This window comes from Chiroxiphia lanceolata, chromosome Z (genome assembly GCF_009829145.1).
Source record: "Chiroxiphia lanceolata isolate bChiLan1 chromosome Z, bChiLan1.pri, whole genome shotgun sequence".
Taxonomy (NCBI): domain Eukaryota; kingdom Metazoa; phylum Chordata; class Aves; order Passeriformes; family Pipridae; genus Chiroxiphia; species Chiroxiphia lanceolata.
The window spans coordinates 14,158,767-14,266,456 of NC_045671.1; the positions used below are offsets into that span (position 1 = coordinate 14,158,767).

The 107,690-nt window shown below is 37.4% G+C and overlaps 2 protein-coding genes across 3 annotated transcripts; both read left to right on the forward strand.

Moving 5' to 3' along the window:
- Nucleotides 1-28,207: 28,207 nt before the first annotated feature.
- Nucleotides 28,208-100,002, forward strand: ITGA1 (integrin subunit alpha 1). Of its 2 annotated transcripts, XM_032676902.1 has the most exons (30): nt 28,210-28,910; nt 56,141-56,261; nt 58,396-58,508; nt 59,460-59,548; nt 59,638-59,752; nt 60,422-60,549; nt 66,480-66,628; nt 68,101-68,251; nt 69,216-69,381; nt 73,552-73,625; nt 74,567-74,711; nt 75,829-75,971; nt 77,565-77,708; nt 79,107-79,361; nt 79,789-79,919; nt 81,834-81,997; nt 82,188-82,324; nt 83,250-83,360; nt 83,870-83,955; nt 84,159-84,294; nt 85,261-85,341; nt 86,638-86,714; nt 87,374-87,463; nt 88,477-88,579; nt 90,392-90,505; nt 92,092-92,196; nt 93,266-93,370; nt 94,219-94,311; nt 94,838-94,954; nt 95,689-100,002. In XM_032676902.1, exons 1-30 carry the CDS (start codon nt 28,700-28,702, stop codon nt 95,731-95,733), a joined length of 3,699 nt encoding a protein of 1,232 aa, XP_032532793.1. In that variant the 5' UTR covers nt 28,210-28,699; the 3' UTR covers nt 95,734-100,002. The 2 variants fall into 2 exon arrangements, 1 of the variants encoding a protein (XP_032532793.1); XR_004354822.1 differs by lacking the exons at nt 93,266-93,370; nt 94,219-94,311; nt 94,838-94,954; nt 95,689-100,002 and adding an exon at nt 90,939-90,997 and having other exon boundaries at nt 28,208-28,910; nt 92,092-92,176.
- PELO (pelota mRNA surveillance and ribosome rescue factor) lies at nt 34,651-41,617 on the forward strand. The gene is made up of 2 exons (XM_032676903.1): nt 34,651-35,529; nt 36,693-41,617. Exons 1-2 carry the CDS (start codon nt 34,804-34,806, stop codon nt 37,122-37,124), a joined length of 1,158 nt encoding a protein of 385 aa, XP_032532794.1. The 5' UTR covers nt 34,651-34,803; the 3' UTR covers nt 37,125-41,617.
- Nucleotides 100,003-107,690: the final 7,688 nt, after the last annotated feature.

Here is a 107,690-nt window from a genome sequence, read left to right on the forward strand (position 1 = left end):
TGGAGATATATGAATTGCCTTCTGGTGTAGCAGGAGCTGATATGTTACTTCAGAGGGACCAGAAATGTAAACTGCAGTTCTTCTGGACAAACTATTTTGTACCACAGTGATATATTTAACAAGGCATACCACATACAGGGATGTTAGAGCTGCTCGGTTACCATTTGGACAGACACTAATGGACTCTTGAGCATATTCGTGGAAATTTTGTATTCCATATCAACTGACTAAAACCTCAACAACATCAATTACATATCTAATTCTGTATGAGTCACCTAATCAGATTAGATAAACATGTCTAATCAGAAACTCAGCAGTGTTTTACTGTTTGTTGGTCTGACAGCATAGTTTTAAATATTTTAGTGCTCCTGAGAACACCTGCATGTGGTAACTAATCATTTCCTAAGTCTAGGAAAATAAACAATAAACTTAATACCATCTTGATTTCTTCACCACATCAATCCTCATTTTAATGGAAAAGCTAGAATAAGAAAACAGTACTTTATAAAAACACAAAGTAAAAGCAAATAAAACCTTATGACTGATTAAAACAGCACCTGAAAATCCTGTACAGTTTGGCTCCTGCACTTTTCTTCAGAAAGTCTGCTGCTGCCCATGGTTTGCATCAGCGGTTTGGTACATTACAACAGGTTTGGGAGGCAGGAGAGAGAAATATCTAAGTCTTATTTTCTACAAAAGTCAAGACTGTTCCCTTACAGCCATGGAGAACTTCCATGTCCTAATGAGGTTACACTGATATACAGGTGTTTAAAAGCAAAAGGAGAATCCATCACACTATTCTTTTAGGTAGTTTCATACCTGTATTTTCTTTGCATTTCCAGGAAATGAAGCTCAAATTCATATCCCAGCACTTTCCTACATCAAGGCACACGATGTGGTTGCAATTGGTGCACTACAGGCGTTTAAAAATAAGGACAGAATACTGAGTAAGCGAGGCTGACATACACACATTCTAATACACTGTAGTTTTAGGTAGAGACCTCAGTTCCCCAAATGCTATTCCAGGATGATGTAATGGCATTGAAAGGCCATTCTGCTTTTTTTCTTTGGTTTGATTTTTAAGCCTACAACTCAGAAAGGTTCTTGCAACAGGTAAAGAAGAGGAAGGACAAACTATTGTAACTTCAGCTTCTGTGATGTAAAGTGTGGAAGAAAACCACTTAGGAACAAGCATACTTCTGAACTCTCTTTTCTGCTATAAATGGCAGAGGAACTTGCACAAAAAGTATTAACTGGGCCTTGATGTTTACAATATAGGTCTCCATTTTTATGTTATATTTTAACTCATTTCTAAGACAAATTTTCATGTGGCTGCACTGAAGAAAATGCCTAAAAATCCCATGAATTTCCAGTTATTTTTAATAAGATATAGAACAGGTACTAAGAACATGAAAGTGCAGATAGGACATTGTATAAAATAAATGCAGCATGTTCGACAAATTCTGCATGTGGTATTCTGACTTAGCATTGTGATTCCTGTTAGCACAGTGCAAATAATTGGCCGTGTCACATGCAGGAAAATAAAACGGTATTTAGATTGTGTGCTGTTTCCCACCAACACAGACTTCTGAGCGTCTCATTGTTCCTGTAATATCAATCAAGATTCTAGGAAAAAATAATTTTTCAATAATATTAAAGACTGAAAAAATTACTCAGTTTCTCTGGGTCAGGATAATAGTTGAGTCTGTCTCTGAAAGAAATTTACATACACTAAGAACTTAGAAGTAAAATATCTTCTGGAATTCTAGGCAAAACATTAATTCAAATAACTTGAACAGCCTAGTGATTCTTTTCCTCTTCCTTGAATGGGAATGCCCAAAATGATCATGGTACTTTGTTAGCTCATATCTCGTTTCTATTCCTCTTCATGCTGAACTTCAGTCATAACATTACAAGTGACTAATATAATCCTAAATTTCCATGGTACATATTGTCTCCCTCTTAGCATTACTTCACTCTGTCCTTCCTTTCCTTCCAATTTTCAAATGTAAGTACATAGTCTTTGGATCCATCATGATTGTGAAAAATTTACCCTTTGCATTCATCTGTTGATCTCTTCAAAGCCCAGGAAATTCTGAACAATTGTGTCCTTACACACTTTAACAATGTTTTACATAAAGCATTTCAAAAGGTAGCATAGGACACTAAATATCTTTGTGTGCTTATTCTGACTGGTGTGCAGAACTTGTTATGTGTGAAAAAGTTGATAATACTTATTTTGTAGTGGTTAGCAGACCACGAAAAAATGTTAGCAGAAATCCTATGCTTCCACGTCAAAATAAAATTCTCAATGAATTATTTAAAATAACACCACTAGCTCAGAAATGAGATTTTGCATTTTGACATTCATGTCAAAGTGCTTTTGATATATACATCACTATTTCATGTTTGTCATAGTAGACAATGCCAAGTTAGGACTATCATGATATGAGGTTTGGCAACTTACATAGACTAGCATTTGGTGTCAGTGTTATCTGAAGAGTATTCTTGCCTCTAAGCATTTTGTTATTGAGGAAAAATATTTGGGTTTTATCTCCAGACATCTGAACATGAGACCTAAATTTTTTGGTTTCATGTTGTAAGAGACGGATGGCTTTACCACACAAATGGTCATAAGCAAGGTAAATGAGAAGTCAAATTGATAGCCTAAAGACTCAGTGACACCAACTATCTCTTCTGTATCTCTCAATTAGTGATTACTGGTGAAGGAATATATGAAGGACTAATTTCACTCAGCAGGTAAAGATCACAATCTCTTCACTTTTAGCCGCTTCTTAGCAACACAGAGGAACATTGTACCATGTTGCCTCTCCTTTGTTGTGTTTTTTTAATCCATGTATCTTTTATAAGTGAAAAGGTGTGCCTTATATACTTTCAGTATATTATCTTCTCTATGACTGATACCTGAGCAAGAGCTTTTCTTGTTTTGGTAACCATTTGCTTGACTTTTTAGGTTAGAGAGACATTTAGCAGAAATAAGGAGATGCTGCTGGAGTATTTTCATATATCTTAAAATATTTTACTTAAAACTGTAGGTCCTTTTAATTTTTACCATGTAAAACAGCTTTGTAGTCTTAAAAGACCTCTTCTACCTATGTTTATCTCACTTTCTGTTCTTTTATCCTGTTTCCATGACAGTTTAAATTAAGTTCTTTTTTATTCCTCTCCTTATCTATCAATCTATTCTAATAGTTTGATATTTGAATTATTTTATCCACTATAAATCAAAAAATGGCTGATTTTATTACCGGTATGTGTCTCGAAGACAGATTTTTTTATCTCCAACAAATATGACTCTACTAAGGACAATATTTAGTGGACATGTGTTTAAAAAACTTTACTGTCCAACCAATAAATACTTTCTGATCATCCTTATATTCTTTCTCTCTGGGGTGCAAATGGTTGTCTTTTGCAAAAAGTACATTAGTCCTACAGTAAGGCAACTGATTGTAAGGTCTTATAACCCAGTCTTTTGTTCAGCTGGAAACAGCATGCAGCAGAGCAACAAACAACATAGAGAAAGAGCCTCAAGGGCTTTCTTCCACATCAGAAACATATCTCAACTTCAACATTAAAGAAGTTCAGAAGTTGCTCCATAGTCATGTCAGGAACCGGAGATCTGACCCAAAAGGCACAATTCTTAAGCAAGATAGTTTGAAGAATAGCTGGGTATTGACTTCCCACATCTTATGTTTTCCAGTTAATGAAAGCCAGGAAGCACTTGTAAAAAGTTTAGCACTTCCTGCAGTCTGTGAACTGTTATTGAATCCAAGCTTATATATTCCAGTATACTGCTGTTTAAACTTTGGTAATGGTCTACCTGAACAGAGCTAGTCTCCTGCTCAACAGCACAGCATTTTTGTACCAGTAGCTGGGAGGTGTCCACAAAGTTCTGGAGGTAGATAGGAGTCTAGGAAATGTCACTGAGAGTTTTAGCAGATTGGAATACTTCAGTGGAGGTTGGGGTAAAGAAAAGGGCTGGGAAAGCTTGAGGGAGCCTCTGGGTGCTCAAGATACCGATGAGGGACAGCACAATTTCGGAATGTCTCCCTATGAGGATGGGGAAGAGCAGAAATAACCAAATTAAGAGTTTCAGAGAAAAAAGTGGGCTTTGTTAGGAGTTTCAGAAAATGTTGCATACATCATTCAGTGTTCAGCATTACTCCCCTTTGCCTTAGTCTGTCTGTAGGTAATATTATAGGTAATGTAATTGTGTAATACATTAGTATGAGCAATAATGCAGAAAATTAATGTTGGTGTTTAAGACATTTCCAAATTTGTTTCCCTAACATATGTGTTGTTCATACTGGAATTGGACATCATCTAGCAAATAAGCATAGAAATTCCCAGATTTTATAACTGAGGCTAAAAGAAGATGAAGTTGTATGTGAAAATGAAGACAACAAAGTAATTAAAAATATCTTTGCTAGCAACCAAAACAAGAGTTAGTACCACTCAGCAGGTACTCACAGTTACATTACAGTCCTCTCTTAAGTTACAAGCTTGATCCAAAAGACCCATTGGGCCGGTGGGGGACGGAATGGAACAGATTCCCTAGATGTCAGCAATACTGGTTTTAGGCTTACTATATTTTTTTTATTTTTCTGGGAATCAACTGTTAACAGCAAATGAAGAAGAAATACTGAAAGAAAAAGAAGTTTTCTTGGTCTGTTGGTTTGCCCAGAGAGGTATTCAGATTTTCATAGAAAAACTGGAAAGAGAAAAACCCACAGAGCCCATCAATCAACATAGTCATCACTAGTAACCAATCATTAAAGCTCTCCAAGAAACCGGCCTTAAAAGTGTCAAAAATGTATGACTTGCTATAGACACTGTTGTGTTGTTCTAAAAGTCCTTTTCCTCAGTTTATTTAAAGGATTTTTGTTCTTTAACTCTCTGCTTCATTGGCACCTATATTTTAAATGGCATTATGTATTATTGTATTTCAATACAATATACTTCGTTTTAAAATAGCTAAAAACAAACAGATACTTCTATCAAAAACAAACGAGCAAGCAAACAAAAACCACAACAAACAAACAAAACAAAACCTCCCAACATTCAGTACTAAATACTGCTCGGGTAAGCTCCCATTATTTTTATTAGCAGCAGTATTCCTGCTCAGGTCAAAAGACCTCATCCTTCTGACAGGTTAAAGCACTTGTTATATTTCTCCTGTTGCACAGTCCATATACCAAGGTTTTTTTGTTTTGTTGGGTTGGTTTGTTGGTTTGGGGCTTTTTTCTGGCTTACAGGGCCTCTGGGCTCTGAAGTTTCCCTGGACCCAGAAAGAAAACATTATTTCTCCCAACAGACTTGCACATGTGCCTTCACAGAACAGGGACTCCACAGGCCTCAGTCAGTGTGGGCCTTCTCATCCAACTGAAAGATGTTGTTTTTCATTCAGTTCACCATGTCTCCAGTTTGCATTTAGAATTTAATAAACAGGGGCACAAGGTAGTTATATAACATACTTTGTGCTAAAAACAGATTTGGAGGGAACCAAACATAAAAAACCCCAGCTGAGTGATATGTGGTGGGCAGGATGGCACCATGCACATGGCATCTCCCCAAAATTCTGTCCCTCCTCTTTCTCTCTACCTCTCTTTCTCTCTTGTCTCCCTCCTGATCACCGCCACACATACACCCCACCACTCACACACATCCCAATGTGTTTCCTTAACTCTCCATCTCCCAGTGGAGGAACTTCTGCACAGTTAGATCATGTAACATCTCCACCTCTTCCTGACCCAAGCATGTACTATGGGTCACAGTGTCATTGCTGACCCAATCAGTCGGTGGCTCAGAAATCCTGACTTCAGCCTTTTTTGCCTGACTTGGGGATTTTCCATTCTGCAAAACAGAAAAACATGGTTGGCCTTGTTCATGAAATCTTTAGCCATCTATTGTCCCAAGGCATTTCCTCCAGATTAATTTTTGTAGGCACAAATAACAGCCTTGTCAGTCCATAGCAGGTTAGATATTGAAGTACTTCTTAATATCTCTATGCCGTAATATCTGTTGGAAACTCCTGAGAGAGTTCTTGAACTGTAACAGCTTACTTTAGGCTGAAGGACAAAGGATGGAACCACCACATCTCTGAGCTGAAGGAAAGACAAAGAGAAGGTACAGCCTTCTAACACCGCTACCCAGAAGTACAGCAAAAATTCTGCAACACAGATTACCCTCAAAGGAATGGACCTGGACTTCCTCAACACAACAGTTGTCCTCAGGCTTGGTACCTGCACAATTTCTCATGGGAGACAAAACATTGTCTCCTTTATTCAGAGCGGTATTTTCTTGACAGATATCTGACAAAGGAAAGCAGTAGAATTGCTTTATATTTTTCTCTTCTGTTAAATCTAGCTAAACTAGAAATAGCCTAGCTGTGCTTTAGCTCCTGATCTGTTTCCTCAGGAGCTTATGATTTCTTCTCATTACAATTGCCCTCTGTTTTTTATCAGCATATCTAGAGCTATGTATGAAGGACTGAAAAGTTTTACAATGTTATGAGAAGGGTGGTGGTAAAAGAGGGATTACTACTCAGTTTCAAGCTACTCCACAAACTTGGGAAGCAAACATAATGCTTCATCACATATTTCTTCATTTAATACTTGTATTCTTCACTAAGATGACATGGTATGCCCTTGCAGTTAATTTCAAAAACATTTAATTACAGCTTCCATCATTTCCACTGAGGCTGTGTTATTTCTGTCAGTGTCCTGCCATACGTTAAATTGAATACTAAAACAGCAATGCAAAAAAAAAACCTAGCAAGTTTATTACCCTCAGAATAAACAGAAAGGAATCAGAATCCTGTATTACAAGGTTATTGCATACAGAGAACTCTGGCAAGTTTACTTTCTCTCTTCTTCTTCCAGCAACCAATTTTTAAATGTAAATGAGAGTTTCATGCAGTTTTGTAGTACATATCTTTCAGCTAGCTCACAGTGAGCTTGGCTCAGGCAACACTCAGGGAATTGTTGTATCAGTTGTGTCCTTACTAAATCACATGTCAATACAAATTTGGTCAGAATTGCACAGCTAGCAAAATCAACTAGTTCTATCTCTTGGAGGAGTCACCATCTCTCCTGGTACTCAGACTACTTCTTGATGACAGTGCCTACTGCAAGAAGTGGAGCTGGAGGTTCAGAATTGAAGACATCCCAAATGATAAAAAAATCCACTTCCATTATCTTCTTCCTCAATCTCTAGCTTCTCAGTGCATCTGCATCAGGAGTAGCATATCCTTGCCTACGCATTGTATCTGCAGAAGGAAAGGTCTTGGCGGAATTGGAGCAGTCTTTTATAGCAGAATGACTACTCTTCTCTATGTCTGCAAGGTACTCCAGCTTATTCTGTATCTGATTCTCCACAACGCACGCTGGTAGTCCTTGGTACTTTCAGGTTCTAGGCTGATGGAATGAGAAATCACATTTTAGAAGCATCAGTACGTAAGGTCTCTGGAAAGAAGGTGACAATTATCAAGGTCCTGTATACCTACACTGTATTGCTGCCCGTAGCTATCAACTCTAATCTTAAAACCAAAGCTGAAGAGCAAATAGAAGTGCAGAGGCTACAAAAGTGGGGAAACCACCAGAGTGGGAAAAAACTGAGGGAGAGAAGATGTAACATTTGAAGATTGCCCTTAAGCACTCTTTACTTGGAGGGACATGAAACCAAGATGTCAATGAGCTTTAAAAAGGCAATTTGATCACTCAGAATCTAGCAATCCATATTCATACCACTTCATTATAAACCCATTTGGGGTGAAATAGTTGACAATGAGATTATTAAAAAATAATCTCTGCTATTTGGATAGTTCTTAATTCAGGATAACTATGGTGCTCCCCTCGTAGAGGAATTCTGCTTTGGGTCAGCCGAGAATGTCTGTGGTTCCACTTGTTTCCTTTAAATTGCTATTATATGACCTGGACATTATAGCAGAGGTGACAAAGGAGCTCTGGGAAGTATAATGCAAGCAATGATTGACAAAGTTGAGCTTCCGAGACGTTCCAAGCCTAGAAGCACACCCTCAGTACACAAACAAACAAAATACAGCCAAGCAAAAAAACCAAAACGTTTCATACAAAGCATCTACCATAAAGTTGGAAAAAAAAAAAAAAGAGCAGCTAGAACAAGAAACGGAGAGAGAAGAATGTGTCCATAGAAATATCTGTTGTGGTAGTCAGGTTACAACATACCTTCTAGACTTATGTTTTAAGATTCCTGGATCCCAGAAGTTCTCATCATGCCTCTTCCCTAGACTTCATTTCTTTTGACTCTTCTACTACAGATATGTCTTACTCTAGTTTTCTTCAGCACTCCCAGCACTTGAAAACTGGTCTCTGAGGTTATCCCTCAGTGTACACTGTACTCCACTCTCCAAGATGTAGCTGCCCATCAGGGTAGAAGGGCTCTCTTTTGACTTCCATCTGCTCATTATTCCCTTCAATTTTCTTCTCAAAATAGGGCTGAACTGAATCAGACAACTCATAACTCCAAAAGACACCTATTCAGTTAGACCACAACATGACATGAATTCCTAAAAATATCTTTCAATTCAGATATTTATGCCCACATTGAATTATATCTGTAATCCCCAGGTGAGATTAGAAAAACCATTGGGAAATGCAGCTTACTTTTTTGCAACATCAGATTTCAGGTCTAAATGAGTAGCAACGTTTTTTTGCGAGCATCATTGAATCCAACAGCTCCAGGTGTTTGTTAGTGGGACTGAAGTGGAGAATAGCCAGAATCAAACAAATGGAAGGCTCTTCCACATACATGGCCTAGCAAAGATGTAGGATAAAAGTACTCAGAATAGAAGTGGTGCTTTGGTGTAACATATCAAAAAAATTGTCATGGGGCAAGGAAACATTCAGGTTTCATATATATTCAAACCATGGACCAGGACATAAATCTAAGCCAATCTATAAAAATGTGACACCCTAAAAAGAGATCTATTGGACCACCTGGCTACAGCTTTGCTCTTTCATCCTTCATAAGATCCAAGATGCAACGTATAGACAATGAAATTAATTTTGTGCTAATACTGAGCACCATATAAATTTAATTTTCACTTAGCACAAGCAAATTTCATAATAATCTTTATAGTCACTTGAATAAAAGAGCTAAGATATATCCTATCACCGATAATTTTGTCTTCTACCTTAAATGTGGATATAATTTTGTTGGGTTGAAGTTAATAGGAACCAAGTCACATTGTAAATTGTTTTGTTTCTTTTGAAACAAACAATATATGAAATTCCTTGTAGCAGACACAAAAATTAATATGGAAATACGAGAAAATCTTGTTTAAAATCCAGACTTTTTAAAATCATTTGTTTCTTCAATGATCATAAATTAATCATTGATTTAAAACCTTTATAGATAAAAAAACTCTTATAAATATGAAAAAGATTTTATATTTGGAGTTCAGTCGTGCAGTCTGATTACTAAAAAAATATTTCTTTAAGTGAATAAAGTCAATTGGTCTGAAAGGACTATTTGCATAAGCAAGAAGTAATTATTACAAGTATAAATGCTTGAGAACATACATTTTTTAATTACACAACAGAAAAGACAAGAAAGTATATTGTTGTTGCAAGCTTGAAGGCCAAATGGTCTTTTCCACACTAACACTGCAAAAAATACCTTGTTCTAATTTGAACTTTATTGTAAAAGGAAACTAGAGGTCATTACTTGACTCAGCAGAGGATTCCCATGCTGCAGTGAGCAGTCAGCAGTCAGCTAAAATGTTCTTGGTGCTTTTAAAGTTCATATGCTATTTCAAAGTATTACTTTTTAATAATTTCATTATTTTCAACTATGCAAAATGAGATTATTGAATTATTATTACAAGTCTCTAGAATAAAAGCCCATTTAGGACTGAAATAAAATCTCTTCTTATTAGCACACACATGCTTCTAAGGATATGATTAACAGGAAGACTCAAGGCTGGTGCTTTCATCATTTAACTTTCAAACCTGTAGTGATATTGACAAAAATAACAGGACAAATTCTTTATGGTTTTTTGAGGGTTGTTTTAGGGTCCTTTTTTTTTCAGTCAAAACCAAACACACACCAAAAACGGAGTCAAAAACCCCCAACAATAAGTCCCTGTAATTTTGTATTGCAGTGGTCCTTAAAACTACTCAAATTTCCCATCAAACCCCAGAAGAAATCATCAGCTAACCTGTAAAAGATTCAGGTGGTTTCTGAAGATGTCCACCTAAAACTGTAACAGCCAAAGCAAGCTATCAAAGTAAAACCTAAAGCATGTCTTTGAAGTAATATTACAACAGAAAAGGACACAGCTTCTGAATATGAGACACAGACTACGCTTGATTTTCAGAGGGGTAGCAAATAATAATTTCCTGAAATAAATACTTCTATGATGCCAGTCCTGAATCCCTACTCATATCAAGATGGAGACAGAGTTTTCTCTGAAATTGGTCTTCAGGGACAATAACTTTCTGCTCTTTTGGGTGAAAATGCTTAAGGATGGGGTATTTAATCTCTGAAACGTGTATTTTTCTGAATGTACACAAAAATTTGCCAGAGGTTTGTCAGAGACACTAAAGATATATGAGCTAGCAATGAATCCCTCTACTCCAGTCAGAGTGATGTGATGAACACATTAACAGGAGTTTCTTACTATGGAATTATTCACAGACTGAGTAAGAAAGGATTTACCAATCTAAAAATAATATATTGTAGCAGAGGCATTCACAGTTTTCAAGGAAGAGAAAGACATGGCTGTCTCCGATAAGATTCCAGTAGCAATGAGCGCAATTCCTCTAAGAGACTGAGTTAGTCTGTGGACAATATTTACATGTGAAACAGACTTGTTTCCTGAAGGAAAGAAGAAGATTCTCACTGTTAAGTTATAATAGGGACTAGACCTTTGGGGTGCAACTAATCTTACTACGTGTAGTCATCTATATGTCAGATGACTTCTAAAATTCATTATTTTAACTCCTTCTGCATTCACTTCCACAAGCGAACTACTGAAGAACCTGTGTTCTCATAACCATTATTGTAAGACAGTAAGAATCAGTTGCAAAGAAACTCCCCCTTTTCTTGTATGATAGAGGAAGCCTAAAAAAGTAGCTTTCGCCACATTTTCAGATTTCAAAAATTGGATATAATCAAGCCCATTTTTGACAAAATATGCATAGAATCATAGAATCACAGAATTATTTAAGTCGGAAAATACTTCTAAGGTTATTGAGTCTAACCATTAATCTAGCACTGCCAAGTCCATCACTAAACCATGTCCCTAATATGACATAGAAACATTGAGCCAGTTTGAGGTCGAACAAATTTGAGGACTTAGGAATGTGGAGTTTTACCATATCAATGTCAGAAAAAACTTTTCAGATTTATGCAAGCACTGAAACCAAAAAGACAACATTGCAAATTCTTGCTTTTAAATGAGGAAATTCCTTTAATTCCAGTTCAGCTTTCCTGCTTAGCTGCTTGAAAATCTCTCAAGCTCTCCTACAGCACATCATTCTAGGGCAGTCCAACTTCTAACCATCCACATATTAAATTATAGTTGCAGGTAAAACCTCAGCAGATACACTTTTTATGTCATTTCATCTTCCATATATTTGCCCAGCTAGAAACCTTACAGCAAACAAGACTTCTGTTTTCAAAATCACTGCAGCTCTCCTACTGAAAGACAAGCAAAAAAATGTCTTTTCACATCCCTGACAGTTGAAGCACCTGGAAAAAAGGTGCAAAATGTTTTTATCATGAATGTTCAAATGTGTAGTTATTCATAAAGAGCTTTTTTCATAGTTAATGTATTGTATCATTTCATTAATTTACCACATTGTTTATTTTGGATGGTAGTTTCACTCGGATTGTGTTAAACTCATGCTAGTTTTATTCAAGGTCTGGTGTTGTTTAGCTACTTTCACTTCCAATTTAATTAACTTGAACGAAAACAGACACACCCAACCCCCTGAAAAATTTCCAATCAAACATGGAACCAGAGGTGGAGGAAACAAACAATAGAGAAAAATGCCCATACATATCAAATCACAATCTAGCTGGTACTAATTGACATATTCTTAATAATAACAATGGTAATACTTCCACATAACATATAGACATGGAAAGTTAACAGCAGACAGGTTTCACTTCCCCTAACTTCAGCTGTTTAAATTTTATACTCTTAGCTTAAGTTGGCAGGTAGACTTCCTCTAGAGCTAATGGAAAAAGGAAGATACAAGAGAGCTACAGTAGCTCTTCTAAGAAAAGTAGACAGGATATGACTATGAGGGAATTTCATTTCATTGACTGTAAAATGAGCCTTGACAAACGGCTTAGACAGACACATTTAAATGAGGAAGATGTATCTTACCACAAAACGCAGTGGCATGACTTATTAAGGAATCCTCTCCAATACTGAATTTCAGGGTTAGGGCTGTAAGAAATGTAAGATAAATGAAAATAAAAAAAATTCTCTATCTGATATGCACTGCCCAGGCACTAGATCTCATGTAAGGATGAATCTAATTTATTTGTACCTGCCTTTGAGATTTTATGTCCTTTTTCAGCCTTCAAAGGACATTTTCATTTCACTTGGTTGTATATAAGAAATCTGGTTTTAGTTAAATAATTTTATGGTGTCAGATAAAAATTAACATTGATGAAATTTTATCTCAATCAAATAATGCACATTTTAGACAGAATTGTTCTTGAAAGGTAAAGAATTACTTACACTGTTCAGTAGAATGAGGGCTTTCAAAAGCTACACTTTTTCTGTCGTTTTGGGGAAATAAGAAAAATTTTATCTGATTCAGTAAAAATCAAAGCACATTGAATTGACTTTATCTCTTATAGAAGATATTGTACAAACTTAATTCAGGAAAACAGTTTTGATATTCCAAGGAAAACGAAAAACTTGCATAATCCAATATATAAGGAGCGTGAGATGCAAATGTGATTTTCAGCATTGTGTTTGAGAAAACAAATTTCACCACACTCCAAGGTACACTCTGAGCTAACTCGTACACTTTGAACTGCCTTCTACACATAGGTTTAAATCCAGTTATCTTAAATGTAAAATCCGCAGCAATTTTTATTTGAATAAAAGAGACTAAACCTTGACCCTCCATTTGTCTAAGATAACTAAAATCCTTGTAAGTGTTAGACCTGGGATAAAGAACTGTGGTTTCAGAGATATCATACAATGCACTGTCAGGAAAAGGCGTGGATAGCTTGCATACGAAATTTCCTGAAAACTATGTTTGCAAGGAATTTACTTTGTTATAAAGCTTTTAAATCCTTTCCACATATTAAACACTGTTCTTTGGGGAATATACATCTGATATTTTTACGTCCTACAGCAACATATAGTATATGGTTTTCCCTCAGGTATTCTAGAGTGAACTTTAAAATGGTATGAAAATCTGCATTGCTTTTCATAGGTGGGAAAATATAATCCATTAATTGTTATAGCATCTGCTTTTATACTGACCTCCGCAACAGGAAATAGAGCACAAATGACCCAATAAAGTTGGTGATAAAAATTATAAATAGCATCTTGCCTTCTTGCTATTGTGTTGGCTCTTCTGCATTTCTGGATGTCCTGCAACACAATATAACTCATAAAGTCCTGCTGCAGAAAGACACCGAAAGAAATCTGTGAGTTTATGTGCAAGTTGCTGGAAAAAGAAACTGCTAACCTGCACCTGAAAATTAGTTGCAGAAAACTACTTCATCAGCTTATTTTGAGAAAAAATAGAACACAAACATTGTTTAGAGATACAAAGCAAGTCTTCTCAGTATATATAACTATGTACTTGACTCATAACAAAAAAATACACATTACAGTTATACCTCTAATTATAGATGTTGTATTTCAATAGTAAAAATACTTCAAATTATGTGTCTATTTTAAAAAAATCATACTATAATCATACTGTTAATGTCATCATAGATACTCTCTTCCATTATTTGACTTCAGTGTTTCACTCCTGTGGCAGTTTGAGCCAGAAATCCAAAATCCAATTTCCAGGCCTCCCCCATCCCTCTCCATGATTTATCCCAACACCAAAGAGAAAACTTCCAGACCAGAGGCTTCTATAGGGAAAAGGGGAAGTATATACATTCATTTACACAAATAAATATACTGTACAAACTAAAAGCAGATAGATAGATAGATAGACAGATAGATAGATAGATAGATAGATAGATAGATAGATAGATAGAGATAGATATTACACTTCTAATCAGTCTTTTAAGCCCCTCCCTTTAACTTTAGTCCAGGAAAAGCCTTCCAAGGCCGATATATAACACAGTCTCTCTCTCGTGGGAGTGTTCGGGGCCCCTGAACACTCCCCCCCAACCAACCTTCAGCTGTTTGCCGAAGTCCCTTCTTCTTACAAAGTCCAAGAAGGTAGCTCTGAGTCCTTTCTCCTCGGTCCTGTGTCATTTCTGTTGTGTGATCTCTCTCTCTCAGTCTCAAACCTCGGTTCGTAGGCTGCTGCAGTGTAGTTCAGGTTATCAAGCGTCCTCTGAGTCAGTTTTCGGCTGCCCCTGGTCAAAATCTCGGCAGGGCAACTCCTGAGCTCTTTGACCTGTCTCCAATTCTTGCCTGAAGTTCTTCCAACATGTTGCAACGAATCACAACTGTTTCTTCTGGCAATCGAGCCTCCTCCAGCCTATCTCTAGGCTCAGCTTCAATACTAAGTCTTGTATCCACTCCCACTTAAACACTGAGAGGGAAAAAACAGCCCCCTTCTGCAGCCTGGCTGGAAAGCGGGGGGGAAGAAGAGGGCCTGGCCACAAGGCCTGCCTCTCTCTCCTTACCAACGCTTACCAGTTGTTTTGTGAGTCACGTCCCTCACAAACACTCACTCACTCCAATGCTGTCTCTAACTCTGGCCTAGGCAGAGTTGGGGGGCCGCAGGGCTCCCCTCTCCCCCACCCGGAGGGGGGAAGAAGGAGCCCAGCCACCCCCTGGCCTTCTACACCTACACGCAGCAGACACCAACAGAGAGATATGCCAACAGCTTCCGGTGGCTGAGTGTATCTGATTTTGAGCAGAAGTGAATGAGTGGTGATTGACTCTCCAGGGAACACTGCCCTGGCACCCAATCACCTCTGAGCCCTCAACTCCCAGGGGGGCCATCTCAAACCATGACAACTCCCTATTTCTAGGTTAAAAAAAAAAAAGAGACAAAACCAGACAAAATCATGCATCATTTACCAATTGATGACTGTCATTTCAAAATAGTATATTTTAAATCTTTTAAATGGAATTAAGCATTCAACGTATCTGATTTTTCTCCAATATGTTATGTCCGTCTTAACAGGAAGACAACATTTCTTAAGAATTTTATAATTTATCTTTGTTTTCCAAAACAGTGGCTGGAAAGTCACAATTCCTTTTTTCACTAGCCTACAAAACTGTTTGGCAACTTTGAACTGATGTGTCCAGTCAGTTTCCAGATGTTGGCACAGAATTCCATTACATTTACCACAAGTTTCCTACTTTTAATTGGGTTTCTTGTAAAGGAAACAAAATTTTTTCCCTTTAAATATTGAAGTCAAAGTTGATTTAAGACTCAAAATGTATTTTTTAATTAAATCTTTAAATATAAATGAGGTGAATTATTTGTAATATGAAAAAAAATACTCAAGTTTGCCTTGCCAACCTCTTCAACTGTTGTGACTTCTCCTTTCTCCCCTTCCCCCCGCATCTTTCCCCATGCATGTAACAACAATTCTGTTGCTATGCTGAACTTCTAAGCATGTTAATTAACTGTCTGGTATAATATATGCTGCTTGATTGAGGCTCTAGCATCATCCCCCAAAGGAACTGCTGGAAAAGATGAAGCAGTAATTTAACACTACTTGACCAATGTCCACACTTCCCCAGACTTTTGAGACCATACTCAGTCCTCTACTTCTTCCTCAAACAGAATCAGTTGAAACTGATTTGGTTCTGAACTTCTTGGTTCAAAGATTACTTGGGAAAATGGCACATATGCAATAGAACTGATAAACTGACATTGCACAATCTTCAGTCCTAGAAGGGTGATTAAAATCAGTAAATTAAAAGCTGAATAGGGAATATGTTTGTCATCTTTTGAAAACACTGCTTTCTTGACATAATGGCGTCACCACATTTATTTAAAATTATTCTATTACATTTTAGCAGGGTCCTTGTAAGGACAAAGGAAGAAAATGGAAGAATATCTCTTTTAAGGGATATAACAAAAAATTAGGTACTATGACTGTGATTTCTATGTGTGTCATGTATTCCAGTCTACCAATATAGACCAATAAGCCTGCGAGAGAACTTGAAAGGAAAATCTATCTAGTGGATTTCCAATGTCTTTTTCACATCATGACACCATTTATTCCTCTTCATTATTCATTCTTTTTCTTTTTCTCTTTCTGTGACTGGAGAGCTCACTTCAAAACAACATTTGACCAATACCCACGTGTTGCAAACAGTGAACATGGTACTATCAGCCATCACAAAGACATGTGAGAACAGTGGGGTTTTTTGCAGTCTATCTTGAAGAAAGAGGATGTTTTTCCCCCTTCCTAATTATTCTGACAAATATTCCTTTGTCATCAGCAGATACAGAAAAGATTGGTGACTATTACAGCTACACATTGAGCACATTTATCTCTCTGAAAACGCCTACTGACATTCTTTGAATAAATCATGTCAGAAGTGGTTTTCTCTCTTTTCATGATGCTTTGAACAAGAAAATCTCCACATATTTTTTTCTATGGGCCACGATGTATTATAAAGGTTTCTTACCTACCAACGAATACGTAGTGAAATGCTACCTTCCATATAGTGTGTACGTTCCTTTCAGAACATATGTTGACATTCTGTCCCTAATGAAGCCATCAAATTTTTAGCCATGGATTTTTCTAAATTAAGGATTTAGTTTCCAGGATGGATTCAACTCTTTAGTTTACGTATCTACAGTGTAGTCTTGTACCTCTCTGCTATCCACTCCAGAGCTCTATAGACATTAGAAGGCAAAAGGGTGTCTCAGATCATAAAATGTGTAATCTTTTTTAGACCTCTTACAGTATAATTTCTTTCACACACTGAGAAATCCTGATTCTCTTCAATGGTTATTAAAAAAAGCCTAAAATTACTAGCTCAGGTAAAGATATCTCCAATTATTTTGATAAATTATACTCACAGGACTTAGTTCAGATGGAGGTAAAGAGCCAGTTCTTTGTGAATTACAAGTAGCATCTGTCAATGTAAAGTGTACACTTAGCACCTGCTTTTCCCTTCTTCAGGTAAAATGGTCACAGTTTTCTTCTCGCAACACCATTTTAACTGTCATTCCCATGTAAAATTTGTCATTCAAACAAACCAATAAAAGAAAAAAACAAATGGAATTCTAGTTCACAGGTACTAGGAAGAATCCTTTTGGTTGGTTGCTATGACTAAGTAAATGCTCAGACTCCATATTTTAGGAACTCATTTTGTGAGGTCATGATGGCAGAGAGAGTCAAAATTAAACATTGTCTGCTCCATACATGTCTGCTAATCTATTTCCTCAGCTGCTTTAATAGGATTCTTTTACGTGTGGAATTCTGATAAACATTAACAGAGCTAAAGCTAATGTTTACACTTATAGTAGGTTTTGAGGGTTTTTTTATACTGGAGACTAGATAGAAAACAGTTTGTTAACAGGAAATTAGGTTGAGTTCATAACAGACACAGGACTACTGATGTCACTATTTATAGCTTAATTCTTCACCTGCTGCTATGTAAGAATATACTACTTACTCCTTTTCTTCACAATATTCCATGACAAAACTTATCCTTTAAGTCCCTCTCACTTTCCCTCTTGAGACTCCCAAGACCTACTCCAATACAATCAACTTGCACTTGTAGACCAAAATTTAGTGTCCATTTATAACTGTAAATTCTGATTTTGCATCATACCCCCTAAAACTAGTCAAAATACATTCATGGCTGAACTCAGTTTTTAATAGCACGAAACAAGATGAGTTAGCTTCTTGTTGAAATATTTTCATGTAAGAAGCTGCAAATTAATAATAACATACTAAGCTTTGTTATACTTTAAGCATATATTCACTCTCGTAAACTGGATGATGCTTGTCTAATTAAGCCCATGAAAAAGTTGAAAAAAAGAGCTAAGTTAAGCTTACCCACTGCCTGCTTAGACAAAAGTTATTAGCAATGTTCAGAACAAGGAGGATATAAATGGGTATCAGTTCTAATGCTGTTCCTCTTTGTGTTTATCTTACTTCTCCCTCAACCCTGATGGCTTGAGTTGAAGGCCCATCTGAAGATTCTCAACTCTGCTGGAAAATGCAACAATTAATAGGTTGGATAGATCTAAGATAAAAGAATTAAAATTTGTCTATTAAACTTGTGAAACATATTTTGTCTGATATTAGATAAATGTATACTTTTATCTGATCCAAAGGGAATGTTTAAACAAGAACTCTGTGCTCTACAGTAAGTTGGACTAAACAACCATAATAATTCCCTTAGCCTTGAAGTCCGTTCACTCTGAAATAAATTTATGGCCATCCCGCTGGAAATTCCTTCACTGTGACAGTTTATCCTACATATTTTTCAGGCCTAATAATTTGGAGAAAGTCAATAAAATACATCTGGATACACATGCAGTAAATTACCTTCTTTGTAATGTAAAATCTCAGAACTAAGAACATGATATGCAAAATATAAAATCAAACTGATTAAACAGCTTGGGTTATTCTAAAATTATACTATTTTTTGGATTTTGAATGATTAAAAAAGTACCAAACTGAGCATTTATCCGAATTTAAAAGTTCATTTCCCCCTCCAAAATAGTCCAAACATTACTAAAATAATGTAAACAACTAATCTAATATAATAATTTTTCAAAAAGGGTTAAATCAAATTATAAGAAGCCAGTTTTATTATTTAAGGTTATCATTACAGTGCTTGTATCATTATATATCTTACATCATTATACCAGTTACTCTAATTTTAGTTCTACTAAACGTATGAATCTACTATTAATTCGATTCACAAAACAATCCCTTGCAAATTTGTCAATCAAGCTGTCTGTGCAGGCAAATTTTGGAAAAGACAGTAACTAAAAAAAGATCACCACGTTCAGAGTATTCTTCACATTCATTTACAGCTTTATCGGTTCATACAAAACCCCCATATACTAGTACCACATGCTCTCTTCTGCCCAGCTTTGCTGTTTCCCACGTGAAATACTCAATTCTGACTCAGTATTGTAATCACTGTTATAATCACTAGTGGAAGTCTTGTTGCCATAGCTGCAGCCAAGATGGCTGTCTTAGATTAGATATTGTGACTACAAGACACAGCAGTGTGGTAATCACTGTGGTCTAAATACCCCTCTTTCTGCATCCCTTCCTTTACCTTGCTACTTCAGAAGGTACTCACGCTGCTGTAAGTACTAGCTGGCTACACGGCCCAAACATGAAAACAGAGCTAGTTTAAACATAACTATAAAACTAGCTATAAAGTAATTCCAAATGTTTCTAAATGAGTTATAGGAATGGCTACATTACAGGCAGTGGTATCTGCTCAGTGGGACATGAAAAGGTGATTTTTATCCCGTATAATTTCTTCCTGTTACAACTCACCACCCAGTTCTTATCCTCTCTAAAGCAAGAGAAACTGTGTTTTTGGGGAGAGCAGCCCATGTCTCCATACCACTACAGGCCTCACTTTCCTAATTGGTAAAGTGCAACTAGCACCCTACATGCAACTATGTACACCAGTATTCCTGTCATCCAAGAAATTATAAACCTGGAAGCTGGGATTAATGTCTTTAGCTCCTTGCCTGACCAGTAGTCCAGGGACCTAGGAAAAACATCTGATAAGGTGCTTTGAACCTACAAAACACTGTTTGAGGAGCATTGCGATTACTGTCCCAAGATCAGCTTATAAAGTGGGCTGCAAATATCAAGTGGGCAAGCTGGTGAGATACCAATTTTCGACCATTTCTGAAAAAAAATAACATCTGAAGAATACTTCAATTCCTCCACAAAGACCTTTCAAAAATATTTTTGGAGAAAAAAATATTCTAGCTTCTTCAATCAGCTTTAGTGCAGTGATAATGATTTAGCTGAGTACTGAAGGAATAGATTACTAGAAGAAATAAAGTTTTGACATCTGTGAGATATGTATTCCTCCTTGTCTGAGTAAAATACTTCTAGAAAAGGCCATCAGAAAAGAGTTTTCAAAGAAGAGTCTAAAGAGGAGATGAAATGGGACTGAGAACCAACATGGTCAGTAATATGACCATTCATGTTACTTTAATAAAAGCACTCAATGAGCACTCTTGAAAGCAAACAAATGCTGTTTTTCTAGCAGTCAAAATTCCAAGGTTTTGGTGACACAAGACCTCCTATTAGAGCCTGGAAAGCTTCTGAAAAGGTTCAAGATCTCAGGCAGATAAATGCATGTTAGGTGCACAGGTATTTGCTAATAGTGCCAGACTGAGTTAATCAAGAAGCTGCAACCTTTGAGTTCTGGACAAGGTCTAAAAGGCTAGTTTGGCTGCCGACTTTGGGGAAAATATTGCTCCACAGGGAGTTATTTGGATTGCTGAGCTAGCTTTAAAGCCTCTGCAAAAGGTGTTGACCTGAACCAAGGTCTTGGCTCTGAGCCCAGCCCTATCAGAGAAACAAGATTTCCATAGACAGTAAACACAAATTAATCCAGGCACAACACTGCCTCATCAATAAGAACACTATTCTTAATAAAATTAACTCTGCAACTGGCAGATATGTTGGTTATTTTAATAACCCTGCTGTGGTCACTGGCTACTTGGTCTCTGCTATACTTTAATAAACTGTCTTTGATGAAGGTAACACAATTTCTTTAAAGAGAAAACATTAGTCACATAGACTGAGAAACACATTGAATTGTTCAGGCTTGTTATACTGGAGAATATCTTGAAGATGATGAAAAATTGTTTCCTTAGACATCATGAAATAAGACCTGTATGAAATACATTTTTTTTTTACTTCTATGTGTGTAAAAACCCAGGTCACTCTGAAACTGCCTCTATTAACATTGTATCATCTGAATAAATGCTACCCTATAACAGAACCCACAGCAGAACACTGCACATCTGTCCACGGGCTTCCTGGTTTATGACAGTGTTAACCATGAATTCTGAAAATTTCTAGCTAATAGATAACCTTCTTCTTGCCTCTTGAGTTCATTCTGGTCTCCGAACCCAAAATTTCCCATGAGTTGGAGAAAACATCTGCATCATTATTTTTTTCAGATTATACTTTTCAACATATAGAAAATATTTAGACATCACATAAATGGCAGAGCAATGACATGCATAGTATCACTTCTATTGATTTCTAGCTCAATCACTGAGAAGCTAGAAATCAACAGCACAGGCAATGTTGTGTTTAACAGAAAATGAATTTTCAGATTAAGAAAAAGTTACTAATAACAAACTCCTATTGTCAAAGCAGAACTTCCTCTTTCATTATGACTATATACTTTAAACAATTTCTAGGAAGTGCCCAAGTTATATTTGTTACACCCAAGGATCATTTTGCAGAAATGGAGCATAGCTACTTGGGTTTTTTATCAGTAAATATTGCCACCATTTGATTAAAATGCTACAAGAAATCTCGTTCTTTTTAAATTACAAAATAAATCTAAAGCTATACTTGTCCCATGATCTAGATCCATTGATACTGTAAAGCAATTCCTAAATTAAACTGCGTATTTAAATTCAAAATTGTGATCTAAAAATTCTGCTCTGAATTTAGAGATAACCACCCTGTTTGAATGCTGACCTGTGTAAGTACATAAGGTTCTCCAGACATTTAGCATTTTGATTTTTGCATAGTTAGAACTGTGCTTTCAAAGCAGTTTGCTGTCTGGATCAAATCTCCATATCAACAACCTCCTTTCAACTTCGCTAAAGAGCCCTGTCCTGAAGATACACTCAGATTATGCTCAGCAAAAGTTGACAGGATTGGTCTTCTCACAAATAGCAGTTGCCACCACTTCTTTTAAGGTATGGGCGAAAGATGAGACTGTGTTCACCTCTTCTATAACAACTTAATGCTTACAGCATTTGATTGGATTCACTTCGCTTCCCAATCTGGACAGATCCACAGTGTTTTGCACTCCAAGGAAAATGTCCCAACTTTTTAGTCCTTTGAGAAAAAGGCTAAGCTGTGGTGATGAGTCCTGATCTCTGTTTCCTTCTCCTAGGACAACATGCATTCAATAGGATGCTCAGGGCATTCTTAAGTATATGAACTAATATAAAATGACTGTTGACCCAGGTCACCAGAACAATTCAGTCACATTCAAGGCCCTCCTCTTGCCTACCTGAAGGCCTGTTGGATATGGTGATGGAGTAGACAGTATTGTCCTGGTATGGATTGTCCTGGTAGCCTTGCTTTTTGTCACCCTTTTTCATGAGTTCCTGGCAGCAACTTCTTCATACACAGTCACGCACATGCCTATCATATCTAAAAGGGCTGATATGCAAAAGCACAATACCATGGAATACTTGCATACTAATCTGACAGGACATATACATCTGTATTCAGTCATGTGACAGACATGTTAACACACTGGTAACTTGAGGAGAGCGCATCTCAGAACATACAGAACTCAGTCTGCACAGGGGAAAAAAGGCTCATTGCTGTAATTTCCAGAGTTACAGTTCTGCAGATCATTTCTGGCCAGAAGAAATCTTAGTTTTTCAGTACAAACAATTAGTTTCAACAGAATGCTACAGCCAGTTAGACAAAAGTCTGCTGGTTTTGACATGACTCTGGAAAATTGGAGATGCTTTTTAAAAGGTCTTCCAGTGCAAAAAAGAACATCAATTTATAATTCTGACTTTGAAGCTGAGTGCTTTATTAATCTGCTAGCAAAATTATGTATAATTATCTTCACAGTCAGCTGTCCACTGTTTCTATATGACTCACATTCAGAAAGATGCAGACTTCCAGACCACAAAATCAAATTATTTGTATAGACAGGTAGGTGGAGCAGTAGGATCTGAATTACAGGTCGCTGTAGGTAAAATTATTGCAGCACCCCTGAAACGATGAGTTACAGCAATCTAAGAAGCTGGAATACCAGCAGGAGCTTGGTTTGATACTTCACTAAAAATATAGCAATGTGTTGTTCATTGTAGAAAGATTGTTGCAAACCTCTACCTTTTTTAAAATCACATACTTAAAAAAATTAAAAGGTAATCACTGCAAAAGCTGCAGTTGCTGCACTACAGTAATATTTTTCTTTCATGTGGGAAAGAAAGAACCCTCCCTTCTTGCTGGGAAGGAGGGTTGCTTGTTTGGTTTTAGTGTGGGGTTGGTTGGTTTGTTCATGCTGTGTTTTCTTGTAGGTTTTTTTGTGATTTTGGTTTGCTTTGGTTTGGTTTTTTTTTAATGTAGGTCATAAAACATATACTGGCCTCATGATCAGGCTTGTGTTCCTGCAAAAAAGCAAGATTTTTTTTGCCTGCTCATGAAGATTAAAGGAAAGCTTGGGCAGTGATCTATATTTAAATGTTGCTTTTGCACTAGCAAAATAACAGAACTGGAAAAAGAATGTATGTGTACATCAAGGAAAAAGAAGATGTTTTTATCTACTAGTAACAGAAAGAAAAAATAGAATAAAATGAGTTTTCACCATGGTTATGGCAATCACAGTTTCCATTTTTCTGTAACCAAAGAGTAACAAATAATTATATTATGCAGACCAGCTGTGAAGGTAATGAATGCCACGCAGTGCAATACAGTGTAAGATTCTGCAGACTATGTAATTATTTTGAGAAGTTAGTATCATCAATTAGCCTTCCTTCACAGCACATTCTTAGTTTCATAATTGAAATCTATCTCAGCAATAAATAATATTGATTATACAACATACCATGGCAGGTATGTTAATTAAAAAAGAAAAAAAAAAAGAAAAAAGAAAAGAAAAAGACTCTTAATGTTAAGAAAATGTGGATGGACTGCAGAAATCCCAAGACATTTATAAGAATCAATTAACCCTCTGCACCTAAATTCCGGCCTCATTTCAAATAACCCTTTGTATAATGTAGTGGAGCTAATACACTTATGGACCAACACTATCTGGTATACTGTATGTACCTCTAGTTAAAAACACATTTCAATTTCTACTTCACGTCCTTGATTTTGTACAAAAAAAATACTATTTTTTGTCATCTCTCCACACTTGAAGTTACCAGTTCCATTCCCCTCCAAGTCAATGCCACAGCTCCAATGACTTCAGTGCTGCAGAAACAGTGCTTCAGTACAAAAAAAATCTGAAATATTCAGGCCAGAGAAATCAGTACCTCATTCATATTGAATGCACTGTGTTTTTCTAGCCTTATTTGTAGCGCAAACTGTGAAGAACTATACATTCACGTTAAAGTTTGGTAATATACTACAGAGCTCAAAGATAATTTGTAAATAGGTACATATGTGAGTAAATAAGCAAGAAGAAAATCTCCATGTTGCAGAAAACTTAATCAGGACTTTATCTGTAAGAATCTGACTCAAAGGAAATAGAAATAACATAAAAAATATGAAAAGCATAGAGATCTCATCTCCAAGAATCTTAAATTCTGTTCTGATATAAAAATCCTTCTCCATGAGTATAAAGCAACAATCAACAACTAAAGAGATTGGTGGTAGGTGTATAACAGTATACAATGCCATACAAACTCATCTCTTTCTGGTCTTCCTGCATTTTTGTGATACAGCTAGTTTTGATCTCTAAAAATTTGAGATGAATATTAAAAAAAATTGCAACTAGAGAAAAAGCATAAAGAAAAGCAGCATGGCTGAGGATGTGAGATACTAAATCTGTTAAGGAGAAAAACCAGAAATTTTATTTCAGTAAGAATTCAGGCTGTATATTACTTTGGTTCGCAACTATACTATGGCACTTGGTACATAATCCAAAAAAGGACAACAAAGAAGAAATAAAGATACTGTAGAGAATAAATTTAACACAGAATGTAAAGGGCATTTTTCATAACATTTCCTACAAACATTAATTAAACTATCACAAACTAGAAAACAAAATTTTTATAAAGATCCTATTGTGCAGCAAAAAGGATTTTTGGCACATTTGTACCACCGGTTAATGCAGATGGAGCAGAAACATGGACATTCTCCAAGAATATCAAGTATCAGTTAAAAGCTGGGCTGTAAAACATGAAAAGATTTATGCATAGAGTATTGCTGGATCTATACCAAGTTCTGCAAGGTCTTAGTTGTGGTACTTAAAGAAGGAGTCCTTGAGTATTTCAGACATAATAATAAAAACTATATCCCCAGAGCTTCTGCCAAGTGAACTCTAGTATGGTCCTAGAATCAGATAGGAAAAAACGTAGACTATGAAAATGAACAAGAGAATCATCAAGGTGAAAGACATCTTGGAAACTGTGAATAAGCAAGTGTAAGAAAAAAACATAACTGTAAATTACCACTAATTTGCAGTGCAATGTAAACCACCAAAAACTATAATAAGAGCTGTCAATGATAAATCTTCACTTAGAAGCTATAGGAACACACTCTGTAGTATTTTCCATACAGTCCATAATACAAAGTAATAACAACAGTGAACATTGTAGAAACATGTTACATCTCTCTTACAATTATTGATGTTGTACTATTCCTTTAATGGAATTAAGTTAGACATGCTTTCGGCTATTTAAAGTCAGTCTTGCATTACACATTGTTCTATTGTGCTAAAGGTTAGAGATCCTTTTTACCTAATGAAAATAAATTAAAATTGTTCATATCCTCTTTAATGAAAGAAAAAATTCCACAGAAAATGAGTTCTATGTAAATTATGCCCACACTATTTAGAAGACTGCCTGCCTTTGAAACTATTTGAAAAACTTTGATTCCTGTTCCTTCACCTCTCACCTTTGGGACAGAATGCATTTCCGCTGGTGTTTTTTTTCAGGAAGAACACCTTCTTGGAGGGAGAAGAATTGGGTCTTTCTAATACTTTTTTGTTATCTTTTCAAAGTCTAGTCTTTCAAAGACTTTAAATCAATCTTTAATCACAAACACTTCTACCGGATTCCATGGAACTACTAGTGTACTTATTCTAATAATGTAGAATAATGCATATTCTACATTACTTTGGGGAAACTGAGTTGGGAGATGGAGTTCAAAATGATAAATCATGTTTCATTTATTTATTTCATTATTTATTTAATTCATTTCACTAGAAAAAAATCCTTCCTCAGCATTTTGTGACATATTAGAAAGATATAAAATATGCAAACCAACCATATTCTTTAAACTAATTTGACCTTTTTGTTTTATCCATCACTGTAGGTAATGATTTGGCATACTATTACAATCTACTGAAACTAATAATATTTGGTTTTCTCATATTAAAATTACTTAATATCTTAACTACTTCTGGCCTGAGTGCCCTTCATCTAGGGAGTCCTGCTTAAAGTGGATGTGCTCCTTATTACTGATGTATCAAACTTTAAACCCCAAGAAGAGCATCTAGTGACATGTTATGAGCAATTGCTTGAATCAATGCACACAAAGCAACAAAGACTGTGAAAAGGAGTTGGTTTTTTTCTGAGTTAGTTTGACATTTCAAGATAAGTAGTGGTCTGTAAGTCTGTAATATATTTTACTTTTTTGCATGTGTGCAAATTAATAAGAAATGTTAGTTCAGTCTGGCAATTCATCTTTTCTAATGTTTTCTGTTTGACGTTGCCTGATGCAAGATGCATAGAACACCAGCACAAAAAGAAATTAATAAATCATAATATTAAGAATAATTTAATAAAAATTATTACTAACTCTTCATTGGAGATGTTTCATTTTATTCTAAAGAAGTCTTATTCTCCAGCATGAGATATATTCCCACACAGGTACCAAATACCACATAAACCTCAAAGAGGTTTGACCTATTTCAGTCCATGAGAAAGTCCCTAGTTCCCCATGTCTTTCTCTGACAAAGTTAATTTTATTACAAAAAGAAGTCCTTCACTATGATTTGAAAGCAAGCTCAACTCTCCCATGTACATTTAGTTGAACTATAGTAACAGAAAAGGAATACAAAGATTTGGGGTTTTTTTAAAGAGAAAATGCAGCAATCCATCTGTACTAGATAGGCAGAATATATTAATTAAAAGTGTATAAACCCCACCCAGTTTTCTAACCCAGAGTGTGCTAGTTTTTGTGGATTACCACCCAACAGCCAGGTTTATAACTCCGTAATAAACTACAATATCAACTCTGTGTGTAATTGGCTATAGCAGACTGGGCTACAAACCCTGTTTTGTGATAACAGCAGCAGTAATATAACTTGCTAGCAAAAATGAAATTACAGCTTTTTTCCATATTCTCAGTCTTCTTTTAGTTTGGATGCCATTTTCGTTTTCTTTAATCTTAGGCATAAAACCTTTGACTGGATAAATGTTCCTAGTCTTTTTAACTGGTATCAATAGAGCTCAGATTCTCATTCAGCAAAAGTTACACATGTGCTTAATTTTTTCAGTTTTGAGTAGTTCCACTGAGAATCTTTGCTCTTAAAACCAGCTTTGAATTGTGCAGTGTTTTCTAAAAGTTCCACAGATCTACAAGTGCACCCAAAGTGTTCTCACGAAATTAAGAGAGAAGCTGGAAGATGCATTCAGCTATTATAGTGATGATTAAAAGCTGTAGTTTATTAGCCTCAGAGGAACTTGCCAAAATTCCACTAACTTCCACTTAGTCACCAAATGCTTTGCTCCAAGTCAAGGAAAAGAGAGGATTTTTCTAGACATACCAAGATCTCAAAATCCGTATATTTTGGTTTTTTCTTTTTCTTACTTGAGGGAGCATGGGTTCTCTTGTTTTATCAACAACAACATGATTTTTCACCAGCTCCAGTGCGAGAACTCACACTGGTGAAGGGACATCACTCCTCCTGACCATCATTCTGGTAAACTCAAAAAGTCCTGCAAAATTGCTCTTTTCCTGAGTGTTCAACACATTCTGAAAATCCCTACTCACTACCCTGAATCTGGCTGATTACTACCTTTGCGATTTATTCACTTATTAATTGATGAAGTCATTCTGGGGGCAGGGATGCCATGGAAACGTTCGACAGACGAGGGCAAAGGCAGCTGTCTGGTATTTCTTCTAGGCAGCAAAGCACAGGAGGATGAAAAGACTCGACAAAACCGTCCACTGTCTGAAGAGTTACTGTATCCCCAGCGCCGCCGAGAATGGGGAGGGGAGGGCTGGCTTCCTCTTGCAGGCAAATGACCGGCCGTAGAGTGCGTTTTTAAGGGGTGATGTCAGAGAAATTAAACTTGAGCAGCCAAACACACTCCCTACCTCAACGACGCGTTTCTCCTGTTGACGACGGCTGTGTAGCACACCCAGCTCACTCCTGTCCTACTGGGAGGGGGGCTGGCCGGCGGGAGACACTTATTAATTATGAACGTGAAGATGTCCCTTTAAGGTCTGCTGTGCTCTCCAAGAGCTGCATCCGGAGGCTTAGTGGGGTAGATTTGGCTTTATTTGTACATCCTAGAGCCGGGCTAGTTTTTCGGGGAGGTTTCCAAAGCTCAGAGGTCTTTGGGGGGTGGGTGGGAGGAAAGTTGTGTGCAGGCAGGAAGCTAAATTCTTCTTGATGCGAAGAAACAAACGTAAAGACCGAATAACAAACAGGAAATGCCTAACTCGGCGGCGAGGCGGACGGGCGGTGCAGAGCACTGAGCTCCTTCGGCAGCGCAGCTCCGCCGGCGGCAGGACCGCTCCCGCCACCGCGACTCTCCGCCCGGGCTCCCAGCCCCGGGCTCGCAGGAGCCCTGGCATGGCCGCCTCCTACTGGATGCTGACAGGTAAACAAAGCCCCTTTTCTGCCTTTCTTTGAAGACCCAGGTCCCGTAAGCAGCCTTGCTGCCAGGGAAGTACTCAGTGGGTGCTGGCACCGGCGAAACGGCGTCCCCTGTCCCCGATCTCTGCCCCAGGAATGCCCTTCCCGGAGCTGCCCGCCAGCCACAGGTCGTGAGGGACTTCCTCGGTTTGCTTCTCTCTGGGAACTTTAATCCCTAAACCAATTTTAGAATCCGGGGGGTAAGGGAAGGCTGCTAAATGAGGATGAATGGCTGAGAACATATAGTGTAATTGAATCTGGCTTGGAAAAAAAAAAACCCAACCAACCAAACACAAAAAAACCCTACAAGTTTGTTTGGGTTTGGTTTTGAGTTTTTTGTTGTTAGGTTGTTTTGGTTTGGAGGTTTTTTGTTTGTTGTTGTTTTGTTTGGGTTTGGTTTGTTTTTAATTAGGGTAGACTTTCTGTTTTTCTCTGTTTGGCTCTCAGACTTCTGAACAGTAAAAGGGGAAGAAGCAGTTAACTACACCCAACTCACTTCAGAAAGATGAGTCCATCCAGACATGAACTATGTAATATTTCCTTTTAGGGGTTTATTGTTAAGGAATTAACTGCTTTTAGAAAAATAAATACAGCAAGTAGCAATCTCCCTAGCTAGTCAGCCTGTAGTAACATTTTGGATATGAAAACAGGGGAATCCTAGAAGTGGGAAAGAGGCTAAGGCAATGCTGGAATTTATGTGCTTGCAAACTTGGACACTGAACTCCCCAGCAGCTCTCGCGCTGGCAAGTAGCACACAGTGAACCTGAAGCAGTACAGAGGAAGAAATCAATTTCATAAGAATTGTCCACATGCAGGCAGCAGTAAGTGGGGAAAAGGCAAAACAAGAGTTTTCACCTCTTCCCTTTGTGCTTATTGTGCAAGAACGAACAGACACAGGAAAATGTGAAAATCTGAATGTAGCATTTTGTTGTGCTATGTTTAGCCACTGTTCATAGCTGTCTTTATTATTATTACACGGTGATATACTCCAAAATGTGCTTTTGTTTGTGTTCCTTCACAGAAGGAGGCTTTGTAAAGTGGCAACAATTTTGTGTGCCACAATTTCCCTTCAGAGCTGCTAAGTTGCCACTGGTACTCCTGACATATAATTCACCAGTAATGACAAAAAGGTTTACTTGTCAGATAGCAAGACATTTCAGAAGTAGGTCTCATCCAAATCTGTTAGGTGATTACTTTTTGGTGGTGGCAGGGTATTTTTCTTTTTTAAAAAGTTGGTGTGAAATAGAATACGCTTAGAAATAAAAGGAGGCATTACAGACACCAGGAATGGGATTCAAATTGGCTCAAATAAATACGAGACATGGTCCTACACAAACAAGTCAAAATATCATAAAAATGTGGACAAGGAGTTTTAGAATTACAGTGGAATTAAAAAATTAATTACAATTAATTAAAAAATTAATTAATTACTCTTCCTTAAAAAGCAAAAAAAATAGGCCAATAATCTGGCAGGCCCTAGCAAACAAAAACAATCTAGAATAAAGGAGGTTCATAGAGATGTATGATACACATTTGTGTATTGATACAGATTTTTATTCTTTTTTAATTCAGCTTGGCTTTGATTAGGGCTCTGAGAATCTTGAGTACAGGAAGTCTAACAGATGCAGACAGAAGTGCACAGAGAAGTGACAAGCCTGATAAGGGCTGAGGAAAATGATCTGTGAAGAAAGACTAAATGAGTTAGGCTTGTTTATCTAATAGCAAGAAAACTAAGAGTAAAGTGTTGAGCATTTCAAATATATCTTTTTATCAAAGTATTATACTAAGAATATTCTTCTAAATGTCAATGTTTTCTTTGTTTTGTGAGAGTGCTCAATCATGACTTCCTATAGCGCATGTTAGTTTACAAAGATATTGATGAATAGTTGGTTCTCCATGCCCAACAAAGGACAAAACAAAATCAACATAACTCACTATGAAAAAACCTTAGGGAATATTCAGAAGAACTTTCTTACTCTTCAGGTTATGAATTGCTAGGACAGGCTACCAAAAATCCCCCCCTGCATAATCTCCTTCACTGATGAAGTTGGTGGAACATCTGTAAAGGAGGGCTGATATTTACTTTACCTGGCCTGAGAGAAGTGACTAGGGATCTGCTGAAGTTTTCTCCAGCCCCACATTTCAACAGATAAGGAAGGAAGTAGTTAGTCTAAAGGGTTCCACTACTTCTTAATGCTTCTTCACTTACAGTTTTATGGAAAGCCAGTTCCCTCCTGGACTTCTTATTGGTGATGGTAATGTTGTATTCATCTTTATAATAGAAAAGATAAATAGATACAGACAGAACTGTGTGCAGAAATTGAAGTGGTCTCTGTTCAGAGTCTGCACAGTCAGGACAGACACAGGATAAAGGGAAAGCATCAAAATAGATGTTTTCCCCAGTTTCCTTCTCTGTCTTTTATTTTCCTTTGGTCTTGGAACAATAACATCCAATGTTTCCCAGCAGATTTCCCCCTACATCTGAGATTCTTTCCCACTAGCTTTTCTTATCCAGAACTTGGGCGTGTTTGCTTGAAGTCTAGCTAAAGTGGCTGTAATATAGGGGAGAGAGGGTTCCTATGGACACGACCTATCCTTGTCTAAAATCTGTATATAACCCATCTTCATAAAATAGTTGATCAAGATTTGAAGACATAGGACAGCGTGTCTCAGATGCTTTCAAACTAATCTTAGAAAACCAGCATGGCTCCAAAATCCTTGTGAAGATATGCTATCACCAGTTTAATCTTATCTTGCACTATGCCTAAGAAGGTCTGAAAATGGATGCCAAATTGCTGCAATTATTAGTACCTATAAAATTGTTTTTAAAAAGTAATACATTGCAAACTGTTAGGTTCTATTCATAGTTTCAATCTTCTATCAAGGTGGGAACAGGCTATGCAATTTTGACCTTTTATGTTAAAATCATTTGTAGAGTTAGAAGTACCCACTTGTTTTGGCTCTACCAGCATCAAATACATCTCTCTCCCTGACACTAGCAAAATTAGTATGAACCTAAAAAATTGCAGTTATACGGTCTCTAAATTTTTGGAAATATTTTTATTCTACTGCTCATTCTTTGACCCAAACAAATAGCAGTACCCAGTACTTTTTACAAGAGTAGGCAAAGCATCATCACTACTAAATATTTTCCTCTGTAAGTTTACAATGGTCTTGCTGATTGTGGACATATCACCGAAGTTTACAGTTGCCACCAAGTATTTGTGGATCACTGTTCATAACTGTATAAATATTAAAATCTGTTATTTGAGAAAGGGCCCATCTCAAAATGTCTCTACAACAGTCAATTTAATATTTTGAGTGACAACTTTATTTCAAAGTTGCTCTTTTCTTTGGGTTGGTTTTTGTTTGTTTGTTTGTGTTGCTGTGGGTTTTTTTAATGCAGCAAGTAATCTGATTTCATGAAATAAACATTTATTTTCTGCTAGATGGTACTGGATGCCAACGTGCAACTTTTATCTAAACTATATTGCATCTCCAAAGATGTGAGGCTGTTTGTAAAAATCTGACTGGAACCATAAGCAGAGAAAAGTTTGTACATATAAAGCACTAAAAGAATAAAAAGTAAAATAAATATTAATGTGGAAGGTAAATACGCACTACAATTGTTTTTCCTTGAAAGAACAGCATGAGGTCAACACTTGTGATTTTATAATTGCGAAGAATGTAAAGAAGAAATTTACCATGTGGCATTTACATAGATATGTGAAAGGAACTCCTTAGGAAAAGCTGAATGCAGAGGGTCTCTGTCTCTGTTTTTGCATTAAAACATTAATGCAAAATTATTAGTATGAACAAGCTCAAGTTAAACAAACAGTTATTTATACATGTGCTTATGTTATATTCCCTTGGGTGGTCCAGCTTCCATCTGTGAAACTATTCATGCTAATAGAGTTAAGCATGTGTACTCACAGGAAGAGACTGTGAGGTCTGATAAATAAATTCTATTATGTAATATCTGATAAAGTTGTTTTTACACCAGTATCAAACTTAGAGACAAGGAACACACATTACTGGGCCAGATCTGAGTTCACTGTCCTGTTACAACTGACTAGTGCTAGATACTTCAGGGAAATTTATAGGCACATCATAATGGGAGATATGGGATCATTTTTGCTCACAGTAGCCTTCTATCTCATTAAATCCTTGACTCCAAAGCCTTTCCAAGTCAGCAAATTCCATAATCCACAGTGGGTTGTTTTTGGTTTTTTTCCCCAAAAAAACAGATAATGGAAACCAGAAACTTCCTGTTAGCCATTCTAAATTTGCCACCTTCTCATCTATAGGAGGACATCCTCATAACTTTCTGTTATCAAATTGTGTAGTCATTCTAAACTTAACGTACCTGTTCCAGATGCCCAGACACACTTATCAGGGCATATTAGTTTGCCTACTTTCTCAGTTTTTCTTTTTTAATCATTCTTCATGCAAGCACTGAGTTTTAAGGGTTTGGAAAAGACCTTAAAGATCATCTAGTCCCAACACCCCCCCCCCCCCAGGGTGTCCAGGACACCTTCTACTAGACCAAGTTGCTCAAGGTTTTATCCAGCCTGGCCTTGAATACTGCCAGGGTTGGGGCAACCTGTTCCAGTATCTCACCACCTTCATAGTAAAAAATTTCTTCATAATTATCTAAGTCGAATTTCCCCTCTTTCATGTGTACCCATTCCCCCTTGTCCAGCCACTACAGGTCCTGATGGAAAGTCCCTCTCTGGCTTCCCTGTAGGCCCTCTTCAGATACTAGAAGGCTGCTTTGACGTCTTCACATCACCTTTTTTTCTCCAATATTAATGTATAATGAAACAATTTTTTTTATTATTTCTGGCTTGTTAAATTTGTCTGGGCTGCAAATTAATTGCTTAGTGATTGTTCAGGTCCAGTTTCTTTGCAAGTAGCATTGAACTAATGGAACTGTGTTTTTTCAAGGCATATTACTTATATTTGTTGACATCAAGCTTCATTTGAAAAGTGCCCATCTGCCTCTGAAGTGCCTCAAAGCTGTCTTGCTCTAAGATGCAGGAAGCCGTCAAGACTCGTGCAAATGTAACCAAAAACTTTTAAAGTTGGAGTTCAGTTTAAGAGCAGCGTCCAAGTAACAGTTCAGGTTTAGATGTTTCCTGTGCCCGGTTCTCATTTCGCTGTGTGACGGCCGCCCTAGCCCGGCACCAGCAGCTGCTGGAGTTGGCCCTGAGGTCTCCGGGGCACCTCGGCATCCGCTGACCCGGCCCAGTGGATCGGCCATCGCCATGCCGCTTGTCCCTTTCTTCATCTGTACCCGCAGCTTTCCATATCTGCTTGGTTTTGCCGGGTTTAAGTTTTTTTTTTCTCCTCTTCTGAAACGTGAAGGGCCGCGTTGGGAGCCTTCGGGAGTATGAGCTGCCGCTGTGAAGCGCTGGAAGGGACAGACCAGCGCCGTCATGACTCCCTCCCGCCGTGCTCCCCGCGAGGCAGCAGCGGGGACACCCCCCAGCTTTCAGCCCTCGTAGCACCTCGGCTGCCTCCCAGTCCCTTTCCCCGCTCCCCTCAGGGGCTTTTCCTCCCTCAGGACGGAGCCCCGCCATCCACCCGCAGGTTACGCGCCTTCCCGCCGCTCCTGCGCATGCACCAGACCCGCCGGGGCCGAGCAGGAGGTGGAGAAGCGCCTTTGCAAAGGAGAGCGGGGTGCGCGCGCATGCGCCATGGGGGGGGCAGGCGGCGGGCGCTGCGCGTGCGCGCTGTGCAGGGTAGGGCGAGGGTCTGGCGGCGGGAGCGCGGAGCGGCCGTAAGAGCCCCGGCGGGGCCGCGCCTGAGTCCGGGACAGCCAGGGGATCCCCCTCCGGGGCACGGGGACCGCCGGGATGAGGCTGGTGAGGAAGGACCTGGAGAAGGACAACGCGGGGCAGGTGACGCTGATCCCCGAGGAGCCCGAGGACATGTGGCACACGTACAACCTGCTGCAGGTCGGGGACAGCCTGCGCGCCTCCACCATCCGCAAGGTGCAAACCGAGTCGGCTACGGGCAGCGTGGGCAGCAACCGCGTCCGCACCACGCTCACCCTCTGCGTGGAGGCCATTGATTTCGACTCGCAGGCCTGCCAGCTGCGCGTCAAGGGCACCAACATCCAGGAGAATGAGTACGTCAAGATGGGCGCCTACCACACCATCGAACTGGAGCCCAACCGGCAGTTCACGCTGGCCAAGAAGCAGTGGGACAGCGTGGTGCTGGAGCGCATCGAGCAGGCCTGCGACCCGGCCTGGAGCGCCGACGTGGCCGCCGTGGTCATGCAGGAGGGGCTGGCCCACGTCTGCCTGGTCACCCCCAGCATGACGCTTACCCGCGCCAAGGTGGAGGTGAACATCCCCCGGAAGAGGAAAGGGAACTGCAGCCAGCACGACCGCGCTCTGGAGAGGTTCTACGAGCAGGTGGTGCAGGCCATCCAGCGGCACATCAACTTCGACGTGGTGAAGTGCGTCCTGGTCGCAAGCCCGGGCTTCGTGCGGGAACAGTTCTGTGACTACATGTTCCAGCAGGCGGTCAAGACTGACAATAAACTTCTGCTGGAGAATAGGTCCAAGTTCCTACAGGTGAGGTGCTAAACAGTTTCCAGAGTGGGTGAAAACGGGCTTGAGAGTTGTCTGGCTGTGATAGTAAAAGGTAGTCACATGGGAAATAAGGCTCTTGCTAGACAAAATAAATTTCTGACTGAGCATCATAAGGAAATTATTCTCAAGCCTCTCAAATTGTAAGGTAGTTATGCGTGATACAGGGATGGTTCCCCCCCTAGGATACCTTAATGTGGAGTAGAGAAAGTATTAAATATATCGAATTCCCTATAAAGGCATATTTATATGAATATAAATAATGTAAAGTGTGAAGTACAAATTGGAAAATACTTTAACTGTGCTGTTACTCTGTCGTGCTGTACAGTGTACACGTTTAATAACAGCTTTGTAGAGATGTTTTTTAAAAAGTACCTGGAGGTGGTATAGGTTAGTTAACTTTGTTGTTAGTCTTGTATTGAAGGTTATGCAGATCATGGCATTTTTTCCCGTTTCTTCATCATCTCATTGATGGATTGGGTGGGGGTTTTAGCCTTTAATGGAGTGGGCAAATTCAGAGCTTAAAATGAGTTTTCATAAGAGTACTTGTATAATTTTTAAGTTGGAGTAGGTCTGTAATCTATGCTTGCAGAGGGCTGGGGGCAGGGTGAGTGAAGTGTGTCCCAATACTTAATGGTCCCAGCGTTAGAAGACCAGTGCCCCAAAAAGCCTCCTTTTGCATTTGTAGTATGGAAGTAATAGTATGTGTGAGAAGTTTCAATGTACTTCACAATTTTGCAAGCATAATAGCTGTGCAGCTGTGCAAGACTCAATGCCTTTGCACTATATCCCTGCAGTCTTAAGAGGCCTTTTCTGGAATGCTTTAAAACGGAGAGGCTTAGATCTTAGTTTCTTAGTTTCAAGTAGCCCTCCCTTGGGGTGAGCATATTTAATGCAGTCTTTGAATAAATGAAACAGTTTTCTTTTGCGCTTCTTGAAGTGCAGTTTAAGGGATTTGGTGTAGGTTCTGGGTTGCAGGAGAGATCCCTTAAGAAAAGAATCTTGTATGTTTCAAGAAGGAGGTAACTTCCTCAAATAACTGTCAAGGTTATTGTTGTGTATAGTGGAAGATATTTGTGATTGGCTAATCAAAAAAATGGTCCTTTTTCTTTGAAAACACCAAACCTCTGACTTTGTTTTCGCTCTAGGTCCACTCTTCCTCAGGACATAAATACGCTTTGAAGGAAGCACTCTGCGACCCAGCCGTAACCAGCCGCCTTTCTGACACTAAGGCGGCTGGTGAGGTCAAAGCCCTAGATGACTTCTATAAAATGCTGCAGCACGAGCCTGACCGGGCTTTTTATGGCCTGAAACATGTGGAAAAGGCCAATGAAGCCATGGCCATTGATACCCTGCTGATCAGTGATGAGCTTTTTCGGCACCAGGATGTGGCTACCCGTGCCCGATATGTTAAGTTGGTAGACAGTGTGCGGGAGAACATGGGCACAGTGCGCATTTTCTCCAGCCTTCATGTGTCTGGAGAGCAGCTTGGCCAGCTGACAGGGGTGGCAGCCATCCTGCGCTTTCCTGTGGCTGAGCTCTCTGACCAGGAGGATGAGTCTAGCTCTGAAGAGGATTGATGACGGTGACTTCATTCCACAGTTTCTTTTCCATGTCATGCTGAAATGACATTGAAGGCGCTCCCTTCCTAAATACTGTGTGCAGATGTTCCATGACATGTAATTATAAGTTTTCAGTAGTATACACATAAAGTATGTAGCTCTGCTGAGCACACTACTTGATATCTGTTCTATAATGTATGTTGAAGCAGACTGGTTTTTGCAAGTTACATCGCAAACCTCCAGCAGTATAAGAAACTAATTTGGCTCCCCAAAGCTGCTTAGTCTGTACATTAAGGCAGACTGGTAGCTTAGTGGAGTGTTTATGAAAAAATAATAAACTAAGAGGGAGAAATTCGTGTGAGACTATTTCTGTTCAAGTGCTTGAAAAGACTATTGAAAAACAAGTGTAAACTTCTTCAGGCAAGACCTATCAAAACTGTGCTTGATCTTCTTAGGAAGTTGCCATTCTTCCTAGAATGTGTCAAGGGAATGAGGTCAGCATCATTTCTTAGGGCTTTTTGTGGTGTTATGAGTCTAACCACTTAAATGTTTCTGTGAAACACTTGAAGCAGTCTTTCAGAAATCAGATCCTTTAAGTTTTTCCCTAACATGATAGTAGATGCAAGAGAAATGGTGACTCTCAGTCACACACTTAAGTTACCTTTTTGAACTCTGTTACCTTGTGAGATTGTCCTAAAGGCTAATAAGGTATCATTGACTGTATTTTGCTAAATTGGCATTTTTTAGCAACTAGTTCTGAGAAAGTGTATGAAAAGGCTTACAAAAGCTGGACCTTAGTTTCCATGAGGAATCTTTTGACAACAAATACTTTAGTTAATGTCATAATCTGGTATTTTTCTGTTTAAGTACCTCTTTAAAAACACACATAAGCTGTGATACAGAAATTAAGGTTATGAAATTATAAATCAGATTTCATCCTAAAATAATGGCAACTGTAAAAGTCAAAATTACTTCTTCAGTTATTAGATCTGCTCAAAGTATTGAGAGCCACAAAGAGTTGTGTTTCTTCACTAGGCAATAAATCTTAGGCTGAGGAAGCAGAAATTGTTTTCAGATTCAGACATAACCTGTGAGGGAATTGTTTCAAACCAGTGTTTGATGGTGTGGTTTCTGTGTGTAAATAAGGATTCCTTTATTAAATGTGGTGGAAGGTGGAGAACAGGAGCTGTGGAAGACTTCTGAAATATGGAAAGTGACATAACAGTGGAAGTTTAAAAAAATAAAACCACTGAAACTCTTTGTCTGGGTATAATAGTTTTAGGAAATCATTTTTAAGCATAGTCCCATTTGTTGATGGGTGCCAGTCCTCTGCAGTTAATACTATTTATTGTTAGCCGAAAACTCAGCCTAAACTTCTTAATAGAGAAGTGCTTTTGAGTTAAAAGCCATCTTCCCTTTTCCCACCATCCACACAATCTTAAGGAATTCATGAACAGAACTTATATTAGAGCTGTAGCCCTGTGATTCTTATTTCTCTGAAGACAAGCAAGCCCATTGAAACAATTGTTTACATTGTTTACCTTTACATTTACTTCCATTCAAATTTGTAGTACACCACAAATTCATAGTTTATTTCTCAGCAAACTGAGAGACAGATCAAACTGTTCTTTGGTTGTGGAATGGATTGCTGTTTTACCAGACTAAACTGGTTCCACTTATTCCATTTTAAGCCAGAAATTATGAAGAGTTTTTGCTGCACTGCAAAATTACAATGGCAGTTTTGTGTTTAGTGCCTGTAGTGTATCATCCAGGAAAAGAAGCAGCCATTTTGTTGCATATTTGTTCTAAGGTAGAACTGCAAACATCTGGTAAGAAAACGTGAAAATAGTGATTCTTTGAATTATTTACACTTAGAGTTAAAATTCTGTCCTGACTTTACATTTTGTGTATTTTTATTTTTTTAGCTATTCCTGTCATGTCACTAAGTCTCTGAAAGAAATACATGTGGACTTGTCCAAAGTATGGAAGGGTGGGATTTTTTTTTTTTTTTCTGGTAGCCATTTTTGTAGTAAAATAAATATACAGTTACTATGTATACAAATGCATCCTGTTTCAGGAAACAGCTTAAGGGCTTGGTATTGAAAGTGGGCTGTGTTTAGTAGTTGCAGATGCTTGACCTGGCCAAGTTCCAGAGTTGCTAGTATATTTCACATTTCAAGGAATTTTGATTAGTTGAAAAGTCTATATTGACAGACTTTCTTAATGCAGACCTTAGCACATGTGCTCAGATGACGCTTTCACAGAAGATGGATGCTATCTGCAGATTAAAGGAGGAAGTGCTAGAGCCGTGGGAAAATATTTTTGTGTCCATTGTTTGAAACTAAAGGTGCATGAACTGAAAACAGTATTTAATGATTTTGAAGTGTCTCAGTTTAGTTTCTGATTACATTCTGACATAATTCTGTGAATTAGTAATACGGTTTAGCTTCCAGTTTTTCACTTTTCAAAGTAAATGAATACACATTGTAGGATTTCTTAAAGCTTGTTACATTTGGTAGGAAGAAAGCTTTAAAAAGTGAAATCAGATTGATACTGAACCCTGCTGTGCTCTACAGTGATGCCAATAAATTTATTTTAGGTCATAATGCCTCTCTTGCAAACTTGTACTTTGGAGCAGGCCCCAGTTTCTTTTGTCATTTCTGGCATTTGAATCCATTTATCATTATATAATTTTTTGTGGTTGTTTACCAACTAAAGTTTGGTGCAAAATGTGAGATCACCACCAGCTACAGACCAAAATAATCCTATTAGTTAAAAAGCAAAATAAAAGATTAATCTTCCAGTAAAACTTCAAGGCATTCAACAGTATTTGATCTAGGGAATTCCTCATCTCCCTCGTCTTGTCTTCACCCTTGTGTAAGTAAAATGCTAGTAGTAAATTATCTTTGGACCACTCCCTGACCACCACTGTAACAAGAGCCTATAGCTCTTCAGCTTAATTTGTGATGGGACTAGGCTTGTTGGTTTTAAAGCCATGTGAATAAATGTCTGAGGTAATTTTCATTAGCTACTGTTCTATCATAGGTTAAGTAGCCCTGAATTTTAAAATAAACCTACCATTTGAAAATCTCGGTTTTACTTCTGGGCTGCTGACCTTGGTTTGCCTATTTCTGTGGGGGTATATTATACCTCACTTCTCATTTGACTGATTTATGTCTTGAGCCTCTCCAGTTTCTTTCTGTAAGCTGCATTATCCATCCAGAAAAGTGTACCTCTATGCATGTGATCTCTTGTAGATCACCTATTCCATTCAGTTTCTTTTGAGATTTTCATAGCTTTATTTTTAAAGAAAACAAGCCTGTTTCATACAGGAGTACTTACCTAGTTTTTCAGGAAAGAAGAAAAAACTACCACATATTCTCAGAATGTTTATGCTGGTTTTTTATGTAAAGGCACATTTCTACAGTGTGTGGTCTATTTCTTCTACAAAAGATCTGAGAAAGCAATTTTTAAAATGTGGAACAGCAATTAGAAAGTCTGCAATTAGGAATCCTTGTTTATAATATAAAATTAGAATTCCTGCAAGACACATAATAACAAAAAAATGAAGGAATGACTTCAAAAAACTACTTATCTATGTACTTTTTAGATACAGCAAAACTTCAGACTTGATTTTTTTTTCCTTGCTCTCTGATATAGCAGTTGCTTTTATCAGTTCCCCAACCCCCCCTTTTTAAAAAAAAAGATAATATTTCTTTTAGAATTAAGTTCTTAAAGGAGCTAGGTACATCTGAGGTGGTTTAGGTGGATAAAAAAAAGTTTCTTCAAGCTCTGCTAATGCGGGGAGTGATACAGATCTGGCAATCATTCCCTTCTCAGTTCTTGTTCACTATACACCTGTAACTTGTTACAAGGTGAATGATAAAAGTTTTGATTCTTTAAGAACTTAGGATTTCTTAGTTCTGGTTTGAGTTAGCAGATAGTATGCAGAGAACGGTTGACAGAGCTTTATTATATTATTTTTCAGTATCTCTGTTTCTTTTGTAAGAGCCACAACTTGCTTTTAGAGACTGTTTTAATCAGATTTTGTATGGAAAAATAGTATTTTGAAAACTCGTTGTTCTGCTAATTTAGGGTTAAGAAAATGCTTAACTAGTTTGATCTTGTGATTATTACTGTGATTCTTAAATCAGGCTCTGACGTGGGTTGAGCCTGAGCTTTTTCAGCAGTAGAAAGAGTAAACATAGGCTGTGGAGCTTCTTGTGTGACAGTTGCCCAAAGACTTGCTGAATAAGTGTAATGTTTAGTCCTGCTACATTTTTTATGCTTGACTCAAGCAGGGCATTGACTTGGATTTGAGGATAACTGCTTGCATGATAGAGAATATAAAGGAAAAAAACATCTTCAGTCTAACAACGAAACTGCATATGCTCTGTGAACTTCTGAACTTGACTGTTTTAGAAATCCAGTATAGCTTTTCTGTGAAAAAATTGTCTCCTAAGGTGCCTTAACCTAAAATAAAGCATGAGGAAAAGGTCTCTGAAATCATACTCTGTTGTCTGAAAATAATTCTTCCTTTTGTCCCACTTAAGAGTGGGGGCTGGTGTAAGAGCAGCCCTTTCTTCCAAGTCAGTGTCTTCTGGGAAATGCAACATGAAGCAGCAACTTTCAAGCCCTGCCAGCTCTTGTCAGCTTTTGCTGTATCAGTCTCTAAGTTATTGCCATCTTTTCACAGCTAATGTAATTGCTGTCATGCTGCTCTAATAATTACTTAAAAGTCAAATTAGAACTGATAATGAATCCTCTGGTGAAATAGCTGTTCCATTAGAGAATGTTAATTAGTTGAAACCAGCCCTCCTTTTTAGGAATGTACATACCAGACTTGATGGGAAGTGTTTTCTCTGGTCCAAAATGGAATTTCTAGTCAAAGCCAAGCCTGGAATAGTAAAAAAAGAGCCTAAGGGCTCTAAGGAGTCATATGGAACAGAAGATAACACAGCTTAAGACTGTTTTCTGTTCCATAGTTAACACTAGGCTAAAGGTGCTCCCTTTTCTGTCATTGTGTCATTGGTAAGTACAACTCCCCGTTGTCTAAGCAAAAGAATTATATTTTGTCTGAAATACCTAAGTTACAACTGCCTAAGGTATGACACCTCTTGGGATGAGGGAGGCAATTTTCAGACTTTTGATCTGAACTTGACAGGAAAATAATTGAAAGCTGAGTCTCTTCCTATCTAATACACTTGTGATGTAGCCTTCAAGTTTCAGTGAAAAAACGCCCTGAGTAGAGTTCTGTGTTTCAAAAAGATTTTGTAGTAGATGGCTAACAGCAAATCTGCTTCTGGAGACAGGCATATTATTTCCCATGCAGCCTTTTTCTTTGCTCAGAAAAAATAACTTCAGCAGACTTTTTACTGAAAGGGCTTGTATCAAAGATGGTGGGGGGGGTAAGAAAAAAAACTAACTTGACTCTTAGCTTGTAGTTGCTTTGGTAACTGAAGGAATGTCTTGGGATACAGAGTTGACAACTATCTTCAGGACTCAAAGATTTGTTTACAGTAGTGGTAACAAGTGATAAATTCAGAATGTCTGACAGTTGTTCAATGCTCATGGACATTACCTTCAATGGTTTCTGATGCTCTGAAAGCTACAGCAGGTTTTGTTGAAGAAAATTGCCTTTTCTTTGACCCACAGTGTTCAACCTTCAAGTGGCTTCAAGTGTTTTAGATAGTTTAGTTTAGGTGTGAGAGAAGTTAATTAATTTGTTTATCTTGCCCGAGTGGTTGTCATAATACCATTTCCATTCCCATTTGCTAAAGAAAACTGGTATAGCCTGTATAATTTTTTCCTCTCCTGAGTGGAAGTTGTTGTTCTGAGATAGGGTGTCTAAGAGAAACTGAAGTGGACTCTGGAGAAACAGTGCTGGGTGAACATCAGCTTTCTGCCAGGACAGTGAAGTCTCCTGGGGCAGTGGCTGCCCTTGCTGCAAGGCTGTGTGTAGGAGCTACTGGGACAGCAGTGATGAGAGCCAGAAAAAGAGCAGCTGTCTCATGAGGGAACTTTTCCAAGTTCCAGAGCTGTGAGGGAAGATGAAAAGCTATGGTTTAATGGAAAACATGAGGTGCTGATTTGGGTATGTGACTCCTTCCCTAAGGAGAGATGCAGTGAATGTCTGAAATATCTGTACTCAGTTCTAACAACTCATGCTCAGTTGAGGGTAAGATGCCAGCTGATGTGATTAAGCTCTTTGTGTGTGTCTGAGGGAGAAGAGCCTTGAGCCTTGAGGCCGAGTCTTGAAATTGAGATAGAGACCTTGGTAATCCTGTCACTATGGAGTAACTAATTTCTGACAAGCCTACTACACAAGTGTCACACATGGAGTCATTGCTGTATGTGAGGCTTGTGAAGGACTGGTTTTGTTTTCCTTTCACACCTGTCTGAAAGCCACCTTCTTTTTCAAAGTAATTGCTTTGTGAAACAAATACCTCACTGTGTCATGTTGGCAATATGCATGATAACCCAAGTAAAAATTCCTAGACAGACATTAAAAAAAAACACAAGCAAACAACAGAACCGACAGAAGCTGATTGAAATAAACTTTTCAGAGGTTTTGGGAGGTGCCTAGTGATAATAAAAAGAGACAGACAGATAAAACAATATGTAACCACCAACAGTTGGTAGTTTTTAACAGTTTTTCAAGTCATTTCAACTAAAGGATTGTTTTTAAAGATAAGCAGACCAGTGAGTCAAATCACTCAAATGACAAGTTTTTAAACCTTTTCTTTAGAACGCCTCAGAAATCAGTTATTAAAACTCTTATTAATACACAGTCAAACATTGTGATCTTGGTAAACAACTGAGTTATGATTGCATAAGTTGTTTCAAGCTGTCTGCATATGTTTTATCCAAGTGTAGATGTGCATGGTTCTGTGCATTTTTCTTATTAGACAAAGTGTTTTCTAATGAGAACAAAGTTAAGTATTCAGAAAGAACAAAATTAATCTTGGCAATTAATGCTGACAACTATGAGTCTAACTTTTCCTAATTCTGAAGACAATTTCTAATTGTCTTTTTTTGGGGGGGGGGGCAGAGTGTGGAAATTGTCACTGAAAAATGCTTAAGGCTTTAGACCTTAGTATTTTGAAAATGAGGTTTTAACTTCTAGAACATTTTTTAAACTACTTTATTCTTCCCTAGTTTAAGCACTTTTATTTTGACATAAGAACTGGCACAAAATAATGTATGTTAGAGAGCAGAAAGTTCCCACTACTGGAAAAATGAGAAATTGGAACAGCCTTGCAGTCAGAAAAAATCTGAGCAAAAGGTCACTTTTATATGGAATTTTTTACCCTGAAAAATATTATGTAGTTGCCAGCAACAGATAGGAACCAATTCAGCAGTCTTGTACCCCATGCTTGGAACAGAAGCAGAGCACTTGCTGTTTTTATTCTAGTAGAGCATTGTGTTACCCTGTTTATATCTGTCCAATTCATTGCACGTTTGTTCACACCACATCTCAACAAACACACCAGATTACACCACAAAACTGAGCTGCTGTCAGACAGGGATTAGCTAATGATGCATCTGAGCTAATGATACAAAAATGCATTGATTAGGTGCCTGATAAAGGCAAGAGGGGTGTTGTGGGACATAAGGTGATGGCATGAGGTTCATTTGTGCCTTTTTAGAAGGTCCTTTTCTTCAGACTCGCAGGTCCTGTTGACTTCAGAAGACTGAGTAACTTTTAATGCCAAAACTTCAAAGTGGTATCTACACAAGAAAGTAAAATTTCATCACTAATAAACTTCCGTGGTACTTCTGTGTAGGTGATGCAGATGTTTGAAAGAAAGAGTAATGGATTCTTTATGGAAGTCCAGATACCATGAGGATACTTTCAGGACAGGCCTGATCCAGACAGATATCTTTAAAATCATAGATGTACTTCAGTGCTGTGGGTGGGAAATGTAAGTTATTAGTGCCAGTAATTCATGTAGAAAACTCTATCTTAAACTTCATCTAAAAAACAGGATGTTTTCCTACCTCTAGGATACAGCTTTAATTTTTTGGGGTGGAAACAAACCTTCCTTTTATAATCTCTTCATGGCTAGTTCCAAATTTCCCTGAATTGTTTATTGACTGATAAAACATTTGCAGTAAAAAGATCTAGGGTTAATTTCAGTGCTTTCAACTGGTTTGCCAGTTGCAGCAATGGTACAACAAAAGAGATGTTCATACTCTTACTGGTACTTGAGTGCCACAGTCTTTAAGTAGATATAGTTGATGATGCATATTATGCTGAAGTTTTCAGTATGTTATTAATCAGTATTGGTAATTCATGGTGGTATACTAGCTTTTGGAGAATTTATTAACTTTTTAATTAAAAAAGGTGTCTTGACTATAAAAATATACCACCTAAAAGAAAAATATTAAATATCCGTAAACTTTTACTGCAATTTTTAAAATTACTTTATTTCCTGCCTTCAGTGTGAAATGACAATGATCTTGATCATATTCTCCTCCAAACATGTCACGCGTGATTCTTCGGGGAATAAGTTTCTAGTGTACAGTGGAGGTGCATCTTTTATGCTTATTTCAGCTGAGTGATACCAGTGGGAAGCTGGCATTTTGGTTTAGTCTTTTTTTCTGATGAACTGAAGTGACCACTGTACACTACTTCCTGACTTACTGCTCCATGAACTTGTTTACAGGAAGTGTGGTTTTATCTGTCGCCTGTACATTATGCTCACCTCACAGGTAGACTGGAGATCAGCTACTATCAAATAAAATGTCAGGCTTGTGAAAGTCCTTGTGATTGTCTGAGACCGTAAGAGGGGTAAAGCTGCTTAAGTAAAAAAAAAAAATACATGAATTGCCTAGTGCAATGCCAGTGGTTCTTTTGTCCAAATGAACAAACTTTTTTATTGCTGATCTTCAGTTTTTCTTAGGGTGCAGCGTCTTTCATGATGTGTGTGTGGTGGTGGTTTTTGTAGCTGTTACTTAACTTTTGTGGTGAAGTTCATGGAAGATTGGATTTAATGACCACTGTGGCAATTTGCAGTCTCACATTCTTGTCTGCTTGGATTTCTCAGTTATGAGTGTAAACTTTATGTTATCACAGAACCATGTTCTTTTAATTGTCCATTACAATAAAAGATTTCTTATGACAGTTAACAATTCATAGGTAGAGACAAGTAAGGAGACAGACTGGTTGATGATTATCTTCTCTTTCAGCAGTGAGCAGTCATAAATTTCAAATCAGGAGAGCTTTGTATGTCGTAATAGAGAGTCACTACCATTATTACCCATGACACATGCTTGAAACGGGCTCAGGATTTTGCTGTGAGCAGGTCAGACCTGATCTGTGCAAACAGGCAGTGCCTGCTGCACCATGTTCTTGCAGGACAGCACTGACTTTCCCTTCAGGCATGTCAATACTGTGCAGTTGGGGATGAAGAGGCACTTCCATCTGACCTTGTGTGAGAGCCCTAGAATCTGGGGACCATTCATGGTGGAATTCCAGCATTTCAACAGAAATGTGACTTCCTTTATATTACTGCCTGTAGCAATCTTGTATCAACTGTATTTTCACTGTAGTAATTTTTCTGGTTACCAGTAAGAGAAAAAGTAATCTAAGCCTCAATGCTAAGAACCAGTTTAAATTTTAGAGTTTTCAAGTTTTTGCTGAAGTATGAGAATATGTTTTGGAAATAGGGAAACAGAATTCTATTTTATGTCACCATGACATACGAAGCTACAGAAACTTACTGTTTCCCTCTTGCTTTACTAGAAGATGGCTCAGATAAAAAATATGAATGTTCTGTTGTGTTACAATCAAAAATTATCATAGATCCTTTATTATCAGAAATAAGAGCTAAGGTGTCTCTATACAACTTGACTGTAGTTTGCAGGTTGATTTTTTCTTTTAATATACACATCTGAGATTTTATTCTGAAGTGTGTTAATCCCCCATTTGCATCTGTCATTTTTGCTTGGCCAAGCTTTCTGCTGGCTTTTGGGTTTTTTCGCCCCAAAATCACTGCACAATAGGGTTGTATAAGACCAAAGGAAAATCTAGATATTTGTGAGATTCCATCTTTTCCTTTCCATTGCACTCAAAAAAAAAAAATAATCGTGTCACAGCTGAATTCATATTGATGCATTTTATAAGCTATGGTTTTGCTGTAATATGTAGAAACTGGCTTGGATTTAACTTCTGTTGTGCTCTACCTAGCTGGGTGCTCTACCTATCCTGTCATATCAGGATATTTGATTCAGTTGAGAGCAAGCCAATGATTATGCTTAGCATAAGGTGATGAAAGACAAATTTTTTAGTCATTGTGAAGTAAAGAAGTAAAAAAAGTTGCTGCTTTTCAGAAAGTCTTTATTGCTACCAAAGCATTTGTACTCAGATAGTAACTTAAGACTTGGCAAAAAATTAGCCAACAACCCCTGGACACAACATATGGGGGGGAGGGGGAATGAAGAATAATGATACCAAGTCCAGTAAACAGAAAAAATAATTGCCCTTCATCCATTTTGCAAATGGAGTGATGCTCTTCACTCTTATGAGTGAAGCATCATATATTTCATTTCATAAAACAGTGAATTGCCAAAATTCATTGGTAAATGTGATGGTGATTTCACAAGATTTAATGTCAAAGTACACTTGACTATTTACATCGTAGAGGGAGAGACAGATTAAACTGTCAGGGATACTGTCCTGTTGGGTCATCAGGTTCAGAAAGGACCCCCTTGCTTTCTAAACTCTTCTCAAAGAGAAATCTAGGTGCAGCCAGATCTAATTCTAGTCCCAGACTTGGTCAGTGGTTATGTGTAAAAGATTATATGTGCACAATCAATCCTTCATATCACTTAGCTAAGATGTCAAAGTTCAACATACTGTTGTTCACTTACTGAGAATGTACTGTGGCAAGGAATCTCAATCTCAAGGAGTAACCTTGAGAGATGTCCCTTCTCAGGGAGAGAAGGGAGCACTCTTGCTGTCCTGGTAGGGTGATAGTAACACAAGTTTTCGGTTAGGCATTTTTTGCATCAGTTCTCAGATTATCACATAATGTGATGTTTGAAATGGAATGTTAGAAAGCAATTTCTGTCCTGGGGCATTTATGGGTAGTTGGTTTTAAGTTTGATGGGGTAGGCTGCTGACGTGTAGACTTATTAGATAGAGTGATTTGTTTTGAGGTTTATTTGGTGGTATGGTTCACATTCTGTTGAAGTCTATTTACATTTTTTATATGTAAATAACAGCATAGCGGCAATAGATCTACCCTCAGAAGTGCATGTAATTTGTCTGCAGTGCTTGGCAGTTTTCTCTGATTTTTGACAAATTCTTTTTTTTCAAAGGCAGATTGCAAGCTAGCAAGGAAAAAAGAAAGTGCAAAGTATGAATTCAAGAGAAACTTAAATGTCTTTTGAATTCACATTTGAACACTGACAAGTAGTAATTTCTTCCAACTCAAAGGAATCATCCATGTCATGAGTATTCAGGACTTTCTTTTTCCTTAGTCCCCATATTAATATGCTAACATTATGAAAGATGTAGGCCACAGACGAGTCACCAGTCTCCATCTTCTCAAAAAAACCCTCCTTTGAATGGCAAATGATACTTATCTTGAACACTATTACACTTACATCTCTGCCTCAACATTTCTCGCAGAGTTCTACAAGCTTTCATGTGTTTTTATCATGAGTTTCAACTCTGATATTGTAAGATACATTTCTGATTCAAAGAAACATTTAAGATAACAAATTGTTAACTGCAATAAACTGGCACTATGTAAGGATGGTCATATAATTTTTTTTTTAAGCAAATAGTGGTGGGTTGACCTTCTTAACCATTTGTGCTATCTATTACACAAGCCAGCAGTATGTTTGGGTTGAATCATAGGCATAAAGTTAGAGAAACTGTTGTTTGAAGTGACGTGATTTATGTGATTAGATAAGCTAGAAAAGGTATGGGAGCTACTAGCTTAAGAATGAAAAAAAGATTGTGTTTGCTTCCTCCCATTATTCAAGTGTTGCAGAATTCAATTTCATAGGAAGTATGAAAAGAATACTTAGAAATATTTATGAATTATTTCACATGAAAAGAATTATAACACTTTTGATACTCAATTAGCATCATACTTCTTTTAAAAACAACAGTAAGATACATATTGGATCTACCTGGTTTTTTTTTTTAGGCTAAGAGCAACAAAATTAATTTTGTATGTAATACATAGAGTATGCTAGGTAGTGTAGGAAAAACAGTCTAGCTGACAGGTCAAATGAAAAATCACTATGGAAGAAGTGACTTTGGAGCTTGCTAATGTGTGTTTCCCACAGCACTAGGTGTATCTGACTTTCATGCTTTCTGCATGAAATATGACTTAATTATAGGTGAGTATGAATAGTTTCTATCTCCAAAAAAAAAAAAAAAAAAAGAACAGAAGAAAGGGTCCTGTGGGCTTACAGATAAAGCTATGTGGTGTAGTGGAGTGTTTGTGAGGAAATGGTCTTGGATAGCAAAGGGGAATGGGCATAGAGGGGAACACAAATATTATAGGTCCTTGAATGGAGTTAAGTGTTGATGGAAGAACTACATCCAAAAGATGGACTGGAAATCACTGGAGACAAGATGAAACATTTTTAGGAGTTGTTTCGCTTCCATGAAGCTGCTAAATTTGCTAAGCCTTCATACATCTGCACAGATCTAGTAGCAGACCTCGAAAAGTTTTCTGTATGTGACCAGATATTTCTAAGGCTTTTTTCTTCCTTCTGTGAGAAATGGCATAATGCTAAAAATTGTGCTGACAAGAGGACCACTTTCCAAATTTTGAACAAAATAGTTTTATTCTGATGACTGGTGACTGAATAGGTCACATATTCTCGGTCTCTGCTAAGAATATGCCAAAAAATTTTGCCTGTTGCATTGTGTTATTAATTTCGGACCACATTACAAAGCATTGATTCAGTATATTTTCAGACTTCACACTGCTTTAAAAATCTATTTTCCAGCACAGAATATTTAGTACAAAACCAGAAAAGGGACCTTTTTTTAATGGGTTGTACAAAGCATTTAATAGGTTTTGAAAAGCATCTGGCTACTGAATCTGAAATTACTTTCAAATATATATTTCTTGGTCTTTCAGTACTTATCTACTATTAATAAGAAATGTTTTTTTAGTTATTCAGTCCCTTTCCAGAAATTCAGTCTTTTGCTTTTCAGAGGTTAAAGATTAAAGAAAAAATGCTGGAGGCAAAATTATACAAAGGTTCTTTTGTAACCCAGAAAAATAAAAGGCTTGAGTTAAGCACTACTGAAAAAAAGTTTCAGAAGTTGATTTTTTTTTTTCTAATATACAGCTTTATTTGAAATATGTTGATATTTAGCCAACCAGAACTGAATGCAGCAGGAACTTCTGACACAGCCTTCTTGGCCTTCTGCAGGAAAGGCCAGAGCACTGTGGCCACCAAAGTCACGGGCAGCCATTGTACCACTCTTTCTTCTACTTGGGATGTCATTGGCTAAATCTCTTTTTCATAAGACAAGGCTGTGTAATTCTGCAGTGACATTATCACTCGTAGATTTGCTGGTCCAGCAAAAAATCCACATTTGAGCCATGATTTCACAAATAACATTTTTATAGGTATGTTTTTACAAGCAGAACATGTTTAATCTTCCTTGCTACCAGCCAGATGCAGTCCAGCCCTGACCCAAGTTCATAGTGTTGTGTTGATGCAGCCAAAAGATCCAGCTTTCAGGAGTTTTTATTTCCTGAGGTCCAGTGCTGTGCTTACTGAAGGACACAGTTTGTTCTCTGCTGGTGGCTTGATTCCAGCTAGCTGTGATCTGCAGCACAGGCTTGTAAGTGCCAACACACAATGGTATCAATTTCCTCAGGTGAAAGAGTTTTCTAATTGCAGAGCATAATACTATTGGCCACTGTCTTGAAAATAAGCTTCTGTGTGAGGTCACACCAGTGCTCCCAGTCCTGCTCCCCTCAGTGAGTCACTTTCACCAGCATCTCGATTGCATCCTTTTACACTGCTTGTTTCTTATGTTTTCTACAATCATGAGAGACAGGTGGTCTTTGCAACATCAGCATAAAATACTTTTAAAGGCAGTCAGTTATTGCTTTATAAACTAGGACATCTTTTCTAATACAAGTTAGCTTTCAGATTTTGATCAGATGCACAGTTCCTTGTTGCTGTATTGCACACGTGGTGTTAGCATGTCTTTAAAACATCTTTATAGCAACGTTGGTTGTAATATGTGCTGTACTAACATTAAAGCAAAATTTTTTAAATTTATTTTGCAAGAGTTCCAAGTATATGAGAATTCCATAAAGCATTTTAATCTTATCTTAATCTTCAGTTAAAATTTCTCTATCCTCTTTTATATCCCAGGATGAAAGCAGTCTGATTTTTTGTTAATTTCCCAGTATTTTCCAGTTGTGCATACTTTTGCAAGACATTTCTACTTGTTTTGGTATCCTCCTTGATTGCACTTAGACCTGCTTTGTTTCAGTCTCTTCTTGCAAAATGCAGATGAATTGATAAAGACAACTGAAATGCTATAGCAGCAAGTGTGAAATGACACAAAAATAACTTTTGACCACAGGCTGGGCAGGGAGAAGTAGTGCACAGCCAGTGAGTTAGCCCTGTTCAGTTCTAAGTGTAAATTTGTCTTTTCCTGTTTTTGAAAGAAAGCATTTTTATTTGTCAGGATAACCTCTGTTTATAGAGGATTCAGTAGTTATTTGCTACATGCCATACACAGATAAAACATTCCAATTCAATTTAATCTCTTGTTTAAGTGGATCTTTGTGATGTCATTTATTGTGGGTGATTTGTGGTGATGTATTTTTCATCAGTAAAGAGCCAGGTGTTAGGCTTTGTTCTACATTTTGGGTTACATTTATATCCATGTATTTTAGGAAAATAAGGGTGCTAATTCTGTAGTTCTGTGTTTATAAGGTTAGAGTGGCCAGCCAATATGCTTGTGGACAAGTCCCAGAGAAATCTAGTTTTGTATGGTTTAGAGGCAGAATAACCATCCAGACAGCGTGAACGTTTAGCTAAAAGAACTCGTTAAGTAAAACAGAAAAAATTTTATTAGTAGCTACTGGACAAGTATGAGCTAGTACTCTAGGTTTGTAATAGAAATAATATTTGTGTTGTTGTCTTGGTTACTGTTAACCTTTCATGTATAGGTACAAGCTGTGCTAAGCAAAGAGTGGTACATGCATCAGCTCATGTTCTCCTCAGTTTAAATCAGCAGTGAGAGAGACATTGTCCCGGGTTTTCTGCAGTGCCTTCTTTCTTGCAGGACATGAAATTAAAACTGTAATTTCAGTTTTAACCTTTGATAAACATTTTTTATTCTGCACTTCTGACCTGTATTAATCGTTTCTGACGTGTTAACAGTCATTCTGTTAACACAACATGAAATAGTTCAAAATCTTAATTTAATTTACCTACATTAATTGTGAGTAAGTAAAATACCACGTACCTTATGAAAAAATGTTTTTTTCTCCTTACTACCCGTGACTCTGGAAAGAATCCTCTGCAACTTCCCTGTAGCTCTCCGTTTTCCACTGCTTCTGCCAATAGTCTTTTTAATTCATATGCGCAACTTAGTTAGAAACAGTAGAGAGTGCATGTCATCTTAGACAGAAACTGGAAGTGTTAAAGCTAGATATTGTTATTAATATAATTTTCACAGCCACAATCTTGATATTTTGAAATGTTCTGAATAAGCAGCTCATTTGTATAATGTTCTCTGCACTAAAAAATGAAATAAAATGTGAAAGCCAGGTTGCCATAAATCAGTAGATTATTGTTGGTTAGCAGCGTAACGTAGGTCACCGTGAACTCCACTTTTCCATTTACTATCTGCGGATTTGAATGTCTCTGAGACATTTGTAAGATTTCCTTTTACAGGATCTATGGAAAATGTAGTAAGCTACCTTTAAAATCTACTAATTATTCATAAATTATGCTCACACTGCTTATCGTGACCCTTACTTTTATGCAAAAACATTATGCTCATGATGTTTCATAGCACATGGAGGCCACAGAAGGCCATGGAGCATGTTCACATGTTAAAATATGCCCCACAGATTGTGTATGAAGTCAAATTTCAAAGCTTCTAACTTCTGGCTAAGATAGAAGGAGAACATGAGAGAGCAAAAGGACAGCCATGCTGGATCAAATGAAGATCATATTTTGTCCAATATTATGCTTCTAGGAGTACATGTAAACCAATAGCTAGAGACGAAAAGGAACTAAACAAGCATATATAGTATTCCTCTCCCAGTTTCCAAGTATTTCCAGTTACAGGGATTTCCTGAACCAGATGTGTATTCTGTATGGTTTGTAACCTGCAGTGGTTTTATATTCCATTAATTTATTCAGTTCCCCGTTGAACACATTGCATTTAGCATCCAAAGCATTCTTTGTTGACAAGGTCTATGGGTCTGTTCTGCTGTGTGGAGTCACCACCTCCTTTTTATTTCTGACCATCTGGCTACTTTTGGTTTCTCTAGCTTTACTTTTTTAGAAGAAGACACTGTTATTGTTGGTTCCAATTTGACCTCACTCAGAAGTATGAGGATTTGGGTGGTTAGTAGCAGATAGCTGGCATTTTTTATTCCTCTTTTGGTTTGGTTCTTTCAGCATTTTGTATTTTCAACTGTCTGTTATAGTTATGAGGATTAGAAGCAGATGCATTAAAATTATGAGATTTGGGAATGTCACATAACCAATTCAGCAAATTTCATTGCCATTTACTATAATGAATAGGCAGTAAAAATCACAATAGTTGTCAATACTGCATCATTGTGATGAAATTCCTTGTATATCAGCAGATGATGGAATAATGATGGAGGATATCATGGTGGAGTGAACAGAGCACAGGTGCACATGTAACTTTTGGTTGCTTTAGGAGAAAGTAAGTGGGAAGAAATGAGCTGGAATTTATGACCTTTAATATTTCATATCATAATATGTTTTGAACATCATCATAAGGTGAGAAAGAGGAAAAACATGCCTCTAAAGACCTCTAGAAGGATGTTCTGTCAGTCTTATTTGGGGACTAAAGTGAACAGGCGTCTGGAGATCATTAAGAGGCAAGTCAATATGGATAGATTTTGCATTACCCTTCTTCTTCAAATTAATGAACTTAGTTACTTTAGCAGGTGTTCTCATTAGTACCGTTTCATTGTCTACAGTAGGTTGGGAGTCTTAGTGACATGGTCAGAATCCCTCATATTTTGTCAAAAGTAATAATAGCAATTGGTTTTACTCTGAAATTTAACAAAAGAAGATTTGAACTGGCAATATCTTGCCTCAATTTCTAATTATTTTTTTTTTCATTTTAATTGTACTTTGATGGCAGACACCAGGGGAGGAAAATTCCTATTGCTCATGAACAGGCATAGTAGAATTTCTTTAAACATAAATGTTAAAGGGAAACAAAATCTTATTTTCCAGCAAACTGTTTCCCATCAGACTGTCAACCATTAATTTTTTCTTATCACTTGTAATAAATATTTTTCTGAAGAGTAAAAGTAATCTCTGGTGTAGTTTTTTCACTTCTTTATATTTCCTGACTCTGACTGGAGGAAGAAAAACTAAAATAATACAAATGAAACTTTTCCTTTTTTTGCTGTCCAGTGAAACTGGAAATGCCTACTAAGTGACAGATAGTCTTCTGTGATAATTTTACTACATTAAGCAGGAAATAAACTGCTGAGAGAGACAGATTAGCATTGACCACTTGGGAGCTTAATTATAGTAACAAGCTTTCCATGAGAATATCATTGATTCAGTGGTGAATAACAGATGTGTTTTAGTAACTGCACATTATTTAGATGCTTTGACATGCAGCAAGTTTTATGGATTTGGGTGTTTTTATGTAATGGTTAAATGTCAGCAAATGATCAGAAAATGCTTCTTTAAAATTAAATTAAATTTATGTATAATTGTGTATTTAAGAAGCCTTGATGTTCTACAAATTCAACTAATATTTGGCTCTTGTGAATTAAATGTACAGCTCTGCAGCGGCAGAGTCAGTGGTTGCTTTTGGAACTTACAGGACAAAGATGGAAGAGATCACTATAAGAAATAATAAAGGAAGAAAAGATAAATAGCTTTATTTTTATATATCAATAGTAATTTTTGCTTCTTATGGAGCCTTGCAGTGGGTTGTGGGTATCACTTCAAGCTGGATTTTTACCCTATACCACATTTTTCTGAAGCTTGCTTACAGTTATATTTTTACATTATTTTCCTTGATGATAATCACTGAACTTTAGGGTATGGGAAATCAGTCAGAAGCAGCATTTGCTCTCTTGACTTACCTCATCGTAGTCCAAGATCACCATTGTAGAGCAACTTTTCCTACATGTATAAATGCTGGAGTTCTGTAAATAATCCTATATAAGTACTATGGACATATCAGCATATCGTTACATTAAAAATCTATTCTGTTCTTTTCCAAATACAGAAAGTTTACAGGTATTCTAGAACAGAATTAAGAGAAAACTATGTACTTTTTTCTCTAATATAGATTAAATACATCTGAAGGCTTTTCCTTATTCTTTTCCTATATGTGTCTTCTGCAAAGAGTTAAAAATTAGTTAATTCTCAATTTAAGAAACCTTGAGAACTACTACCTTGAATAAGGGAATTACTATTTTGTGTAAAGTTCTTATATTGGAAATTAATGAAGCTAAAAGGATTAAAAATAAGTAAAAAGTTATTTTACATATAGTGTTAATCTTAATAATGTTTTACTTAATGTTATTTGAATTTTGATTTAAAAATGAATGATGGGCTTTGCAAAGTATGTTTTGGATACAGAAGTCCAGTTGCTAACGTCTCTGAATTTAGTTGTATATCTATGTATGAGGAAGTATGTAAATATCTGTGACTGTGATACATAGCCCCAAATGCCACTTTCAAACCATCTTGTACGTTTGGTTAATTGAACCTTGATTTCTTAGAAGCATTGGGCTTTATATGTATTGCTACATGCTAATTTTTTTGAAATAATATCTTTTTTAAAGCTCTCTTTCACCTTGTCCACACTTCCAATGTTGATGTGAAAAATGCAATGACCTTCAGTGGGCCTCTGGAAGACATGTTTGGGTACACAGTCCAGCAGTATGAAAATGAAGAAGGGAAATGGTAAGCCCTTTTCCTTTTTTTTAAAATGAACACTCCAAAATATGAGGTATTCATTGACTCAGGTGCTATTCTTCTGTTTTCAAGTAAGGGTCAGATTCTGTCAGTCATATTTCTTAAATTAAAGCACAGACCTGAGGAAACCTGAATAGACTGGGAAAGTAAAAGATCCACATTCATACCTCCATTTGTCTCCTCAAAGACATAAGTGACTTCACAAAAGCGGTAAATTCCCTCACTGATGAAGCTGAGAAAGTACTCTGTTTTGCCTGAGCCCTGTTTTTATCATTTACCAAATGAGGTCTGCCTTTTCCTGCTGTTAATGTATTTGCCATGAAATTACTGCTGTTCTACCTAAATAATCTGTATAACGGGTTTTTTTCTAAAGTTTTCTGTCAGAGATTGTCTGAACTGAGTTTTTTAACTGGTGGGAAAGTATTTGTTAGTACAGTACTCCCTCAGCCTTCCCTTTTGGAGGGCTAATTATGTCTTGCAACTGGTAATATATTTGCATTTGGGAGTTGGAGCCTTTATCTTAAGCTCTCTTTTCCTTCCTGTTGTTCCAAGTGGAGGGTGCGTTTTGGCATGCTTACTCATATCATTGCTTCTTGGTCTTTTGATAAACACCTGCTTATGCTTTTCCCTTGTTAAAACAAGCTTCACAGGCTGATGACTGGTCTGGGGGACTGAAAAAACAATTGCATGGTAAGAGGTTTGGGAAACCTGAGATCTCCATCATTCTTTGGAGATTGCTCTGGTTTTCCCAGAGCTTTGTCAGTAATTTGACATTCTTGGTAAAGCCAGGGACTCCTGCAAGCAGCCAGGAGCGACAGCCAGTTTGGACTGTTCTCCAATGCCCAAGCAATCTCCCTTGAAAGTGCTGGAGCTGCCTGACTCCCAGAGTCTGTCCACCGCTGCAACACTGTGTTCACCATTAGCCACAGGGAATGTTCACAGACATGAAATTGCATAGCCTGCTTTTGAATAGCCTAGTTCTCAATTGCTGAGACTGTAGGATGTTTAAATACACGTTTGCATGAGAGTCATGGGAGAATAATAATAATGACCTTCTTTGAGTTAATTTAAACCTTCAGGAAAGGGAATCCGTTCTAGGAGCTTGGATTTTGCGAAGTAAGCTGTATTGTTGTAAAGTGTCTTGAAACATTTCAAAACCAAACAATAATATGAGCTGGAAAGAGTGACTCTACCAGTAGCCAAAGGAAGACAGTGATATGAACTAGTGTGCAAGGTCTGGACATCTCTGAAATTAAACTCCAGAGCCACTGTAAATTGTCAAGCTTTCAGCATATCTACATCTAGAGCAGAAAATTTGTTGGTTGATAGTTAAATATACGAAACAGCCTTTTGATGCTTTTTCAACTTCTATAATGCTACCTGTATACTACAGATAGAGCTTTTCAGCAACAGTCTGTGAACCTGATTGTGATTGTTTCTCAGTTAAACTGGGTTCCCTTAAAAAAAATCCCTCGTGCAAAAAGACAAAACAGCCTTTCAAACTACTTAGCTCTCTTCACAGGGCTCTTTCTTTCTAAGAAAGGAGCAGCACAGGCACATGAACCTCATGAGCACTGATCACCTTCCATAGGATGTCAGGCACGCTCAGCTTCTCTGCATTTTAAAAATTTGAAATTTCTTATAATAACATTTTTTATTAATGAGAGAAAAAATATGTATTTTACGCTGCTGACTCACATTAGTTATGACTGAATTCTTCTTCTGAGTGCTTGTGAGCCTATCCTTTGACATGTGGTCTCTGAGCATTGAAAAGAGGTTTTCATCTAAAATAATGTAAAGAGCAAGGATATATTAAATAAAACATCTTTCCTTCTGTATTATTTCTAGTACTTGTCATTCATCCATCAATATTGCTTTTACTTTTCACTGTAATTTTTTAAAATGTTATTCTAGGCTGTAATTTGGTATATTGCCTATTTCCTTTCTGTATCCTTATTATTTTGCTTGTATCTGAACTAGGATAATAGATACTTCTCTTGTTCTCCCTCCCGTACTACTAGTACAGAGCCTGCTGCAGCTGTGCTCTCTCTGTAAGTTTTGTTTGCTGACTTTTGTGCCTTGTGAGATAGAAGAAATTTGAAGTAACTTATTTCATTTGCAGGGTACTTATTGGTTCACCGTTAGTTGGCCAACCTGAGAAAAGAACAGGCGATGTCTACAAATGCCCTGTAGGAAGGGACAGCCAGTCACCCTGCATAAAACTGAACTTGCCAGGTATTAAAGGAAATATCTTTGTGTCATATGGAGCAATATCAGAGGTCAGATCTTAGTAGATTTTTAAATAGTAAATATGCATTAGAAATATTTCTATATGGAAAAGTCATGTAGGACTCCAGAGCTAAATTGGAAGGAAGTTGTGTTTGTAACATTAAAAATTATTTTATTTTAAGGCTTTTCACTGTCCTATGGAAAACATGCTCATAATTTTAGAATGGGCATGTGATTATGTTATCAAAACTTTATTATGACTGGCATTAATTCTCTGTGGTTGGCAGTCCTGGCCATGGAGCCAGAAAGGCCTTGGAGCATAATTTCATGGATTACCCTTTTCAAAGCTCTCCAAAGCCAACAAGAGCCTTCATAATGCCATCAGTAAGCTTTTGATGAAAATGTAACTAGGCTGATGCATCTTAATATAAAATGGGTAAATATTAATAATTTCCTTGCTCGTGTCAAGAGATACAAGATGTAGACTGGAAGAGACTTCCTTTTAATATGAATTTCACTAAATATGCCTGTCATGATATTTTTTATTTTCCCTTGAAAACATAAATGTCTATCATGTAACCTAACAGTAGCATATATAAAAACTGTTGTCATTTATCACAAGGTAAAAAAAAAGAATTTTGTTTTTTTAATTAACAAAACTGAGTAGTAGTATCTTGCTTTCATTGTGCTGTTATTTTTACTTTTTTCTTATTTTGCAGTTCGAGAAAACTATGTGAGACAGCAATCCAGACAAATTTTCTGGGATAAAAGCCAGTCCCAGAAATTTTTCTTGATTGTTGCAATTGAAGAAGGAGGAGGAAGGGTGCTAAAATATTTGATGAAACCAGTGTCAGTCTGGGTTTTATTTTAGAAGCTGGAAGCTCCATACTAGGGGATATATACCTAAGCATTTTATTTTCATGTTCCCAAATACTTAACATTCTAATCTATTTTTAGTTGCTACTTCAGTTCCTAATGTTGTGGAAGTAAAAGAAAACATGACTCTTGGAACAACCTTAGTGACTAACCCAAAAGGAGGGTTTCTGGTAAGAAAGGACTTTTTGCCAATTTTAAAAATCTGTTTTCTCCTCAGGTATCATAACAAAAACATTTCACCCTTTCTTGTTTTTTAAAGGCATGTGGACCACTTTATGCTTATAAATGTGGACGTTTGCATTACACAACTGGGGTTTGCTCTAATGTCAGCTCCACTTTTGAAACCATTGAGGCCATTGCTCCATCTGTGCAAGGTATGCATGCCACAGGAATTCTCATGTGTGTCCAAAAATAAAAAGTGCCAAACAAGAAAAATGTATACACATATGCATATATAAAAAACCCGAACTGCTTAACTTAGCTACCAGCATTACCAAGTTAAGTAAATGTTTTCATTGTCCGTATATAACCTAAATTGTTCCTACTTTTGGAATTTATCTCAGTATAAACAATCATTACAGTGCTATGTAACATCCAAACAGAATTGCTAAAAATAGTTGCTTATGTTTTTAACTTATGGCCAAAAGACTCTTTTTAAATAATGACAGCATGTTGAGACCTAATACAAACCCACTTCAGTAATATGCATAAAAATGTTAAAAGACCCAGTCCTTTGGAAAAATTGTAGAGAAACAGATTGGTGTTAAAGAAGGTAGGGAGTCACTTTGCGTGCTCCAGTTATGTGATCTTCTGCTCCCAGTCTTAAATTTCTGCTTACAAGAAAACCCCTTTCTCATAAAGGAAATACAAATCACGTGAAATACAATGCAAAAGTTGACGAATGATACTTGGCATCACATATGCCAGTTCAGCCCCACTGCAGAAAGATATACATTTGTTACTAATTACAAAAGTAATTAGTAGCTGTTTGATACGTCTGACCCTTGTTAGTGTCAATTTTTATGTGGCAATCTGTGTTACAGAGTGTAAAACCCAGTTGGACATCGTCATAGTCCTCGATGGGTCTAACAGCATTTATCCGTGGGAGAGTGTCACAGCCTTTCTAAACAGCCTCCTGAACAACATGGATATAGGCCCTCAGCAAACACAGGTAACATAGTAGTTATTTTATGGGTTTTTTGGGAGTCAAAAAAGGATTTACAGGAAATAGGACAAGAGTCATCTATGGGCCTCTTCAATTCCAAGAACTTACGGCAATAGAATACTAAAGTAAAATAGCTGAAACCACAACTAAGTCAGTACTCAGTCATCGAGTAGCAATGTCAGGAAGACTGTCCCTCCCCTCATGGCTCAGGCAGTCTGGAGAAGCCAGTTTTCTAATGCAGAGACAAAAGTTAAGTGCATTAAGTGAGGCTGTTTGAACATTGTCCTTTCCCACTTCCTTCCTCTCCACAGCCACTTCTTGTCTTCTTTTGTACTTCATAGCACAAAGGTTATTTCTGCTCTTCCGAGGCACACATGCGTGGTTTGGACAGCCTTTGACTGTAAGTTTCTTGGAGCAGCGTTCTCTGTGGAACATTGGGCATACAGCTTGAAATCATTATTAATGAGCGGCTGTTAAGCTGCATGTTATTAATGGCAGAAGCTGCATTTATATAATAAGTGGAGAGAGCCAAATTCCCAGCTGCTATAAATCAGTGCAGTTCCATCAGAATTAATGGAGCTACGACCAATTACCCCCCTGAGGATCTGGCATATGTCTCACTGCTAAACAGAGTATGTAAATATCAGTTCTAGGAGAACTCTGGGAAGGGAGAGACATGGACTCTGGGATACATTTTAGCACAGAAACTTTTATTAACAGCAAGAGAAGACACTGTTTCTTCCCTTTCTCTATTTTCCACCTCTCAAAATCAAGGATTTTCCAGGCCCCTGTATAACGTTTGATATGCTGCAGCCCAATGTTGCATTTTTGCAACTTCAGGTTAGCTCCTAACACTCAGTTCCTGCATTCACAAAGGGGACTGTGAGAAGGCATAAAGAATATCTCTGTCTGCAGAGAGTATCCCTGCCATTTTTCATGTTAATTGAGGTTTTCAAGTTGCCACCTCTGTTGGCTGTGCTGAATACTGGCTGATAAAGTAACTTATGAACTGTGAACTTTACAATCATGTCCTGTCATTTTAAACACACTTTTCTTCCAGATATTGTAAGGAAGAAGGAAAAACACTTTGTAAAATTTAACAGAAAGAAAAGAGAAATTCTTCCTAGTCCCTTAAACTGAAGATTACTCGAACATGTGCCATCTTAAAATACTTAAATCTGAACTTCCCAGTATGGGGCAAGTGCTGCATGGAAATCATTACTGTCTTCTGCCCAAAGGCCTTCATGGGAGTGGTACACAGGGAAATCAACTCTACTGCACCATCAGCCCTCTTCCTCACCCAGCAATTCCTAAATTTTTACATGGCCACACCTCTGTTATGTTTGGTTTTGGAATACTGCCTCTTCTGTGTGGCTCAGCTTGTGGACAAAAGGTGCTTTGCTGGCCTGCACTCCAGCAGCCTGACATCTCCACCTACAAAACCCATTGTACTCACAGTTTGGCATAGCTACCCTTCTTCTCACACGTACACTTATTCACTTGAGAACGTCAGCTTTGGCATTTAGTTGCTACAGAGCAGAAACATTTAAGAGGGAGATAAGAATAGGATAAGGAGGAGAGACACTGAAACACTGGAAATGGAAGGCAAAGGCTGAGTGGAATTTTCTCAGTCCCTCTTACCTTTCTCCTTCCCCAGAACATATCTCATCTCTCTCCTCTCCTCTGAGCCCCTGGCTTGGAATCCAGGCATATCCAAAGTAAGTAATAGGCTTATACTCTCATCCACACCTACACGTCTTCTTTCTCAGAAAAAGTGTTTAAATGACTATGCAATGGGGAAGAAGAGAAACAACAGAGCAGGCTTATTTATTCTCTCTTCTCTGAGAGCACAGAATAGAAGCACAGGAACAATAGTTTACTTTCTGTCTGTTTAAATTGATTTTTCTATTTTCATTTTTTATTGCTCAGCCTGTAGAAACCAGTGGACTTTCACTGACTTAAGATTGTTTTGCACAGGAAAGGAAAGAGGTGATTACAGAATGAGTCCATAGCAGCTTGGGTGTGACTTGTTCAAAACCTTGTTTTGATTAGAGGCTTGTGAGATGTTTGGTTTTGGTTTGTTTTTTTTTTTACTTATCCCCTTCATGAACAATGGTCATTAGATTTGTGACAAGTTAGGAGAGAAATTGTTCAGTGTTCCATGTTCGGCAGATTTGAAAGTGAAAGCCCAAAGTTTCATATGAAAAAGCCAAATTTTATGGCTTTTTTTTTTCCAGAAGTATTTCCTTCTCTTCCTCTTTACCTTCTCCAGATAATCTACAACATCATACTGATGGTTAAGCTGCATATCTTGGGCCTTGGGATAAAAAAAAGTAAAGGGAAAGTGATGATAGAAAAGTGGAAAAAGAAAGGAGAAATTATGAAAGAAAGAATGGTACTAATGGGAAGAAAATAAAAATATTTCACCTGTCCTTTCTCCACTAACTACAATACAAGACAGGTTTTTTTCCTCTTTTTTAACTTTTGTGGAGATAATTGTCTTTTTAATATGAGGGCATGGGGTTTTTTTAAATCCTTTATATATGAGTAACCTTCTGTGGATTTCTCTCAGTAGAGAAAGCAGAATACTTTGATAAGTTCAATTCCAGCTTTAAGCAATGTTGAAATGGCCTTCAGAAATTTTCAGACAGGTTTTATTTTTCATTAATATATGACATAGGCAGTTATAGATGTTTGGCCTGTACCTTATTATGTCTCCAAGGGGACTGTATCAGTAGATTAATAAGTCATGCCATGTCATATGTTACAATCAGTTTTGTCTTCAGAAGAACTGAAGTATATTTGAGAAGTATTATAGAGACTCAGGATAAAGAAAGATCTTTGCAATAGTTTATAAGTAACCTCTGTCTTGAAGTAAGCTAAATGTGGGAGAATGAATTAATTTTTTTTGCAGTTCAGATATCTTTATAAAGATATTCTTATAATAAGAGCTATTAGCCATTAGTGCTTCTGAAGGCATATCTGCTTTGCTTTTATGTTAGATATAAGTACGTCCAAAAATATTTCTGATTTTCCTCCACATCCCAGTGGTGAAAATCTTATCTTACGATTTCATGTACTAAATGATTTTTCTTTCATTTTGTTATTTCTGTTGTTGTTATTTTTTGCCAAATGAATTAGCTTAATAATTTATTAGGAAAGCCAGAATGTGCTTTCCAAGTAAGGGGCTGTATTCACTTATAAACAATAAATTGTTGCCCTTAGAACTGTTTTGTCCCAAGTAGAACAGTCTTTCACTTGCCTGTTCTCTTGTACAACACTTTTCACAGGAACTGGGGACAATTAAAGAATTATTCCCTTGTGTAATGTAAAAGCCATGGAATGCTAGGGAAGGGAACACAAAGTTAAAAATTACAAAGATGTTCAACAGATTATGGTCAGTAATGCTGGGAAAATAATAGGTTCTCTAGAGGAGAGTAGAATTACACCCTTCTGTGCAGTACTCTTGCATTTTCCAGATTTAAATTATTTTAGATTAAACAAGAAAATCAGAACATACGATGCCTGTAAGCATCATTCTCAGGGGCTTGCTGAAGTCCCACATAGGCACATTTGCATCATGTGGATGTGTCACTTGTAGTTTTCCATAAGATTAAAAGGCTGCAAAAGCTCAAACCTTCATTGCTATCTAATAGAATATAGTTCTAATTTTACAAGGTAGACTTTATTCTGTGATCCTGTAGGGGACTGGAACATGAAGTCTTGTAGCATTTTGTCAGTTCTGGTGGGATTTTTGTTACCTTATATTGAGGAACGGCTCACCTTTGATGCCATGGAATACATAGAACATGATGATCAGTGTTTTCAAAGCTAGTGCTAAGGAAGGGTCCCACATAACAATTGTATCCCATAAGATAACCACATGCCCCCTTTCCTTCCTGATTTACAAGCTATGCAACACGGTTCAGTTTTCAGACTCAGATGTTCTTCCCATTCACTTCCTGAGAAGGAAGTTCTCAAAATGTTTACTTGCTGTGATCATAGATGTTTCCTTTCAAATAGGAAATGATACAACTCAGTGTCAGCCTGCAATCATTTTAGGAAAACGACAAAACCAATATGGGTCTCTAGTATCATGGAAGACTGATGGGCAGATACTTTTCACACTGGCAGCAGTCAACGTATGATTCAATTTTTGATACCAATAAATCCTCAAAGCTGCAGATAAGGAGCCAGTAAATCCACATGACAGGCTCCCTAGCATACAATAGTCTCTGTCTACACTTGGTGCGTGATACTGGAATTCTTAAGCCACTCCTCCTGCTCCAAAAGACCAAACATGATGAAAGCCTCTTGCCAGTTAACTGCAGTCTTTTTACAAGACTAACAGCATCCTATTCAGATAATGCTGTATATCCCTTTAAATGCATGCCACAAAATAGTTGTGTTGGAGGGAACAGGTTAAAATTTTCCTCTTTGTCTAGAGGTTAGTCTGTGCCACGTGACTGCTCTGAGTGGTAATACAGAGTGTGCCCTGGCCAGTTCTGTAAACATTGTGCAGAGGTAATGGTCTGCTGATCAGGAGAACATGCAGCCTCTGCATTCTCTCAGCTGCAGGTGGAAGAGGGCATACCTCCAAGAAACAATTTAAATATCTTAAAGGGAGCAACTTGTCGTAACTTTGAATGTACATCAGTTCTTCCAGATTTGGCTGTATTTTCTAAAGGATACAGAAATTCAGTGGGATTTTGTACCACACTCCACTATAATTATAGTCCCATAATCACATGTAACTAGCATTTCATAATTATATTGGTGTTCAGTGCAAAGTATTTATCCAACTCTAACTCTTCTACTACAAGCAAAAACAAATTGTGAAGAATCTGAGAGGCTATGAAAGTACTTGAAAAAATCCCACAACTGTAAAGCAATTGCAAAGTACATTCTAAACCATTTCTAAAATAAGATGATGGCAAAAACGTCCCAGAGGTCTTATTGATCTACAGAACCTAAATGCTAGAGTGCTATTAATAATAGATGAGTGAGACATAAATGCCACATAATACTGCATTATCCTAAATAACACCTATAAATTGCCAAGTGTAACATAAAATTGAAATATGCTAATGGAACATTGTGTAGATTCTTCCCAGTAAAAGCTGTCAGGAACTTGCCAAAATATTAAAACTGACAGAGATGAATGAGAAAAATTAATTAATATTTAAGAATATTGCTCCTCTTTTTATTTCACACTTGATTTTGCAGCAGGTTCCCTCAGGCATTTTGTTGTTAGGTTCCAATCCCGTGTGTTGATTTTTGCACAAAGTCTTGTCCTGCTAAGATCATCTAGAGTCTTTACACTACCCTCCCCCTTTCCAGAAGCCACAAAGTTCCATTTTGTCCATGTTTTCCCCTCTAGTACTTGCCAGGTGATACTTTGACTTACCTCCTGCTGGGAGAATGTCCATGTCATGGACGTCCCCGCTGTCTTCATCAAGATAAGGGTAATTGAGTCTTCCTGTTTCTAGGCTAAGTTTAGGGTAAATAAACTATCAGATGTAGGAATATTACATTTGAATGGAATGAAGAGAGTTGTGAGTGAGCCATGACCTTGCATGCTATAAGGAAAACAATTTTGAGAAGTTCTGACCGGTGGGTGGGGTGTTGGTCTGCCTTTGCCTAGAGGAGAGCAGAGTTTCCGTACAGATAACAGCAAACCAGGAAGACCAAGGAGTTGAGCCTTCTTTGGGCTTTATTCCAATTTTTAATAAATGCAATTTAGAAAACTCTGAAATGTTTCATGAGACTGTTCATCTAGCCAGTCTTGCTCAAACACATAGGTGCTTCATACCAAGGAAAACACACAGAGTTCAATTCTCTTCCTGGCTGATACTGACAGACATTTACCCCACTTCAGGAGTCAGAGATGTTTCCTTTAGCTGTAGTTGATCTTTAACATGAACTGTGTGTTTCAGGTTGGAATTGTTCAGTACGGACAGACTGTAGTCCATGAATTTTACCTGAATACATACTCGACAACAGAAGATGTTATGGCTGCAGCCACAAGGATACGCCAGCGAGGTGGCACGCAAACTATGACAGCCCTGGGAATAGATACGGCAAGGTACATTCACAAGATATTGTCCTGCATCTGGGACAAGCAAACATACAGATATCATGACAATTCTCATTTATATATTAGAAATATGATATGGCTAGCATCTGACTTCATTTTAACTAAGCAAACATCATTTAAGAGGCGGCTGGATAAACAGACTCTGTCCAGCATCTAGAGCAGTTGTATATGGCACCTTTGAAAGGCCACTGTCTCCTGAATGGAGGAATTAGGAATAGACATGGAGCAAGGTTTTAGTCCTAAGGAAAGGGCTGACAATATTTGATGTCCACACGGAGCAGGTAGGAACTGTGTATGTAGAGGGATGAAGGAAATTAGGTCTTTCTGAGGAAAAATTTAAAAAATTGAACTTTTTAATGCTAATTTGTTTTCATTGAAGTTGATTATTGCAATGTTTGAGACCACACTTGTCAGAAAGACTAGAAATTTTATATCCTAAGTCTTTGCAGCTTCTGGATCATTGGGAGATTAAAGATCTGTTGCAGGAATAACAGTATTTTGAAATGTTTCCTTTATGAGAAAAATGAAATGTGACTTTCATAGAACAGACCGGAAATGCAGAAAATTTCAAACTGTACAATGTTGTCCTGTTATCTTTTTTCGTTTCTGTTTTTTTCCCATCAAGACAGCATGACTTTATTCCATAAAAGATTGCATTCAGTCTTTCCAAATAACCATTTAGTGAAATGTGCAGTATCCTTCTGCTGACCTACTTGATTATCAGACCAAAGTTTTTTTGGTATGATGTCTTAAATCCAATAAAATTCTTATATATTCATTAGTAATGTTTTCCTTAGGTATAAGTGGAAGCTTGAGGGAGTCTGAGCAACTTCATGAAAGCAGAACAAGTTGAGAATTGCCAAGTACTCAGAAACCACATCTAGTTCAGAAAGCCCCTGTCCATAAACAGCTGCAGGCTTGTATATAGAGAAACTTTCAGCAAATCTGTTCTTGCAATCTTCCTATCCATCCCCTTTTGGCCATCTTCAGTGGTAGATCTCAGCTTTCACTCATATGGCCAGTCTTAGAATTTTGTGGTATTTTTCTAAAAAGAGGAGGCCCTACTTCCTTCCTTCTCCTCCAGAGCTGTAATCCAGCCTTGCCTTGTCAGGTCCAGAGTCTGGGTGAGGTTTTTCTACATGGGTTTTTGGAATGGGGGGAGTGTTGGTTGGATCCTTTTTAAGATGCCAAAAGCTGTTTTAAGGTGCCAGAACTTATTTGTTTTCTGCTATTGCTCACAAGTGAGTGAATAATGGATGAATGCTTGTGAAACTTTGGCTGTGAACCACCATGTAAGTTCCAACTGCAGTTGTTTGTATTTGTTCATGGCTAATATTAATCTCTGTTTCCCACTTCTTAGTTAATATAAAGTCTTTTAGTTTATGGTTGCCTATGCAAATATGATGCATGTGAGAAATGCTGACATTGCCTTTCTCCAAAATGCTTTATGCTCCCTTTAGGAAAGAAGCTTTTACAGAGGCTCATGGTGCACGAAGAGGAGTACAAAAAGTAATGGTTATTGTTACTGATGGGGAATCACATGACAACTACAGATTACAAGACGTGATTGATGATTGTGAAGATGAAAACATTCAGAGATTTGCTATTGCTGTAAGTGAAATTTAATGGGAAAATTCAGAATCTTAAAAGCATGTTTCATCTTCTAAATGTAATTTCTGTTATAGAAGTTTATTTCACAGAATCTTTATGGAAACATAATTATTTCAGAGAGGAAAAAAGGAACAAACTAAAAAAAAACAGTAAAAATTTGCTTTCTGATTTTATAGCACATAAGAAAAGCAATCTCCCTGTCTTCCTGGTGATGACAGGTGTGTGAGGAAGAGTTTGAGGGATAGTTTAAAATTAAATCCTTTTGTTAAAAGCAGTATTGAGGAGAGTGGACAAATTTAATATTCTAAGCAATTTCTACAGACATATGTACCTATTTAAAAAAAAAAGCAGCAAATGTTACTCATCAGCAAAACGCAAGTTTATCGTGGCTTTGCTGTGTGCTGGATTCTAAAGCTGTCATTTTCATGTTGAGCAACCTTAGTAGTAGAATGAGAAGATAAGTGTGACAGAGGTTAACCTGTATTGAGAAATATGAAAGCAATAATGGTAGATTTGTGTTGAAACTCCACTATATTTGAGTATTCTATACTCAAATAATCTGTTTTCTGTCATTAATTTTAAAGATACGTTGGATTGTTGTCGCACCATTGCTCTCTTTCTTTGTTTTGGTACAATAAGGTGTTTGAAACCATAAGACTTCAGGAAAGATGTTATATTTAATTTAAAGAAGGACATAAAACAAAAGTTGAATCCAGCAGCACACAGATTTTCAGTGGTTTCCTTCAGATCACTGGAGATCACTGGAGAAAACGTTGTCCTTGAAGCTGTAATAATTTTTAGCAATGAAATCCCCATCTAGAACCAAATTTGAATTGCTGCGATGTGCAGAGATGCTAGAACATGCCAATATTCTCTGACAACCTGCCTCAACTGTATCTTTTAAAACAGGTTATGAAATGTGTCCTTGACTTTGTTGTTTTGTTTTTTTTTGAATTCTCTTTAGATTCTTGGCAGCTATAGCAGAGGAAATTTAAGTACTGAAAAATTTGTAGAGGAAATAAAATCAATTGCCAGTAAGCCTACTGAAAAGCATTTTTTCAATGTCTCAGATGAATTAGCTCTTGTAACTATTGTTGAAGCACTTGGAGAAAGAATATTTGCCCTGGAAGGTATGATGTAATTTCAAATTTTACTTCATGCCTGAATTACAACTGAAGCAAATAGAAGAACATCTGCTTTTATCTTCCTTTGCAATGCATTGTGCTGCATAACATTTATTGTACAGATTTTTTTTTTCATGCTGATTATAAAAATATTTTACAATAGACATCAAAATCATAGGTAGCAATGTGAATATATTCAGAGGAGTTAGAACCTATGGAGACAACAGCCTAAAGGGGCTAAAGGGGTAAGTAACATTACTGTTTTAACTGGGGTAAATAAGAATGTGTGTTGTTTTAGGTAAAAAACATTGCTGGATCGTACCCAGATTACCCCACCAACATGTGTTTTTCTGTCTGAATCTTTAGGTTCTCTTTTTTGTTAGTTAATAATTATTGTGTATTACTTTGCTATACAAGTTATCATGGATATAGACTTAGCAAGGTATATTTTTCCTTTGGAAAGATTCACAAAGATTTTAGCACAGAAAAGTCAGTCTCTCATGTCTGCTTACATTCTCCATCCAAATGAGGCAGCACTGTCCAAAGTACAATACTGATAACAGGAGATGGAGTTTATTAGTTATAAATTATACTGGTCAACTCTGAAGGGATTCATGTCATACAAAGAAAGCATCTATTTACTTGGACTATTTTTTCCAACATTTCAACTTACTGGAATAGTGTAGTTTACAGCTGGAACAAAAGATGATGTTGACTTCAATGTCAAGAAATAGTACAAATCTGAGAGAGCATTTTCAAGTTTTTACATTGGAGCTGTATTTCTCAGACATTCAGTTTGGGTTTTTTTTTTTTTAGTTATCATTTAATTTGATCAAATATTACCATTTTCAGCTATTACTAAATATTTTTACAAATGAACATAGTTTATTAAAACATAGCTTATATGTTCTTCTCTTTTTACTTTCTGGAAGATTTAGTTCCCTCAGCTTTGGAACAAATTAATTTGAAGATAATCTAATCTCTCTAAAGCCCAAAGTTTAGCCTACTGAAGGCTCATTGAGTACTTCAAAGTTCATTGAATAGGGTGCTCTTTTCTTAAGTTCCTGTTTACTAGGAAGAATATACTTTAAGTGGAAAAATAGTTGTTCAAACACAAATTGGAAACTTGCCCCTCAATTTGTGCTTTATACTTCTATAAAAGTGAGAAAAATATTTGTATTTCATCATCAGAACAAAATGTTAGTTACATATATTAGCTATAATTAATATAGAATAAAAAGTTAATTAACTGCTAGTCATGACAACAGATGAAGGACCAAACATGATAGAGTTTCTGGAAATTGTCACTCTCAAAGTTGAGGTTTCGTGCCATAGCTTGATCCTTTGTACAACTAGATACCACTGGAAGGGATGGTCACAGTTTGTCACACTCCACCTTGTCCCTTTTATCAGTCAGTAGCCATTAGGTAGTGCCAGCCTGTCACATGAAACCCCAGCCTCAAAACAGCAGAGTAACTTGGTGCTGTGTAGTGAGCTCTAACCCTTCCATTGACTTCGGTAATTCATTCCTCTAATTATAAGAAAAAAATTACAAAACACTTGAACGTTAAACAACTTCTGTAGCTTAATAAAATATCCAAACAAATCTAGTTATGTTGATGGTGATGAAACTAACTGTTTGATTACTTTGTATAAGTTTTATGTGTTTATATGATTGTTGGCTCTTGGGATGACTAATCCTCATCATCATGTACTTCAGTGCTTTGGTACATAGAGCATATTGTAGCTCTTTTAACTATCAACAAGTTCTGCAGTACTCCTTGAATTCAGTTTCAATTTTCTGCAAGTGATGCAGTCAGAAATATGTATTTCTTAGATATCATTACTTTTTATTTAACATTGACATTATAAAGTGTTAGGATATTGATATTTTTAATATATTGCTTGGTATATTTGCCTTATTTAAAATTTTTATTTTATATCGACTTGACTGTATTATAAAAAATATATATTTGAAATTAAAAATGTGGAATATTCATCCAGTTCATAAGAGACAAACTAGTTAATTTCATCATTGCCAAAATGCTTCTTGATTTCCAGGTTTTCTGTAGGAACTCAGAGATGTCCTAAGGTTTCTACATAAGACACCAGCAATTTGAGACAAGAAATGTTGCCTCCTCTGCAAAAGTCCCAGAAATCATGTAATCTGACTGCAAAAGAATCAGCTTAGAAACTCAAAGTGGGATTTTAGCTTTTTGTCAAAACATAGCAAGGTTGAGCTGCTCCAGTGGGCTGGAGCTAGATAATGCTGAATAAATCAATTTCTGCTGATCCTTCAGGCATAATTTCTTGTCTTATCCCAAAGCCTTTCAGCTGCTATTCTAAATTCACAACTGTGTCCAGGCATGTATTTTTCTGGTGGTGGAGAAAAGCATATTAATTCTGTCCCATGCAGCTTTCTGGTGAGAATCCAGTGTATTGAATGTGTGTAATTGGAGAAGATTGATTGACTCCATACATTGTAGCTTCCATGCATCACAGATGGCTTGATTGTTGAAAAATCAGTACTTGAGTCTGTTTAAATTCTCAATCTAAATTGCATCTTGTTAGTACAGTAGTACATTTGATTTTTTTCTTGGATTTCTTGTTTTCTTTTTGGGTTTTGTCTTTAAAAAAATTCAAAGGAAAATTGAGAGAGAGGTGAAAAATCAAATCCAACAAAAACCCATCCTTGACAGCCAGTGGATTTTTACACATAATCTTTTTCATATGCCTCTGTGTCTCATGGCAATTTTATGTTTTATCCAACCCATAGGCAGGCACAAATGTTTTTTCACAAAATATCCTTTGTAAGATGCTTGGCAGTTTGAAACTGAATGGAAAGTTAGACTGTGGGCCATTATCTAAGCAGCATTCAGAGCTGCACACACCAACAGTACCGGCATTGTCCTCTGTCTCAGACTATGAGAGTCCTGTTTTTCTCAGCTCATTAGGGAGCATCCTTTACTTAATGAAAATACTTTTTATCAGCAGATGTGCAGCTCAAGAGTTTTACGCCTAAAAATTACTTTTTCAGACTTAGCAAAGCAGCTACATCTTGTGAAACATAATGATCTGTGTTTGTGTCAAGCACTTCGTGTTTGAGTTCATGTCTCCTTCCTATGACTGGCTGTAAATCCCCACAATTAGCAAAGACATCATGTCCCAGGGAGCAACCTCTGTGGTTTAGTTGCTGAGTATCAAAAGTTCAGTATTATTTAATAGTCCAGATGCCTGAAATTCATACAACCATGGCTTGCTATGGCTTAGTTTCATTACACAAGTGAGGGTTCGCTCCAGCACTCAGCTGGTAGCAAACTGTGAACTGTTCCTGGACCAACATCAGAGCAGATTTCATAGCTCCCTTCAAGGAAGAATCAATAGGCAGAATATCGTTCCCTTACTTGGTCACTTAAAGTGGCAGAATAGTCTTTGACTGTTAAGGACTACATATCTTCCTTTTAAGTAGAGGAAAAGGCAGAACGTTTTCTTCCCTGATGATATTTCAAGTTTACCTGGGAGCAAAGCAGTGCACCAGAGTTCAATAACTAGCATATGACTACCTGACAAGATACTTAAGCTAGTACAAAATCAATACCTTTTTTTTATAAAATCACTTATGAGAATCAGTAACATCTTCATGTAATTTTCTGAGCAGGATTATCATTCCCAAGCCCTTCGCTAAGGCTTATGAATCTTGGGCAGCAGAGATTTTCCTTTGTTGTTTTTGCAGAGGTTCATACAAACATCAAGTGTTTTTCATTTAAAGTTCCTCCAGCTGCCTACAAATTTTTAGTTGTTTGAATACAAGGCCAGGGTTACATGGCTGGTGTTTTATTGTTCACTTAGCTCAAGTGGAAAATGGCTTAACCATATTAATCAAACATTCCAAACATACTTACCATCAGCCTGAGTTCAAATTTGGTCAGTTTTAGCCCAGAAACTTTGTTGGACAAGTTCCTTAAATGGAAACTCTCAAACTTAATGGTAGCATTTAACATAGCTCTTTATTTCTGTGTTTATTATAAAAATCTGTGGCACACTATATTCAACCAATAGTTTAGTTAGTTTATGCTATCCTTTACTATCATGTGAGCATTTTCATTACACTCTTCAATTGCTTTTTCAGACTGAAACTAATTTATTTTTGAAACTCATTTTTTTTCTGTTTAATAGCCACAACAGACCAGCAGGCCTCCTCATTTGAAATGGAAATGTCTCAAGCTGGTTTTAGTGCTCATTATTCTCAGGTAAACAAACTGTTTGAAAATAAAAGTTATTTTATAAAGTAGATATTTGCTGATGATTCTGTGAATTTGGAGTGTTTCAGAATTCCTTGTATAGTCCTGTTTGCTGCTGGAAGTTTTGGAGTGTCCTGTAATCCAGTTATGTTTTTTGTAAATATGTAAAGAACAGTTATGAACAATGAAAGCTTAAGAGAGTAAGTATATACTTCACATGAACTCTAAATCTAATGGTCCCATAGCACTTTCCATCAGAGGAATAGCCTAAAAATATGTTAAGAAAGATGGAGAAAGACTTTTTACCTGGACAAGGGACAGTGTTTTCAATTGAAAGAGGGTTCCAGAGCAGGGCTGTAAAGATGACCAGATGGCTGGAGCATTTCTGCTATGAAGACAGGCTGAGAGAGATGGGGTTATTTAGCTTGGAGAAGAGAAGGCTCCAGAGAGAACTTAGAGCAGCCTTCTAGTACCTAAAGGAGGCTTATAAAAATGAGGGAGAGTGACTTTTTACACAGGCAGATAGTGATAGGACAAGGGGGAATGGTTTTAAACTAAAAGAGGAGAGATTTAGATTAGATGTTAGGAAGAAATTCTTTAAATACAGGGATGTAAGGCACTGGAACAGGTTGCCCAGAGAAGCTGTGGAATCCCTGTCCCTGGAAGTGTTTGAGGGCTGGTTGAATGGGGCCCTGAACAACCTGATCTAGTGGTTGGCATCCCTGCCCATGGCAAGGGGGTTTGGAACTAGATGATCTTTAGGTCATTTCCAACCCAAGCCTTTCTATGATTCTGTGATAGGGGCCATACTATAATAGGAAAAGCAAGGCTAAAGCAAGGCTAAATACGTAAGTATACAGGAAGCATTACTCAAATGTGAGCATCCTGAACCATGAATATCTAAAGATGATTCACATAGACAGCAGGCTTTTTGTTTTTCTCTGCTTAAGGATTGGATCATGCTTGGAGCAGTTGGAGCATATGACTGGAATGGCACAGTGCTAATGGTGAAGGACAGTGGTATTTCAATGCCAACTAATGACACCTTTCGTGACAGGACTTCTGAGAGAAACGAACCACTTGCAGCCTATCTAGGTAAGAGAAATAGCCCACATTACAACACTTTTCAACAAATGCTACAAGACCTCTCTCAAAGCTCATTCAGAAAGAGTATCTTATAGAATATTATCATATATTCTAGGAGCCTGGGAACGAGTCTACTGTATGATTTTCTTGTTCTTTTGAAAAAATAAATTTCTACTTCTACAATCACAAAACTAATCCAAACATAGACTTAAGTGTATCTACACTTTCCCAAAAGAGACATTTAATCTGTTCAGAGAAGATTTCACAGATTCCTCTAGTATTCTCATCAAGTTTCTATGCCTTGATAGTTAAAAAGTCTTATACAATACTCAGTCTAAATATGTGCTTAAAATGAAGCTGTTTTCTGTCACTCAGTGGACAAGACCAAAAGACCAACATCATATTTTATAATAATGTTTTGCATATTAGCAGGCTATTATCCTCTCATCCTTTTCTACCAAAAAGCTTCAGTGGCCTTGCTCTCTCCTCTCAGTCTTACTTTCTATACCTCATTATTCTGTTTGCTCTGTTACCTCATTTAAGCTACACTTTCATTGATGAAGAATCAACACGAGAATAATTTAATGTTTTTTTCCCAAAGTACACTGTCTTCTTTGCAGAATGCATTTTTATAACTCAAATTTGGTAAAGTCATTTTTAATTTAGATCCTATCCTCCATAACGCTTGCAACTCTTTCACAGTTTTGATTTATCTGCACATTTTTTAAGTCTTCCTTCACCAAAGTTGTTAAATTATTATTAAACAGAGCTAGGTTCAAAATGCCACCAGAATCACTTTTGGAACACTCTATTAGTTCAACAGTGAGCTGGTGGCAACAGTTCTTTGAAAGTAGCTTTTCAACCAGGTATTCATTTCATCACCACCATCATATAGTTACACTGTGTGAGAATAGCCAAGTGAACATGGCTCACCAGCCTGTGAACATGTTTAGTAACACATGATTCTGAGACTGTAAGCAAATACGCATTGAGCCCTTTTAATTAACTCTGCTATTTTTCTCTAGCATAAGTAGGGCTAAACATCTAGTTGTAGAACAAGCCTTAAAAATGCTCTGAATCACAGCATGTATTTCTGATGCATTCTTGACTTCTTTCTGCTTCCTAGGATATACTGTGAATTCAGCACTGACACCTGGAGGTGTACTGTACATAGCAGGACAGCCACGATACAATCACACTGGCCAAGTTATCATTTATAAGATGGAAGGAAAAGAGGTGCAAGTAATTCAGAGATTAAATGGAGAACAAGTGAGTATGCATTTGTGATTAACATACAAGAGGAATAAGGCAGGAGAAATAAAAATAAGCATTTCAAATGAGAACTGATTAGCAGAGCTCATGAAACTGGGATTTGTAATCAAGAGCAGAAGAAAAAGTTAGGTAGATCCTCTAGTATAATTTGCAATGGAAAGTGAACTCTACAGGACTCAGAGATTCTTGGTAGTTTTCTCTTTGAGGGTTAAACCAACATCAGTGTCAAAGTGCTTGTTACCATCTCTGTACATGCAATTTTCTCTGTCTGATGAGTAGAAGGGTGTCACTGGCAGGAAACAAGTTGTGACAAGCAGGGTTCTGTGCAAGAGCATCAGCTGGAATAGAATGAAATATTGAACAGTTGCTTGTTATATTGAGTAGGAGCTCACTGAGAGCTGTTGCTGCAGGAAGAAGAAACAACATGTAATTGCATCATTAAATATGGTACTATTACGAAAATATTATGCTTATGAGGATTGAAAGACCTTCCTGCTCAGGTGTCCCCAGGCTGAAGTACTAGCTTCTCTCAGAAGCATTCAAATTACCCGATTTTCTCCTATAGCTGATGTCTGCAACTCAGCTAATCAATCAATCATTTTAGAGTTAATGAACTCAAATAGGTATTAGGAAACTGGACTTGTTCAGCCTCAAGAAGAGATGACTGAAAGGGGACCTCATCAATGTCTATAAGTATCTGAAGGGTGGAAGCCAAGAGGATCGAGCCAAGCTCTTCTCACTGGTGCTGAGCAATAGGACAAGAGGCAAGGGGCAGAAATTGATGCACAGAAAGTTCCATCTGAACATGAGGAAGAACTTCTTTACTGTGCAGGTGACCACGCACTGCAACAGTTTGCCCGGAGAGGGTGTGGAGTCTCCCTCAGTGGAGATATTCAAGAAATGTGCTCTGGGGTGACCCTGCTTGAGCAGGAGGGTTGGACGAGATGACCCACTGTCATTACTTCCAACCTGACCCTTTCTGTGATTCTGTGATTTTTAAGGTTTGATGGACCTGGACTACTTGAAGCATCTCTGTGAGATGAGATGTATCTTGCACTAGAAGAGACTATGTTAAGTGTAAAGGAAATGCAGGGTGTCTAGCTTAGCTGTGAAGTGAATGTAATCAGATAAATCCTACAGCTTGTACCAAGTCTATGAACATATTCAGCTCTTTGTGTAGACTTTTTACCTCTGCATTTACTGGCAACTTGACAATTTTGAATGCTGTTTGCACTGAGTTGTCTCAGAGCTTCTGTTGCAGCCTTTTTGCTTCTTTTTTGAAGAGAAAATTAGCTTCTCTAAGATACTTCTGTTCAAATGCTGTCTTAAGACACCCTACTCCCCAAAGCAAGTTTCAAACTCAAAAGAGTTGCAAGTTGAATGGACCACTCAAATAAAAGTATCAGACCGCAAACACTAAAGCTGAACACAAGCTTCAAAGGCAAACCAACCAAGAAAATCTCCTAGGTAGCAAAGAACATTTCTGCCTAATGGTTAACATTTGGCATTGTTGTAAACAAGCCGTAATAGGTCTCTGAAAAAGAAATGTTGCATGACTTTGCTGTCTCTGATGTATATGTTTTCCAACAGATTGGGTCATACTTTGGAGGTGTTATTACCACAGTCGACATCGATAGGGACTCATTTACAGACCTTCTTCTTGTTGGAGCTCCTATGTATATGGGAACTGAGAAAGAGGAGCAAGGGAAGGTATATGTTTACAGTCTGAACAAGGTAAGAACGATGTTTATTGATCAGGAATAGAGCATGCTCTTTACTGTCTTCATATCCTTATTTTAAAGAAAGATGATAATTTGAACTGGGGAAAATGACCTGTTGAAAATAAAGAAACACAATTTTGACAATTAAGCTTATAATGCAACTAATTTTAAAACTTTATTCTCAAACTCTTTCTAACAGACTGCATTATGTATAAATCCTATAAGCATATATCCTATAAGCCGCAATATGGCATACATGCAAATATATAGGATTAATTTTCTATCACGTTTTCTTTTTGCTTTCATAGATTAGGAAACAGTAAGGCTCATCCATCCTAAAAGTGTGATTTCCAGTCTCCTTGCAACTTGCTTAGCAACCTAGAGCTAAACACCATACATTCAACAGCTTTTAAACATGTCCCACTAGATTGAGGATTATAGCAGCCACACCTCAGTTTCTTAATTTGATAAGTTTCTCCTTCCAGTGTCTATGCATACTTTTTCTTCTTTTTTTTTCTTCTTTTGGTCCAGCACCATTGTGTATTGTTATAACAATTATCAAAATATGTCTTAGCAATGATGGTCTCCTAAAATACTATTTCAAGAGAGGGACCTGGAGATACTGGATATATTTGACAAGTAATTCTTCCAATTTCTACATTCATGTCGCTAACAACAGATTGCTGGTGAATAGAGTTGGTGAGAAAACAAAAATTCTATGTCCTCCAGCAATTTGGGGTTTGAAACTTGTCTTTCCTGTACTTCCTTTTATTTTCTCCAAAGAAAGAAAATACAGCAACTGCTTGTCACTGCTAGTCTCTAACATGGAACACATGAGACCAACCTCTTGGAAAGACTGGTTAAATACCATAGTGTCTGTGTGTTTTTGGTCTAGGATGCACTCTGGATCAGATCATGTATGTTAGGCCATGGTGAATGTGTGTACTGAGGGCAAAATTCAGTCTAAGTAGAAGAAATGCTATCTTTTATTCTGGAATAACACTATTGCCATCTGTGTTTCATCAGAAACTTGGCTAACTTCTCAGATTAAGAGAATGCCTTTAGAAAAACTCTTTACACTATCTAAAGAATGAAGTGGTTTACTTACAATAACATCCAAAAGTTGTTATGATACTATGCTTTCCTGTGAAACTCTAACTTCAAGAAGTATGCAGAAGCATCTAGATACAGAAAGAGGGGAAGTAAGAATGTCTTTCCCACACACTGCTCATAAAGAGCATTTGAATTATAGTTATAGAATCACAATTTCTGCAGTGCAATCAATCACTAGGAATAGAATGTAATTGTTTTGTTTAATTCATCTGTTTGTCTTCTGGACAGGAGCTCTTAAAAGTCTGCATTGCTAAAACAATAATGGAAATTCACAAACTGCAAATCTGTTCTTTCACAGACAAATTTTGAATATCAGATGAGTCTCGAGCCTATAAAGCAGACGTGCTGTTCACCGTTAAAACAGGACACCTGCAAGGTTCTTAAGAATGAGCCTTGTGGTGCCCGCTTCGGGACTGCAATTGCTGCAGTGAAGGATCTCAATCTTGACGGATATAATGACATTGTAGTAGGTTCTCCCTTAGAGGATGACCATCGGGGAGCTGTTTATATTTATCATGGCCGTGGCAAAGCAATCAGTAAAAAATATTCACAGGTATGAAATAAAACTTTGGAGAGTGCCAGCCTCTCTAATGTATATAATGTATATAACCCTGTCTTCCCAATGTAGTATCAAACTGTGACTTGACCAGTTGTAACAGCTTCTTTTTTAAAATTTCTCTATACTTTTGAACTCATAGTGATTTAATTGAATCTAGCTCTTAATGGTGTTAGAAAATATATTTGCTTGTTTCTATTAGAAACATTCTAATGTGATCTGTACAGCCAAAAAAGTAGATGTTTTGCAATCTGAAAATTTATAGTGTGTTCATCACCATGGTCACTGTTTTAGGAGTATTGTAATGAAAATTTAATATACTTAAAAGCATCTAAACCCCATCTCACTGCCATCAGATGCATCTTGACTGCTCTTATAAAACCCTCCAATGTGCACTGCATTAACCTTTTTACGCATTTCACAGCGCATTGCATCAGGTGGAGATGGGGAAAAAGTGAAATTTTTTGGCCAGTCTGTGCATGGAGAAATGGATTTAAACGATGACGGGCTGATTGATGTTACCATCGGAGGCCTTGGTGGAGCCGCCCTCTTCTGGTACGGAGACTCACAGCAACTGTCGGGACATAAACTTTTGCTTGTGGTACCAATGTAACTTGCATGTGTGACTGGTTTCATCAGGATACTTGTTTCATCTCATGCTTTGACACTGACTGTGAATCTTCATCTTTTCATGTCTCTCTGGAGGAACGAGCATAAAAAAATGTATACAGTTATAAATAGAGGAATGTTATAGAAACCCTGTTAGCCTAGTATGAAGAACTTATCCTCCTAGACTATCTTCAAAATAGAAACTGATTCTAATTGTGGCACTATGTAAAATAGGAACAACCCCTAATTGTTCTTTTTTTCACAGTATATTGCATATTATCTTATTAACAGAAGAACTGGTTCAAATGTAAAGGGGTCACTAAGAAAACTGATTTTATTTCCTAATGTGAAAACTCCTGTTTGACTTCCCACAGAAAATCTGAAAAATTTAACTAAGTTTTCTGGTTAACAGTGAATTCATTTTCTTTATATGAGAGTATGATTCAGATTTCATAATGAGCAATACAATATTTGAGAGATGCGAGAAATAAACAATATGATATGAAATCCCTCATTTCTAAAGCACAACTAAAACTATTTCTGTCCCTGGTATGGAACTTGCTAACCCACTGCTAATCCTTGCCTTCCCTGTCCTGCTGTTTCACCTGACTGACCTGCTAGCTGGTCAAAGTTTGTCAAAGCTTGCTACCGTCCTCAAGCTCCCAGCTCCTCACCTTCACCTGGTAGTTTCTTTCTAAAAGCTCCATGTGTGAACAAAGTGTCATGCCCTTTCACTGCCTTGGTTAAATCACAAATCTGAAGAAAGTTATTTTGCTGGCTAAATTTTTTGCTGGTTTAGTACACTGACATAATGCATCTCATGGCCAAAAGGGAACTGAGTCAGAGCAAAGGATGAGACAGGAATGCCTTGAAAGGGTGAAGGAGAGTTAAAGTGAAACAAATTAGGGGTGAATCTCAGCCTGGTTATCTACTCAGAACCTAAGAGATGGCACACTGCCATCCAGCTTATATATAATATTATGTTCATCTGTGGATACTCTTGACGATGAGTCTGGGCCTTCAGTCTCATAAAATGGGACTGGCTCTACAGAACTGCTTAAATGCTTTTGGAAATATTTCACCTGGTATCTGTTCTGAAACAAGTACACCAATGTGGAGAAACCCTGTGACTGTTTCCTCTGTAATTTCTTTTTCACTGGTATTATGTATAGAATATATAGTTAATTACTTCTCTAGACCCATTTCTCTAGACTCACGTTGCTCTTGTCCCCAGTTCTTCAGGGGTTTTCCCTCCTGATTGATTTTAAAAGTTGAGCTTTTAAAAGTGCTCCACAGCTTTATAGGTTTTAGCTGCTGAAGATACTTCTTTCCCTCCTCTTTGTGTTCCTCACTTTTTTTGTTTCTGTATGATGAGTTCTCTCTGTAATGGCAGTTCGCAGGTCTCTAATAGTCTGCATAAATGAAGAAAGGCAAATGCAGAACGAAAATGTGCCAGAGAAGTGCATTGCAACTACCAGGTGCTTTCACAGCATCACACAGCCAGGACAGAAGACATGAAATAATACAGGGCCCCTTAACTGACACAACATGGCCAGTGCTGTGCCTGCAGCATGGTACCACCACCATGTGCCACAGGAATCCCATTTCAATTGTGGATGTTGCACTTCTGTTATTTTCCAAAGAACATTAAGGGTTTTTCTTCCTTTTAGCTAGAAGTGTTTTGACAGTTGAACTCAATGATCTTAAAGTGTTTTCGAACTTAAACAATTCTATGATTCTGCAATTCTATACCTGTATTTGAATGTTGAAGATTGAAATTTGCACACTTTGTGAGTTGATTCTTAAGTTTAAAAAAGTTGCTGCTGTTATTTCCAAGGACTTTCTTTGTGTTTTTTTAAGGTCTCGTGATGTGGCTGAAGTAAATGTTTCCATGCAATTCACACCTAAAAGTATCAATATACAACAACAAAATTGCCAGATAAATAAAAGAAAAACAATATGTATAAATGCCACAATTTGTTTTAAGACCAGACTAAAGTCAAAAGAAGATATATTTGAATCCAGTAAGTAGATAAGTGCTAAGCTATGGAATATCTAAATTATAAAACTGCTACGCTTGAATCCATTTATTAATTAAAAAATGGAATGTAACTTTTCTAAATTCACTATTCAAAGTGCATCTAAGATATTTTGAGAAAAAAGAATGTGTAGAGGCAAAGTGGTTCCTAATATTGATCTCAACTTCCTTTGCAGGTATGCAGTATTGGATTACTCTTGACTCACAAAGACAAATATCTCGAAGCTTGTTCACAGAAAGCCATGAGAGGAAAATGCAAAAAAATATAACTATCAAAGGGTCAGAATGTACTAAACATAACTTCTACATGTTGGCAAGTAAATCATTTAAAGTATTATTCTCATGTTGACACCATAACCCAAATATGCATTCCATTAACTGTAAATTGGACAACAAAATCAGTGTATGGAATTAATCTTAAGAAGTGTTATAAAATTTAACACTTAGATGTATTTATTTATACATGTATAAACTATTTACTTATATGTACAGTCTCTTTACCTATGGCTCTATTTGTGTCTGTCTTAAGAACGAACATACCACAGTTGATGGAACCAACCCGCTATCATGGTTAGTAGTTTAGGTGCCCTCAAAACTCAGCAGGTGCATGTGAGCTAGAGTTCGCATATTGGTGCATTTCCTCCTAGTAAAACATAGTAAAAAAACTTGCAAATTAGGTTTGGGCACAGAGAATACTTATTCACTGCAAAACACAAATGTGAGTATGAAATTGCCCAGATTATACCTAAGGAGCAGAGTGAATGGAGTTGCATATTATAAGCTACCCACAATTAAAATGTTTAGTGGCTTCACAGTTGTATCATAATTCAATACTAATGATAAATGATGCCCAGAATTTTCTTCTCCCAATACCAGGCCTAAGTTCGACTTCACACAAGGTAGTACTGCTGCTGCTCATCTTACAGATCCTTTGAGCACACTAAAGAGGAAAGTCTATGAGTTGACAGTTCTGAGATATTCTTAAATAAAACTGTGTTGGACATGGTCAGACTATATGACTTTTTTATAATAAGACACACAAAACATTAGTAGATGTTTGTAAGGATTGGCACGTTAGATGTTTATCAATTGCAAGCACTCAGATGCTTCTCTAGCAAGGATGGCAACAACATGACTGAAAAATATATTACCTCAGCATTGTTTTCGGGGTTTTTTTAACCTCCTTAGATACTAAACTGAATGTCCATAACAGCAGTTTTGTTTTCTTTATGTTCTAGGATAAGCCTGACTTTCAGGACTCTGTAAAGGTTTTGCTGGAGTTCAATTTTTCTGATCCAGAGAGTGGACCTGTTCTTGATAGCAACCTGCCAAATTCAATATCTGAATATGTAAGTTAGTAAGATTCTGTATCAATAACCAAAGTGTTTAAGGTAGAAACTGTAGCCCACACAAGAGCTGAAACTGTTGTCCACAAATTGGCTAAAGAGGGTGGGTCATTGAGCCTGTCTAGGATATGTTTCCGCTAAATGAGTATTCAGGAATAAAAAGCATGATTCAATGTGCTTGCGAACCAGGGGTTTTAAAGCTGTCCATAGTTAATTGAAGATAGAAGAGAGCATCGGAATATTAGCCATTTATTTTGGTGGTGTTTGGCATAATTCATACTTCCACTAATGCCTCTTTTCAGAATCTAGGTAAATCTCTTGGAAGGGAATGATTAGAAAGCTTATGTTTCACCACATTTTACAGGATATTGGCATGTTTAACTGATTAATATTAGGGCAGACTTTTCTGATTATCAAACAGAAGACCTTATATAAAATTAGATAATGCATTAAAATGCAAGGATTTAACAAGAATTGCAATAAAATTAAGAGTAAACATGCTATTTTTGCAGATTCCTTTCACAAAAGATTGTGGAGCCAAGAATAAATGCATTTCAGATCTTGTTCTTAATGTAAAAGCAAGCATAGCAGGAGACAGGTAACTACACTGGGTTTATTGTATCACTTGATATCTGTATAAAGTTTCTATGTCAATTATAAATTCTGTGGTCTAGTAAGATAATGCTGTGGCATCCTTTCCAAGTCAGAAACAAGATAGTCTGGACACTGGAAGAAGTTCCTCTTTATGTTAAACACAGATTCAACAGTTAAGATGTCCAACATTCTTACTTTATTTTACAGCTCTTCTCCATTCATTGTAAAGTCACGCAATGATAAGTTCATGATCCAGCTCTCTGTGAAGAACAAAAAAGACAGTGCCTATAATACCAGAGTTTTGGTTCAATATTCTCCAAATATTATTTTTGCTGGCATTGAGGTAGGATTTTTTTCACATTATGAAATTTATCACAACCTATATTTCTAGAGAGATCTGAGGAAGCTTTTTTATTAAACCTGAATTTGACTGCTCTGGCATCATCTCAGTTGGTTTGAAGGGCTCTTGTCCTGGCTTATCGCTCTAAAAGAGTGTATTTATTTTGATCTGAGCAGGCTTTTGCCTAGCCTCATCCATTAACTACAGACACAAGTTTCACAATGACACTTGGACAAAGTGCCTGCCTCTTAGAGGAACATCAGCACCATGAATCATTTGTAGATTTACAGAGCCAGAAATGCCTTGTTGTTTGTAATAGAACCCCTGAGTCCCTAGAATTCTCCTTTTGCATGTGTATAGGAAAAGCAATGTCTTCATAGGACAGAATAGATCTGTGCCTGCATCGTCTCTATATCAGACAGCATTTCTGAAGGGGCTGTTTTTCTGCCTCTCTCAGCAGATATGCTACAAATTCACCTCAGTTCAGGTGGGAAATATTAGGAGAAGTCCTAATCAATAGTCAGCAGTCCTGATGCTGCATATTAGGAGAAGTCAGGGATCCACTGCACTATTGCTGACCTTGTGGCAATAATTGATGGAGTATGAAAGTCACTTTTATTGCTATGTTAGGAACATATTTAAAAAATTGCATGTTAAAACTGTGCAATTATAGATATGTTGATGTGCTAGACCCCTTAACTAATTTCCATGATGTCCAGTAGGCATGTAATTCCAAGTGTTCCAAACACCATCGCCGGAAAGGAATAATGGCTAGTAATTGATGTAGATGTCCATAGGGGGCAATTATTTTGCAGAATTTATGTCTCCCTGTTTTTCTTCTAGTTCAATTAAGTCTTTGACTCTTACAATATTTTGACAATGAAAAACAGCAGTGGTATATATATGTGCAGCAGGTCCTTGATGCTTAGTCAAAATTTAAAGTTTTCTTCAATTTCTTTTTCCCTTTAGGATATACAGAAAGATAGCTGTGAATCTAATCACAACATCACCTGTAAAGTGGGATATCCATTTCTAAAACCTGCAGAAGAGGTAAAAAGTCCCCCTGCATACAAATTCTCCTTGCCCCATATTGTTCTAAAGCCAAGGCAGTCCCTAACACCTCTGAATTTCTTTTCTTTTGTGTACATTCCAAAAACTGTCCTTTCATGTTTCCCAAACTGCACTGAGCCAAATGGGAAAACATCAGATATTCAGTACCTGGGCAGTCAGCTGTGGTATGTAAGGAGGTAATAGATGTGTATTGCCATCCTTGACACTATCAGAAAACAAGTGACACACCTGGCCAGAAGTGTCTGTGTCTAGGTGTATAGAGTATTTGTTAGGATATACTGATATGACACATAGGCTCTCTGCAGCCTGGAACCTATAACTTTAGTTATTTTGTATATAAAATTTAGTCTGTTGAAGAGACAATAAGTTTGTATATGGAAATACTAACCTGGATCTGCAAAGTCAGACATCAAGATTTCACCTCTGCTCAGTGAGGAATGAGAGGCCTTTCCAGCAAGTAGTCTATTCAAAATCAAACTCCACCTTGAACACCACCACTGATGTCTGTATCTCCTGTTGGAATAGAAAGGGAGCTTTAGCTAAACTAAGTCTTTGAAAAGCCATACTTAAATAGTTCTGATACTGAATTGGTAAAAATCAATTTGCATGCAAAAAAGACTGTTTTTCCTGGCAGTTTCTTCTTTGTTCCTCTGTCATGCAGAGGGAGAATCGTGAAATATGTCTTCTTACATTGCCCCCACACACATGCATTCCAGTTTGTGTGTTGGACTTGTGGAGATTAAGTCATCTGTTACCTTCTTGCAGCCAAATAAGCATAGTATCCCAATGCCTGTGCCCACGATGTTCCATTCCCAGCTTTGTGGGATTTTTCATATTTTTCTTTCATGCTTCAATTCTTAGTTTGCCTGTAGCTACAGAGCCCTAAATTTAGAAATTTCACCATCTACTTTGCATCAAAAATCAAGTAATCTCTGATTCACTAATAAGCATTCCTAATCCATTCCTTTTTAAAGCCTCTTTTTTTTTTTAATATAAAGAAATATCTAAGACAGGTTTCTATTTTATTTCCCCAAGGTTTCTCGGTTTTGAAAATTGAAAACAGTCTTCTCTTTAGCAAGTGATAACTATTATATTTCCTTCTTGATTGGGACAAATTCAAAATAGTGGATTCATTCCTAGAAAACTGATAAAACATGACTAAGGATTCCATGGATAAAAGTAGCAAAAATTTGTACAATTTTCATTATATCAAGCCCTGTTAGTGTGTTGGGGTTTTTTTTCCTTTTAAAATACATAATATATTTCTCTACACAGATTTCCTTCAAAATATCATTTCAATTCAACGCATCGTATCTCCTGGAAAATGCTACTATTCATGTATACGCAACAAGGTTAGTTGCAGTCTTTGCCTTCTGATCTTTTTTTTCTTAGAAAGCTCTACAGTTTTGTAGTAAAACACAGATGACTTCTAAACTCAGAAGCGGTAAGCCATCTGTAGAGCTGGCACCCTTACAGATGTATTCAGTTCAGCAGTGGATTGAGTGGACTAAATAAATAGCTGTTAGCCTCTACAACCTGAGAGTCACAAATGAGTCATAATTTCTGGTACTTTTACCTTCAGCAAAGGTTTATTCTCCTACAAAATTACTGCATACTTTAGCATGAATCACAGTTAACAAAAAGCTCTGGCCTTCAAAGAGTAAGAGCATTGCTGTAGTCTCTGATAAAATAAAGGAATGCACTTGCCCTCAGTGTTTATTGTCTCTACAAAACCCAGGGATGGTGTGGCCCTTGATTTTCCCATTTTCATTCAGTCAGCTGCAGTCTGTAATTTTAACAAAGATGCTTTTATGAGCTGGTGGAGGACTTATCAGTTATTGGAAGTAGTATTTTGAATTTATTTTTAGGAGGCAGTAATTAACTGGAAATGAGTAGTATGCTTTTGTATCAGAGCTGTAGGTATTTCAGTTTCTTAAGATCCTTTTCCACCCAGCAGTTGTGCTGCGTCTGCAACAGTCTGATCTGAGTGACATGTGTTGTTTTGTTTTAGTGACAGTGAAGAACCACCTGAGACGTTGAGTGATAACAGAGGACATGTTACAATTCCAGTAAAATATGAAGTAGGATTAATCTTTGTAAGGTATTCATGCTTCTCTGTACTTTATTTGTTCGCACAGCAAATAGCAGGTGTTCAGAGAGAATATAGTGTTGTTTAGCTGTTGAACTGTGCTCAGTATTTACTGACAACAGCTTCAAGGCTCATAAAAAGGAAGCACAGGCTTTAGTGAAAAGAGAAATTACATGAAATATTGGAGCAGTTACTGCCCATATTTGGCTGTAATTAAGTATTATCTATTTAAATTTGGTCTGCAGTTTGTAAGTAAAACAGCAGGTTTTGTTCCTGTACTTTGCCATATTAATTCAAAGTGTTTCAGGTACATCAGCTTCCTGATGGCCATGGCTTTATATCACTATAATATTTTGTGGTGTGGTGTTAGATTTCCATCTTCAAAAATTATTCTTAATTTTAGGTTCTTAGGGTTTGTTTTTATAAGTTCAGACCTAAGCTTTAGCACAGGTATTGTAGTACACTTTATTTTCAGAAATAACTAGAATGCGGTTAAATTCCATATCTGAAAAGCTTTATGAATACTATTAGTAAACTACATTTCATGGTTTGCAGGTGTAAATAATTAAGCCAAATTCATTTTGGATGCATTTCATGGTTCAAATCCAGCCTTTGTTTGTCCCACAGGTAATCAGGTTGGATTTAGAACATGCTGGTTTTGTTCTGGTTTTGCTTGATTCTGTCTTTTATAGGAGGCTGCCTGTCTCACCTGGCAATACCCAGGATAAGGGACTGCATGACTAGAATAAGAAAAGCAAAATCAGACTCTGATGGATTATTTTTCAGAATAATATTTGCTCATTTTGTAGTTTTATCTGAACAAAACATTCTAAATGTATGTAATAAAAAGTGAGGCCTACTGAGAAAACAGAACAGCTGAACTTCAGCGGAAGTAGCAGTGCACTCTTAATTGCAAGACTAGTCCTGAAATTCATTAAATAATGAAAAGGCTTATGTTATTAACTGATAGATTTTTATGAAGTTTTTGTGTTTACTGTGGTTTTTGTGTGTTTTTTAACCCACAGCATTTTCAAAGAGCACCATGTTATAATTGGGGCAAATGATACCATCCCTACCGCTATTAACACAACAGAGCAGATCGGGGATGAAGTTACTTTACATTATAGGGTAAGAAACGATTAAAAATGTACGATACAGGTACTAGCGTAATCTTCTTTTTTTATTATTTTTGTCTTGAATTGCTTAATGTGATAGCCTATTATTCAAAGAGCAGGTATGCAAACTGTTAAACCTTCTCCATTCATATTTTGTGTTTTACATTTTTTTTTTCCCTTCCTTTGGAATAATGTGAGTCAGAGAGTCTGAGAGTGGTCCACCTCCTGCAGCGTAGTTCTGGTGGGTTTTAGAGCTGCTGTCCTCAGCTGGGGAAAGAGAGCATGTCCTGGTAAATGAGAACTTGGCCTCTGCCCATTGCAGTTCAGAACAGCTATTTCCAAAATCGAGTCAAATTTGTAAAAGGCAAATGCCATGCTCCAAGAATGTGGTCTTCCTAATGGAATGAATACTGCAACATATCTTGTGAGATCCCTGCTGGACTGCTACATCCAGACTCCCAAAATACGAAGGACATGGACCTGCTCAGATGGGTCCAGAGGAGGGCCATAAAGATGATCAGAGGGCTGCAGCACCACTCCTACAAGGACAGTCTGGAGCAGTTGGGGCTGTTCAGCCTGAAGAAGGCTACAGAGAGATCTCATTGTGGCTTTCCAGTACCTAAAGGGGGCCTACAAGAAAGCCAGAGAGGGACTTTTCATGAGGGCATGTAGTGATAGGAAAGGGGGAATGGTTAAACTGAAAAAGAGCAGGTTTAAATCGGATATCAGGAAGATATCTGGTGGTGAGGCACTGGAGAAGTTGTGAATGCCCCATCCCTTCAAGTGTTCAAGGCCAGGTTGGACAGGGCTTTGAGCAACCTGTTCTAGCGGAAGGAAGGTGTCCCTGCCCATGGCAAGGGGGGTTGGAACTAGATGATCTTTAAGATCTCTTCTAACCCAAACCAGTCCATGATTCGATGAATCTGTGACTAAAAGCGCAGCCTAAATTAGCTGCAGGCCTGAAGTTACTTATCTTGAGAGCATTCTTGTTTCCCAGTGTCAAAATCCAAAACTGAGCAAGGGTCCCATACAAAAAGCATAAAAATCTAGGAATCAGTTTCTATCTGTAAAAAACAAGCCATGGGAAAATTCTTGCTCTCACTAAATAGGAAAGGCAAAGTGGTTTTTTCTTATTTTTTAGCCCACCTACAGTCTTTTACTCAGCTACATTTTTAAGTATAAAAGCTTAAATCCAGTTATGTCAAACCTTTTGTGGACAAATGGGCAAATGAGCAGCCAGAAGAAAAAAGGATAAAAGGTTCTTAAGCATTTATTAAATTTGCCACTTCAGAGACAAGACCACTAATTCCCCTGCCAGCAATTCCACCTAGGTATTTCTCCATCCTCAACTGCAGCAAGCCTTTCCAGAAAGAGTCTCAGAGAAAAGAGGAGAGAGGAGCAGGTGATTGGAAGGGCAGTTACCTAAGCATATCTGAGGAGGAAACAGTAGAAGCCACCACTGATACAGTGGCTTCTCTCCTATGTTAAAGTATTTGGGTGTTTATTATATATTGAAATGAAAGACATTTTTATGATCTTCCCAGATGATAAGAGGATACAGTAAGCAAGACAACAAGAAGGAATTTATGTCAAAATGGCCTCTTTCATCCTGTTAATTTGATTTTCTTCAACAGAGCATTGTATTACCAAAGACTACAGAAGAATATGTCTGCTAATTCACAAGAAGCTGTTCTTGGAAAAGTCACTGACTGTGGAAATGTAAAAATAAAAAGAAAAAATAAAAATACAGGAAAGGAAAAAACTCACAATCAAAACCTAACAAAATAAGGAAAGAACTAATCAAAACATTTTTCTTTTTTCATAGATTGAAAAAGGTGAACATTTTCCAATGCCAAACCTCACACTGCAGATCTTTTATCCCAGTGTAACAGCAGCCAAGAACACTCTTCTCTACCTTACTGCATTGTCACATACCCAAGTAAGCCAGGAATTTGTACTTTTATGATAAATTTAAACTCAAAATTTATGCTGTAAGAAACTGCAAAATGTAAACATTTGAGATGCCTTGCGTCAAGGTAGATATATTGCTTTCAGTCTAAATAACAAGATGCTGGTGTTTTAAGAGTATGTACGGATGTGCATAAGAAGACAGAGGGACAAATTTTCTCAAAAGAAAACATGCAGATTTAAAATTGTATTGAACAATAACTGGACTATAACATGGCTAATTTGTTATATTGCCAAGCACTGAGATGTCCTGACTGAGATATGAGCCTCCATATGGTTGTCTCCATTGTCAGCAGTGTGAATTGCAAATTCTCTAATCCTGCTGTACATCCACACCTCAACATTCTGTTCAGTTCTCTTCTTTCGGTTACTGAAATTAACCTTCCTGCATGTCTGCTCTCCAGCACTAGCAGTCCTCTGGCTTCTTCCTTCTCTGGGGCACTGAGACATCTTGAAGGGGATGGTAGGTCATATCTTTCAAATGCTCTTCACTGCAGCTCTTATTTGAGTTTTTCAATGTCACTCCTCCAGTGCAGCTGGAGATCACGTTCCAGTAAATTCCATGACTCTACATCTGTAGATCTTAAAACTAGAGCTTTATCAGTAACTGGGTGGCTGAAGAACCCAAATATCATCAAGTGGTGACCTAAACCTCCTTTTTTTTTTTTCCTTCTGCTCAGAGACACACAAAGTACACCTCCCTCCAAATATTTTACTTAGTTTTGAGATGCTGTCCAACTTAAAAAAAAAAACTAAAATACAGAAACAAAAGTTCAAGGTTTACTTTAAAACAAAACAAAAACAAACAAGGAAACAAATCATATTTAGAATACAAAAAAATTGTATCTTTTCTTATTTCCTGTCCTCCATTATTTTCACTCCTAGGCAATCACAGCATTTGACACAAATTTGGGTTTTTCTATGGGCATAATTCATCTCCTGCTAGCTACGCCCTAGTGACAGTAGTGTGCCAAGTGCACTGCAGAGGATTTGTAAACCTTTTCATGCTAGCAACATGAAAGTCAATGACCTGGCTGAAAAGAAATTAATTCCCCCACACTGAAAACACCAGAGAGTTTTCAAGCTGCCTGTGAATGAGTCACAGAGATCTAGCAGTGCTCCAGCATTTGCTTCCCCTCTCTGGACATTGCAGTAGAGGATTCTGCATCCTGCACTTAACCTGACTGTTTGCTTGCTACGGCAGAACCTCTTTGGACTCCCATGCTAAAGCTATTTAGCTCTTTTAATAATCAACTCTTGCTGGTTCTCATAGTGGTCATCTTGCAGGAAGCTCTTGTTTGCTTCTACAGATGTTTAAGTAGCTGCAGAGAGTTTATGTTAATTTATCTCATAAAAATTTCATTTGCTGTTTGAATACTTCAATACCTACCCTATCTGAATTCCTTATTCTGCACTCTTGCAATATGCATTTAGTGGCTAGTAAACATTATCATTGTCATTAAATATAAAATATTATTAATTTTGGCTTGTTCCAAAAGCATTTTTTTGTAATAGATTGCATATGTAGACAATAATTATTTGTGTTTCTGCTAACAGAATGCCATCTGCCAAAGTAGTTACCCTGTAGATCCCTTAAAGATCAGCACTGGGAAACCATTTGTGTTGTCAAAAATAAAAGAACCTATGAAGGATACAATTATGGTAAGTCTAATTATAGTATATATATTCATCTCAGATATTAAACCGGATCTTAGAGCTGAATACTTCTGCAATACATGTATAAAAGCTGCTCTCAAACTGTATCCCTTTGGAAACTCATTTTGTCTTAATAGCCTAAAAAGTCTTTTTTATGTAGACTAACTATTTGGCTACAAAACTGTATGTGGAATTGAATTTAGATGATTTGGGTTTTTTTAATTTAAAAAATATGTAAATAACAGTAGCACATTTTACAGCTGAATAAATCTTCATCATCTATATTCCTGTTGTAATTAATAAACAGTAATATTTTAAATGCTTCTGATCACCCAATCAGCTTTTTTACACATCTAGTTCAACAGATGTTCAAATGCTGGCACTCTGATCTGGCAGATTTTCCATGCAACTATAAATGATGATCCCATTTGGAAAGGATTAGCCTCTCACTTTTAGATGAAAGAGTTGCAAATTAATTTTGCTGCCATAGTTATGTTGGCATGTCAGGGGCAAAGCATCCTCAGCGTAGAGGTACAAGTGGAGTTTCTGGTGCAAATGAAACCATGCCATGCTTATCATATTCCTTCACAGAAGTGATTTAATACTAAGCAAGTATTTCCAACTTGTTACAACATAATTCTGCTAGCAAGTGATACTGGGAAATAAAGATACTTACATCTTCACACACACATCCTCCCCTACTTGAAAGATTCAGGTGTCCATGATTTGAAAAACACTGCAGAAAAGCCATAGCTATGTTGGTAGAAAAACACTTGCTGTTACAGGATGTGCCTCCTTTAAGACCTCTGTGATGCCTTTTGCTGTGTAGCTGCAGCAACAGAGATTCCTCAGGCCTTGCCAGCCTGCAAAAAGTGAGTCTATTCTACCACAGCATGAATCTCTCAACTTGGTTTATATACTGCAGTGTCACTTTTACATAAAAGCTACAGTAACGAATATCAGTTTAGTATTGGTGTCATAGCAAGTGATCTGTATATACAGTAGTTTATATATTTTTATTTTAATAATGTGAGAAGTTTGTTGCTATTAATTCATTCTGGTGCCTTTAAAACAGGCCTGTGATACATATAGCTGTGCCTCTATTAATTGTGCCTTGGTCCCATCTGACATATATCAAGTGAATGTTTCACTAAGAGTATGGAAACCTACCATCATAAAAGTAAGTAAATCCTATTTGTGTTCAGAATACATTTAGGTTTGAGAAACTTAAGCCAATGTTTCTAATGTCTATTAAAATTGTATCTTTCATTTTCTTAAGTGTTCCCTCTAGTATCTGAAATAGTTTCCTTTGCTATTTTAAAATTTCCTTAAAACTATGTCACATGTACTTTCTCATCCTAAAGTAAGTTTTTGTAACGTAGCAGGAATTTCAAACCATGGTAAGAAGACACCCCTTTCTTATTCTGTATAGATGATCCTTTTTTATAGCTACTTATGCATTCACAGATTCTAATTCAGCATATGTAAGGAAGGGTACATAGAAAAACATATTTTTTTAAGTAGGTTTTTAATATGGAAAGATTTCTCAGGTATAAAAAGGATTTTTTTTATTATCAAAAGAGCAAAGGAGAAACAGTCCACTTCAGAGCACACCTCAGTATTTTCTGATGGTTACAATGACCTGACTGTCGTCTATTTTGTTCAGCTGATAAATTTCTGATACTGAGTTCCTGTTTTGTATCTTTGTTTTTCCTCTGGAAAATAACAGGGCAGGAGGAGAGATACAGCAGAATTCTAGAAAGCCCAAAATTGTCTCTGTGGCCATAATAGTTTTCAAGGATTAATTAATATTTCTTCAAAATCTTTGCAACCTACCCCTTCAAAGCAGTATTGTTGTCTGCAAACAGTAATGTGCTGAAGGTGACATACATGAGCAGTTTCACTGACTTTCAAGTTTTTCAGCATCTCCCAAAGCATTAAGTTTTTCTCTCACTCTTCTCATTGCTACAAAGCTTTCTATTTCAAAATATCTACATATAAACCATAGCAATTAATCCTTTCTTCCAGGCCAGTATTCACAGCTTAACCCTTATTGTGAAAGCATTACTTAGGAGTGAGAACTCATCATTGATTTTGAGAAATGATCAACAAAAACTGGAGGTAAGAACATAATAATTTTTTTCATAGGAATGCTTTTTTGAACTATAAACGTTTTTGGTCTCTAATAAATTCTGAAGTTAATTCAAGCTCCTACATGGTCACATATATTTAAATGTGAATATTACTTATTTCTGTTTAGATTACACAAGATGTGTCTTGTTTAAAATCAAATTAGCCTTTTACACTCATGCTTAGCTCCATCTCTCAGGGAGGCAGGCACTGAGTGAGGAAGAGTATAATAAAGAAACTCCCTAATATATGCTTCCACTACTCGTGGTTTTGGTCCTGTATCCTTTATAACAATAACCACTGACTTGTAGTAGGGCCACCCTCATGACATGAATGCAGTTAGAAAGTGCAAGATATTATGTAACACAGGCTTTCAAGTTGGACATTATTTTCTTAATTTTTTTCTACAAGTTCCTGAAGTGGTACTCTGAAAATCACTGCATACTGATCACTGCTGCTCTTTTGATACTTTAGAAGTACAAATTATTTACTGTTTACATTCTGAACACTTTTACAGACCATGATTAAGATTTCCAAAGAACTCCCACCGGGTACAGTCCCCTTATGGGTTATCCTCCTGAGTATCTTTGCCGGACTCCTGATTCTTGCGCTGCTTATATTTGCTTTGTGGAAGGTAAGCTGCACATCCTTGTCTTCATGAAAATAAACCTATAGGCTTAAATTCTCTGTGGTTTCCTTCTTATTGCGACAACCTCACAGACAATACCATTATCTAACAAGTAGCATAAAATCTTCTGGAAATAACAAAGTAACTAATAAATACTACAATTTTCTGATGTGTAACATGCAGTGCTATACAGCTGAAATCTGTATTGTCATTATGTTATGAAAAGGAAAAGAAGAAGATATTTTAGTATGAGTGAGGATTTATTAAGGGATTTTTCTATTAGCATTGGCTGTGGCCTTTGATAATCAGGTTTTCCCTACATGCAAGAGATGCTAGGTCTGTGGTATATCTTGCCACAAGTGGGCACTCTTCTCCAGGCTAAATATTTAGTTCATAATTGTGCTAGAAGGTTACAGTTTATAAATTTAAACATGCATAATCTCTTGCATAATCAATTGAGAACCAAATATTATTATTAAGCATTTTAACCTTTGTGTGAGGATAATAATGATTCAGCAATTGCTCTACTATATATTAACTGTACTCTTTTGTCTGGTTCATGACATATCTCTTTAGTTTTTCCTTTCCAACAAAAACAATGTCGTAGTTCAATGAAAAGTTATTAAATAACTTTTACTGTGCTGAAAGTATTAAAATAGTAGTAAGAAGCAGGACATGAATGTGACCGATATGGATTCTATGTTTTGAACAGTTCTTGGTCACTTTTTCCTTTTCTGCAGGCTGGATTTTTCAAAAGGCCTCTAAAGAAGAAAATGGAAAAATGAAAAGAAAAACCACAAAGCACAGAAATTTTTGCTCAGGTCTGCCTCCAAAATGTTACTGTAAAATTATAAACTTAGGTGCAGTGATTACAATGTTTTCTAAACTCTGGTGCATTAAAAAAACCCTAGAAATAGAAAAACAAGAAGGAAATCAAGCACACATGCAAAGCAATAATGCAAAGAAAGAATAAACAACCTTACGGCATTTTGTGATACTCAAGAATATACTTTCAAGTGCTACTCATTTTTGGAGAGTAACTGAATTCAAAGATTCTACCATTTTTTAATATGGAAAATGTGTCATCATACTTTTATATACCTATGTATGTGGAATCATTTATTATTCCAAATTACACAAGAATTCAGCTTGTGCGTAGCAATCCCAGTCTTTTTTATCACCTTACAATTTTGAAAAGGAAAAAGCATCATTTTCAGAATTTCTTTCTTATGTCAGTTCTGTGAAAGCAGACTGTCAGTTCACAAGGCAGAATATGCAAACTTTGAGTGCACCAAATACTGTATGACAGCTGATGTAATGACAATTCAGAAGACAGAAGCACCTCCAGAATTTTGCGTGAAAATTACTGAAATTGGATTTCTTGGATTTCTCCTTCTGCCTACTGTAGCATGTCCAGCTGAACCCAGGATACTCCGAGGAAGAGATATTTATGGTCAAGTGGACCATAAAGGATTGATCCATTAAATGAGATAACTGTTTGAACTTGAAACAGATTTTTGGCAGGCCTAAAAATGTATGCACAAACAGTCAAGCCCATCTGATTGCACACTGTATTCAAATAAGCAGGGGCACAATTGTATCTGCAAGTAGAAATACCCATATTTATGCAGAAGATGTTTAGAAGCACTCTGAAAGTTTGACTCTTGCTGTATATCTTGGAGTAGCCAGGAGAGTGCTTTATAAACTGTCACTGTAAATTTAGTGTGTAGCTATTTAATCCAATGAGTTTAAAGTGTACAAAATGATAGTTAATAAAAGAGCACAGATAGAAAATTCAGCACTGGCAAGCTTCTTCTAGTATTATAAGTCACACCTCATCGTTATTACTTATGAGTTTAAAAATTTATGCAGAATTTGCATACTAAAAGCACTTAAAAATGATGTTTATTTTTGTGAAAGATTAAAAGTCTATATGAGAATACACTGAAATGTAGATAGCAAAATGTTTCTTTAAGAAATTTTTTCTTTCTATTTAGATCATTTAGTTTCCTCCTTTCTTTTGTGTGCTTGTCTCCCTGGAGCTCTTTGCTGTGCCTTGTCCTTGAGAGCTTCCTATATTACTTGCAGTCACACAAAATTAACAAAAGAAAAAGGAGGCATGCTGGCAAAGTGTGATGCTGCCTCAGCATGAGGGGGCTCAGTATTGGTTGCCAATAGATCAGAAAATATTGAGGAGACTTCCTAAGTTCTATAAAATGTACTTTTTTGCAGAAAAGCTTTGCCTTGCCAGGGAAGCCAGGAAAATTTGTTACTCTTCTTGGGACAAATGTCACTGAAATGAAAAAAGAAAAAATCATTGCACTTTTCCCAAATGTTTTTGCTTATAAATATCTTTATAGTAATAGCTTAAAAAGGAATAATAAATTTTACAAAGATTTTTTTTTTTTAAGAAGAGAGCATAGATCTGGTTGAAGATGCTGGCAAGTACAACTCTGAAAGTGTGCCAGAAGGTGTTCCATCACTTGAAAGATGCTGTCACCCTTCAGTCACTTCTATTTAGTTCCTAAATTAGAGAGAGTAGTTACTGGGACAGGCTAAGACTTATGTGAATGCCACAAGTAGGATTAAGTCTGAAAGTATTTGCAATTTCTTCTTGTGTCTGTGGGAAAAGTGGCTTTTTCATAGCAGCAGTCTGCTGAAGGTAGCAGTATGACTCAGAGGAGAGGGCAAAGCCCTCTGTGGGAACACTGTGGGTGGCTGTGCTTTCCAGAGCCTGGGAGAGCCACCGAGCCACTGGACTTACTTGCTGTGCTCTTGTGCACAGCTGAAAATGCACCCTGTCTGAGAGGGTGTGTCAGCTGCCCTGGTTCTGAACACAGAAGGAAGACATGAATGAAAGCAAAAAAATAACATAGAGGAGCTGTGGATAGAATGCCTGCTTCATTCATTGTGAAGGATGACAAAAATCTATTTACTGAACTGTAAAGATGAATTAATATTCACAGCTGTGTTTTCAGTCCCAAGTGAGATGCAGGTTTTATTGTAAGAAAATGTATGATTTTGCCCATCTGTTTTGAAATATTTAAATGGCACTTGTAACCATAGCATTTGAATGCCTCAGAATTGTAATTTTTTTTCTAATACTATCTCTGTAAAAGCATAGCAGTGCTGTTAGCCTATTATGGTTTTGTAAAGGAACAGAATTATGAAGGAATTTTGACTCACCTATGCACACTTAGAAAGTCTGTGGTAGCAGAGGAAATACTTGTATTTATTATTATTCATCCAGTTTGTTAATTATGAGGTTATTTTTCCTGGCTTCATAAAATTATTCAAAAGTTGTGCAAGACACAGCTAATTCTTATGCAGCATATTTTTAAGTGTTTCACTGTTTAGTTATGATAAGCTGTTAACCAACGCTCTTCATTTTTCTTATGACATTTCATGTCTAATTTTAAAGCATAAGCCTAACTGAAAAATATATAAGCCAAAACCCAGTATATTTCCCTAGATAAAGTCTATGCAAAAATAAACCAGTAGTATTTTATCAATGCAGAGTATTTTTAAGATCAGTGTTCTGTTCATCTTAGACCTACTTTGCACTGTAAAAACAGCAATAAGCTTCATGTAACCACACTGCTTTCCTCTTTGTCGTGATGCTTTCTCCCTTTTCACATTTGTCCTATTATCATATTTTCAATTATAGTATCTATTTAAGATATAAGTATACATACATACATATAAGTATGTAAAGGGGATAGCACTATAGCACATTAATCTTACACAATTCTAAGTGATTAGTAAAATCGCTATTTTTATCCATAATAGCCACACAGTGCTATAAAAGCAGTATTTTACTGCTTTTCATGATACACAATAGAAAAACCTACTGAAAACAATATTGCAAACATCAAGAACATCTCGCTGAAATTTAGGAGGTACAAACAGTATCAGAACAGCATGTAATCTATTTTGTTCCAAAAAATAGACGCATTAGGTTGCAATGTGATTCTAATAACTAATAAGCTAAATATTTTCCATTGAAATAAAAGCCTGTAAAAAAAATAGTAATAAATTATGTGTGTAACCAGAGATCACCAGCTCAGTTCCTAACTTCAGCACTGAAGTGGGTAACTTAGTGGAAATGGACAAGCTGCTTTTCTGTACTATAGAACTTCCCTTGAAAGGAGCAAGGGCTTTAAATGGTCACTCCTCCTTCAATTTCAGGTTGTTCTAGAGGTTGCTGATCCCATATGTAATTTTAGAAGACTTAGGAAACAGCATCTGCAGTAGAGCAGTCTACCTGGGCAGCTGCTTATGTTCCTTTGCTTGTCTGGTTTCACTCTAGCTCATTATTATGAGCCATTACTCCAGACACAACTTCCTATCCTCACCCTTTACCTGAGCCCTTGAGTACATATCCTGTGCTGAGTCATTCTGAGCATGGTGTTCCTCTTCAGAGCTTGAGTCAGGGGAATCCACCTTAAACTGAAGCCAAGGGATTTCATCTCACCTGGCACCGAGAGCCTGGAGTTAGGGTCATACTCATCTAATGAATTCCACATAGTCGAATTGGTTAAATTCTTGAATTGACCTATGGCATAGGTGATGAACCATTCAAAAGTAAAAACAGAGAAGATATTCAGAATGTACTGCTGTTAACTGTACCACTTAAAAGGAATAAAAGGGGATTTGCGTACTTTTAAAGAAAACCACAATATTCTGCACAGCATTTTCTTTTTCCTGTAAAATTACTCCATGTGCTTTATTGATTAAAAAAATTAAAGAATCTAACAAGTCTCCCGTGTAGTTTGCTTGCTTTTCATTGATATAAGAATAATGTAAAGGCATCTCTGTATCTAAAAACAAATTCATCTACCTGTCAAAAGAAAGGCATTGTAGAAACAAGCATTCTTGCACAGCATAATATCAAGGAAAGCTTGAATGTGGTCGAGCTGTCAGAAATACATTGTCATTAGATGTATAGAGTTTGTACCCATGTTTGAAAGCTTTTTAGAGGATTATATGACTTCTTGACACAGAGTTGTTTCTATGACACTAAATAAAAGTTGAAGACACTTTTATTCTTCTAAGCATTCTTCCTGTCCAACAATTCTTCTGAACAGCTTATTTCTGTGACCCAAATAGTCTGTGGTCTTGCGTAATTGTAAATGATTCACCTTCATTTCCTTAAACCTAGTAAACATTTGTATCAAAACTTCCTAGAAGACAAAGATTACACTTTTTATATTACAGTTAACACTTAGAATATATTACAAACGTGTTGTAACTATTATCAGAGACTACTTTGATGGTGAATCACAGTTTTCTAATAGCAACATCCTGTCTAGTCATGGGGGAGTGCTTACCAAATATCCTACTCTGTATATATCTGATCATTAAGAGTTTGCTGGACATTTTCCATGGGAGCATTTTAATGAAAATCAGGGGGAAAAAACCACTTTTATTTTTATTTGTTTGTTTTAAACTACTTTTCAATGAAATTAATGAATAACTAGCATCACTTTCTCAGAGCAAGAAGTGTAATATTATGTGTGATTTGTACTGAAGTGGATTATAATTCATTGCATTTATCAGAAGCAGCCCTTAACACTCACAGTTCAGAGATAATAGCCTGTCATGCCATGGGTGTGGCTTGAGCCTTGTAAAAATGAAGGGTCATAAAGATTAAAGCTCTGATGAAGTTTTAGTAACAACTGGCTGATACCACACTTTAGACAGCATACATGGATTCTGTTTAAATAAGTGGATAATCAAATAAGCTATCCTTAAAGAAATCACATTTTAGGTGCAGAGACTGAGGCCTGACACCCCAGAGATACTGGACTTCATCTATTCACTCAAGAAAAAAAAAGGTGAGTAAAAGACCTTCAGGCAGATTTTTCTTCTGAGTAGCACAGTGAGTGTGGTGGGTCTGGCTGAGCTGGAATTTATTTCCCCATAGTAGCTTTCACAGTGCTGTGCTCTGCATTGGTAGCTAGGGGAGTGTTGATAACACACCCATGTTTTGGCTACTGCTGAGCACAGCACTGTAACATTCAATCGCGGGCGAGCTCCTGGGAGGGGACACAAGTAGGCCAGCTGACCCACACTGACCAAGGGGATATTCCATACCACATGACGTCAACCCAGATATAAAAGCTGAGGCAAGGAGCAGGACCGGAGGCACTCATTGTCTCTGATGGCTGCCTGCTGACCACCATTAGTGTGCTGGAGCCCTGCTTCTCAGAGAAATGGCCAACCATCGCTGCTGATGGGACGCAGAGATTAACTGCTGGCTCCTGCTTTGTGCGTGCGCACGCTGCTTTTGCTTTCTTTTTTTTGCATCAATATAAACTGCCTTATCACATCCACGATTTGTGTTGTTTTCTTCTCCCACCTTACTCTCTCCCCTGTCTGGCTGGGAAGGGGAGGGATAGAGCAGCTGAGTGGGCACCTGGTGTTCAGCCAAGGTGAACCCACCACAGTGGGGCATGGAGATACTTTACTGCCTCTCCTCTCTTTGTGCACTTACTTTTCTGCCCTTCTCCTTTTCTCAGTTTCTGAGTATTCTCAGAAAGGACAGACATTCCTCAAGGGCTCACTGAATGTTGCATCTCCTGGGGATTTTCAAAGAAATGGGGGAGGGAGCAGAAGTATTCTAAGTGAATTGCACTTTTTGATTAGCAGGTCAGTTGTCTTGGCACACTTTGTCCATCCCCTTCACACACTCATTGTTCACTTTCAGCAGTGGTGATATCACACTTCGCAGTTGTGGTTCAGCTTGATTTGGTACTGGAAGTTAATATTTATTAAAAAGCTTCGTATATCTGGTTCAGTATTACATATGGTCCTTAATGGTTCATATGATGGGTGTCATCGTTTTTCCTCACGGGGTAAAGGTCATTATTCTCCCTCCTAGGGAAACTTTCTGTAGTGAAAGCTTCTTCCTATCATTTTCCATTACAACATCTTTACACCTTATCGTAAGATGAAAAACAGAGGATCTCCTCAGTTTTCCCTGAAAAGCATTTGTAGTTTTGCAATTCTGTGACAGTAGACGTACTCTGAGAAAATGAAATTATTTTCTTTCCTTGTAGGGAACACACACACACACAGAGAATTTCCTGAGTATTTTAGTCTCATGGCCCAAATTAATAGCCATTCACAGCACACTTTCTTGTCTTCCAGCTCTTAAAATCTCACTGACACAAACCTATTACTCTGGCTTCAGCCATTTTACACTGTGCCAAAACAGATGCTATTGCATCTCAAAACTTCTAGGGTTCAGCTAAAATTTCCCATGACCCTCTTAGTTTGGAAAAAAAAATGGTTCTGGTGGTATCGGTGTTGAAGGTTTCGAGACTCTCAGGAACTTCAGAAACAACTGAATTGCTTTTTGCTGTTTATATGAGGGATCTGCCAAAATCAACTTGGAGTCTCTGGCTCCTTTACGTCACGGATTTCCAGTATTTGTAAAATTGCCTATAGCTCTCAGCAAGAATATTAGAGAGCAATATATGCCTTAAAGGATACTGCTACAACATGTTTCATAGAATCATAAAATCACTAAGGTTGGAAAAGATCTCCACGATCATCGAGTCCAACCTTTGACAGATTGCGACCGTATCAACTAAACCATAGCCCTGAGAGCCACATCCAGTCATTTCTTGAACACCCCCAGGAATGGTGACTCCACCAGTTCCCTGGGCTGCCAATTCCAATGCTTAACCAACCTTTCTGCAAAAAAATACTTCCTAATGACTAACATGAATCTCCCCTGGTGAAGCTTAAGGCTATATCCTCTTGTCCTGTTTGTTGCTTGTTACTTGGGAAAAGACACTAACCCCCACCTTTCAGGTAGTTGTAGAGAGTAATAAGGTCTCCCCTGAGCCTCCTCTGCTCCAGGCTAAACAACCCCAGCTCTGTTAGCTGCTTCACACAGGACTTGTCCTCCAGACCCTTCCCCAGCTTTGTTGCCCTTCTCTGGACTTGCTCCAGGTCCTCAATGTTTTTATTGTAGTGAGTGGCCCAAAACTGAACACGGGATTCGAGGTGTGGCCTCCCCAGTGCCCAGTACAGAGGGACAGTCACTGCCCTGGTCCTGCTGGCCACACTGTTGCTGATACAGGCCAGGTTGCCATTGGCCTTCTTGGCCACCCGGACACCCTGCTGGCTCATGTTCAGCCCCTGTCTACCAGCACCCCCAGGTTCTCTTCCACTGCACAGCTTTCCAGCCTCTCTTTCCCTGGCCTGTAGCACTGCCTGGGGTTATTGTGACCCAGGGGAAGGACCCAGCACCATGCCGAGTTGGAAGGGACTCACAAAGATCATCAAGTCCAACCCTTAGCCCTGCACAGGACCATCCTCAAGAGTCACACCATCTGCCTGAGAATGTCATCCAAACACTTCTTGAACTCTGGTGGGCTTGGTGCTGTGAGTATGTTCCTGGGGAGCCTGTTTCAGTACCCAACCACCCTCTGGGTGAGGAGCCTTTTTCTAATATCCAGCCTAAACCTCCTCTGACACAGCTTCAGGCCATTCCCTCAGGTGCTGTCCCTGGTCATCACAGAGATCACTGCTGCCCTCCTCTTCTTCTCACAAAGAAGCTGTAGACTGAAATGAGGTCTCCCCTCAGTCTTCTCTTCTCCAGGCTGAACAGACCAAATGACCTCAGCCACACCTCATACAGCTTCCCCTCAAGGCCCTTCACCATCTTTGTTGCCCTCGTTTGGCTGCCCCAGGGCAGAGAAGAGCAGGACAATCCCCTCCCTCGAACAGCTGGTGATGCTTTGCCTGATGCCCCCAGCTCACGGTTGGCCCTCCTGGCTGCCAGGGCACTGCTGACTCATATTCAATTTCCATCGATCAGGACCCCCAGGTCCCTTTCCATGGCACTGCTTTCCAACATTTCATTCCCCAGTCTGTAGGTACATCCAGCACTGCCTCATCCCAGGTGCAGAATCCAGTACTTCCCCTGTTGAATTTCATATGGTTGGTGATTGTCCAGCCCTCTAATTTGTCAAGGTCTTTCTTCAGGGCCTCCCTGCCTTTGAGGGAGTCAACAGTTCCTCCCAGTTTTGTGTTGTCTGCAAACCTTCTTAGTCCCATGTCCCAGTCATTTATAAAGATGCTGAAGAGCACTAGGTCTAACATGGAGGCCTGCAGAATCACCTTGTCTGATAAATATTTTCAAGATACCCAATATTTTTAGGAGTTCATGTAGTTACTGGAGCTGTATCAAAGTTAATACTTTGGTAATTAGGCTAAACTTCCTGGGTTAGCACATCAGCTGCTTTAGAGACCCTGAAATTACATAGGCTGAATTAGCAAGCTCCCCTATATGGCCTTATTTTTGAGGATCACAGGTGAATGGAACACTTTCTCACTGGCTTCATTACATCCCATTAATATTATATTATATCCCATTAATATTATCCCATTAATATAATTTTGCCATTATAGGCATAAGCTTTCCTCACCTAAAAAATTACTGGTAAAAATATATGTATATATTCTATGCTAGGTAGGACACAGTTCAGTCAAAACAGCAAGAAATAGGTTAATGTGTGCCAGTATATCCAGAGTAGGAAGTGGTGCTGTGCATCAAGAGCAAGACTTGAGAGTAACGAAACTCCTGCTGAGGATATGATGCCTGCACTATACAACAATCCTGTCTTGAAAATCAATTTCATATTTATTTCTCAGATGACAGACTCACCTAAAGAATATGAATATTATTTCTGCTGGACTGCTCTTCAGATCAGAACACTGGCGTACTTGTTTTTGCCTGCAGTGAAAAGGAGCATTGAGCTACGTATGGCTGCTGGGTTTTCTCCGTAAGATTTTGACTTCTTTAATCCTATTTAGTCATTCCAAAATTCATATTCCTTGGTTAAGAGACCAAATGCATGCTGACCCCATAGGACTTTCAAACATTTTACCATGGTCTGTGTTGAGTCTTTGTCATTTCTATTAGCCCTATTCTGTTAATTTTAAAAAATTTTTGTGTAAAGCAGGATACTTGGTTTAAATTTTGAACTCTGGGATGGCTTACTCTTTATCACCATATAAGAAAATAAGCTTCCCAAAGTGGATTTGAATAATTCTTGAAGAGTTTGAGATGTGCAGGGAGGTAAGGAGGCAACACTATGTATTTTAAACCAACCTGCCTTTTTTTCTGTGTTTGCAACCCATTTGCAACTTCCTTTGTGTATGCTTCTGGGTGGGTGAATTTTCAGCCACACTGACCCTACTACTTTACTTAATTAGCCTTAGTATTGAAGCCTTTCTCCACCTTCTTCTCTTCATCTCAACTTTTCTGGTTTTTCTGTAGCATTTGGAGATGATTGAGCCAAAGTCGCACAAAGTATTAGAAATTTTTGGTTTGGACAGTAGCACAGCAAAGCACTCTTTGCTTATATGATTCTTAAAATGTCATTAACGTATTTTTGGTCTTTTCCATTATAATTTCAAAACTGACTTATTACTAATGTCTAATCTACATCTTTACAGCTAATTTTAACATTTCCTTTTTAGATTTGATTTATTTTTAGTAGCTTACTCTTTTTCCTTTCAGTGCAGCCCTTAATGTAATATTTTTGTTACAGACATCATGTGTCTGCCAAAAATAATAACTGATACTCAGTAGTCCTTCCCCCTAACATCTTCAGAGAAATTACACCAAAGAGTGATCTGGACCCATGTACCTTGGCCTTTTTGTGTAAATGATGTCCCCATTCAAGAGTCTCCCAGAAACACATTAACAGAGAACTCCTAAGTTTGGCATACCACAGTAACTCTGATTCTGTGGTCAGCTCTTGCAAATGACAGATGTGGAAATACCTGAATGTTTTTCTGAGAACATTGGCATTAATTGTGCAATTTTTCGTCACCTCAGAAAGCTAGGATAGCACTCATAGATTGTAAAAGTTGAAAGTAAAGTTTATTATTAACTGTGTGTTCACCAGAATATCTTTTAAGAAAAAGTACTTGTTCAGTATCTTCACTTTATAACTATTATTTTTTCTTGAAAATGTAAAAACTATGGTGATCTTTACATAGTGGAACTGATCAAGCAACTTGCTTCTCACAGTCCTTACTCTGAATAAGAAAGTTTGTTTGGCCCTTGCCAACAAAAGGGTTTGTTCTAATGTGCAAGTAATCCGTATTTGCATAGAAGCAAGCCTGAAACTTTGCAAACCAGCTCAGGCAGATATGGTGGTTTTGGCAAGTGTCCCTGTGATCACCGACAAGCAAACACAATGAGGTGCTATAAAACATCATTAAACTACAAACATATGTAGAGAAAAGGGTCTATATCCGAACCCATTTTATAGTGCAGAGATAAAGAGCACTAAGCAAACTATTCTCTGAGTAATTTCATTATCATTGTAGGTGAACAATAATAAAGAATGAGTTTTGTGCAATATTTGTATATTTCTGAAGTGAGTCAAAGAGGTGAAACATTGCACAATATAGAAACTCTTGTTTTCTAGAATACGCAAAGTACAGTTCAGGATTATATGAGAGGATGGTTATCAAATCCTTTATAAAAATTTAAAACAAAAGTATTCACCTAAGGCAATATTGTTAAAGAATACAATAATTGTCACAGTACTTATTCTCCCAAGACCTATTATTTGTAAATACGAAAAATATTGGTCTGACAAACAACAGCCTAAGAGACAGCCTTTGCATGTGAGAAATTATTCTTCAACATTGTGTCTGGACGAGAAAGAAACTTTCATATCCCTAGGGTATAATTATAATTAGAATGGTGTAACTGAATCAAAGATATTGTTTCTTATGAACTGAGACCTATTAGTCTGTGGAGGTTATTTTAGGGTGGGGGAGAGGGGGATTCTAGCTTTATTTCATTATTAAGAAACAATTTTTTTCTATCCTGTGGATTTTTGTTTGTTTGTTTGCTTTTACTGTCCTTTCATTAGCACCCATTAATTAGTATTCTTCTTCCTTGTGGAAGCATAGATTTTCCTCCTTGTCCCCGAATGGCACACACAAGCATACACTCACTGCAGATGGGAAGAGAAGCACCTAGGGCTGCTCTTCCTATTGCTATTTGCCTACTGGTCACTAGATCACACTTGGTACTAAAGCTGATATTTCTGCCTTCAATAGCTGCACCTTGAAGTGCCTTCGGGGCTTCTGTGACATCACACAAAGGAGGCACAGTGATTGTTCTGAGAACCTCATGAGTCATTCCTGGCAGTGACTGACCAAAGGCTCCAGAGTTAGAAGAGACAGTGTCTTGGGAATTGCTCACAGTGAGTCCTTGTACAGGGTTACGCATTAGGATGGGTAACACACCTGTGTGTCCTAAAAAGTAAATTCATGAAAAAAATCAATGTAAGTTACAAAAAGACAGGTCTCTGATGCAATACTATCAAGTGGATTTTAATATCCTGGTGGAGTTTCCTTTATCCACATGATGTCCATATAAAATGTTGACAGGCTTCTTCATTTTAACTTAGAGCTCAGTTTCAGAATGTTAAAAAGAAATAAGAAGCTGATAGAACACATGTGCTCCTGAAACAATAGCTACAGTGTGTGTCACACCTAAAGGACCATGACCTAGATGCTGAAAAGGGTAAAGAAAGGAAGCATTTCTATTTCAGTATTCCAGGCAAACTGTCTTTTTCATTACACAGTGTTAATGCCAAGAACTTCAAATTATTCAGCAGAATTCATTGCACAATAGAATACATCCCATATGAAAAGGTAGTGCCATAGATTTTTATATTTACCAGAACTGTGGGAT

Bases quoted from the DNA above. Each gene is read 5' to 3' on its own strand.
- ITGA1 (XM_032676902.1), top strand. From the start codon at position 28,700: ATGCGAAGAAACAAACGTAAAGACCGAATAACAAACAGGAAATGCCTA. The intron at 73,626-74,566 runs GTAAACAAACTG...TCTCTGCTTAAG, and splicing joins TTAGTGCTCATTATTCTCAG to GATTGGATCATGCTTGGAGC. The intron at 74,712-75,828 runs GTAAGAGAAATA...TCTGCTTCCTAG, and splicing joins ACCACTTGCAGCCTATCTAG to GATATACTGTGAATTCAGCA.
- PELO (XM_032676903.1), top strand. From the start codon at position 34,804: ATGAGGCTGGTGAGGAAGGACCTGGAGAAGGACAACGCGGGGCAGGTG. The intron at 35,530-36,692 runs GTGAGGTGCTAA...TTTTCGCTCTAG, and splicing joins ATAGGTCCAAGTTCCTACAG to GTCCACTCTTCCTCAGGACA.